This window comes from Anser anser (assembly GCF_964211835.1).
Source record: "Anser anser genome assembly, chromosome: 2".
Taxonomy (NCBI): domain Eukaryota; kingdom Metazoa; phylum Chordata; class Aves; order Anseriformes; family Anatidae; genus Anser; species Anser anser.
Window position 1 is genome coordinate 90,098,422 of NC_139721.1, and position 113,855 is coordinate 90,212,276.

Below are 113,855 nucleotides of genomic sequence, written 5' to 3' on the forward strand. Positions count from 1 at the left end.
CACAGAAGTGTCTTGAGTTCAGCATTTGCACTAGCATTAAATTAAATCTATCAAAGATTCATTTAGGATACAAGCATCCAACATGGGCTAATTAAAAGTAGATCCCTGTTTCAGTCAAATGGTATTTCTTAGTCAATAAAGAGCATAAAGCCAAACCAAGACCTGATGTAAACTACTCCAACTCTAACACCACAGCTACTTTTTGTATTACTCTCCCCCATTTTACTATGAACAAAACTTAGTTAATATTGTTTCTTTTAAAAGCTGGCACATTATCATTGCTCTTGTACATGTTTGGGTAAGATGCATCTCTTCCTGAGAGGGGCAATGTGCTTTCATTGAAGCCAGCTGGAGCTAAGCACTTTTTACTTGGTACCGTTCAGAAACATGTTCATACCACTCTGCAAATAATCCCCTCACCAGAAGCAACCAGCTGGGGCATTCATTGCTGGAGATGTTATGTTACACACAAACTACCTTGTGTATATTATTTTACTTTATATACAGAATTTATAACAATCTGATGTAATAACAACATGTTTCTAAAGTGTTTTAAAATCCATGGCCCAAGCAAGTCTTTGGGCGGGGGGGGTGGAGGGGGTAAGACAACTTTCTGACCATCACACATAGTTTTTATTTTGAAGCCAAGTTAAGACTTAGTCCACATTTTGAAAATTGTTTTCTTATATTATTTCTCCCCATTTTTGTGTCCTTGCAAGTGTGAAGTCTTTGTAAAAAAAAAAAAAAAAAATCAGGATCACTTCCTGAAGTCTACTGGCCCAGGCTAAAAAACACCAATCCACGCTAGCAAGCATTATGATGGCTGTAAAACCAGGGAATAGAGAACTGACTTTCATGCAGATGCTCAAAAATCAGTTTCAGAGATAAGTCAGCCTAACTTATCCTGAGTCACCTTCCAGATCTCTCTCTGGTTGGCCTTACCACCTTCCTTGATTGAAAGATTTATAAGCAAAATATAAATAAATTCCCCTTTCTCTGGTCTCAGCAGTGGGTTCAGTTGTTTCCTACTGTATGGAGTTATGGTCCCTCCCTTTTCACAATCTTTGATTTTCTTCCAATTAATGCCCTTGATTTTCCTTTTTTTTTTTTTTCTTTTTGAAATCACCTGAAGTTAGGATATGTGACATCAAGGGAACAAACAGACTTCTGAAGAATATTTACCAGTTTTTCTTTGTGTTATTATCTATCTTTTCTGCTGTACACTGGCAAGACTATTGCTGCTCCTGGACCTGACTTTGATGACCCCTGTCCTTTACCAGGAGCATAGTAAGGTGGATTGTAAGAGTAAATGAGACCTACTGTAACTGAGTCAGGCACTGATAAAAGATCTCAAAATTCGTGATGCAGAAGAAATGAGGAAGAGGACAGTCACTGATATGTTTTAGTTATTTTATGTTCTTATATGTTTCTTAGTTTTTATTTTCAAGGAACAGAGACAGAAGCCCAGAGTCCAAGCTCTCTCCTTGCTGATTACAGTGATGGGTGTTTATGGCCAAGTAAATTGGAGGGGAATGGATTTTCTGATCTCTGTTGGGACAGGTACTTGCCAAACTTAATTGAGTTACATCCCAGACACAGTAACTTTTAAATCCAGGCTTCAACTCCATCACCACAGATTTCTGTCACACCCCAGCCCCAAGCTGGTAAGCTTGCTGTGGGGCTGAAGGACTGAACATCTCTGGACTCTGCTACATATTCTCAGTTGTACTGTGTGAGCCCAGCAGCCTTGTCATTTATGACTTTCCCTAAGGAAGCTCACTAGGCTGAGATTTGTCTCAAATCGCCAATCCTACTGAAAGAGAAAACTGTTCTACTTGTGTCATGACTGTCTGGATACACAAAATCTATGAATAAGTAAATAAAATAAAAGATAAGGACCAGACAACAAAGTCCTTCTGAAGTTAGTTATTTCAATGGCCCACTGCTTCAGCCACTGTTATTGCACCCAGAGCAGAATGGGATACTCCAAAGCTGCCCTGCAGACAAACTACGCTCCACGCATGCCGCCACAGAAGTTGAGGGCTGAAGGAAGGGATCCCATCACTGGAATGATGTCCACAGATATCCCATGCCTGGGCCAGGATTTCTGCCTTCTGCCCTTTATCTCCGTGACAATCCCTCTTTCTGCTTTTTGTGGGCACTGCAGCATGCCTGAGGTTTCTGCCCTACATTTGGTAAGGCCAAGCAAGGTGAGGGAGCCTCAGCCAGGGCTGGGGGAAGGCTCCAAAGAGCACCACAAGCTCCAGCTTGTCCTGCTCCTCCTCCCTGCCAGCTCTTCAAGCACTGCTCAGAAAGCAGTTACTCTTTCTTCACCAGCTTTCTGTTGTACACCTCCTGAAAGAGTTCACAAATCTTCATGACTGCATTTACCCACAACACAGAGTGGTGAGAAGTCAGAAGACTTACCTCCAAACTTGGGATGCTCAGTTAACAGCAGATTTTTGAGAGGAGTTAGATTTCCTGTTGCACTTTATGGATTCAGTGTGTGACCCTCATTAACTTCCCCAAAGCAACGAGTACGCTGCATCTGCAAACGGGAGCCCTGTGCCTGCAATCAATCACCCAGAGCTGCAAATACCTAATCAGTCATCCCAGCTGGCGCTATCAGCCCTCCACCAGAGGAGGACGGTGGCAAAGAGCACACACAGCCTAAACAGTCATTACCTTCATCTTGTTCTTCTGCTAATCCCTCCCCTTACCCACCACATTTTCTCCCACCCCTGCAGGAGATGAGATGGGCACCCAGCAGGCAGGGGCTGCACTCACCTCCTGCTTGCCCCACCACACCGTCCACCCATCCTGGCCTATTTCTGGAAGGACTATTTCTGGGGGAAAAAAGTGTGTGACTGACATGTACGAAAGCCATGACAGTGCTGCAAAGTGCCTGGCAAGATCAGTCATGCACTCCAGTTTCTGAGCACTTGAATTTGTGATCTGCTAATGTCTCCTATGTAGACACAGCGAGATTAAGGGAAGATGAGTATATAGGAAGGGCAAATTTCCCAGACCCTCTTCACACACTTGGACCTGTCAGCTCAGAACTGCCAGCCATGCACAAGAGACAGAACCAGGGGGAACACAGCTGCTAAAATCTTGGGAAGATTGCAGCTTTAGCCCGTGTCTGAATGCGCAGCATGTGGCCCGGCAGCACTATTATTTTAGCTTACGGCTTGTTTCTCAGCGCCCTTTTCCTCAGTGCCCCCTAGCTCATTCTTTCTGCAAATCCTATTAAATGTTGCTTTTCATAACTGCATAGGATCTAGTTCAAGATCTGATCAAGTAGCACCCTATTTGACAAATCAATCCACTGAGTAAATTGTGCAGTAGCATCCTGGTCAGCAGGTACAAATTGGGCTCTCAGCAGTTTCTCTGACGCAGTAGAAAAGCCAGAACAGAAGCAGAAATTGTGCAACCTGTTACAGGAGTTCTCAAACACAGGCCTGCTTAGAATCATGAAAAGCAGCGAAAGGAAAACCAAGTAAAATTATTGTTGTCATGGAAAAGCATTCGCATAGACAAAAGGAAAATACACCCCACTTTCTTTTGAATCCAGATTGGCCTACTAAGATCTGATGCTGTAGGTACTGCTGAATGTGTTCCTCATTAATTGTGCGATGCTGCTCTTGCTCTCAAAGCCAGAGCTGCCTCTCTTGGTGTTTTCTGCTTGGAGACTAGGTAATATCCATTCTATGTTCAATACAGAAGATGTGATAGAGCAGATTCACATTGGTCTAACAAGCTGAAGTACTCAAGCTATCAGTAATGGCACTTGGCCAAAAGCTTGCAGCCGATCTGCTTGAAAGCAAAGTGAGCACATTCCATGGGTTTTGCTACTCTGCTGTAATGTCACTGTTACAATGTTCTGCAATACAGTGGAAGAAACCTGAAATACAATGAAACCGCATTCACCTTAAGACAAATCGTTCCCACACGGTTTACTTGATCAGAGAAAATCTTTAAAGACTTGCATTTACTTTTTGGTGAGCCTTTGGTTGCGTCCTCTGAAGTGGGTGAAATTGGACTTGTGCATCCATTCCAAATGTTGCACTGCTGGTGACTTGGATGCCTGATCTGGGACTTCCCAAAGTATAGCATACTTCTGGCTGCAAAGGACCTACACTGGCACCTCCCAGGAGAAGAAAATAACTCTTCAGTGGAGTCTGGGCAGCTCCAGCAACTGCTGAGCCATTGGAGCCAATCCCCACACAGATGTCCAGAAATAGGAATCCAATAAATGCCTGATATCAGAATTGCTGTCCTGGTAGCTGCCTAGTACCTCTCTTTAGAGGGGAATTCCAGCTCTGACCAAGGAGAAGAACAACATTGCCAGGGTGGATTGCTTCCCAGGTATTTCCAGAAGACTTGGGGGAAAAACTGAATTTCTTCTCATCAACTTCAGTCCAAACCCATTATGTCATCTGTATGAAGAAAGGAGAGGATGAATGAGGCAGAAGGAAATAGACATGTTTGCTATGCAAGAAGGTGTGTGAGCTTTCAAGTCCCTTTTGTGATTCAGGGAGAGAGATACCAATGTTTGGTATGTCACTGGTGACATAAAGGAACCAAAGTTCACTTGGTGACAGATTATGGGCATCAGAAATAAAACTGCATAACCAATTTGCCTGCTGACCTTTGTGTTGTTTTTCATACAATCTATTCTGATCCTCTCCCCATTTTTGTCCCTGGTTGTATTATTTGTTCTCTGGCAATCAGTGACTAATACTTAAAAATCACATTGTATGGATTATCAGCATTCTGTGCCCTATAGGATGTAATACCCAAACTACTGAACATGAAAAGAACAGAACCAAACATCCCACGTTGGAAGGGACTCACAAGGGTCATCAAGTTCAACTCCTGGCTCCACACAGGACCACCCAAAAATTAAACCATGTGTCTGAGAGTGTTATCTAAATGCTTCCTGAACTCCAGCAGGCTCAGTGCTGTGACCGCTGCCCTGGGCAGCCTGTCCCAGTGCCCATCCACCCTCTGGGTACAGAACCTTTTCCTAACACCCAGCCTGACCCTCCCCTATCCCAGCTCCATGCCATTCCCTCGGGTCCTGTCGCTGTCCCCAGAGAGCAGAGCTCAGCACCTGCCCCTCCTCTCCCCTCATGAGGAAGCTGTAGACTGAATGCAAGACACAACAACTGGCCTACAATGCAAGCTATTTTCTTGGGCCTTTAAAAAATGACTTGTTGTGAAGGGGTCTAGTTGGTCCTCTATGCTGGCAGAAATGGTTTACTGACAAAAAGGCAGTGAGATGGATCTCCTCCTTCCATAAAGCATTGAGGTCATATTTCTCTAAGAAGAGTTGCAAAATATTTTAACTGGTGTGAGGAACCAGAGGTGCACCAACCCCCAGGACACTTTTCAGCATGCACAACCCACTTTGGTTCAGGGCAAACACTGCACAGGGTGCATGATACTGGAGTAGCCTCAGGGCCACACTGAAGAGACAAATTAAGGAAGGAAGAAGGTGTGGGAAATGTGATGGAGAGAGAAGAAGCCGGTTTCATTTTGTTTGTACCGGTAAGGTGTCAAAGTACTGCAAAGATGAATGCGGTGTCTTTACCTTGTCCACTAGTTCATTGGGTTTGCAGAGGTCAGACTAATTAAAGGCTGAACAAACTACATGCTCTGTCCTACTTAAAAGGTAAAAAAAATAATAATAAAAAAATCCCCAAATAACTGTCTTACAATAGCATCCTGTTACACAACTTCACTAGAAATACAGCAGTAAGACACTGCATATTTATTTTACTTCCTTATATCCCTGACCCCCCACAAAGTGAAGTCTGTTTTCTTTTTTTTCCCTTCTTTTCCCACTTAAATGATGGCTTTTCTCATTTGCCTAACCTCACACTTTCAGATGTGACCACAGTTGGATGCAAGTTAATTTGCAGCTTGATGATGACACTTCCCCAGTGCTAAGTGTCTCTGAACACAAGGGCAAATTTTTTTTTTCCTTGGACATCAGTAAGTTTGATGAGGCCAACAGAGCATTGGGAGCAGGGTTTATTAGTTAAAAGCTCTTCCAGAGCTAGCTGATTGGAGCACATTGTTTTATAACGCAAAAACTGTGGCTACTTTACTTAACCAGATGAAAAGCAGAAAATAACTCACTAGCATGTTGCACTGGGGTTTACAATGACCCTATGCGAAGCTTACCATAGTATGTGAAAATGTCTTTCTATAAACTAAACTGTTTAGGCAGCAGAGGCTTTGAAACATCTTTATAGTAGTAACTAAATTAGCTCAAGTTGTTTGCTGTATAAAGGACAACAAACCCAACAAACTTAGAAGTTTACCTTGCTGTTTGCTTAGAGTACCACTACGGCTGCCAATGGGATTTGGAGCCAGTTTGCATGAATGTTGATGTACATTGTATTTGGTTAAAAGGAGGCAAATTCCCAAAAGATGCATCTTGGTACAATCACAATCATGGCTACAGCTAGATTCATGTAAAGATGCCTTCGAAGCTCAAACTGGACTAGAGTATGCCACACTAGAACAGCATGAGATTTTCCTGCTGATTAGAAACTGGACTTGTGGGAGAGTAGAGACATTTTTCCTTAAAGCTGTGCTATTAAGAGTTCACACCATGGCTTCTGAACACGTGTTTTGACTGTTGCTTACAGTGTATGGTCTATTTGTGCCTCCTATGGAGGGACAAGTAGTGGTATGAATACCTCTGTAGCAGTACGCCTACACAGGGAAATATCAAAGGCTTCAAGACACAGACTGAATTGTCTGTACAGATCTTGGCCATGCAGCTACCACAGATGCTGATCTCCTGGCCACCTCTCACACCTTCTGACCAGGAACATGTGTTTGAAATAGCAGTGTACAGTGCTGTGGTCTGCATCAGAATCGTCTTGCAGCATAGATTTTTTTCAGCTCAGTTTTGTCTGAAGAGGTGACTGAAGAGCGCACCAGAAGCTCTGCAAGTGCTGATAGCCATTCAGATGAGTCCAATAAGAACTCTCTGAAATGCAGTATACCTATCAGGTTCTCAACATGAGCTGATTCACTGTACAGATCTGCTTCTGTTAATCTTATTAATGCAAATATTGCCTAAGCATACTAAAATTGAGTTACAGTTCCCCATAGTTACCCCTCACTCCATGAGGTCTTGACTGTTCAGTTGTCAGAAGTTCACATAGCATTTTACTATTATTCTGCAGGCTATTTCCAAACAGAGGAATTCTGTAAGGAGAAAAAAGCAACCCGAACAACACCACACAGTCCTTGTCATAGTGAAATGTACTTACTTTGAAGAAAAGCAAAATACAGGTAAAGTTAAGAGCATCTCAGAACCTTATGTATCTACACAGTGATGAAAAGTCAGATGCTTTTCAAATATTAATGCCCTATTTCTTACCAGTAGGTTGTTCTAGAAAGCTGACCCATGGTCTTTTCAAGGCAGTCACATTGGTGGTTGTGTGAGATAGTGGGGTATTTCATGAAACAATGCAGCAAAAGAGTAAAATGTGTTCAACTTTGAGCTTTTAACCAGGGCAAGTTTTAAATCCATTTGTTTCAGTTGCAGTTGTGTCCAGGTTTAATCTAATGAACTTGGATCCCAACAGACTCACCTTCCACCTGCACAGGTAGGCTACTCACAGGTAGGCTACTACTACTACTCATTAGTAGTGTCCTTTCAAAATACAGATGCTTAAAACAGATATATAACTTTTAAATGATACTTAAAATTGCATGATACTGGGAGAAGTTCAGAGGATAGAAAAAAGAACAATCACAGGTGTGGAACAGTTTCCATGCACAAAGTGACTAAATGAAAAATACTCAGGATTTGAAGGAAACACAGTATAGAGGCCTATGAAATTACAGCCAGCATGTCAGAGAGGGAAGTTCTCCCTGACTCTTCCATTACCAGAGCTACACATTGTAAAAAAAGGTTAGTAAGAGAATGAGGTTCAAAGCAAATATGAGATGGTTCTTCTTATCTCTTACTAGCATATCTGGGGAACAATTTGCCCAAGCATGTGGTATATGGTAAAAGCTAAATTAGCTACAAAAGCTCACAAAAGAGAAAGACACCAAAGCCACTAAATATAGAGAAAACAACACATTTGTTCCCAATAAGGGGGCTACCACAACATAAGCAAAACACCTGCATCTGCAATGCCACTTGCTACTGGTGCAGGTTTCACTAGACCAGACATTTCCTACTTCTCGTGTTTAGGGGTGTCATGGTCTACTTGGGTCTCTCAAATTTACAGGGAAATGTACTTTGTAAATTAAGCTTTGTTTTATGAGATTATTGGGAAAGAAAACAAACATCAAACAACGGCTCAGTCTCCTTTGTATGGACTAGTCTATCATATTCATTAAATCAGCTCCTAATTCTTGAGGCTTCTAAATCACAAGTTCTGTAATTCATGTAACTCATGCATCTATGGGCAAAATAGTTTCCTAGTTGAGAGCAAGATTGCTCATTCTTTTCCCTTCTCCCCTACCCACAGTGCAGGTATGCCCTGTATCACACCAGGAAGCACAAAAGCCTCATCAGTCCAGCTGCTGTTGAATCTGCTTCAGAAGATTTTTCAGTAAGCTGACATATTGACACCTTCCAGTTTGGAAGTTGGTCTATACCATTTCCATAATTTAGTGGATTCTGAAGAAACCTCCAGACAATTAATATGCAAGGCTTATGGCTGCAGGAGACAGCAAGCATCAGTTGATAGTGGCTGCATAATAACCTTTAGAACTTCCTGTCTATCATGCCTTGGCTACGTATTGCTCTGGCCTCGACCTAGTGGCACTGCTCCCAGCATACATCAGCTGTGTGTTAGCCAAAACCAGAGCAGGAGTTGTGTGAACAGTCACAGGGGATCACTTTTATTCCCTGACCAGTACTGGGGGTGCTGCAGATGACTTAGGGAAACTGCCGAGCCCAGCCTGGACCTTCTCCTAGCACACACAGCTGGTTTGCAACTACTGATTGCCTTGCAGTCCCCAGTTTTCCAGCCTCCAAGCCACCTTCTGAGTTTCCTTTCCCCATGTGATCTGCCAGATTTGCAGACAAAGCTTGTTTCTAAGACTAGCTGTGGACCTCAGTATGGGCTTGCAGACTTACCTGCAGAGGGGATGAATCCATGTGCTGCTAGCCTGTGTCCAGCTCCAGCGACTGCCAGGAGGTTTGCCTTCTGACACCTCTGCCGCTCTCAGTCACTCTGACTCACTGCTCTTTCAGTACCCTGCGATGAATCCCATCAGGCCTTACAGACTTATATGCAGGCCCCATAGAGTTCTATGCATCCAGCTGGAGCAGCAGATCCCACACAATTTCGAGGTTGACTGTGAGTTTATCGTTACCACAGCCATGGTCCTCCAACTCAGGGCTCTGGGGGTCCCAGAGCCCATCACCGGTGTTAAAGACAGGCAAAGAAGGCATTAAATGTCTCTGCTTTGTTTACATTCGCATTTGTGAAGTGACCATCCTTATCAAGTAATGGACCAACGTATTCTCTGGCCCTCCTTTTGCTGTTAACATATTTGAAAAAGCCCTTTTTATTGTCCTCCACAGTACTGGCCATCTTCAACTCTAACTGAGCTTTGGCCACGTGAATTTTCTCCCTACAATGGCAAACAGCATCTCCGTAGTCCTCCCACCTCGCTTGACCTCACTTCCAGCAGCCATACGCTTCCTTTTTCCACCTAAACTCTAGAAGATCGCTGTTCAGCCAAGCTGACCTATCATAGCACTCACTGCATCTCCAGATTTTAGTCAGGCACCAGCCCACGTACAGGGGATGAGTAGTTGAAAACCTAAAGGCCATCCTCCTTTTGTCCTTAGGTTTTTGTAAGCAGCTCTGTTCCGAGCGAGCTGGCCAGCAATGCCAGAGCTGTTGACATCACTGGCCTCCTTCAAAGTCATCACTGAACTTCTTTTTGCTCCCACATAACCCTCTGTAAACTACCTTAAAATATTTCCGATCTCCCAGTGAACTTTATTCGGTTTAATGACTGTTAGTAAAATGCCTTAAAATATTTAGCTGAGAAGAGCACACTTTAGAAGTGGGATGCAGGTGAGGTTTCATTAGGAGCACATTGGCCTTTTTAATGGGCTCTGACATGTTAAAGTAATTTCCAGGGGAAACTGGGGATTCTCTTTGCTGGCACAGTGTTGTGCTCTTGAAATCGTCAGCTCCTCCAATTCATTTGCAAAGGCAAATAGTCAAACCAAGCCTGTACATTTATTTATTTATTTATATTTAAATAAAGCTAGGGCTTTCTCCGTTGCACCAAAAAGGCACCTTTAACAGCATGGCTCAGAAGCAAATTTTTCAACTTACTCTTACACTTAAGATGCAGCAAATAGCGTCTATAGTGCTATGACATAGAAAAAGTGACTGATTAAAACACAGAACACATGATGCAAGTGCAATCAGATATGCTTTATTTTAAATTCCTATTACACTGTAGTAATAAAAAGTCTAGAATGGAAAGCAGGTTTATAGGCAAGAGCAAAAAATGGATAATTTTATTAGGTGATGTAGACTCTGGTAGAACTGCTTAATTACTTAACAGAGATTGTCACTGTGCATTTACAACATACTGTTCAGTCCCTCATGCACCAGAGGACTTCTGTAGGAGGCTTTGACATTGCAGAGTGTATAAACGTGGTCCCATAAGCTGTACACAATACAGGTGTAACCATGCTTGAAGCAAAAGCCCCAAAAGGTCTGGTGTTCCTGGATCCAGGGTTACTCACTAAGCATGTGAGGTATGAATCTTTGCTTTGCTCCACATACTTTAGCAAAAGAGCAGCCTGCATTTCTCCTCCCCTGGGCTTACTTATTTTTAACAGCTGGTCACCACTTTTGTAGAAAGCAATGTGTGGCAAGAAGGGGAGCAGAAGGCATGTCATCTCTCCTGCTCTCTCACTTATGAGACCATAAAATGACATGGCCATGCACAGTACAATATAGCCACAGTTTTTAATAAGCACAAGACTCCTTGTAACTTCTTTGGAAGCTCAGTTATCTCAACCAAGCTGTTAGTATGGGATATGCTCTTACACACTTTGGCCAGTGGAGAGCCACCACACGCGACTGTGGCTTGCACATATTTGCCTCATTTGAAAAAATATCCTGAGAAGGAATTTGGGAGAGATAAGAAATGACAACACACACTCCTGCTCCCCTAGCACAAGGGGGTTCATGGCTAAGGATGGAATGGCACCCTACATGGGAGACTAATGGAAAACACAGATCCAGGACAGCCTCTGGGCCAGAAGGGCCTCAGGAGAGGAGCGAAGCCATAGCAGGCCCCGTTGCATCTCACAGAGGAATATGCACCAAGCAAGGCAGGAAGCTGACCCAGCTTGCAGAGTTTCTGATTCTTAGGATGCATGTTTATTCCTGTAAGCTGAGCTTCTGTCCCTAAATCTTCCTGGGGTTTTCCATGTAACGGGTCCTGATTTTGCAGTGGTCATGATTCCCAGGGAATGCTTGGGCATGGTTTAATCTAGGCTCATCCTCAAGTGGCAGTTCCAGTGCAGGATGTTTGTTAGGCTTGTGGGGCTGGAAAGCTGCCCCTCAGTCCCCTTCGATACTCTCTCCTCTGCCCCATGTACAAGCTGGTGGGGCCTGGACTGCTCTGGGGCAGGGGACCCCCTCAACACACACACAGAAAATGGGGCTATGAGGTTTAGGAGAGAAGAAAAGGCAGAAAAGGATGGAGAGCACAACCATATGCAAGAGATGTGACCAGGAAATGCAAGTTTGGTGGGACAAAGTCTGAGCAGGGGCATGAAAAACTACTTATTTTCAGCAATCAAAGGAAAGGAATAGCAAATTAACAGCATACAGGATGGGCAAAGGGCGTGAAACAAAGTGAGTATTGTATGGGTGCAAGCATGCATGAAAGAGCAAGAGAAAAAGCATAGTGAAGCAGCAAGTAGGAAAAGGAAGCTGGAAATACTCTGGAGATATCAAACCCTGAGAGATGATTCCAGCAAAGCATGCTGTCCATGAACTGGAAAATTATAACACTGTCGGATAAAGCAGTCCTGCTAGCTAGAAATACCTGTTTTTATTGCAGCCAGAATGATCTACCATAAGGTTGTGTAATTCACTCTAAGAATTTATAGCACTGGGTTCTTCCTTTTTTCTTTTCAGTGAAATATCAGGCCTTAATTAAAACTAAAGTTCAGACTACTTTGGTGAATGAAGCCTTTCAGATTCCCTTGCAGCACTAATGCAAAAGACCATAAATACAAGTGAACTACAGCAATAATATGGCCTAAAATTGCCTTTGATTACGTGTATCTAATTTTGAATCATTCACCATTCAGATCCTTTTTTACTCTCTCTTCCCAGTGTTGTTGGTTACTTTTTCATATCAAATTTTGTGCAACACAAAGGACAACCAAAATAACAAAAAGCAGATTTCTACCTCTGTCTCTGTTTTCCTCTTCTAATGTGATATTTTGAAATATAATGAGAGCTAAATGAAAGGATGAAGACAGCACCTTGGTTCATGGTTTCTGAATCTGGATGCTCAGCTCACCATACACATGCCTCAAAGCATCACAATTCAGGCTTGCAATCAGCTTTCGTAACCCTGGCCGTTTTGGGATACATTTTACTTCCCAGATCAAGGTAGAGTTTGCTGGGATTTGCCTGTAGGTAAAAAGGAAAGTAACAATATTATCGTCAGTCAACCAATGCTCTCAACCTGACCCAGAACTGGAGAAACTGCAGTTGGACAGTATTATACATTTATTTATTTTTTTTAATATTTCACTCATTCTCATAAATGTCCTATAAATTATTCCTTCCATTTTCCATTCTGCTCAGTGCTTACTCTGTCAAAGCCTTTTCTAGCCTTTCCTCCAGGCTGATTTTAAATTTCCAAAATGAATCAGGGTTCCTCTGCCTCCTGTCACTTCCTCTCATGATCACTTTCAGAATGATCTTCTTTATAGACAACATACGTTTTTTCTACCTTAAAATCCCATTTTACCTGTATATTACAGACCACAGCCTGTTGGTGATTCCTGAAATGGTTAAATAAGTCCTCACTATGAAGTAGCTAGGGCATCCCCATTCTGCAAGTTTGGCACAGTGCTGATGAGCTGATGAGTCCCTCTGCCATAGTCACAACTTCAGGGGATCTCCTCACTAGCCATTTCAGATCATTTCTTCATGTCCATACAAATAGGTCAAAGTGTTCTTGGGAGTCCTGCTGTTAGCAGTTACTCTTTTATATTATGTATGACTACTGATAAATCATAGTATAAATCAACTGTATTCTGTACTGCTCTTGATTTTTAGTTCTCACTACAATTAAGATGTGCAGAGAGCCTTGAATGTTGGTATCTGTGTTTTCTTAGAGCTTTTACTACCTTGTGTGCAAGATTTCGAAGGCTGATAGTGATTTATTATGTTTGGGGGATGTCAGGATACAGCTGCTCTAAGGGAACCAAAGGAACAGGTAGTGTAGTGGGGAGCTATTTATAAAAATGAATGTTCTTTTCCTCAACATTAAGTAGAGGATTACGAATTAAGTCAGTGTTTTCATCTCACATGGGTATGGTACTCTGTAAACAGCTAAATAAAGTGAGAGTAAAGTAAGCCTAAACTTTAGTCACAGTTGCAAATTCTCATCTTGTAGGATTTGGCTATTAGATGTGATGTCCTATGCCAGGATCAGAACAGAAAGGACTGCCCAGACTTAGCACAAGTTGCCACAAGATAAGGAGACCTATTAACTCTAAATGAGCAAGCCTGGGGTCCTCCCACCTGTATATTTGTTTCAGTGCATGTCTGTCCCTGCTAAATTAGAGGCATTCTAACTCCTCAGAGGTTAGCACGGGTATTTCTACATGGCACTACATGGCATTTTGCATATACAGTCATAGGTACCCTGGGGCATGTACCCAGTTTTAGAAAAGAAAAAGCAGAGGAAGCTCACATTCTTAGTGTGAGCATGTGCAGACTGCTTCCAGCAACTGCCTCTCCTCTTTTTATCTCTGTTCTTAATGAGATATATTCTGTTCCCCTCAGCTGGCCTGCTTTATCAGATGCCCACTAAAATGATAGCATGATAAAGCAATGACTTCAATTGCTGCACAAGGTTAAATACCATTTTTAATTTAGAATTTATGGGAATGATCTGCAAGGGATGATCTGTACAGAAAGTGATGAAGGTATTATACAGTTTTCCCATGCAGCAAGGTTCAGTCTACCTTCCTGAGCACTTGGGGTCCAGATTCTCTAAGGCTGAAGGTTTCCAGACCACATCTTCTCAGTGCCCCAGTGGGAGCAGTGCTATTGCCTCTGACTCACAGTGCTATTATCTCTGCAGATATATATATACATATGCATATATATATCTGCAGGAAGACAACAGCTGTGCTGGGAAACAAATCCTACCTTTTCCCATTTCTCTACCGTCCTACTTATAAATCACTTGCTTCTCTCTACAAATACTGATACTAGCTGAGCTCTGATACGTGGAAACACTCAAAGTGACTTACAATCTATTGTGAATGCTTTCTTGGCTAAAATCCTTTTAATGATATCCATCACTGCCTGGTTAATTCTCATCTGTCATGTAAAGACTATGCCCCATGTAGAGACTGCTGCTGCCACAGGTTTTTCTGTAAGCTGTGTTCTTCATCTGTCTCCAGCTGATAGCTAAATATCACTACATATACAGTCCTTGTAAATAGTCAAGACAGAAGCCCCCAGGCCACTTAATTCCCAGAATAAAGTTGTATCAGATGGATCACACATCCCTATTTTGCGTAGTCATCCATATGATATAGAAAAGCTACTTTAAAAATACAGTGAAGTCAAGAGTCTCATACCCACAAACAATTGCAAAAGGTACATCCCATATATGACAGTCCCTGATGGACATGGGAGAAGTAGAAGGGAAAAGCCTAGAACAGGTTTAATTCTCTTTGCAAGTGTAGTAAAGCCACCCTAATCTGATTTTCCTGGTAGAGAATTCAGTGATGAATGGTTCTGTGTAATATGCTGAGCCATCACACACCGGAGCCATTTATCACTCTGAATGCATGGAGGCAAATGTGATTATTATTTAAATAAACTACAACTGCCCCCTGTTCTGTCCTCTGTGTGTATAACCTGCAGCCTTCATTCATCTCAGAGAAGTTAAATCACAGATTTTAAAATGACTAAGCTGATCCATTTCCATTTTAAATGATGCCAAGGGCACTACTGCAAAGGGGAAAACACGGTGACTTGAGGGAAAATGACGTCTGTTCCATGAGTCATGTTTCTCCCTAACTCCTGTGCCTTTGATGCACCTGACATTTCCTGCATCCTTGAAGGTGAGAACAGCCCTTTTGCATCTTTTGGAACAAGAAGGATGCAGAACAACAGGGGAAGTTGGCACATCTGGGCAGCAATGAGGGCTACTGCTGCAACTTGCGTAACTCAGGTGGACCGTGCTGAGTCATGTTCAGCAGCATCTGTGACATACCACGTGCATAAAGCAAGCACAATATGATGTCCTTCCACAGTCATTTTTCTGTCCAGCTCCACTCTGGAGACTGGTTTTGATCTCTTTATTCCTGGCTCAGGTGCCATCAGGCTCAGACCTCCCCTACTGGCTGCAGATAATACTGACAAATTATGCAGCTGCTGAAGCACAGGCAATTTTTCAAACTCCTTTTGCACACACCTGGGGACCATCAGCACAGGTAATGATAGATAGCATCACTTCGGCTGTCCAAGAATAAGCATTGGCTGCAAAATTTTCCAACAATCCCAGTTATACATCCTGGAACTGGCTAATGCGAAGCTTATAACACTGAACTTAAATGGAAAGAGGGTATAGAGAACTACTTGTTCATCATAGGAGTACCCCTTTGTCAGCATGAAGTGCAACTGTGTATAATGAAGGCAGCTGAAAGACTTTCCTTTTACTCAGGCTTGGGAAAAAGTGCTTGCAGACCTGCTACAGCTATCCCAGCAAACTCCTCTCTATCCAACACACATTTTGTGTCTTGTCATAAGCTTGCAAAGATTATCTGAGGTACCTGAACATCTTGTGTAATCATGATTAACATGAGTGAAGAAAAGCCCTATTTGAAATGCTGCACTGGACTTGATTTACGCATACTGAGTGAGTGGCAGTAAACACTTCATGTGTAGGATAAATCTTTCTTTCTGCGTTAGCAGCTCATAGGTGCTATTGTCAAGCACTAAAAATTATGTAATACAGTGAAAAAGTAAACTCCGTCTGCATTAGCAGCTACCCGTAACCATGACACTGCTCTCCAACACCGGTACTGATCAGATGAAATGTTATCACTGCCCCCCATTGCACAAGGGACAACTTGACTCCTTCTGACTGTTGAGACCTATGGCTCCCCTGTGTATTGAATTTTAAAGTAAGGAGAGTGTCTGCATTACTCAGCACTACATTAGTTAAGTGTCTCTTGTGAGCTGTCTCCTATGAGTAAGAACCTGATGAACTCCCAGCCAGTTGTGCTTGCTTCCCTACCTGAACTCCTTTTTCATCGTCTTCAGCACTCCAGGTCCCTCGAGGCGGAGCGTGACGTCCTCCAGGCTTTGTTTCAGAGGATTAGTGAACTCCACAATCACAGACATTTCTTTATCAGCTACCATCTCACCTTGAGTCTGCATGACAAGGGAAGGATAAAGCTCCACAAGCTGATAATAATAAAATGCCTCATGGTGAAATAAGTAGGGTTAAATACACAGTACCTGCAAGGAAAAAAAGGAGGGGGAATGGAACATGTAGCCAAACAGCATGAGGCAGAGAAAGTTTAGTTAGAAGAAAACTGGATGGGCCCATAGGCTCTACCACTACAGGTGTTTCTACCCATTGCAATTTCCCTGTAAGGCATGTGACAGGTCAAGGGGCAGGCTCTTGTTTCCAGAGGAAAAACACAAATCTGCTTGCAGAGTTCTGGAGCTGAGGGTTCAACTGAGGGAGAGGCTGGTTGATCAGGGCCTCTCTCCCTTATTCTTGCCCCTCCCCAGGCCCTCTGCCAGCCTGAAAGTGCATGGCTCAGGCAGGGGTTTTCATCTTACAGCTGGCAGATCCCAGCTGGTCCATGAAAGACTTTAAAGGGCCTTGAGAAAGGTAGCTAAGGTAAAGAAGTATCTTTGAAATCAAATTAAAGCACTATCCTGGGGTCTGCAGCCCTCCTGCAAATATTTACAGAGTCTCACAGTTGCAAAAAGCTGGAAAGGCTCTGGTCTAAGGGATCGCTCATGACAAATACCAATATATTGACTGGAGCAACAAATGAGACACCCACAGCTAAGCTCTCAATAGCTTTTAGCCACGTGAATTTCAAAAATAAAGTGGTATATTCAGAAGTTCTAACCCATTAGGGGCCTTACATTCTCCTTATTTCAATTGCCCATTTAGATATGTGAAGATCACTGATACATGGGGTGGATTCAAAATCAACCTGAATTCCCATATATGCAACTGAGAGCATGACCTGTATTTGCCGAGCTTATTTTTGTAACCTAATGTCAAGCTAAATTATAATAAGGTGTAATTTCCTCAGCTGCTAACTCTGACAATCTCTTCAGACCACCAGAGAAAGATCAAAGCTGTATCTGAAGACATGAGAGGAAATACGCTTTTCATTCTTCTCCCTTACTTTCACATTAAGAACTCCAATCTGACAAAATGTCCAATGAAAAAATCTGACAAGAAACCTAGGAAGATAGTTTCCTCATATTTCTTTATAAAGCAGTAAAGCAAAGTTTCCTATATAAATACATATGTATACACACATGCACACATAAGCATGCTTAAAAAAATCCATCTATTAAAATTTCAGATTGTATTTACACATCACAAAGAAGCACAGAAGAAAGAAACACAGTTTTACTAGAAGACATGGTTATTGCATATACTAAGCATCCTTTCTTCATAAAAGCAGGGAGGATAAACTGTTCTGAAACTGAAACTGAGGATACTGTATAAGATGTTCTGTTTACATAATGAATTGAAAGAACTCTCTACTTTTAACATTTGATTATTGAAGATGGGTATTGAAGATAGCATTTATCTATCTTGTTTACCTCCTTTCTGGAATGCTCAGTTAAACGAAAAATTGTATTTGAAAATATCAATAATCTGATCAGATCATTTCTGCAGACCAAGAAACAAACCAATTTTTTTTTCAAACTTCACTGTAGTTTTGACCTACATTCTTTAAAAAGCTTTTTTCTACATTCTTTAAAAAGCTGAAGGCTGCTGTTTCATATTACTGCATATATTATTATATGGAAAACTGAACACTGTTTCAAATAAATATATGGGAGACAAAAGCTGTATAAACTTAGATTCCTTTCAAGGTATTGAATTTTAGGGATCTGCATTCATATTTATATAAAGTTTCCTGAACAGGTGTTCTGATATTATTAATTTTTTTTACTATCAGGAAAAAAAAATGATCCAAATGACATCATTCAGAGCAGATGAAGGCTCATCACTTTTGAAAATAAGGCAGTTTATTTGGATGCCCAGTTATGAACTGAGAACTCAGCTAGACTTTTTGCAGTCTTTGCCATACAACACAGGGTCCTTGTCCTATCAGAATCACCACACTTCTATAATTTCAGAGTTACCATGCCACCAACTGCAGAAATACTTGAAACTCCACTAACAGTGCATTCACAGAGAAGCAGAAAGGAATATCATGAAAGTATGATCCTAAAGGGTGTTATGCATCCAAGTTTGGAGGAAGCTTCCACAAACTTGCACAAGCCAAGCAAATTCTTCTTAGCAGTAGTGTCCTTCATTTTTCAGCAAGAGGTATCTGTGCTGCATTGCTTTAAATATAACAGACTTTTGAAGTTGTCAAAGACTTGAGTGACTTGACTGAGTAATCTCTCTTCCACGCTCTGAATTCCTCCAGCTTTCTCAGATTTTTTCCCCTCCTTCCTCCACTGAGATCACTTTAGCTCTCTATTATAGGTGATGCTGTCAGCCTCAGTCTTTAATGTAGGCTACTCAGGCTAACATACATATACACCGTCATACACTCCAGCTGGTAACTGAAGGTCTAATGTGCACACACACAGCCCCCTACCCCAGAAGCCAACCAACAGCCCATGCACAGCATGGTGGTCAGTCCCCTCCACCACAGCCATGAGATACCTTGATCCGCAGGGAAGGAATTTCCAGGACCGTTGCCTTCTGGGCAGCCAGGATCTTCCCTGTTTCGTTGATCCGTGCTGTCACAAAGAAATGAAAGGAGGCTTGGTCCAGCAGGTCACTGAGGTACTCGCTTGATGTGATGATAACATCGAAAGCACTAGCTATGGAAGAAAAAGAAAAGAAAAAATGCATCTGAAGCAATCTAATGGCTAATTGCTCCTCCTCTCATGGCAGTTACATGAGTATCTCAGAGAAAGGTGGTCCAGCACCAAAGAAGGACTTTTCTTCTCTTGCCCAAACTACCTTCATTTCTTTACCTCACCATTCCCTGTCTTGTTCCCTCTCTTTGCAATTAGGCTGCTCCCTGAGGCAGCGGCTGGGTTTGTGTACAGCCTCTGCCCATTGCCTGTCACCACAGGCCCAGGCCACTTTGGAAGGTTCCCAGCCACTACCACAAAATAAGTGAGAAGCAACACTGGCAATAATTAGCTGCTGGACACAAAGGTCTAAACCAGTTTTTGAGTGCTGTCCTTGTACATTTTTGCTTTTTCACTTTATTCCTGTACTTTCTCTGCCTCTCTTCCCTGCAGAGAGATGCCATCAGCAATGCCATCAGAGCAGCAATTTAGGGATGTGTGGACTACCTGGGAGACTACCTAGCTCTCCAGGACGTCTGGATAACTACCTTTGTCCTACACTGGACTTGCCTGCAACATTTAGTAAGCAGGGCCTCCTGTCGCCAGCACACCCTCCAGAGAGCTCTCGTGCTCCCTGACAATAATTATTGGAAGGAACAAGTCCCCCTGGGCTAGATGGTTGAGATGCAGGGAATCATTAATTTTAACCATATTGAACTGCAATTCCCAGGCCAACAATGGTGTGAGAATGTGATGCAAAGAAGCAGATCTGCTAACTAAGTGACCAGGCAGAATATATAGATCTGGAGCTCTTGCCTCTATAAACATTCATTATAGCCCTAGTAAACATATCAAGATCTCCCATCTGTTAACTATGATTATTACTGTTATATGTTATTTGTATTGTATTTGTGACATACACTGTACACACTGAGATAATTGAACTCAGTTGGGTAAATCACATTCACCCCTTTTCACTGTTTTGATCCACTCACATCAAAAACAGTTCCTTGATTTGGTTTCAAAGATATTCCCTAGGTAACCACCTGACCTGGATTTACCAGGCCAGCCTTAAATTTGCTTGATGTACTCCCCCTCCCTCCCTATCACTCTGTATCTCTTTTAAAAGAATTTCCCATAATGCCACAAATCGTAAATTATAAATGAGGCAAGGTATTTTTCATCCGTATAAATAAATAAATAAATTAGTTACAATCTAAGTGGAATTTACTTTACAGTGGAAGGAAAGAAATTTTTCTGTTTAAATTTAATCATTGCAGGAAAAAAAAAAAAAAGAAAAAAAAAATAATAGACTTCCATTTCCTTAGCACTGGCTGTGTTGGTAAGATGCCAGTACCACTCATTGCACCTGGGAAAGCCAGGGGAGACACAACACCAAGCTGCTTTACAGCCTCTCAAAAAATAGAGAAAACTAAATATAACTGAATAGATGTGAGAGCACCTTTGAAGGCACTGGAAGGTTTAAGCTATTCAAATACTCAAAGGTGTTTTCAACCCACACAGTTTCTTTAATCATTATTCTGAAAATCGTGCGTTCACTTCCTGTTTGAAAACTTAGTTTGCTTCATCTTTCAGTAGCACAGTCTGGAAGAATGCCTTTGACGCTTCTTTATTATATTGTAATAGTTTGATACCTCCAGATACATTTACCCTTAGTGCCATGAATGAAGCCTACAAATTCTGCTCGAGTGCCTCAGGAGGTATCCTACCGCAACACCTTTGACAGACTGTTCTCACACAGCTGCAAATGATCACACTGCCTCCCTTCACACTGCCCATCTGCTCTGACATGACTCCTGCCTTCACACCCTTTTTCAAGGCAAATGCAAAAGAATACATGTTCGAGTGTTATGTACCACCATCAGAGATAACTTGTGAGGGATTTTTTTGTCCTGTTGCTGGACAAAGTGCTGTGCGAGTTGATGACTGTAGTTCAGCTATGTGTTAATTTCCACTTTGAAAGATGGTGGAAAGATGGTTTAATACCTTAAAATGTCACATGGGCCAGAGACAGTGATGGGGACACACTTCTCTATACATACAAAACAAAAATAAAAACAGAAGTCATGTCCTGGTCTCTTAGGTGCATCTCTCTGGTCTGTGTTCACTCACTATTGGTCAATTTAGAGTTTACAGCACAGATTCAATAAGCTTTTCAGAAACCATTTACTTAGAAAAAATGAATGATGAGGCTCAGTGATGCTTAAAATATCACCTATTCATTTCACTTCTCGCACAGTGGAGACAGATGAACCTCAACACACTACAGAAGCTGTATTTTAGGTGGTAATAGCTTACAGAGACCTTTAGTGCAAGAGCACTTTAGTGTAAGTCCCAGAACCAAGCACAAAGCAGGGCCTGAAGGTGTAGTAGGTATTTACACATCTTCTACAGTATGGCTGAATTCTCCCCACCATATACGTGGTACAGAATTTAGACTAAGCAGTTAAAATTGATCTTTTTACTGTGTTTAATCATGTCTCCAAAAGTTTTGCAGTATTTCAAATCAAATATTTAATAACTGATGCATGTCAATATCAAACCTCACAGTGTGTTTTCATAGGCTGTGTTGGAACAACTTAATGCAACCCAAAGACAGCCCATTTCCAAACTATCTGCAAATGAGTTGGAGGAGTTACAAAGAACCTGAAAACAAGCAGCAGTCAGAGCTTTGAGGTAGACTAGAGGTGGAATTTTTATCTTCACCTGCAGATCCCTATAAATGGACATCTAGCTTATGGAGATTAATCAACTCCAAATCAAAATGTGCAATTTTAGAAAACACTTAAAGTGAGGAAGAAAGCAGAGGGGCAAAATGGGGAACCGTGATTCCTCAGAGGCTTCTCACTGAGATGAAACTGGGCCTCTCTGAGGCGAGAGGACTCACAGAGCCTCCTGAGCTGGGACAGATAGACAGGACAGGTGAGGAAGCTCAGAGGTCAGCCAGAGATGCTGTGATCCAGCACCAGATCCAGACCAGGTGGACCACCCTATGGGCTCCTAATGTTCTGCTACTCCTGGTGTGCTCAGCAGAGATCGCTTTTGCCCAGTAGCAGCATCAAGAAGGCAAAATTGTTGCTCTTGACTTTCTCAATAGGGAACTCAAGTGGAGGATTCTAAGCCTCTCAATTAGCTTGCTTAAGGGCATGCTTTTATTAATTTTGCTGAGCTGGAGGCACTGACCCAATAGCACAGGCCTGTCAGAAGAACAAGAGATTGGCAATCACTTGCTGCTGGAGAAGCCAGGGCTCTGAAACCAGCCTGCTCCATAGTTCTGGAGAACAGCAGATCCTCAGCACTTACTGTTTTCCAAATGGGGCTGCCATGGCTGCCATGAAATAGGTTGGTTACATCCAAAATAAAAAAAAATATCCCTCTTTCCTACTTTAAGCAGTGCAAACTCCTGCCCTAAGCCATGTGAGCCAGGCTGCCAGGAACTGTTTTTCTCATGAGAAGAAGGAGGCAAGATCTCCCTGCCACAGTCCAGAGGGCACTGGGAAAAGCAAACGCTGTATATGGAAAGAACTCACCTAACTTCAGGGTGCATGTGCAGCTGACAAATACCCCTGATGTGATGTATAGTGGCACAATCTAGTTATAGATACACATTGTAGATTGCTGTAAATATACAAATCCTGAATGACCCTGTCCTCCAAAGCCAGATGGACACTTGGAACAACTCAGACATGCAGCTCAGTATAGGAGAGCATTATGCAAGGAGCAACAGCCTGAAGAAAACAGCCTCATCTCTAAATGACCCTGCTGTCAGGGCCAGAGCTGGAAGCAGGGCTTCCTGATACCCGATGGTATATCCTACCCCTAGCTACTAGAATTGGTTCTATCCATGGACAGAGAGACACTGGTGACAGTGACATAGATGAATAGAGCTAGCAGATTTGAAAACAACTATGTGAGTCTTACACATAAGGGGTTCCAGTTTCACACTGAAAGAATGTTTCTTGAATTCATTCTTTGTGACTCCTGTATAAAACACTATGTTGCCTGAAAGGTATGTAGTAGCAGTGTAGAAGTTGCGGCTCTTGTTCCTGAATGTTATAGTGACTTTAAAGTCACTGCCAAGGACTGCCTTTTGCACTTGGAAGTCCATCTCAACATCCTTCTGCGGCTGATACATGGCATCTTGGGTACTTTGCTTTTTAACACCATACATAACAGCGGTCTCCAAAGCCAGTCTTTCCTCCTCCGAGCCTAGAAACAAAAAACAAACAAAAAAAAATTAAGAAGAGAAGCAGGAGTAGTGCATTAGTCCACTCACAAGGATTCATTTTCCACAACTTTTGGTAGTTGTAATGAATGGATGAGGACAGTGAATGTTCTTGTGGTAAAGTTAGTATTAGGAGAACTTCACAACTTCCAAGCGAGATGGGTCTTAAAGATTCAAGCTATATCCAAGAAACTGATGTAGCTTAATTGATAATAATGGAACTACACTGATTTACTCCATGCAAACATCTGACCTTTTTTGTCTCAAGCCTGAGAAAGAAATGTCTAAACAGCTGTGCAGAAAGCCTTGAATTGTTTTGTATGCTCAAGCTACTTCATGATTGCCCTTTGTTTTCACTATAGCTTACTCAGCCTGAAGCATTTCTGACTAGCAAACAAAGTTTGTGCTCTTATCAAGGCATCTGCAGTGTTGCTGGGGTGGAGCTAGAAAAAAAAAAAGAGTTCCAGAGGGCAAGTCAGCAGCTTTCCATGCAGCAACCTCAGTGCCAGAGGTCTGTAAATTTACAGTTCAAGATCTGATTGAGGTAAATCTTTGTTGGTATGGTCCCACCCCATTTCAGGTTACCTTCTTGGAACTTGTACTCTTCAGTAATCTCTACCATTTCATCACTCCCGACTCCTTTGGTCACAATCAACTTCCCAATATGGGTCGTGTCAATTTTTTCTATAATTTGGGCTCCATTTTTTTCCCTTCTTGAGTAAACAACATCACTATTCACCTATAAAATTAAACCAAACAGGATTGAGATGCATGGAAGTATAGAAAGCAAGGGAAGCCATTCTAACTCCCACCAAAACAATGAAATATCAGCTTGAAGTCCCACTAATTATTCACACTGAAATCCCATGTTTAAAAATAGACATATGCTACAATGATGACTAGATGCATTTTAGTTTTTGCAACTCCAGAACAATAGCCTTTGTAAACCTGAGTAGGCTGCAGAGATAGCATTTGGACTTGGGGATCATGATTACATATTCCTTACATCAAAAAGTTTATGCCAGAGAGGAACAGTTCATAGATAAAATATCCTTACTCTCTTCTGTCCAAAACTATATACAATTCAGTTAGAGAGAGACTTGCTCTACATCTGTTGCAGTTCTGGGCACACCAGCTCTGGTGGTGCAAGAGGTTAAAACACCAGGTCAGGCTCTCTCACTGTTCATGGAAATATACCCTTCTCAGATCTACCAAACTGCCCATGTGACCACTCCCTGACATGCTGCAGCCAAAAGGAAAGTGGTGAACAAGGACCTCTTTAAAGTCACCACATTTTGACTGAAATAAGCAAGGAAGCCTTAACATAACCAGGTTTGCTGGCAAGCCGGAGAAGGAGGTCACAACTCACAAGGGATGAAGATGAGTATCTAGAGCTAGTGACTCATTTCCCAGCATATCTGGAATCTGGGAAGGATAGAAGACTACAGCCTGAAATTTGACTAGAACAGCTTTTTCTGCTTACTACATTGGTGAGCAGAGATTAGAGAAATCTCTGTCATTCATTAGAGCCATATCACACCTACTGGCCTACATGTAAAAATATAATTATGAGATTTGTTTTAAACTTGGTGCATATATCAAATAACTTCTCAATCCACAAATTGCAGTGGAGCCCTATCTTCTGTCTCACCTATTGTCCCACTGATACCACTCAATGAACTAAATTTTTTCAAGTATGTACCTCAGCAAAGACAAAAGGAGCATCAAATTGGAAGCAAACGTGACCATGTTTAATGGCTTGAACTGAAGCTGGGCCACACCTGTACATACCTGTGGGGGGGGGAAGAAAGATAAAGTGAAAGTTATTTTTATAATTAAAAAAAAAGTAAAAATATTATACTTTCTCAAAGAAAAAGAATCCTTGGGTTTTGGTGAACACTTTCAATAGTTTACTGGAATTCCTGACCAAGAAGTGAAAAGCTTCATTTCTGTTGCCAGCCCTCTAAACAACACAGACTTAAGTCTGAAACTATATAATGACTTGGTACCTTAGTGACATAATGAAGTCCACTGTAAGTCTCAAGTACTTGAAATGAAGCTAAAGCTGGTTTTGGTTATAGCAGATAATTTTGGGAGAGATCAGTTAATCTATAGACTGAGAAAGATCTCACTTCAAATCTGCTAAAGATGTCTTTCAAGAACTGGAAAATTAAAGACTGGGAAGAAACAGCAGTGGCTTTTCACTTTTTCTCTCCTGCCCACAGCCTGCTCAGGCAGTTTAACATGGGATGCAGAAACTGGCTGATACATAAATGAAAGAGAACTCATTTGATCAGGCTCCTGTATAGGTTCTCTAAAAATTTGAAAGCCATCTTTCAGCAATGGAACTACATCTCTTCTGTACGAAGCAGGACCCTTCTCATGCAAGATTTTGTGCACGTGTGTCATGAGCAGTGTTGCAATAAGGACAGATCTATTTTAGAGCTCAAAACAGTTCAGGAGAAAACCCTGAGTGAAGTTGAGTGTGGTTATCTGGTTAAAAGTTTGTCACAGGCAACATGCTGGCACTGGGTCAGCTATTGTCACCTCATCATTTGCCACAAAGAACCCAAGTGTTGGAAAGAGTGCTAAGGAGGACTTCAAGCAATATTACCATCACTGGTTTCTTGGGGTGTCCCATCAACAGCCTGCCATCCTCCAAAACCAACAGGAAGATCAGGTCTGGTCATCCAAGCTTCATTCCAGCAATGATAGTTCCTTATAAGAGATGAGACCAAAATATTAAATTCTTGGAAAGAAGCATAAACACCAAAATAAACCTGAGTCTTTATGATCTGCCATTGCTTCAATAGCAACACAGGCCAATTTAGATGTGAAAAAGTCTGCTCTTTTTAAAGAATATATTTTGAAGTCTAACAGTTTGAGATCTCTCAGTTAAAACATGAAAATCCTTTGTTATAAAATCTTAAGTTTAAGATGACTTTTTATTCTTCTATTGTGTGCTGAATGCATATATCTCTGAGAAAAGATTCTAGTGCTTGGAGATTGTTGGGGTATATGAAGAATTATACACACTACAATCTCTTTCCAGCCAGATGTCCCTAAAAATGGAGCTGTGAGATGGCTATAATCTTTCCTATCTGTGGAGGCTACCTCCACTTCAACCTGCTCTCCAAATCAAGCTTTGAATCTTCTTCAAGCCGTTGAAGCTTGTTCTGCTTTACACCTAGTTAAGACTGAAGCTTTGGTACCTTCACTGAAGAGATTTCAGGATCAACTCAACAGTATAGTGTGTAACTTTGTTTTCATGGTTGATAACAAACATGCTCAACTGGTTTCCATGTTGTTTGAGAAAAAGACCTCACACAGGCTTATAAGACCATACTCATTGTGGATTTCTTATAAGGCCTTCCCAGTCTTTCACACCAATGAAAGAGGGCAAATCTAGAATGCACCGCTTTCCGTAACACCCACCTCTTACAATCATGCACCAGGTGTTCAAAAAGCCTTTAGAGACCAAGACAGTACTGCTGGAAGGTGTATTTATCAGAGTGATTAATCTATGCACTCAGTCTATAAATGCCCTAATTTGATAGGATGCTCACCAAACTAAAAAACACATGACAGCATCATCCCAGTCTGCCCAGAATGTTTCAAAGATAAATGGACAAGACAAAACTTGTCACTCTCTTCCTGCAATGTTACCCATGCTCAAGGGAGAGCACAGGCAAAGAAGAAAAGCAATGTACAAAGAGGGTCTTGCAGTAAAGCCAGCAAAGTGTTTTAATTTCATTACTGCAGGAAAAAAAGAAGAGAAGGAAGAAGTAGAGAAAGGGGCAGTTTTGCTTGCAAATTATACACATCTGACAGCAGACATGAATAAAGTTACACCTGTGTAGCTGCTGATACAGCCCCTAGTACATGCAATGATATTAGCAACAGAAATGGGGATTGTTAATCTCTGACCATTTCATTAATAATAGGTGAAAACCAGCCACAAAGCAGAGTCAGAAGGATCTGAAGCTTGTCTAACAAGACTTTTCAAAGTGGAAATGAAAGCTTGGATCAGGGTAAAACTTGTCAGTTAGGAGAGTTAATGAAGCACCACTACAGAAAAAGGAATTATTCAAGGAAAATGACGCACACTCAGAGAATTTTTGATGCTGCTGAGAGTAGTCAATGCTGAATCATGCTCACGGAGCTTAGCTGAGGGATGGGGATGCACTTTATGGTAGGTGGGTTTTTGAAAGCTGTTACGCCAGCATGTGAGAGACAATTCCTGCCCTGAAGCACTCACTGGTTCACTTTGAATCAAACTTAGATGTATCACTGGCTTTATGTTCTACAAAAGAACAACCTGAAGAGCAGGCAGGAGGGAAAGATGATATAATCAAGGTGCCGGGTAGGGGAGATGGGGGGAATAACACTGTGGAAAAAAAGTAACTCTGCTTCAATTCTGTAATTAGATAATGCAGTATCTTATCTTTCTATATTCTCCCTAGGGGATAGGGCCTTTTTCTCACTGGTTTCTATTGATGTAGTGTTGAGTGCAACAGGACAGCAATCCTTCTAGGTCTGCTGCCACGCAAATAATACACATCAGGATATTGAATGTGAATGGACAGAAATGCATTGTTTGTAAAGCACAAACATTACAGAAAGGAGGATGAGGGGAATATTTCCCCCTCCAAAATGTAGCAGAAAATTCACTTTGGTAGAAATGAGCACAGCTGAGGATCTGGTTCTGAAACCATAATTTGTTAAACTGAACCTGTAGTTCTTGTACTCTACAGCAATCCTGAGACATTAAAGAAAACAAGAATGGCTATACAGATCAATGTAGTGACCATTAAATATTTACAGAGATAATTACGAATAGACTAAACAAAGCAATGGGGAAATTAATAAAAGATGACCGGGTGGGTTTTATGCCTGCAAGACAATTTAAGAAGGGTACTTGGTATTGCTTATGAGGCAGCCACATGCTGGAAACAGTTGCTGCCCTTTCATCAGCTAATAAGCTTGGGCATTGGGATTGAGATAGACATTGAGAGAAAAGTGAGTTGGAAATGAATGGGAAAGCAGAGGTCTCAGAAAGGCTCTCTCCACAGGACATGGGTGAATACACATGGGCCTGGGTGACTTCATGCAAGTTTCTGCTGAGGTACTGATGTTGGTCTGCTTGAACATCACAATAGGAGTGAGTCTTGATTTCCATCCAAGAGAAAGATTCTTTAAGTGTCTTTCTATCATCATTAAGAAAGACAAGGAGAACAAAGTAAGGGGACAGAGGCAGTACTGATGGGCCCAAATCCGGCCAGCTTTATAAAAATAACTTTTTGCAAAGTCTGTGTAATTCTGTATTTGTGTTTTGTTGTTGTTCTTTCTTATCCCGAGGGAAAAAAATGCTCTTTAATAAAAATAAATAAATGTCAGATAGCATTCAGAGGGAGCCCCACACTCAGAGATGGATTGGACTGAAAATTCTGGCTCCAAGTGCTCCTGAAGTCTGAGGTTATTTAAAACCTGAAGACAGATCAGCATCAGCAGTACAAGGCAATAGAAATGATATATTAATAAAGAAAAGGAGCTTTGTTTCTAGTTTGCAAGAGATTATAAATAAAAGTGAGAAATCCATTAAAAAAATCATTATGAATCCCTTGACCTTGTCCTCTTAAAAATAATATAAAAAAATGTAAAAGAGACATTAAGAATAAAACCAAGGTTAAGACATGAGCCATATAAGAGTCTGCATGTGGGCAACCATGGAGTGTTACAGAGTAATGAAGAGAAAGGACACAAAGGAGAAATGAAAAGAGGTATGTAATATATTAAATTATGCCCAAAGGGTTATGTGCACCATGTACTAATAAATGCATCATGAGGATAAAAAGGAATGAACAAGGCAGTTCAAAAAGTAATCACAGAAAAAAAAAAAAAGGCAAATGGAGGATGGGAGGACAAAATGCTGGTGTGAGGTTGCATATGGGTTTCAGTGGAACAAGGATGACTTTGAATGATCTGTCCCTGCCCCGAAAGAATGGAAAAATACAGGACTGAATTCAGAAGCCTTGGAAAAGAGCTAGGAAAAGGAGAGGTAGGAAAGTACAAGGAAATGTCAAAAGTGGGTGAGAGTTGTTTCATGAATCAGGTTAGGAGAAGGGGAGAAGAAGAGGAGGTAAGATAGTGAAAGTCTGAAGCATGGCAGTGATCCATTACTGGGTATACACAGTCTGAACGGTGAAGCATCCAGTCGTTGGATCTTGCTTCACATCATTTTTAGGTAGAGGTGATTTCAGATGATTGACTGTTCCTTTACAGTTCTGTGAGCCATAGGAGGACTAGCCGCATGAGAAATACTGAGGTCCTGCTGCCACACAGATCAGATGGAGCTTAGCAGACTGGGAACCCCTAAGGATCCTGAGAGGAACGAACAAGTCAGACAGTAGGACCACAACCCTGGACTTCAAGAGAGCAGGTTTTGGCCTGTTTAGGGTCCTGCTTGGAAGAATTCCATGGGAGGCAGTCCTGAATGGAAGAAGGGTCCTGGAGAGCTCATTGGTTTTCAAGGATCACCTCTTCCAAGCTTAAGAATGGTCCACCCCCATGTGCAGGAAATCAACCAAAAGTGGCATGAGGCCTGCGAGGTGGTCTGAACTAAACTTAAACATAAAAAGAGAGTGCATGAGTGGAATCAGGGACAAGTTACCCAAAAGTAACATAGAAACGCTGTCTGAGCATGCAGAGATAAGTTTAGGAATGACAAAACACAAATCAGAGTATATCAAATCAAACAGATGTGAAGGGCAACAAGAAAGGCAAGTATATTGGTAACAAAAGGAAGACTACAGAAAACATGGGTCCACTGTTGAATGAGGTAGCAGCCCTGGTGACAGTGGACTAAGAAAAGTCAAAGTACTCAATGTATTTTTTGTCTTAGTTACTGCTAAGATTTACCTTCAGGAATAACAGGCATCTGAGCCCACTGTGGAAGGTCTGGTGCAATGATACTCTACCACCCGTTGAGGAGGATCACAGAATGGTTAAGGTTGGAAGGGACCTCTGGAGATCAACTAGTCCACCCTCCCTGCTCAAGCAGGGTCACCTAAAGCATATTGCACAGGATCTTGAATATTCAAGATTCAGGCAGGTCTTGAATATCTCCAGAGAAGTAAACTCCACAGTCTCTCTGGGCAATCTGTTCCACTGCTATATCACCCTCACTACAAAAAGCAAAGAATCAAGTTAGGGAATATTCAGACAAATTCTGTGGATACACACAAGTCCAATTGACCTGATGGGATGAACCCACAAGTTCTGAGGGAGCTGGCTGATGGCACTGTGAGGCCACTCATATTTGCCTTTGAAAGGTCTTGGTGATTGGATTGGTTCCTGAGGACCTTAAGAAAGCAAACAGCACTCTTCAAGAAAGAGAAGCAGCAGCATCCAGGGAACTACAGATTTATGAACCCCTTGATCCCTGGGAAGGTGATAGAGCAAATTCTTCTGGAAAATGTTTTCAGAAATACTAAGGACATGATGCCTGGCAGTCGTCAGCATGGATTTACAAAGGGGAAGCCATGTCTGACCAACCTGATCACCTTCTGTGATAAAATGACTGAATGGGCAAGGGGAGGCCAAGAAACAGTTGTTGGTTATTTTTTGTTTGTCTGTTTTGTCTTTAGCACTGTTTTCTGTAACATCCTCATAGACAAACTACTGAAGTATAGAGTAGGTAAGTGGACAATGAGGTGTACTGAAAACTGCTGGGTTCAGAGGGTTGTGATCAGTGGCATGAAATCCGCCTGGGGCTAGTCACTAGCTGTGTGACTAGGGTCAATGCTGGGTCCAATACTGTTCAACATCTTCATTAATGGCCTGGATTATGTGACCGGCTGCACCTTCAGCAAGTTTGCAGATACAGAAAACTGAGAGGAATAGCTGATACACCAGAGGTTGTACATCAGAAGAGGCTGAGAGGGCTGGGACTGTTTGGCCTGGAGATGTAAAGTTTCAGTGGTAGTCGGACCTTCTAATCAGGTATAATATGGCTCTAATCAAGTGTAAGTAACTGATTAGAAAGAGAGGGTGCTTGAGGGGAAGACAAAACCAGACTCTTCTCGGTGGCCCCAAAGACAAGACAAGAGGTAATGCACAGGAAATTTTGTCTGAACATACGGAAACATTTTTACTGTGAGTATCTGAACACTGGCACCAGTTGCCCAGGGAGCTTGTGGAGTGTCCATCCTTGCAGGTTTTCAAAACCCAGGTGGAAACAGACCTAAGCAAACTGCTCTAGCAGAACTTGCTTTGAGCAGAGTACTGGACGAGATGACTTTCAGAGGTCTCTTCCAGTGACGGTGTGATATAGGCTACAGATGTAAATGAACCTTAGATTGCATTTTGGTAGCAGATTATGGAAATTACTTAGTTACAGCAACAGGTTCAGTCATTTCATCCACCACAGAATGGATTTATTACAGTTTTAATATAAAGACTTCCAGGGATTAAGTTGCTAATGAAACAAGCTGATGAGCAGCTATGCTGATGATGAGGTGAAGATATCATTGACACAAATCAAGTATATTAACACTGAATAGGACAAGTATCTCCTGAATATAGCAATATATACAGAGGTCACATTCACTGCTTCACTCTGAGGAGGAAAGGCTTGAAGCCCAATAACCCTCACATAATTTTTACTGAACAGAGCATATAATCAATATGTGCTACGCTTCTCCTGTCAGACAAGAGACAGTAAGAGTTGGAGGAGAAAGGTAGAGGACTGTCTTCTCCAAAATTATATGTAGATTCCATTTCTTGTTCCCAGGGAGTTTTCTTTCTATAAATCTGGTGATAGCATTTCAGTAACTTGTGTGATAGCTTGGCTTGTTTCTTTTTCAACTGAATTTGGATTTAAATAACTGGATTTATTTGGAAAAGTACCCATTTGTGGCACTGACTTGTAAAAATGTAAAAAAGAGCTTACAAATATGACAACTGCGTGGAAGCAGAAGAAGAAGGGTGCTTTTCCATAAATATTGAGTTATCTCTTTGTAGCTAGCTCAGGACCAATGGAAGTGCTCCTTTCCATTTTGAGGACCAGCCTGGCCTTAAGGAGCACAAAGTCATTTCAGGTCTCCTTCAGTGTGGTTAAATGTGCGCTACTGAATGGTACTATTAGTAGTGATCTCACAGATCCCCTAGGGCTTGTCTCTTTATATGACAAGCACTTCACTTTCACCTGCCTGTCAGCAGTCCATTCATTCTATTTTCTGTAAGCTAGCAAAGGTCTTTAATGAAAAGAGAAATAAATAAACCACAAACATTTCTTCTCTCTCTCTCATTTTTTTTTTTTTTTTACTACATGTATGGTTGACATATTAAAGGTATTTGCCAGGAGAACTCACCAGATGGAGTCTTTTGTCAATTTGGCATCCACTTGCCCTTCGTCATCCAGAAAGAAGTCCAACTGTAGATTTGCATTGTTGTCATGGGCAGAAGAATAGTTGGTAATGAGTCTTGCAGGTATCCCCAGGCACCTCAGAACTGTGGCAAACAGAGAAATGTAATGAGGACAAATATGAGGAGCAAATCCTGTGCTCATGGATGACAGGATAAGTAGAGAGAAATTATTAATAACTGGAATAAAATAGGAAAACTCAGTCAAATCAACCCAAATTATTCCTCCTATCTGCCTTTATATAGAATATTTTAAATATTTTATTTGGCTCCACAATGATGAGCAAAGATAGGTAGTTATACAATCACTATAACTTAAGCACCCAGTTACTAATGGTTTTCAAATAGCCCTGCATACTGACCACTCTGTAGCTTTTCAGGGCAAACCTGGATGCAATGGGTCTACTACATGATCAAATGTGGTATGAAGAAAAATAAGTCTGAGATTCCAAGAAATGCAGAATATATTAGGTCTCCCCGTACCAGTAAGCCAGGAGAATCAGGAGAGACTGTGCTAAAACGAAGATGAATTGAAAATGTCTCCTTGTAGTTGACTTGGAGTTTCCCTGTTTGACATGTGCTATCAGAATGGATCTGGAGAATACAAAGAATAAAGCAGAAACTGATTGCTAACAAGGGGGAAAAGCTGTATTATTTGCAAGTGAAACATCAGAGTCTGAACAAAATGCATTACAGAATTTGTATCGATTGCTAAGTAATAGTATTTTCGAGTACTTTGGAATCAACAGTCCCTTCCCACAGAAGATCTTAAAAGGAGGATCAAAAAAAAAAAAAAAAGCCTCCTACCCCTAAATCTCAGATCATCACAAAGTAGCTGATGACTCTTTTCTCCAGTTGCCACGTGGTAAAGTTGGGGTATTGAAGGAATGAAAGACACGGACTCCTGATGGCTCTTGAACAGGAGACATTTATTGCCACTTTTCACAACTACATATACTTTCCCAATAGCCCCATGTGCTGTCCACGCGCCCAAATCTGTCATACAATTGGTTAGAGACCCTCAGACACGCGCCTCGAGCCAGCCAGCAATTGGCCACTGCCCAAAGCTCATCTTTAACACTGTAGCCAATTTACTTTATCTCGACCTTGCTCAAGTTTTTGTTTCTACCGCTTGTTTCCTCATTATCTCTAATTCAGGGACATGTGAAACAGCGCAAAGCCACCTGCGAATTCCTTTCCCACAGGGTATGTGGAAAAGCTATGGCTATATCTGAAGTACGGCAGTACATCATTAGAATTCTGGTTTGTGGTGCACCCTGGCTGATAGGAACAGACATGGGGCACAGCCTCAAGGAGAAAGTGGGGCTGCAGGGTGACATATCATCTCAACTTGTTCAGATGAAAGATGATTTTCATCCAAAAAAAGTTAGAACCATAGAATCATAGAAAAATTAAGGTTGGAAAAGACCTTAAAGATCATCTGATCCAACCATCCCCCTACCACCAATGTCAACCACTGAACCATGTCCCTACGCACCAGATCCAACCTTTCCTTGAACACCCCCAAGGACAGTGACTCCACCACCTCCCTGGGCAACCCATCCCAATGCCTGACCACTCTTCTGAGAAGAAATGTCTCCTAATTGTTTTAATTGTTGAAGAGAGTGCTCTTTGTTCAATTCTTTGTTTTAATCGTTGAAGAGTAGGGGCATGACGTTTCCATTTTTCCACTCACTAGGGACATCGCCTGAATGCCAGGACTTTTCAACTATGATGGAGAGAGGCTTGGCAACTCCATCAGCCAGTTCCCTCAGGACCCTAGGATTCATGTCATCAGGACCCATAGACCTGTACCTGTTTAGATTCATCAGGTGGTCTTGAGCCTGCTCTTCATTTACAGTGGGTGGGACTTTGATCCCCCAGCCTTCATCCACATACAGGTTCAGGGAAATGAAAGACTTGGGAAGCCCATATACCAGGGCAGACGGAGGCAAAGAAGTTGCTGAGTGCCTCAGCCTTCTCCATGTCTGTCGTTACAAATTACTCAGATATAGAAACTCACTCCTAATATAAGAAATTAGCCACCTATAATTGTTTACACACTACTATTTTCACCCCCCAGTCTATTTTCACAAATGTTAAAGGTGCATGGTGGCCCTTGGGGACTCCTCCTGTCACCCCAACGCAGCAGCCCGAAGGGAGCTGGGTCCTCTCTTGTGCTCTTCCTCAAGGCTCTGTGCAGAAGGGATGCCACCTCTTGCACAAGGGCTAGGGGATGGGAAAGAAGCACTCATGCAACCCCTGAGAATCGGCAACAGAGTTCTTTATTGCCGGGACATTTTGCAGGTGAGCCTGCAGGATGTCCGTGGTGTTTGCTGGCTCCAAGCTAATGCTTGGGATGGAGCCTGAGTGACAACGAGTAGGGAGCTTGCCGGCCCCTGCTGCGATGAGGTTGGTGTGCTCTGATGGCACAGAGCAAAGACATTCTGTGGTAGTCCCAGGTCTGATCTGGCAGAGGTGGATCCACTTCCATCGGTTCCTCCACCTCTTCTTGTGGACCCAGCTCCATGGGCTCCGTGGTGTTTGGCAGAAGGACAAGCCAGTCCTTGCCCAGGACTGCCCAAAGGGGATGCCTTCCATCTGGAATGTTTTCAGGCCAGGATGCCAAACCAGGGGGTCATCCAGTTCCTCGTTTATGTCCCATGCCACTGTCCAGTTCTTTTCCATGCATGGATTCAACACTGCCATCTGTTTTATGGCCATAGCTGGGTCCCATGCTGCGTTCCAGACGATAGGCACACCTCTGCTCCCCATGGCTGTCTGCCTGACACTCCTGCCTTCGCTCCACACCACCACTGCACCAATGGTTAGGCCCAGGCCCCCTGCCGCTGTGTGTTTGAGGGGCCAGCCTGTTCCCTGCGTCGCTGCGGTGCCAATGATATCGCTTATATGTGTCTGTGGGCTGGGTGCCACAGGTCCCTCGGGCACTGGTGTCTTTTGTGCCGCAGGCGCTTTCCCTCTGCCCATGACACTTCTCGTTAGCTGCCTTCCTTCTCAGTGCTTCCTCGGACTGCATCGCTGTCCTCACACTGAGGAGGGCTGCCGCTCATCTTACTCCTTCTAGCCTTCTTCCTGCCCCATACGCTAACTCTCAGAGGACCCAGTAGCTAAGCAAGTGTTGGGCCAGCTGCAGGGGTCCTGTTTTATAGGGCCTGGGGCAAAGGCGGGGCAGTGGTGGCCACTGTGACCTCAGCAAGCCTCTGTGATGGAGTGGCCCACGTGTAGCCAAAGGCAGCTGTGTTGGGAGCAGCCTGGAAGATGCCCTCACATGGAAGAAGAAGTAGGATTGGGGGGCTGAGGGCCCCTTTTCTGGGGCTGGCTCTTTGGATTATCTCTGTGCCCTGCAGTACACCCTTTTATAAACCAAATGCTTGATTCATTGGGGGGGTTTGGATCTTCAGCAGAGAGCAGGGTCCTCTGGTGGGAGTCATTAAATATTCCTCAACCTCTCAGTAACACAACAGCATTGAAATGAGTAAGAGGAAGGAGACTGAAGTGCTAAATGGGAGAAACTTTTGTTTTGCTTTAGCAAAACCAGAAACAGCAGTCAGGGTGTCTGATCAGCAGCCTTGTGCCCTCATCAGGAGAGATCAAGCAAGCAGGGTTGGTCTTGTGTCCTAGCCTGCCAGGGCAACAAGAGCCACAGTGAAACACCCACCTGGATTTTGTTTTAAGTGGGAGCAAAAGGGGCAGGATAATGAGAAACTAAAAACTTCTCTCCCTTCAACTGGATATCAGAATGTGACTGAACTCGTCCTGCAGAGCACCTCCACCTTGATCAGCCAAGAAACTTGTTTTCTGATTTAGGAGCCAACATGGTTCTGCAGAAAACAGAGGTGGGTTTTGTTTGTTTGTTTGTTTTTTCAAAAGGAAAACATTTAGGTTGAAAATCTTATTTTAAAATATTTCCAATGATGCAGTGTTGAACAACCCTTTCTGCTACTGCTTGGTTTTGTATATTCATTAGTGTCACTACCGTGACTCTCCATACAGAGCAGCACTGCACATTCATTTCAAGTTACTGGATGACAAATTACCTGGATGCATCCAATACCATATGTACCTATTGATTAAACTTAATTCAAGTGTCCTCCCAGGCTTCCACCACATGAGCCATCAGGGCTCACTGAAAATAATTCGTCTGACAATTTCAAGATTAATGACCATTTTTCAGAATGTTTTAGCATTTTTAACAGAAGACTATCCAGAGTGTAAGATATAGTAACCTTGGAAAGCTGGACTGATCACAACGATAAAACACTGGCAGCTGAGAATGACTTAAAACACAACTTGGAACAATACTTTAAGTTCAACATGCTTGTTCAAGCCTTTGCTGTCCTCTCTGTGGAGTGTTCAGTAGCTGGACATGTAAATGGCTATATATCAGACGAGCCACTGGACATTGTTTTAATTTCATAACGCTCACCAAACTTTATACATCTACAAGCCTTACAGTACAAATCCCAGATCTCTGACTTGACTAAATTAGCCAGCAGACTGATCCTAATTTTGCCCCAGATAGATATGCCTCTTCATTTAATACAGTAGGCTCCAGGCCTCTGTGGCATTGCCCCAGTTTCACAGTGGCCTACAAGCAAATACTGTGAAGCAGTGATTCACGACCAGTGCAGGGAGAAAGTCTGAGAACCCATACGTGTGTTTGTGATCTAGAAAAAAGCCAGAAGAGGCACTGGCAGAGAAGAGAAAGTAGCCTGTGGAAGTCACTATGATGAACTGCATCTATAAGAAACATTTGTAAGGGCCTTTTCTGAACTCATTGTGTTGTGCAGAGACTCAGGAGTATCAAGGGCAGACCGTATGACCTCAGGCAATAAAGGAAGTAGACATCTCTCAGGTTCTGTGGATGTGCATGATTGCTGACTTTCCCATGGCACCAGAAATAAAATGAATTATTTCATGTGTCAAAGGATAGAGCACCTGCCAGAGCCTCCCCAAAATAAAGCATGAACCTCTCTAGATATATGAAAGAAAAGCAGAGAAACCTGAAACTTGAAATTCTCCTATAGCTGTAAGAAGCGTGTGCCAGCAGAAGGCTGGGTTGTTGGAACAGAGCTTTATTTCTGAGGTCCTTACTGTTTTGAAAAGCTCTTGAACTACCCAAGGTAACTGAGTTATGAAATTCTGTTAACCAGACTGGAGGAAAATTATGCACTGAATGAAATACACGCATGAGGGACAGGTAAAAATAAAATGAAAACACAGAGACACTCAGGGCTGCTTGAGGGTGAAGAGCCAGTCTTGTAACATGTTAATTATGTAATTTTCACATTTGCTGCAAAAGATGGGTCATTAACATCTTTCATTTTTGTTAGAAGAATAATGTAAAGAAAAGTACAATGCTACTCCTGGGGTTAGCAACATGTGGCAATGTTGAGAGAGATGAAAAGGGGAAAGGTTTCATGGAGAGTTTTTCTGCAATTTCCTCTTCACATCTTAAATACAAGAAGCAAAGCTTAGATCTTCAGCTGTAGCTGAAAAGTACTTGATGCAAAGTAGAGCCCAAGCCTGCAAAAATACCCATTGTGTCCCCCTGGTCCTAGGCTGATCTGGTCCCTACTCCAGTTTGATACTTATATGCATGAGCTGTAGGTGCCTGTAGGGGAGATCCTCCAGGCTTAAGCCGGACTCTCACTTTTAGTTTCTCTTCAACTTCTACTGGCTGGTGCCATGAGCACAAGAACTATGTGACTGGCTCTATATTGGCAAAGGACGCTTGACGCAAGCATTGTTTCCAATGTCTGGTCCCAATTATCCACATAAAGTGCATCTTTTACACTACCAGCATCTTTCTTGACCACTATTACACTCCAATGTGTTCCAGTGTTTTAGGAGTTTTCACTTGGGATGATGCTGTTAGCAAGTGCTAGACAGAAAAAAAAAAAAAGGGACCACTCCACCAATGCTTTCCCTACATGGTTTTCAAATCTGAAATGTCTCTTTTGCTGAAACATTGGAAAAGGCTTGCTCTAGTTTGAGCAAGTGTGTTAAGACTTAACCTTGTAACGCTAGACAATTCATAAACCAGGACAACATTTTCCTGATAACTCTGGCTTACAAATTCCATAGAAAGTATTAATCGTGCTCAGTAAATAGGTGCTATGACACTGCACCTGTCTTACTAGGAACAGTTCTTGACAAGTAAGTTTTTAACCCTTCTGAAGTAGATATGCCATAACATACCCCATACCAGGTAATAGCTTCATGCTGCAGATTTAGATAACAAGCCTCTCTGTTCATCTCTGATTTCCTAACATAAATGGGGAGCATGCCAAAAGACGACCTTTCTCTCTCCCAAACTTACCCTCTGTGACTCAATGAATACATTTTACTGTACAAGTAAATAGTTAATATATCATTGTGAAAGTGCAGCCAAACTGAAGGAAATGCCAGGTATTTATGTAAAGTGCGTCTATCTTAGCCATGTATTTTCAAGTATCTCTATTATTTACTCCTGCACATCACAGAGCCACAAAGTATTTTAGCTAGTTTAACCTAAAAGCTCATGCTGCTATGTAAGAATTGCATAGCAGTGTGCAGCTTTTCTCACTGATACTTACATGTGTTGAAGACACCAGCAAAGACCCAGCACTGGCCATATCGCACTGGCTGCTTAGAACTGTAATATTCCAAGAGGATGTCCACACTTCCTGTCCAGGCGGAAGGTGCAACCCCGTAAGTGTAGGTATTGTCCCAGGATCCAGCAATAACACCATTATCATCCCTGGAATTGATCTAAAGATAGAGAAAATGAATGTTAGGGACGACAGATACTGAACAATAAAGAGCTCTTTAAACCACCAGCTTTGTCTAAAGATAGGATGTGAGAGACTGAATATAGCTGAGTTTAGTCTAGAAATAAGACAGAAATGTTTAATTATGAAGGTAGGAAATGAACAGAACAATCTTGCTAAGGGCTGTGGTAGATTCTCCATCACCAAACAATTTTGAATCAAGGTCAGACACTTAAAAGTCACAGTGAAATTAAATCACCACAACGAGTATCCATGTTGCTAATTTAGTAAGTTTTATTAACATTAAACATGCTCACTGCTATGTATTTTTAGTAACACAATCAGTTACAAACTGCTAAAGAAGCCTCAGAAATATCAAGCTGGATTCTTTCCTAAAATCATCTGTTTTTCTGTCCACATCAGCCCAGGTATTTTAATAAAATCACTTCCAACTCACAGTGGATTGGGAGGAGAATCAGTCCACTGTTATTTTTAGAGTGGAAACTAATTCCTTCGGTCCAGCACACATGAAAACAAGAAGGAATTTGCTGTGTAGGTTTTCTGTTGGTAAGATTACACAAAAGTGTGGAGTTCTGCTGACTAATGGCTATACTGATAGACATTAACGAGCAATACATTTCCTAGCTGCAATTTAAACCAAACCAGTTGAAGCTGTGCAAAAAGCTCATTTGCTCTGTACCTTTTAATTATGTTAATGTGGAACAGCTACATGCCAGCCAAATAAATCACAATTCTCATTTAAAAGCTTTTGGCTGGATTAACTACTGTTTTATAATTAGAAAATCGACTTCCTGTGAACCTTAGAACTGAATGAATATAAGTATTCAGAGTCATAACCAAAGGGTTAAGGGGTTGTGCCCATCTCAGTGTTGTGGGAAACATGCCAGGAAAAGAGGCACTTCAAGGACAGGACAGTGTTTTGATCTTTAGGCTCTCTTCTGGCTGCAAAGAGAGGAAGAAAGGGGTAACTCTGCTTGCTCTGCAACTTCAGCAAGCCTCAGAAGGATCCCAGCATGGGGGCACGTCCCTAGATAAGCTCAGCTCTAAAATGCCACATCTTGAGCAAGAATGAGGGTAAGGAACACAGGTGGGACTTCAGCACCTCTTAGCCACTTCTTACTGAGGTCCAGAATTCAGATGGCCAAAACTCCCACCAGCTATAGCCTAATCCTGCAGATACCTGAACTCCACTTACTCCTGGAATTCCAATAGGAAACTTCTCCACCTACTTAAAGTGGCTGAGTAGCTCAAAACCTAAGTAGTATTGAAGACCCCTTTGGGTTCATAAACATTGTGGTCTTCTGCCCAGAGGACTTCCAGGGTCTCTGCATAATGGACCTTTTGCATCTACTAGCCCAGTGGTTAATGCAGCAATCCAGGTTGCATTAATCCATTCTTACTTCTGTCTCAAGAGGCCTGAAACTACATTTCTAGTATCTATCGTGAAAGAAATAACCAGGCTAAAAGACAAAGAGAAGTGACGGTGCTCTCAATCTTTCTTGCTGAAGCTATTCTACTTAACTTTGTGTTATGCAAAAATCAGGATGTGGCATTAACTGAGAGGGTGGACATCCCATTTCAATTCATATTGCAAAATGCTGTAATAAGTGGGTTAAAGGATCATTCATCTTCAGTGACCATGTTTTGTGGAGACACTACTTTAGCAGCTGGCCTGGGAGAACATCTAACAATACTGGCTCAGTTACCAGCTTATTATTCTGGGAAGCAGAAGGCATCAGTTCAGACCTCCAGAAGGCAGAGGCAAAAACTCAGCCTTTGCTTTTCACATCCTGGTTGAGTTGAGACACCCACCACTGCAGATAGTGTTGGAGTCCATATAAAGTCTCTCAATTCCTCATCTCAAATTCTATCCAGTATGCTGCCTCACCATCCACGGAAGAAATACCTTTCTCAGTTATTTCAGCTACCAGAAAATGAGTGCAGTGCCACAAGAAATGCTAGCATGCCTGAAAGTGCAATGCCTAAAAGTGGCTTTCTCTCCAGCGAGGTACCACTCTCAGGAAAAAGACAATGAACTGACATAAATATTTCACCTTTAGTGGAGTGAAATAAAATGCCAGACCCAGAGGTCAGGATGGAGGATTGATCTGACACCTGTCAGAGTGAGTACATGAGGGCACAAGGGCCAGTTAAACCAGCCTGGCTTTGATTAAAGAGTCACTTCTGACACTTCTTGGGCATCTATTGCATACCACTGCAGAAGCAACACGGCAGATTTTGATTGGGTTTCCACGCCCAGACAGCTCCAGTTCTGCCTTGTCCATCAGGAAAAGGCATGCATCCAGAATGTTTTCTTCAAACTAGATGAAAGGAAAGATAAAGAGAAACAGAGGAAAAGTTGAGTCACTTTTATTCTGGAAAGCCAACACAAGGCTATTTTTCATTATTATAATAGCTGATCAGTTTCAAAATTATCTGGTCAGGTCAAAGTTCTGTGTTTAAAAATACAAGTTTTCTTCTGGAATAATTGTCCATGTACAGCAAAAAATGTGAGATGCTTTAAGGGAAAAGAGTGTGCCATTTTCAATTCAATCTCAGTCTGGTTTCTAGAAGGTTAAAATGACAACATAGCCTTTCTGACAGGACATAAAATTTTAAGTGCTAACAAGTATATAATAGCAAGGTATTATTATAATAACTACAAGAAGCTAGTCTGCTTGCTAAGGACTCCATGTCCTTCACAGATTCCAGACCTGTTAATTTCAGGACTTCTCTGACATAGCCAGTACAATGCTGAGAAGCTGACCAATAAACTGTTTGCCAAAGTTAATTTGAAAACACTTAAATTTTAAACTAAGATACTAAATATGTTTAAAATTATCAAGCCAAAAGCTGATTACATTGATTAATCCCGGTCTATGGAACTTAGATATCAAAAATACCAAGTGACCTAAAGTAGTCTTCTTCAAAAATAGAGTAGAAAGGTACAGTTTCTTCGATCCAGCATGAACAAGCATGGGAATGAATTGAGGGCAGAGGTGCCTAAAGAGACCAGAAACCATTTTTCACAGAACTTGCCCTGTGATATATTTCATTTTTCTTAGGAGAAACTGCATAGCAAAGGAAAATACCTCTGTCCCCCAGAAAATGGTAGGGGACAGGGAAACATACATTATTAAAAAAAAAAAAAAGTCTTCCAGATTCACTGAAAACACAATATTATATTAGCATTCAAGGCTGTAAGAGAAACTCCACTCAGCTCGTCCCCTTGCCATGTTTGGCTTTATGTTCTACGTTTGCATCCTTAGGGATGTGGTTCATGCAAACAGGATTTTTGCTCTTGGGCTGAGCTGCAACTATAACTGCAACTGTCTCCAGCTTGGCTTAAGGTTCCTCAGAAGATGAGGGTGATCTGAGTTGTGCCTCCTGCCAAAAGCAATCAAATGCCCAGGCCAAGCTGCTGCCTTGGAAACCCTGGGAGAGGCAGAGGAGGAGGAAGCATGAGGCCAGAGAGCTGAAAAGAAAGCCCGGAAGAAATAAGACTGCTGTCAGTGCTGCAGAAAAGATGGGATGGATGGGGGTGCCATCCTGGAGAGCCCATGCACCCTTTGGCCTCTCTCTTATAGACAGCAGCTCAGCAGCTGAGCTCTGGCATAAGCAAAAAACAAAACAAAACAAAAACAAAACAAAACTAAACTAAAACAGGGGCATCTCTATGCCTCTGTGTGAAGGAAGAAGCACCTTAATCACTCTCAGCCATCTCCTGCCCAAGAGAAGTCCTCTTCTTTTTTTGCCTACCTCTCTCTCATTGTTCTACAAACTGCCGCAGTATGGATCCTTTTCAGCAAAAATCCTCCAAGGCAGCACACCTGCCTCCTCATCCTGCTCCTGGACTTTGCTATGCACACTATCACTGAGTTGCTTTGTCTGGAGCAACGTTTGCTGCTAAATAGCACTTGGTAGTCTTAGTGAGCAAAACTGAATTCATGGTGTTCAGGCAAGCAAGGAAACAGGGGGGCAGTGGTTGCCAGGGACCTACTCCTAATATTGTATCATTCCTGGGAGGCTGAATGATTACATAGTAGGCTCTCCATTCTGCTCCAGTGGTATGTGCTGTAAATAGTCAGGTGAATAGCTGTGCTATGGAGACCCTCCTTCCCAAGGAGAATCCTCCCAGCGTAAATGCTGAGCCCTCACAGTGGTCCTTCCTGCTTCAAATTCATTTTTCTTCTGTCCTGGTCCAATGATTTATCACTTCCACCAGGATCAAAAAGGGCTTTCTGCTCTTCAAGTCATCAGCAGTGCCTAAGAGCTGAGTTAAATCAATAAGAAGTTTAGCTTGCAAATTAAATCTCTCTCATATACAGTTTATGAGACACTGTCAATCTTGCCAGCATATACCCAAAGACTAAAGAGGAAAGGAATTGCTAACAGAGTTGTTACCTTCCACCTTGGCATTTATAAAGTTATATAAATGACTGTGAAATAACTGCATTAACAGGGGGAGGGGCACGGGACAAGCTGTAAAGTTGCCTTACAGTAATATACATGCTCCATTACATTATATTGCATCAGTGTAGCATGCAGAGTACCACAACATGGGCTAAAGCCAGTTTCACCATCCTTCACTGTCCAGTGATTTAAAAGCACTAAATCAAACTAAATCAGTCTCCTGCTCTCAATCTTGGCATGAAGATGCTATCTAGAGGGAAGCAGAACAGAAATATAACACTTGTAAGGCTGAATACCCCTGAAATGTCAGAGGAACCAGAGCAGCGGTAAGCAGCCAGAACAGATCAGCAAACTTGAGCTCGGCATGGGCACATGTCTGCTTACACAAGCAGCAATGGGAATAAACCAAATTCAGGGCAAACAAAGTTTGGCAGAGCCACCTGGAGAAGACTGCAGAAGGAAGACAAGAGGTAGGAAAACACACGGGCAAAGAGGCTCTGCCTACACACAGATTTACATTGCGTTATAAAGCATTGCATTTAGTGAGACTGGTCTTCAGCAGGCCCTCTCTTTTCATGCTAACTGGCTTGTAAGACACAACCTTTAAAACCATTTAAGTCCAAGTAAGAGGGCTGCATCACCTTTTGCACTGGCTGAATTAAGTCCATATTTCCCACAGTTGCTTGTGGCTTGATCTTACCAAATGCACATGACATAAAATTACATTTACTCTATGGGCTACAATGCTGATGTGGCTCAACATGTGGACATGAGCCAGCTCAAGATGGCAATGACAACACAATGCCCACCTGTTTTATTTTACTTTTCTCACTGTGTTTTAACTGTGTTAAAAGATCAATATAGCATCCAACTTCCAACATTTCTCAACTAGAGAGTTCCTATGTGCCTAGATTTCTTCAAAAGCCAAATTTGTCCTGAATCCCCTTTGGGCTTTTCTTAGTGACTGGCAATTTGCACATTCTTAGAAGAAAGGAATCACAGTCATGTTACAAGGAACACTTCCATCCTCATTCATTACAGCCATGTTTCAACTGGTCTGTTGTTTTTTCCTTCCTGGGTCCATTTTTCTTGCCTTTCCTCCTCTGAAGTTGATGTTGCTCATTAAAGACAGCAGCTGGGAGAATTATCTCCCACTAGCAACCCAGTTTTGAACTGCAAGGTCCTTTTTGATTTACAACTGGAGTTAAAGCTTTCAGCTGTCAGTGTTCAAAGCAATTTTTTTTTAGGCTAAGAATCTTACTTTACTATGCACAATTCTATCTGTAGTTTTGTATAAGACCATATACCTTACACCTCTATGACTGTATGGGGCCATACGCTTTTTACTAAGACTGTTGTACAGGGCCATATATCATATATACAAAATGCATATATGTAGGGTATATCCGTAATATAGGACTCACTGCTAGTACTTTTACTCACTCAGAGCTATGCTCTTAGTCTTAACATCCAGGGTTGCTGAAAATGAGGAAGGCACACGTATTTAATGGTGGGGAACTGGTAGGGTAAGATCAGGAACATCATATCCTCCATCTCACTGAGCCAGGAGAATATTTCTCCATTGCTTTCAACTTGAAGATGTCTGTTACTCCTTTATAAAAAATGATGGACTCCAGGAAAACCCTTGGCTCGGCCCCCTTTGATTCACCTGCCACACTCAGCTTTCACGTGGGCCTGGGATAACAAAAGGTGCAGCACAACACAGGGTGGAAGTCAAGCTCTCCAGTTCCAGTTCAACAGTGGAAGGAAAGCACATGACAAAGGGATATGGAACAGCCCTAACCTCCCAGACAGAGCTGCCTCCTAGCAAAATCAAATAAATAATGCAGTTTCTCAAGGGAGGCTGGTGTTTGTGTCAGGAAGGTGCCAGATTTGCAGAATATAAGCACCTCAGGCCAAACCACTATAGGCCATAAATTCAGCATCTTAGGACATAAATCTAGCAGTCGGTTGAAGCTGGCTTCCATCTCCAGCCACTCATTCCCCTTTCTCCCTCCCCTACATATGTAACAGAGTGAATCCCACATCTAGGAACAGAGCAAGCCTGAAAAATAACCCAAGGAAAAAAAAAAAAAAAAGGAAATAAAGGAGCTGCTTGTTCAGCTAGATCAGCTTTCCAGTCTGATTCATTGCATGGCTGCACAAACACTTGCAGGGGGAAGGAAGGGCCAGGAGGGGGCATTTTTGGTCAACTTAAATGCACACCCAGCTTTGGCCTCGGGATCTGGTTCCACATATCTCTCTCAGAAGCACCCTCCGCTTGTGGAATTGCCTCCCCCTTACTTTATTTAAGGATTATTTTTAGCTCAGACAGGATCACTCTTGGATCCTACAAACAATGGTGCTGAGACAACCAAAGGAAAGGTGAAAAGATAGAAGCTTCCTAAGGCAGCGCTTCGGCAGGAAAAAATAAAAAAATTAAAAAAAGATGAAACGCTTAATCAAGGAAACAAGAGATGTAACTTCAAAGAGCTCTCTAGGGCAAGCACACTGTCAACCCATCCAGCTAAAGCTTTGAGGCAGTCTTCAGCTGAGGGGCAGAAAGCAAAGCAAGAAGGTTCCTTTCTTCCAGGCTGCACCAGGGAGGGGCAGCAAAAACTGAATGGATCCGTCAGTGGCATGAAGGAAGTACTTCAATACTTTCTTAATTTTGCTGTTGTGAAAAAACAGGACGTGAGGGGAGCCATGTCCAGTAACTGTCTGTTGGAGTCCCCTTGAGTGACAGTTAGGGTTAGTTTTGCTAATTTTGATGTTGCTGTTGAATGCTTTTTTCCTTTTCTCACACAACAACTTAACTCTTTCATCCCGCAGGGATTTTCAGGCTGACTAGTGATTACAAATAGATTGAGGTAGAACAGGGAAGCAATAAGGGGTTGATGTTATTGAAGGGACATCAACACTGCACACCAGCCAGCCAGGGCTGTGCTTCTCAAAGGCAGCAAAGGGAGAAGTTCTGCACTTGTCAGTGTGGTGAGGAAATTTAAAACTCTGAGATCAAACCCAGAAAATAGGAAACATACGAAAAGCTGACCCCCAAGAAGATGAGAATTACTTCCACCAAGTTGCTAGAACTGAAAGGAAGAGTCAAAAAGGAATGCAATCTCTTGCTAAATAAATAACTAAAAAATCTCCTCTTTTACCAAATCAGTTTGATCTTGAAGTAGCAGTAATGTAGCAGCAGAAATGCTGCTGTGTAGTAAAAGTCTCAGTTAATGATTGTAACTTTCAACAGGCAGCCTCTTAGTATCTGAAATGTGTTCCTAAAACAAGACCTTTAAATATTAGCTATTATAATGTTGCTTTTTTGAATTAGGTATACACCTGCTTCATACAATTTTAAATTTATGCCTCTTGTGTTTCTAAAGTAGAGACCAATAATGCACAACAGATCAAGAGCCCACAGTCTCTGCCACTGTCTGGTGTCAATTAAATTCATTTGCTGTCCTATTGGGAGCAGCCAGAGAAGGTCTAAATAGCTCACCTGACCGTAACTCCAGCTTCTTAATTTTATTTCGTCAATGTCTCCATGGAAAACAATACCAACATCATTCAGGACATATTCTTCCCTTTCCTTCTCGTCATCCAGATACACGGCATCCTCTGCATCAATTTATGCAAAACAAACATTAACACAGCCACTTAGTTTCTATATAGGGCAGATAAAAAATCTTAGCATATAATGCAGTCATATTTGATGAGAAGTGCCCATCGTCCATCAAACAAAGCATCACTTGCTTCAACAGAGTACAAATATAAGGAGATAGTGACCCCAGTTATAAATAGGATAATACAACTTAAAAGCATGCGAGATGCAAAATTGCTGACAACTCTTGCCTGTTTTCTCGAGATCTGCAAAGTATGATTAAAATGTCACATCAAGAATTCTGAGATTACTGTGTACCACTAATTTAAAAGTTCGAGCACCGTAATGCATTTCTGCATCTGTGCAAACAGATCAAAGAACAATTTCAAACCTATTAATGTTAATGGAAAACAGTTCAAGTCAAGAGATCTAAAGAAAAATCTGTAGTGCATTACAAAAATTGGAGTATAGTTTTTATAGCGTATTAACAGAAGGGTGTGATTACTTTTTCCTTACATAAGATATTGACTGCGGTGTGCCTCCCCCATGTAACTTGACTGACCAGCCAGTATGAGGAGAAATCTGAATGTGCAAGTGAAAACTGGAAGCAATTGGAAGAGGTCTTCATTAAAACATAAACAAAGTGTACATCCTGGATTAGTCTTACATCATTCCAAAGTGTATGTGTGGAACCTCATCCTGCAAAGAGTATTCACATCCTTAAATAACCCGTTATTAACATACATAAATTATTGAATTTACGTGAATTACATGAAACTCACAGGTAGGTGAGTTATAGGGATTCTGTGGTGCTGGAACAGTTGAGGATTTCTTTCCTGTGCCAGTGCTAGTATTTTGTGACTAAGAGATACCACTTAACATTTAATGGTCTGGGAATTAATTAATTAGAGGAATTCAGTAATGTTGCACCAGATAGCAAGTTAAAGGGAAGCAATAACCTGCAATAGCATGATACATGCAAATGCACTGACCACTGCCATAGTAGATTTCTTCAGGATCTCACTACAAATTACTATATGATCATTTCACTTTTAAAAGCCTACTGATTTGTTATATTTTGCTGAAATGCAAATCAGATTTGTAATTCCTTCAAAACCTCATCTAAATCTTCTCCACTTGCCATAAAACTGCAATTCAGCTGAAAATCACTAAAATCTGAGCCTTCTGAAAAATCAGTGACAAAACTCACACTGACTTCAGCTAAGTGAAGGGTTTTGCCAGTCTGTACACCTGACGCTGTTGGAATTTTTATTTTATCTGAAGATATATTTATATCCATGTTTCTATACATACAGAAGGGATTACATGTAGATACATAACGTTGTGACCTTTACATTGGTGTGCAAGGAATGATATGGAAGCAGGTGTTAAATGTAGGAAGGTTTTTATGTATTCGAGGAGATCAGTGCTTGCCATTATACTTTCGACAGGGCTGCTGTACAAGCTCTGCAGGCTACATCAAAATCAGAGCAGATGGAAAAGCAGCAGGTTTTATCTGCTTTTCCCTAAGGCAGGCAGGTCTGAGACACTTCATGCAGCAGCATGGTGCTACCCATGTGGCTTCTAAGGGCTGGGTCATAACAAGGGTTGTCTATAAGCCTGGTACTGCCTAAGACCAAGTCAGCCTGCACCCAGGCACAAAGCAGATCACAACTTTACATTGAGAGCCTACCAGGTGACAGAGAGTGTTAAAAAACCTGACAGTGAATCAAAAAAGCTGCAGTCACTAATGCCAGCAGGGGCTTGCATACTTCAGAAACCACGTATCACATGATTTTATTGAGATCCAGCTCCCATCTCTAAATAAATTTTGCACAACATCGTACCGAAAATGTTTTAGATGTTACAGATCACACAGGCTCTGTTTCATTAGGATGGGTCTGCCTGATTTGCTGATTGAGCGATTATATGTATTGACTCCCTGAGCTTTGGGTTTTATTGAAGCACATGTGTACAAACAGTACAAAGGATGCATTTCAAGGAGGCAAACCCACACCTTCTGTACAGTTATGTATTCAGTGGAGTGTGTGCACATGCTTTCCTGACAGCTGTTGTTTTCCTTCAGGGATTATAAATATCAATATTGATCTGGTTGATATCAATTGAGACGCTTATGTTATTTCAAGACCGCATGATCTTTGCTAAATCAGATGAAAATTGATTAACTTCTCTGTCAATTATTTTTAAATATTTGTATTTTTTGATAAAGTAAAAAGGGCCTCTGTTTCACAGAGAAGCCAGCTGCTTTGATTTTTGACAGCTTTCACTACCCTTGAGACTGTTTAGAAGAAAATACGAGGCATTTGTGATTGCTTTGATGCTAAGCGTGCTCTACATAGTACAACTCCTAATGATTTGGTGCAAGTGGAGGCTCACATCTGACAAACAGAAGAATTCCAAGGAAATGTGCTGGGTTTGTTTGTTCTTTTTCTCTAGCAGTTTAAGGCTTTTCTACTCACTTTTTATCCTGGGAAATTACTAAGACACCAGCAGTGATACAAAGAAGCAAACTAGCTTGTATGCTTCTCTGTTTGAAGATGGATAAGGTGAAAATACACTTCACATGAAGTCTGCAGGTGAGGTATCCCACAGAACATGGGCTCCCTGTGAAAAGTGTAAGAAGTGCAGAGAAGCCCTGTCCCTTTGGGAAAGTGAATGGGCATGGGAGGCTCCTGCCCAGTACCAGGGGACCTTGGGAACCCCTGCCCCAGCACAGCAACCAGCTGGAGTTGGAAATGACATTTCTTCCCCTACACAGTGACCACTGAGCACAGCAGCACAGCAGATGCGTGGAGGTGGAGGCTTGCCCTCAGCACCCAGCCTCCCTTCATCGTGGGAACTTGGAAAGACTCTTGCTGGGAGGAGTACAGTGCTGTGGCAAACACAGCAATTCAAGAGCTAAAAACAGATATCTACAAAATCCACTTCACTCAGAACCAAGTTCAGTGTGCTGCCCTGCAACTGCCAGTGCTTGCCTACATGGATGTAGCAGAGATATGAAGTTCTTTGTGAATTTTAGTCATATGGAATCTATGATACAAGACGTAAAACTTAAGATATGGCTACAAACATCAGAAAATGTTAACTTGGCCAAATTTGGATGCCATATAACACAGGAGAGGAGACCAAAGTCAACCGCATGTTACTAATCCTCAAACTGTATTAGAACGCTTGAAGGACATGAGCAGAAGAAATGTGCAACTGAGTCACTAAAGATGCAATATATTTAATTGATCATATCTAAAACACTTTGCAGAAAACTTGGGTGAATGAAATGCATACCCTCAGCCCATGGAGTCTGCAAGTTTCAGATACCCTAGGCATCTCCACCTGTGAGAGCCACAAGAGGCCATGCAAGGTCTTTTCTTGATAGGCACTGAGTGTTCCAAAAGCAGAAAGTCACTGGGCTCAGCACCTCCTTGGAAAGAGCTCACAGATCAAAGGAGCCATTCTCTGCTTTCATGTAGTCTGATATTGCTAAGAGTGAAGTTAAACTCCAAGAAGTTATCCTTAATGACTTACCTTTTGTATCTCCTATTTCAGAACTGAAGAGGGCTCTGCATGCCCAAAAGCATATCTTTTTTTCCCAGCTACCTCAGCTGGCTGAAGAGAGAATACTGCCTCTCTTCACAGGCTTTACCTTGCTTATTAACTAGTGCAATTTTCACCTGAGCATCTGAAATCTCAGTCCACCTGCTTGCTGAATTCCCAAATGTTTGGGGTTGATGTATATCATTTTCCAGGATCAGGCCCCACATCTGCATCCGTATTCTTAGTGATGAGCCTTAAATGTAGCTAAGGGGATTAAACCATATGAAAGCCTCTGATGATTTTGGAAGCAAAATACAGAAGCTACTCTGTAGCTTGACTGGTAAAGTATGCTGACTTGTTCTGAAACAGCAGAAAAAAAAAAATGCATCCCTGTCTGGGAAAATATGTCAAAACTGAACTACAGTGAAAAAAGAAGTAATAAGGGCACAAATGCCTATGACTTAAAGAAAAGCTCATACAGACACATTGATGTTTCTCTAAAATGATGAGTCGGAGAGCTGTGCTAGACACTGATGGAGCCTGTACTCTGCTCCCTGCGATAATAATCCCCATTCGTTCCTGGCATCAGCCTTCTCTCTTTTTAATGAGGCTTTTCGCTCAGACTCTTCTGCTTAGCTATTAACCCAGCAAACAAGTCTAGGAGATTTTCAAACTATTGTTTTCTGTGCACTTTAACTGCCTGAGGTTTTATACCCTTTTGTCATTCCACTGCACAATCTTTCCCAGCCAGGGGACGAAGCATGGAGAAACATTGTCCCTGCTTTTCTAACACAAAGGGAAAAGGCAGGTACAGGAGCCAATTAGTCCAAACTACCTAGGATTGAAAGCAGGGTCAAGAAATGAAAGTAAATCTTCATCCAAATGAAATATGCAGAAAATAAATCCTACAATATCCAGCAAGGGCCAGGACTTGAAGGCACACTTGGACATGTAAGCTGGGACGAGGACGAAGGCATGATCCTCTGGGGGTGACCCTCACAGCAGGCTCTTGCTGCCCAGAGACTCTCCTTTGCTTTCTTGCACCAGAGCTTCTCTGTCAGCCTTGCCAACAGCTGCTGCTGCATGTCCTAAGCTCAACAGGTTTGCTCACATGCTTTGGTTTTCATCTTGCTGGCTTTTGGCCCCATTCAGCTTAGGTATGAGGGAAGGAGTGCACAGAGAGCAAAGGTCATGTGCTGTGGGTACACAGAGATGGGGGAAGAAGGTGTGAAGGGGGTATTGATTTTCCCCTTCTTACTCCTTGCCTGGCACCTTGAACCAGCCTGTGTGGTCCCCATCACACCACGGTGGGGCAGCGAAGCCCCCCTTATCACATTCTCTCCACTTTATGGCTGCATGCAACCCTAGCTGGCTGTATGCGAGTCATGAGGCAACTTGAGGAAACATAAGAAGATTTTTCTGTGGGGCTTATCCCTTTCTAAAGAGGTGCTGAGCCACTACATAGTCACCTTGCTGGCTAACACAGTGGTTGTTGGGACAACAGAACTAAAACCAAGGGATGCTTTACTTTAGTGTGGAGAATCACACCTCCCTAGCTGGAGCTGTGACAGGCTGATGATGCCTTTACAAACCTTGAGCAGCTTGGTCACCAGTGGGTCACCAGTGGGTTGCATTTGCTCACTCACCTTTGACTCCTTCTGTAACCCACTCTCTCTCCTCCCAGAATAAATTCTGACCATGCTTCTCTAAGGCACCTACCTCTATGCTGCATTCAAAAGTCCCTCATGGTGTCGTGGGGCCTTAGGCCCTGCCCTTCCCTCCTGTTCCCGCTTAACTAACTCTGCTTTACTCAGCATTAACATATATCTTCCTAAATAATGCATAAGCTAATCATTGCTTATATTCCCTTGGACCAGGGGCAAGTAATGAACTCAGCACAAATCATTCTAGATACTGACAGTAGTGCGGCTGAATAATGGGCTCCATTAATAATGCTAAACTTACTCGTCACACAGTAAGACAGCCCTTGTTTGGCATGGGATTATTTGATAAAAATACTCTGGTAAAAACATTGAAGGATGAAGGAAGGATGGCAGGAGGATATTAAAGTTAGCTGGTGACCTAAATATATAGCAATATATGCGGCAGACTTGGCGCCTTACAAGCATCAGAAGCTGAGGCACAGTGCTACAGCCTGTCAGAAGGCTGGTGAGCCAAACTTCACCAGTCCTCTTTGCTTTCTCTTTAAAAAGATGTGCTGAGTTCATTGGGTAAAGTGCAATTCTGTCAGCAGAAGGGCTGATTTTACCTGCGATCCAGGGAGATTAGAGGAAAAAATAAATTCTTTAACTCATTGGATTATAAAAAGAAAAAGAAAAGGCTCATTCGCAAAATATTCTGTTCCTTTCAGGGGACAGGGTTGCTGGTAAATAGTCACCACTAAGGGGAAGTTATAAGGTCAAATTTTGCGTAACAGCAAGGTGCCACCAGTCATGCTGCAGCAGACTGAGCGCATCCAACCTGTGCAGGAGCAGCAACTCCCACTGAGTTTCTGTGGGCTTTTAGGCAACCAGCAATGTAACTCAACAGTTGAGTATGGGACACTGCCACATCCTGCCCCGTGCCAAATTCTGGAAAAAAACATGTCTGTATTGACTTGTCATTTTAAGGCACACAAAGGCAGGCAGAAAGCTCACACTGATGCTTATTGAAGTCAGAGCAATGCCTTGGGGTGTGTTTACTATGAGAAATGCTACTTACCTGGGTGAAAACAGACTTAGCCTCATAAAACTATAGAGCTACCCCCACGCCTGCATGACTTGCCTCTTGGCAGAGTTATGTAAACTTAACTGTACCCTTTCCAGATCCAAACTGCCCGGTCTCCAACAACCTTGGCTGCAAGTTCCCCTTACCCGGACCACCCCCTCCCACAAACCAATGAGCCTGGTGGCAGAAAGTGTGAATCTTTGACACTGACAAGATACTTACGTTGGCACCACGGGTTGAATAGTATGTAAGTGTCAGTTGCCGAGTTTCTGTGAGTCCGGATGATGCCAAAGGGAGTCCAGATAGCAACATACAGGCGAAATTTCCCAACAATGCAGGTGGCAGAGGACATGATGGACAGGCGAATGGAATTGTTCTCCTTGTGGATAATCTTGGCTCCCCACTCCCCAGGCTTCAGCACATCACCTACAAGGATCGGGATGTAGGTGCCTTTGTTTGGCTGTGGGTAGCGACCTGGAGAGACAGGGGGTTAACTCCATGAAATGGTCACCTTGGGAAACAAAGACACTCTCAAAACAACAGTCCTCTGCCCCTTTGTCTATTTTCAGCAGAGACGGCAAATGTTAGTGCGCAGAGACCACCTATCTCCCTTAGAGCTTGACACAGTGCCTGGTCACTTGTGTCGCTGCCACCCGAGCACACACACCACCTCCCAACAGGCAACTTATGCAGGCACCCCCTCCCATCTCGCTCCAGAAAGCTTCAGTTTTGCTGGCTTGGGCACTGCCAGGAGTGTACCTGTAGCAGCAAGAGCAGGGGCTGTCCCAGGCTTTCCTGGCTCAAAACTGTTTATCCTAGCACAGTGAGCTGTACTCCAGCCTTGGAGTTAGCTATGTCATTGGTAAGCATGAATAAGAGTTCCTTCCAAAGTTCAGATGCACCCATCACCCTCTTTGCTAACATGCAAGTGCCTACTGGGGCACAGATGTTGGCTTTGGGGCTCTGTAGCAGAGCAGAGCCTTGCTTTTCTCACTGCACCACAGCACCAACAAGCAGAGGCTCTTTCACACATACCCATGCAGATGAGGCAGAGGAAACACAAGTCTGTCTGCCAGTGGATACCCAATGCTCAGTTCTTGCAAGCACCTCTTGGATGCAGTGGGAACTGATTCTGGATACCCAGAGTATGGATGAATGCATCTAGGCTGGATAGCCAAATTTTCTCTGCAAGCAATGGACCCCAAAGCACGACACACCTCCAAAGTACTGTGCATGATGTTCTGCCTCGTATAAAAACAAATCATGCCCCAGAGAAGATTATTTTACTTGCCGAGTATAAAAAGCATCTAGATGGATAAACTATGTGCAAACATGTACACTGCCAGAATTCAAGTTAGGTGGGAAGGATTACACCCCTTGAGCTGGAGGCAGAGCCAAATTATATCTGGAATCCAACCAGTGGTGTAGACAAAAAAGATACTTATGAGAAGACTGAATTCCTTATATCATTCTCAAATCTATTCTTCTTTTCAGATTTTAGGCTTAAAGTTATACTCTCATTCACAGATAAAGTAACAAAAAGCACGAAAGCAGAGAGACAGACTTCTCTATTTTTCCTAAGTATTATTTAAGAGCTTCAAAATTAAATGCAAAGGGGCTTTGATTTTCTTGTTTGCTTACTGTTACACAGTTGATGTAGAGATAAATCCAGATCTGAACACTGCTACATTTTGGGAAAGGGCAACTCCAGCTTTGAATTTGAAGCTTATGAGCTGCCATGAACTCTGTTTCTAAGAAATCTGGGCCTACTGCACTTCATCCAAAATATTATTCAGTACACATAAACTTCCATTTTGCAGATTTTCAGTACAAATAAATAGCCCAGTTTCCCTGAAGGCCAGGGATGCTGTAACCCATGAAACCCACTCAGATCAGTGAGGGATGCAACAGAGGGAAGAGACCTACAGAAGAAAGAAGGAGTAGAATAAGAGAGCAAAATCAATAGAAAGCACTAGAAAATAAAGCACAGGACACTTCAAAAATCAGCCATCAAAGGAAAGACAGTCTAGAGGGAAGAGCCTACAGAGGTAACAGAGATGAGAGTCTTGTGTCTGCTAACAATTGTGATCTGAGAGCTGAGCACATTCTTGTTCTTTGTAGTGGAACTGGGTATGACCCAACTTGCCTCTGCAGTTGATGTTTTGCTTCTAGATTTGACATAACCGTTGTTGTTTTTCTTTTAATTTATTTTTTTATAAGCAGTCCACTCTAACAAAGCTGCAGAGCAAACCAAGTAATTGAACCGACGCCCTCTAAAACCATTAACAAGTGTACTTTTTAAAACACCTTCTTTTCCTCTTTCAGATAGGTGGGAGGGAGGGAGAGATCACTATTTCAGCATGTTTAGGAAATGACACTGTCAGCCTCTGTCCCTACTGGGGACAGAAGGAGGTGTGCTGTAGCAGGGGCTCCACACCAACACATCATGTCCCACGTGTGCTGGTAATGGGGAAGCTGCAGAATCTCTCCCCAGTAAATTTGCCCATAGGAACCAGACAGGATCCCAAAGGGGCCATGAGGCCTTTGCAATGCATCTTTCTGGAAACCTCCTCACCTGCGCTTCACAGGTGGCTTCGCAAGGTACCAAGCCTCTGGTATCCTCACTTTTCTGAAGCCCCTACATGAAAAACCCCACTTACTCTTCAAAACAGCAATGGTCCCTCTCTTATGCAAAGCTACAAGACACCCTTATCTATCTGCTGCTTGGCAAGGGAGCACCTGTAGCTGCTGCTGAGGAGTATGCAATATCCTTTCAGCCCAGCATCCATGCATGCACCCCACAGCTGCACCCCTGCAGTAAGAGAGGCCACTGCACTGTCCTGCATGAGAAGGTGCTCTGGGATATTGCCTGCAATCCTAGCAGGGATGCCAGGGAAGGGATATCCTAGAAGTCAGGATGATTTGCAGGTGTTATAAACAGTATATACAAGCAAATATTATTTGCTGCTGGCAGGCAGGGTTTGTGTGCTTGCTAAGAGTTGCATAAAGCCTGAAGCCAGGAGGAAGGCTGGGAACATGGGCAGAGCCCTCAAGAGCACAGTGAACAATTTCCAACATTTTCTTTGAGGAGAAGACAGCTTCTCTCATCTTCTGAAATGAATACCAAAATGCAAATGGAAGAGCAAGGCAATTGTTACTTCTGAAAGGAGCTTGTAGAGCTGATTTGTAATCACACATCTAGACACCTGACAGCACCAGCCACACTAGTCTCATATACACACATCTGTTGTCTTGATACTAGAGCACTATGAAGTTGAGTATCTTTGGCATTACATGCCAAGGTTGCTGGCAAAAACATCCCTGTGTAGGTTTAGTACTATGTTTATCAACACTGTAGGGAAGTTGTCTCAAGATGACTTGGCCATTGGAATCTATCTACATCTTGAGCACACATTTCTGGCTGCAATGTAAAAGAAGGGCCAACTTTGGCTCATAGCTGGGATATCTTTGATGTCAGCCCTTTCACAGAACGGATAATGTGTAGTGGTGATTCCACTATCTGGTTAAGAGTGTCTAAGGAATGAGATTCAATGATATCCAAATACTCATTACCAAAAGCCTGTGAACGCCTGGCAGAGTACTCCCTGGAGGATCTCGTGCTAACCCAACCCACAGAGAGGCAGGAGGGTGTGTTTGGGTGCATGTCAGGACCGGGAGCCATGTAGTGAGGATAAACTCTTCTTATGCTGACAAGAGGGCGTTTCTGCCAGCAGCATCAGCTGGCTCAGCATTCCTCATGCTCAGATTTGCTCCGGGAGTTGGCAGCCTGTACCACGCTCTGCAGCCAGTACTCCATGGTTGCCTCACTCCCCAATGCTCACATGTGTTTTGGGTGTAGGAGGCCCTGGCCCTCACATGAGGACATTGCACAGCAAATTGTGAAAGATGAAGTTGTTGAATGACACAGTGTCGTTGGGATGTCCCTGTCTCTTCTCTCTAACAGTACACAGAAACGGGAAAACGCAGTCTGAAAATTCAGAAAGCCCAGAGGTTGCTGTACTATTACCATCAGGCATAGTGTGCCTTTTTTATAGGCTCCTTTTGCAGCTTGGAAGATATCCAGTACTGAATGACAGCTGCTGACTGTTCTGCCTTCAAGGCAGGACAGGGCAGCAGAGAATTCACAGTGACCCTCTTTCAGGGGCCTCCAGCTCTCTGCATTTCATTGCAGAGGTAGGTACTGAGCCATGTTACTGCCAGAAACCTGTTCTGCTTTTACAGAAAGCTCCTTTTTACAGAAGCTTTAATGATACAAACATATCAACTTCTCTTGCTGCACAGTTCACAGGCCTTTGGTCCTTCTTTCCTCCTTTCTTATCCCACCTTGGTTCCTGTAGCTGTCCAAGCTTGGCTCCTAAAGCTCCTACTCACTTCAGTCGCAGCTCAGCTCTGCTCTGCACCTCCTGGGGTTTCCAGGCATGCAGGAAAAGAGGAGCAGAATAGCTGCTATCACTACTGAAGGAGCACTGGTCTCTCTCAGTGCTGCATCACCAGGCTTTAAAAGTAAATAAGCATGTGAGCAAAGGTCTGTATGGTGAAATGCACTATGACTGACGCATGTGTGGTTGTAGGCATGTATGGGATTATCCTCCCCACTCCCAACACACACTTTACAGGTGCAAAAAGAAGAGTGCAGTGTTTGTTAAAACTTGCCAAGGTCTATTTATGCAGCAGCGGAAGAATGAGCCATTTAAAACAGGACTGTGGCTACACACACATGCACTCAAAATGAGTTATCCTTAACATATGCCTCAGCTCCTTAGCATGTCAGCTCCCAGGCCTGTCAGGCATGGAGACAAGCTGTGTTTAATTCTGGATAACACTGCTGCACCAGAGAGGGATTTACAGCAACAGAGGGAGAGCGAGAGAGAGGTACAGCAAGTTCAGTCGGCAAAACACAAGCGCTCCTCCTCCAGCTCCCCAAGTCTGCCAAGTCCCAGTGTTGCTCATCCTTCCAAGTTACTAACAGGAGACCAGGGCTTGCTTGAAGGGAGGCTCTTCCTCCTCCCTTGCCCAGCCACCTGGAAGCTCCTGTCTCCACTGAGTTAATTTTTTCCCTCGATTCCCAGTGGCCATGTATGTGTGTGCACTTAACAGCTCCTAGATATTAGCACAATCTGTGGAGGGACCGACGGGTGCTCTCAGATAGGCCCTACAAAAGTCCGTGGCTGTTTTACTGCAGGCAGTGAGGAGAGAAAATTTGGTAGCACAGAGATGACAGATATAGTTAGCTTCAGGGGACTTTTCCTTCTTGATGGAAGTAGATTACCTCAAAAAAAAAGGGAGGTGAACAAACTACTTCTCAACAGCCTTTTTAGGGACCCTCATTAGAAGATTGTATTTTAAAGGAGTTGAGGAATCTGTCTCCTTTTGGGAAATACATCATACACAGTAAGGTTAACAATTACCCTGATAGCTTCATTTGTTTTATCTAGATACATTTTTCAATACAAACAGCAGCAAATCTATCTCAATGCCAGCCCTGGAAATAAAATAATTGTGACAGGTCAATAAATATATTGGAGCTTGAAGACACAGTAAAGAAGAACAAGAAGGAAAGGAAGGAGAAGGAGGAGAAGAGAGAGAGAAAGACATAAAAAAGAGAGAGAGAGAAAGAGGAGAAAGAAGGCAATGGGATGGCAGGGAAGGAGAAAGGAGAAAAAAAAGAAAAAAAGGAAAAAAGAAAGAAAAGAGATGCTGTAATAAAAAATCCCAAACAACAAGCAAGAATGATAAACTTTAAAACAAACAAACAAACAAACAAAAAAAAAGCAGTGTTTCTAAGTCACTGCTTTAATATTGCACCTGGTTCCCTCCCACCATCAAATCCCATTGCCTTCAAAAGTGCTGCATACAAACTTGGAAATGTAGGAAATCTAAATATCTTCAAATAATTTTTGCTTATGGCTCCAGATAGGAATCCTTAACACCTGACCACTTTGTCCCAGGAGTGTATGTTAAGAGTACTTTACAGTTGTAAAACATACATCGGAGTCATGTGCCTTAGCTATTAAAAAGCATTGAAAAATACAGCTAGATTTTAAATGCCACTTGATACTGCTGCAGCAGTGCAAAAGAAGAGCAGAATAAAGATCCCTTTGAAATAGAGAATTCATGGAGCATCTCAAGGAACTCCCTCCTCTCTGCTCCTCCAGGACTGGGATGGGAATTCCAGAGGGGAGAAAAGAAATACTCTAATGCCTTCATTCAGCAAGTGAGGAGTTCTGTTTTTCTTTGCTAAGAGCTGACAAACAGGTCTTTTCTCTCCCTGGAATCAATTGCTAGGAAATGTTCTCCACTGCTAATAAATTACTTTCTTCCTCAAAATGGGACCATCTTGAGAAAACGGGAGTCAACGTGAGAAAGGCCACAGTCTCTGTGTTCATGTCATGTAATTTTCTATAATTTTTCTTTTTTGTTGTTGTTCTCTGTTAAATGGGAAAATAGGGTATCATTGATTCTGAGGTGATCAGCATTGTACCCCTGGTCACTCAGTTGAACTCAAATGTGCTTCTGACTATAGGTGGGAATTTAGTGTCACCTAAATATGGAATCAGCTCTAACATCTTTTTATTCTTAGCTACTTTCATCTGTTTATAGCTATTCCTATGGACCCTGCCTGGGATTGTAGAAAAAGGAACAGTACATCTCCAGTCTCATCTCAGTCCAGAAGCTGATGATTTATAGCCTGAGGAGTACATACGGGCAGGTACGTGGGTGCCCAGATGTGTGGAAAGGTGATAGTAGCTTAGAGGACTGGGATGTATGATTATTTGAGGAGTATGCCACTGAATAAAAGGTTCATAATAATGTTTAGGACTAGACCAATATATATGAATTCATGAAGCCATTTAAGGAAAATGCAAATAGACAACAATTTATGAGGGTGTGGGGAAATATATCATTAGAGTAAGGATGTACCATATAAACTCATCAAGCTCTCTAGGATTTACAGCCATGTACAGGAAGCTACCATTAAAAGCAAGATTGAAGGCTGTATAAGCCCATCTAATCATACATCTGCTTTTCAGAGAAATCACTGCCAGTGCAGCAGCGATTGTGGAAACTGCAGCACTCATGCCAAGCTGGCTGACCCAGGTGTGCCATGCTCAGACAGGCTGAACCCTGCACAGTGTACAACCAAGAGCTGCACAAAGTAGCCAGTCACCATGCGGGTGGTAGCTGGGAGGGATCAAGATGGGTGAAGGATTCATTGGCTCCTCTGGATTCCCTAGGTCTCCAAGCAAACAGAAATTGTTCAAATTGAATGGCTCTTTTATCTCACCCCCAGGCCAATAAAATGAGTATTTCCCAAGAGGTAATGTTCACCTTTCTTCTCATTAAAAGCCAGGAAGCAGGCTGCAAGAAAGGAAATATGTGGTGATGGAGCAGCTCCCAAACCACCGGTACTGAAGCAGGGCTGCAATCCAGCACAAGAACTGGAATAGTATCCCATTGCACTTTATACATGGATATTTTTCCATGTGGATTTTTGGTATGCTCATTTTTTCCTATACTTTGGCAGACATTTACAGTCCTCATTTAATGAAGCATTATATGAGAAACTGAATTACAGTAATTCACATGTTAGCACTTCAGCCAGTTTTGCGGATGATTACGGAAAACAGTCTGTTAAGGCAAAAAGGACTTTAGTCATAAGGAATCCTCCCCAAAGGATGTCAGTCAAAATGCCTTTCAAGAGATTGGGTGAAGTATTTATATATCTACACACATATATTTGTCTGTAAATTTTATCCCATGGATTCTAGTCTCTGTGTGAATGGTTTTTATATGGACTGTGGATTAAAAAAAATATATATTAAAGATTGTTCTGGGAGTGTTTGAGACCAAATTTCACATAACGCAAGAAGAATTTGTCCCGGGTACCCTTGATTCATTATCAATTAGAAGGATTAAGCAGTCTCTACTTGCTTCATTAATCATCTTTTTAATGATGCAAAGGAAGCAAAATTAGGAACAAAAAAAGAGATGTAAAACTAAATTTTAGGGAATAAAGGAAATAGAATAGCTCTGCATACACACAGTACCAAGCCATTACCATCGTCATATTTTTTCAGGAGCAAAATTAGTCTTCAATGGATAAAAATTCTGTGATGGATTAATGTCAGTGTTGGGAAACTTCCAGTGCTGGGGACTAAAAATTTCTGAATAACTTTGTATAAACAGCACTCGCTGCAGGCACGGCACAGCTAAAACAGATGTTTTCTCAGCTCCATCCAAATTCCCTGGGAGCCAAATCTAGCTGTCCCTACCAAAAGTTTCTTTGTACCTTAAAGCACATTGAAACACCCCAAAGATCCTACATCTCATGGACAGCCTAGTCCACATTGCCAGGGGTAATCTCTTCACCCGTGGAGATTCAAAAAAACTGCCCCCAGTACAAAGCCCTGAGCAGCCTGAGCAAGCTGGACCTGCTTTGAGCAATGGCTTGGACATGAGACCTCCAGAGGTCCCTCCAACCTAGATATTCTATGGTTCTGCTACACTGTTTGAAATCCACTGCTCAGGCACACCAAGAGTTCCTTGGAAAGGTGATTTTAAAACAGCCTGCCAGTACTTCTTCATGTCCATCACTTTAAACTCTCAAACTCAGTACTTTCCTAGCAGGCATCACCGTGATTTCTTTGGAAAAACATTCTCTGAGGTCAAGCTGTGTCTGCCGTAAGGCTGTTGTCTAAGCCATTCCCTAGGTGTAGCTTCTGCCTGACTGTACTGAAGGGTAGGATTCACCTCCCCTGTCTTTAGTGATCTTAAAATCAAAATCTAGTCTGTGGAGTAGAGTCAACATAGGAAGACAAAATACCCAGAAGAGAATTCATCCCATTTTAAGACAGCAGGGTTAAACTGCCACCTGGAGGTGCCTGATTGCTTCCTCTGCTTACAGAGGCAACCTAGGCAATGTTTCTGGACTGGGCGCTAGTTTTCAGGCAACTGGCATTATGGGAGGTGAATGCCTACTCTTCAGGCAGACAAACAAACAATACTGGGTATAAATGAGGCACATCTCTGTGCAATGGTCTGACAGCACAGCACTGAAACCTTCAGCATTCAGTGCCCATCCCTAAGCATGAGAAATCTCCTCCTTCTCCCCATTAGGGCACTAAACATCAGACTTGCCACTAGAAGGAGAAGTAGCAAGAGTCAAACAGATCATCTCTGGATGAAGTGACTGCAGCACCCTAAATCTCTTTCTCATTGGAGGAATGTTATTTTGCTTTCTGTTACTAGCCTCTGAGGACAGATGTACTGTATTTTGACCACACGTGCATAAAGAGAAGCAATCGTGGAACGCTAAATATTAACTGATTCCTAGAAGAGGAGCTTGAACATCTCAGCTCCCAGCTGAATATCTGTGAGCTAAATTCCTTCTAGCAAGAGGGCAGTGGTGCTCATAGAAGTAGACACTTAAAAAACAGGAGAACGCAATAGTACTGTATCCTAGTCTGATTATGGAGCACTTTTCAGATGATTCCCTGTCACCACACATGGGACATCAGTGCTGCTATTCCCATTTCACAGAAGAGAGAGTAACGGTGAAGAATGAGAAGAGAAAGAGAATTCAACCACACTCCCAGTGCTGGCTCCAAAATCATCATTCGTTACTGAGTTTGTTGCAAAGTCTGTCCTGGCTAAGGCTGTGTTTAATGCTATTCCTATTGTGGCTGAGGATGAAAGTTTTTTTATTCAGGTTTAGAGATTCAGGGTAAAACTGCAGACAAAAGTGTGTTAGGAAAAAGCAACACAAAAATAAACAAATAGCTTGTCTTAAGTGGACTATGCAACATCAAAAGAAATGTTAAATTTCTTCTTCCAATATAGAATATCTGATTAAAATAAATGCAAACAGCACACAATGCAATAAAAAACAAATGTTCCATTTTCCACTTCTTCTTGCTACAGCTGTTTGTTTTAAACATATAAAGATTAAGGGAACAGTCTTGAATTTAATTAAATCCCAAAAGAACGAATGATATTTATGTATATTAAATTTTTAAAGGCATTTGTGGCTGTTCAGCCAATCACTCACTGGACTGTCATAACATGCCTCCCAACCCTAATTTAAATTAGAAAGAAGAGACCCATGGAAAAAAAAAAAAGTGCAGACAGTAACCTTTTCTCTGCACATATGTTTAAGAGATAAATGCCCATCTAGCTTTAAAAGGCAACAAATCTAATAAATGTCCACATCATCATAATTCAGTGGTAGAAAAAAAAATCGATGTTACAAATTTTGGAACTGTATCTCTCAGGAAAGTAAATTGCAACATCAATTCAAACCCATTTTTAAGAGTTTATAGTTGGAACATTGATGTCTTGACACAGAAACTCACAGATCATTCTGGATGAAACCAGGGCTTTCCCAGAACTGTGATGAATGGAGCAGCATTTTGTGGGGCCATCTTCGGAGCACAGCAATAAGCCACAGCCTGTCATATACTTTCCCCTTCTCTAGCTAGGTTATGCCCTTAGTCCTATAAGTCTAGTCCTATACCTTCAATAAGCCAAAAGGTACATTAGGATCTGAGTCTCTGAGGAAGATCTCCTGGTGAGAAGAAAAAAATGCTTTCTTGGCTCTTTTTGAAGTAAATCGAGAAAGCGTCTGATATGATCCCGAGTAGGTTTCTGGTCCAATGCTACAATCTCTGAATCTTTTCCCTGGTTAGCAGGTTGGCTCCAAATGTAGGCCATGAAATCATAAGGCCTTCAGTTCTTCCACTCTGCTTAATTTTTCCCCATTGTGTATTCAACATTTTGTTATCTCGGTTCATACACAGCATCTCTCCCACCTCAAACAAGAGACTCCTCCTCCCTGCATCTCCTAAACAGTAGTGATAAATGTTTCCTGTTCCACCTACCTTTCAGCATTGCCACATGATATTACACATATACCTTTGAAAGCTCAATAAAGTACAGCTTCTTGCTAAACAAAAAGCCTCAAATACTGCTCCTGCTTCTCTCAGAAGTAATTCAGTTGATTCTTTCTTGATTAGGGGTTCACAGCCTGTTTAGAAAAGCATTTCTTTGCCTTTGGTTAAACATGTTTTTATGGTTTATCAATCATAACAGGAAAAGACCTAGACATTAAGTACTGATGTGTTCCTGTTAATGAGAGGCTCTTCAGACTTTGCTGAAAAAACAGCTTTTGCCAGGCACTTACCTATCAAATACTCCAGCCAGAATTGGTCTGTCTCTGGCTTGTAGGGTCGGTTGAAGTCGATCTGGATTTGGAAAGGCTGCCCTCGACGCACTATCAGCTTAGGGTTGTAGTACTTGTCAGTATGGTGCTGCTGCTTGTTAATCTCATAGGGTTCCTTGAACATATGAATGTCCACAACACGCAGGTAATCTGCAGAGGCACACAAATGAGCAGAGAGAATAGTCACAGTCTTGACATCACCATCACTAAAGGCCATGTCTTTCACTTCCCCAGCACTGCCTCATCGAGAAACAACAGCCAATGGAGCATGTTGGATCTGTTTGAGGCTCGCACCTTCCTGTCCGAGCTGGGTTTTATGGACTGAAACTTCTCTGTCCACCTGCTGTTGTTCCAGCAGCTGTAAGGCTTCTAGTGACTGATGAAAGCAACTGCGGAAAGTGCAGGTTCCTATGGGGTGAAAGCTGAGTGCCCCCAGGGAGAGCTGTGCTATCTTTCCTTTGGCATCAGCTTTCTGCGAGTCTGCGCCTCGCTGACACTAGTTTGCCAGTACAATCAGTGGGCCTTTAACAGCTGTGGCTTCATGTCTCTCTTCTTGCAGCCCTCCATTTGTAAAACACAAATTCACAGGGTTTTTTTGATGCTTAAATACATTAATGTTTATAAAGCACGACTGCTACCAAGTGCTGCAGAGCCTGAGAGGCAGTTAATGATCTTGCATTCAGCTGAGAGCTTGGATGTCTGTATTAAATAAGGCTTTAGTGTACTGTATGTGTCTAGACTCAGCTTCTCAGAACACCTCCACTGCTATTAGCATCTTTTATGAAAACTAAATATGACATTACAGTATATAATTACAGTATAAAGTTATAGGCAAACAGCAGTGGGTATCTATAACATGCACAGGCAAAGTACATGCCTCGCTCCCTTCAAATCAGGGCTATCTAAAGGGTTATAGCTGCCAGAAGTTAGCCTGCTCAGCTAATGACCAGTGTGCAGAGGCACTGGGATAGCCAAAGGCACTGGCAGTCACCACCAACTGCATGACTACTACACTGGGAATCTTCACAGTGGGAGCTTTCTCACACAACGGCTCCTTTCATACACACATTTAAGTTGTATGTATTCGTTAGTTTCACAGCCAGTTCCAGCAAACAGTGAGCAATCATATCAAAATGAACTGGACATCATTTCTCCTACATGTTTGGACAGATAATCAGGAAAACTCTGCCAGGAGGACCATTATTGCCACAAGGAGAGAGACAGAAGAGTGAAGCTTGATTTGCAGCTCTCGACTTGCATTTCCAGGTGCTGACAGAAACTAGCTAATTTCTGCATTTTATACTGATGCTACAGAGCCAAACTCATGCCTGGCAAAAAGAGGTGCACACTTACAGCAGCTGGTAGAGCTGTGTGTACTCACAATGGTGGCTAATTTGGCCTGCTACTGAGTACACTGTGAGCAGGAATGATGCACTCAGCGAATGAGTCGGATATCCAAACTGCTGAGAGCTAAACATGGCCCATTTCACAGAACCTCAGAAAACGGCTTCGTGCACAGCTTTTCCCTGGAGGCAGGAAGACACAGCAGACAGGCAGGCTCTGGGCAAGCAGCAGAGCTGCTGCCTATCTGGTGTGTAGCCTCCAGGCTGCAGTAGCGTGGGCATTAGCCCTGCCCTTCTGCAGGGATGTGTTCAAAACATTAGTGGAGTTGCGTGGGCAGCAATGCCCTGGGCAGCAGCGTGATTCTTCTCCTGCCCCAGCCGAGTCACCCAGCCTGGACTCTGGGCAACAGCTGATGGAAAGGAGGTAAATATGGGCAGCAGGATCTGGTCCCTCTGGTGCGTTGTCACCACCAGCTACTCATACCTGCCCTGTGGGAAACAAAAGGAAAGGAAACTGCCCTAGGACATGCCAAGATAAAGATCCTTTCATGGAAAAGCTCTGTAGAACTGAAGCAAAAACCATTTGCCTCCTGTCAACCTCAACTGCAGAAAGGCTGAGACAGGCTTAAAGTCCCATGGCAATGTTATTGTTATTCCCTGCTCAATTCTCTAGGCTTCTGGAGTAACTTCTGTAGATCCCCGCTGGCTTTAGTGCCGGCTAAAGTAACAGAGATGGTTCTTGTGTGAAACTTTAAATGCTTTTTGCTCAGAAATAACTCTCATTGACCCTCTATGAAATGGGGAATGTCTCACCTCCCTCCCTGCAAAACTTACCCATGTTCCCTCATAATAATGCTGACAAAGCTCATAATTAAATTATGTGAGGCACAAATTTCCTGGAGGGCTGTGAAGACGGGTCAGGGGGAAGTCTCTCCTGTTTTCTCTCCCAACCCCTCCCTGGCTGAAAACATTCTATGTAAAAGTTGCATATTGCAGCTCTGTGAGAGGTGAAACTATAGTAGAAACTAGTAAGTTTGGCTCAGATTCTTCTCGCTTCCAGGGAGGCATAAAAATTCTTTTGAACATTTGTTGTGTTTTCATCTCGTGTTCTGAAACAAAAGACCCTGCCCTTCATTTACAAGTTAGCCCCTTCAAGGAGCTACAAAGCTAAGTCACCCCAGGGTGTCAGTTCAGCGTTTGCTTCATTTTTCCCAGGACTTTACAAGGCTCCTGTCAAAACACAGCTATGCACATCTGCATAAAACACATTTCACTCTCACTCTCAGTGTTAAAATGAACTTCTTTGAGCTCGCCAAATTAAGATGACCTGTGACTGAGCCCATGTTAATTACAGTAATGATAATTACAGAGGACAAAATGTGAGCAGGGTAATGGGATGCGTGAACATCATCACCAGGAGTGGAGATGTCATCTAAAGGAAGGGTCCAGGCACTGTGTGTTTCACTGCTCATCTGTTTGTGAGGCATAGGTGGCCATCGAGGGCTCCTTTGAAGTCTGGACTATGTGATGGTTTGTTTACAGCCTCATCCACTATTTCATGCAAGTAAGCTTCCTGCAAAAGATGCAGCAGACTAATGTTTTCTTAAAGCTTTTGTAATGTTAAATTTGCATGGAAAAAAATGAGCACAAGCCTGAGCTGCTTTTCAATACCAAGAATAGCCTTCAAACATCAGAGTTTCTTGGAGAACCAGAGAGAAAGGGCTCTGGATTACAGACCAAGCAGTAGGAGTTTCCAAAGGAGGTGTCCATCACTCTGCTAACAGGAGAAGCACGATTCCTTGGTGAGTCCATAAACTTTGCAAAGGTGGGCACATGGGGAGCTCGTGGGCCGTGCGGCCGCAAGGCTGTGTCCTCCCACTGAGCAGGCTGTACGTTTCAGGCCCACTCACAACACGACGTGGTGAGATGAGCTGGCTAGGAAGAGCCAGGGGGAGGAAGCAGCACAGGCGTACTCACAGACACAGGCTCTTTGCTAAAGAAGCCTGCAGCAAGCAGCCTGCAGCAGGCAGCCCACTGACCTGGCTGGGAAGACAGCTGTCCCTGCAGCCTCCACCCGTCACCCCGGCTGTGATTCAGCGGAGTAGAAGTGGGTGTCAGCAGAGAGCTAGTCGAGCTCGGCGTTTACCTCATCCTAGAGTAGTAGCTAAAATAGGTCAAATGAATCACACCCTAAAAATGCCTGTTTCTCTCTGTTGGCTGTCAAGGGAAACAAGGGTGACTAGCTCAGCTGTAGACACCTACACCGCACAGATCAAGGGCAGGATTCAGCTCAAGACTGGGTCCTTTAAATTTAGGCATCTGAATGATGTGAGCCTGATACGCAAACCAGTTAGATCTGGTTGCTGCAGCCAGTGGAGCTGAGAGAAAGGTACCCTGGAAGCAATACCAGGGTATGATGTCCAGCCAAACTATGTCCTCACCTCCACCTGGGCTGGCTTTGTGTTGGCTGTCATCTGACTCAGCTGAAGACACCAACATTTAAATGTTTACAGCAGATGTCTCATCCTACCCCAAAGGTTATAAAACACCTTACTTGTAAAAGCTGAGATAAAAGCATTTGCCTGCTTTTATCAGGGTGTTAGGGAAAGGAGATATGAGAATCACTACAAAAGGCTTGGACAACCCAGAAGTAAGAAGTATAGAAGGAGAAGGGAAAGGAAGTAGCACAAGCAATCCTCTGCAAGAACATGCCTTGCCCTGCTGTGCCCTGCTGCTCCAGCTCTGCCTGCGGACTCTCACTTTATGCCCCAGTGCTGCAAGTACTCTGGGCAGGTTCAGCTCCTGAACGCAAATCCCACTCTGAGCTGCGTGTAGAAAGCATTTGGCTATAAACCTTTAACTTGCTCTGACAGGCAACTTAAACATCCTACCCCAAAATGGTGTGTCCAGGGACCACACATACATCAGCTGGCATCACAGGTGTAGATCACAGCTGATGTGCGGTGAAACAGGAATGCTGCTATGGTTTGTTCTCTTCCCTTTCGCCCCCATTCAGGTCACCCCTTGCATGTTATTGCTACAAGCACTGCAGAGCTGGACTGCATAGCAGAGCTGATCCATCTATATAGTGAATTTTGCCATTATGCTCAAACTTTTTTTTTCAGCCGTACCAGTCCCAAAGTCAAGCTGATCCTATGCCTACGCAAATTCTTGCTTTGGACGAGGGCTGTTTTTCTCACCTGCCTGACCTTAAGCATCACCTTAAGCACATGGCAGGCTTCTGCCTCAACCCACTTGACCTCATATTCCTGTTTCCATTGCATTTCTGAGAAGCAAGAGGCTCCTGTGTACCAGCACCACACTTCTTTCAGAGCCTCATATAAAGCACAATAAAAAGCAATACGAATCTTTCCCCTGGTACTGGTGGGTTTTAGCTATAAGCTGCATTCCTTCCAAGGTACCCCACACCCTTACACATCAGCTACGGTGAGCATAATGGGCTTGATAGGATACCCAGTCAAGACCTTACATTACATTTGACACTTTAAACACCCGTAGTTTCCCCAGAACTACAGGGTTGTTTGAAGAAGTTCAAGCAGAGTTTCTACAGTCTTAACATGCCAGTTGGTTTGCTTAGGCGTTTTTCTAAAGAAATGTTTTTTAAAGATGTGTGTGTGTAATAAAGTGGGGGGACGTGTTTAAGGCATATTATTAGAATTACAGAAATAATGATTTTTAATAAGACTCTGTCCTTGTCACTGAAAATCTCTTTGCTTGTTTCCCAATGTGTAAAATGCAGTACTTAATGCTTGTCCACATTTATTAAGCACTCTTTTAACCTTGGATGAAAAGTCCCATATGAGTACTAAGTGTTATTACGTCTTGCTACTATGAGTGACCACGTTCAACAGGTTCTGCTGTTAACCTCAAACAGGCCAAAAATTAATATAATTTTCTTGCTGACTCATTCAGAAGCCAATTGTGTTTTCTTCTAAACCAAATATTATTTATGTTTTTCAGGTTCACTCAAAAAATTTGGCATCGATAATGCATTCTGATTTGCCCATCCCTCGAATGATACTTTGTCTTCCCAACCAAAAGACTGAGACACTTTTCACAGAAGTATTATTATCAATTTGTGGATTCCTTTTAGATCCTCAGTCATTTTTATCAGTGAGATGAACATCTAGAACATCTAGCAAAAACACTGTGCAGCAGCTTCACAGTCAGTTTAAGACTGCACAAACCAGAAGAGCCATTAAAAGGCAAAGCTCCTGCTGCTCCCTTCACCCCCATGCTGCCACAGCCATGCCTGAAGCCAACAGATGAGCCAGGCTGAACTGGAACCAAACCCTACTAAATTAAACTTTCTATTCAACATCTTCTCCTGTCAAAAATGCCTGGTTTTAACCCAGTGTCCTGACCTGATTCACCACCAATTTCTTGGAGGAAAGGGGCTGGCCCACAGTTAGGAAAAAGCAACAGTGACAGGACCACGTTTACTGGCAGCAGTGACAGTTAATGATGACTTTGGTTAGGAAACTACATTCATATTTGTATTCTCCAACTACAGATGTTCAATGACACCCTGCTGCCAGCTCTGCAAAGCGGAGCCTTCACCGAGCCCAGCCCTTGAACTGTCACCCACAAATTTAAAAGACTTGAGGAATTCTTCCTAAAGTTACTCTATGATTGTAATCAAACTGGGAAAACCTATTCTTGCCTTTTAATCACTGCCAAAGTTCAAGCTGAAAAACAATCACTCAATTTCTTCACACCTAACTTTCCCTGCCCATAACTTAAGGTAACATTTCCACACAGACAGGTGTTTTTACCAGTTTTTTTTTCCTGAGCAACAATAAAAACTATCTGAGATCGAAACATGTGAAGAACTGTAGAAGTATGTAGGACTCAGATTACAATACTATGCAAGAAGTGTTTCGGTTGTGATTCACAGACCTAGCCAGAGGTAAGTATGGAAGACGTAAAAGTAGATTTATGTCTTAATTGTACACTTTACCTTTTGGATTAAATCCTCTAGGTATCAATCCAAAAGCATCCATTTCAGGGACCTCATTTTCTTCAGCATTGGAGTTGTTTGATGGGAGGGCTCTTCTCCCATTCAGTGGAGGTTTTTTCTTCTCTTTGTCGGTGCTCGTTGGTTCAGACATCCTGTATTAAAAACGTTGCAATACCATGTAAAAAGGAAAGAGTGCAAGGAGAAAGCAAACATGAGACAGCATGGCACATGTAAAATGGGAGAAACCAGAAACAGTGTGGGGTGCCAGTGAGTACACATTTTTAGATTCATATAAGTAAAGACTGAGAGGCAAAAAACATCAGTCTAATGATGGAGTACAGCTCTCTAAGGATTGGAAAGCATTTTGTGTTTGTGAAAACACATGAATAAGAGAAGAAGGGGGTGGAAGGAGGAAAGGAAAGCCTAACACTGAAGTATTTGTCTAAGAGAAGCAAGGCATTAAAAACATTTGGGAAATTCAGGTAAAAATGTGGAAAATCATCAGTTTTCCCACCCTCCAAAACAACATTATTGTGTCCTAAATAGCGAATTATATTTCCAGGAAATACATCACACACCACCTCCCCCTAATAAAAATTACATTCTAAGTTATATTGCAATCATCCTAAACACTACAGCCCACGACAGTCTGTGGATGATTACTGGAATATTGTATTTTTGTCTCTATGCACATAAACACCCTAAAGGCTAACTTCTGCATACAGAGAATCCACTTTTGAGAAAGAGAGAGAAAAAAAAAAGAAAGAAAAAGAGCACTTATCCAGTTATTTCTCTCCCACTAACAACCTTAAGGGAAATCTCAGATGTAGGTTGATCAGAGACTTCTTTTTGAGCTAGTCAAAACTGCTTTCACATCTATTGTAAGCATGTAGCAATGAAAGAGCCACGCCAGCCATCTAAGAAAATATTCATGGTTGAGAACATAGCTTCTTCCTAAAGCTCCTGAAAACACCAATTCAAAATACAGCAATTATTTAATAGCAGTAAGCTCTTAAAGGAAGTTTCCTAGTTAGCAAGGGTACCTTCTTTTCAGATAGTCTTTTTTTTTTTTTTTTTGTCTTCTCCCTTGCAGATTTTCTGACGTGCAATAGAAGCCTGGAAAAAGCTGAGGGCTTTTAAGTAACCTCTGTATATCCTCCTCCCTCCTGTTGTAATAGGACAGTGCTGAAAGTGTTGCCAAGCCCTCCCCACACCACCTCTGAGGATCTGCCACCACTGCTGGCACATCTTTGCTTCCTCCCTCCCTCTCCCTGCTTATCTTACCCCAACCCCACTCATCAGGAGCATTTCAGAGCACTCAGGCTAAGGAAACAGCTTGGGCACTGAAGTTTCCGTTCTTAGAGAGACAGAGTAGAGTTTCTCAAGGCACAAGAGCATATGAAGTGCGAGACTGGAAGGGATTTTCTGAGGGACACAGACCAAGAAGCCATGCTCACCCAGTTGCCAGTCTTTCATGGTGTCTCTATATTGGGGTGCCTGTACTGCAACTTTAGATGCTGGTTTTCAGAGTATTTCGAAGTAGACACAGTGATGGTCCCTCTGCCTGGTGCCTCACAGTAGTCCTCTCAGAGGACTCTGGGGCACATGCGCACGTAGAGCTCGGTGGTGGCTCAGCAGAAGGGACCTCTTCCTTGAATCCATGTGCAGCTCAGGAGAGTGAAGGCACTTGGCACCAAACAGCTCTGTCTGGGGCAGATGACCTCCTGCTCTCACACATGATAATATCACCTAACAAACTGTGTCTGGAGAAGAACCTGGTGTAAGCATTTTAGCTCTATGCCAACTCGGTTCAGTTCCACTAAACTTTAACATAACGGGGGACTGTCTGACACATCCTCTGTCAGATGTAGCTCCACAAACCACTGGAATTGCATGGAATAAAAGAGGTCCACCAGGAAGAATTCAGGCCCACTGCTCTGTTAGCCATTGCTGCTTGGTAGCAGAGGCACAAGTCTGCTAGGAACATGAAGGTATGTACACAAACCAGGCAGAGGAGAGCCCCTCTTACACATTCATGAGTAGCCATGGGCACTCATTTGTCTCAGTTACAGATGAAGGAGTGAGGAGACGCAGCACGGGACTCCGCCCTTTTTCAGCCAGTTATGGCTTCTAGACACTTAACATCAGTGAAGCTTCAAACCTCTGCTCACTTACTGCCACTGAAATCAAGCCAGGAGACAGAAGAGGTGAGAATTGAATGGCATTCCTGTAATGGGAAACAACAGATAAAAAATCTGAAAGAAGACCCCATCCCAGCTCCCTGTGAATTTCCCAGCAGAGACCACAGCCACAGCAATGTAGTCCCATACAAGCCAGCACAGCTGCATGGCACAGCACAGGGCAGAAATGCCCACAGGGGACCTGGAAGCAGTGCTGCTGCACAAATACGCTGTTGCAGCCAGGCTAGCGATCCTGCCTGATTGCCAAGGCTCAGCACCAGACTGCAGTGGTTTTGGAGCCAGCTTCGCTATCTGCACATGAGCATTGAGCTATGCTGTCTCATAGCCAAAGGGCTCAATCTCTCCCCCATTTCCTCCAGCAGGCTGTTAGGCACACAGCACAGAAAGCAACCTCGTCTGGAGACTCCACTTCTCCTGCTGTGCTCCTCCAAGGGTGCAGACACCCCATGGGGAGAGATCCGGTCCTCTTGTCATCCTGAACTGCAGTTTCCATGGGCTCACTTCTACGCAGATGGTCCTTGTGGTAACCATCTGGTGGGCAAGCAATGCCCCCAGCACCCAGGAACACAATCAGCTTTCTGTGGGAGGAGACTGGTTGCTGAATTTCTTTTTTTCCAGTCTGATTTCTGTGTGGTGTGCTTGTGCCTCTCCTTCCACTTCCAGCCAGTGCTTCAGTTCCCAAAACTGCAGCTGCTGTGATGACATTACAGAAACTGATGTAAATATTGCCTCGGTGCCATGCCTGCTGGAGGTCTGCAACACAAATACGAAACACCATCTCCCGAGGCAGTCATGTGCTTCCCCAAGTGGCTGCAGTGCTGTCAGAGCCGGGAGGAAAACTTTCAGTCAGAGCGAGAAAGGCAGCGAGTGGATGAAGCCGAACAATCCCAGCCCAGCCGTTGTGCTTAAGCAGCCAGCAGTTGCAGATGTCTCCCTGGGCCCCTTCAGGTCTCTCTGGAGTTTTTGGAAGAAGCTGATGATCACTGGGAAAGCAGGGAGACAAAAATTTTTGGCGGCAGCAGCAGGAGCAGGGCTCTGTGTCCAGGGAGAGTAATGTTCTATAGGCTGTAATTTATTTATTTTGTGGGGAGTGATGTAAATTCATGCTTATGACAGCTCCAGATGGCAGGTATTTCTCATTAACTTGACTTCCTAGCATTTGCTCTCCCTTGCCTATTAGACTGCACTGGCCTTAATTTAACTTCCATGGTTCGAAACTACTGACGTCAGGGTTGCTGCAAGAGGGGGAACGGAGAACACGAAGGCCTGTTTTTCCTGTAGGGCCTTATATTTAATGAATGATGCTCTGGAATGACCGGTGAAAGAGCACTCCATCCTTATGAAGCTACTTCTGCACTGCAGAAGAGCTGAGTCCTTGCCCATTTCTCAGAGACAGCCTTCAAACACTCGTGGCCTTTGCCAAAGACCTTTGCAGTTGTGGATGTTCTTCTCACCGACTGCAATGGACCCTGGATGATGGATGACGGAGCCCTTCTTCCTAATCACCACAGAAAAGCCCTTAAATGACTGGAAAGCCTGCACTGTGGAAGGTTATCCAAAATTCAGTTTCCTGTTATCATCAGAGTCAGCATTGCTGTTTCAAGTACCCCCATGCCAGACACAGGTTTTGGGGGAAAATCCCACAAAACACAAGAGTCAATAAAGCTTTAGAGAAGCCAAACCAGAGAAGAGGACGTGCCAAGAACTGTCACAAGCAAACTGATCAGCCAGGTGCTCATGTAAATGGTTTGCTGTGCTGTGTGCCAACGGCTGGATAGTAGGGATGTTTTGCCTACCACTATTTTAGCTACACTGAGCACTCCTCAGCAGCAGCTAAGCATTGTAATGCTCTGCAAGTGAGTGTCTTCCTTTTTTCCATTTTTGTTTTTGTTTTAATATTACCCTTGTGTCCATTTGCAGTCTAGATGAGAATTCAGACGCATTGAGACATTAAACTACAGCATGTGCATAATCATCCCTGGAAAGACATCATCCTTATTTCAATAAACCAGACACTCTCTACTTTAATCTTCTACATGTAATATACCCTTACCTCTCTCCTGCCTTCTCAGAGCTTTATTTCTGATTGTGCACACTTTCTAAGAAAATCAATTCTATCTTCCCCCTCCCTCCACATCATTACTTGTCTCCCAGAAACTGATGTCGTCCCTCTTCCTATGATGCTTTGCCTTACCAAGGCTGCAGGCAGAGTAGAGCAGACACTAGAAGAAAATATGAATAAAAATGATATTTCTAAACAGAAGCAAATGTCAGAAATGTTCATTTTGTGGTTTTGTCTGCATATTTTGCTTTCGATTTCTTAAAAACCAAAACCAGCTAATATATCTGTCTGTGTGTACCAGCTCTGGCTACCACTCACAGAGAAGTATATTTTGAGTTAATGCTGAAAAATTCAGAAGGCCCAGCTCTGAAACATGGCATGTGTATACATGACTGTATGTGTGAAAGAGGGGCAGAGGCAGGGAGAGGTAAAATGGCAGCTCTTCAGATGGTGGAACATTTGGAGCAGGGGATATAGGGCCAGTTTTCAAATGATATTGTTGCAAATGTTTCTGTTGCAGGAAAATATATATATATACATATCTATATATTCATACACACATTCTGTTAGGAAAATTTGGCTTAGGAAATTTAACTCTACTCTGAAAAAAAAAAATTGCTCCAAACTGCAAGTCTAAATTCAAATTGTAGATCCATACAAGCATCTACATCTGAGCTGGCCATCTTAGGCTCCCTTTATCCTCCACAGAGATTTACTCTAGGCAATGATTCATCTCCTCCTACAACAGACATGTAAATAGGTCAGATGAATCATGGCCTAAAAGTGCCTGTTCCTTGTATTGACTGCAAAGGGAGCCTGAGGTGATGGGTCCTACCATATGTGGCTATACTGACAATGTCTATAGTGAGGTGAGATGAATCCTAGCCTTGACATGGAAAAAGAAAAGGATTTTATCTTGGTTTTGAGGCATGACTTTCAAGTGCTAAATTATCGTTTTGAGATACTGCTCAAAATCATTAACAGTGATACACGATATACAGTTCAAAACACTTTTTTTTTTCTCTCAGAATATGTGGCTGCCACTGCCAATTACGTAAAATATATTTCCTACAATAAGTATCAGATCACACTAAAGTACATACCAGCTCATGAGTTTAGTGTTGGGAAAAGACATTTATCTTTTTGTGCTCATCTGTGAAGGCGTCTCTCTTCCTTGGACAGAAACATAACTGTCCATGTAGTAACTGCAACAAAATAAGAAAAAGAATCACATAGTTTGTTAGGAACATGCAATGCAGGTTCCAATTCCTATTCCTACTAACATTTGAATACAAAGCATTCAGTTGGTTTGGTACTAGGGCTTGCCTTAATTTCTTACAGAAAGAGCATGACAGAAGACAAGCTAGGGCAAAGAGGTCTTTCATAAGAGATGATCTTCATGGGCTCCAACTAAGTTGACTGTTTTATGTTTTGCTGAAGCTGAGGCCCTAAACGATGAAGGAACATCTCTCAAAAATGGGAGCAGACATCTTCTCTGCTGTGGCCAGTTGACACAGAAGCTAACAGAGGCACAAAGGCTGCAGCCCTTAAATTAATATTTCTGCTCCAAAGAAAAGGATAGGATATCAAAGCAAAGCCATGACTACCCATCGACTTATGGAGGGAAAGCTATTTCAGGTAAAACATCTCTCTGAATAAATTTCACCATACTCACCATATGTCTGGGGCAAACAAAGATACTCTTGTAAAACAACTGCCTCAGTATCACTTTGTCTTTTCAATCCCATGTTCCCAAAGAAAAGCTCTTGCACTAGGGACCAATCCTACTTGGTCTATCAGGCAATGAGACTAAGAAAAGGAACAAGAACTTGAAGACCAGGGGAAACTGATGATTTGTGTGATCCCCTTTCACAGGCTGTTGGCAGGTATCTACTCTCTTTCAAACAGCTATCACATCTAGAGACAGGGAGAGCAAAGTATATAATCACCAGACTTTGTCTCTCCTTTTTCTCTCAAGTCCCTGAACCTCAAGGCGGGGACTTGGGGAGCAAAGTCCCTCCCACTGTAAGCGAAGAGCAGGTTCAAGACCACCTGATGAAAGTGAACATGCATAAGTCTCTGAGGCCCGATGCCATGCATCCCAGGGGAATGAGAAAACTGGCTGATGGAGTTGCCAAGTGTCTCTCCAACATATTTGAAAAATCATATGGCAGCCAGGTGAAGTCCCCGGTAACTGGAAAAAGAGAAACATCACTCCCATTTTCAAAAAGGGTGGAAAGGAGGATCTGTGGAACAGATCATGGAACAGATCCTCCTGGATGCAATGTCAAGGCACATGCAAGACAAGGAGGTGATTCAAGACGGCCAACTTGGCTTCTCCAAGGGCAAATCATGCTAGTTGCTTTCTGTGATGATTACATCAGTGGACAAGGGAAGAGCAACCGATATCATCTACCTGGACTTTTCTAAGGCCTTTGACATGGTTCAACACAACATATTTGTTTCTAAATTGGAAAGAAATGGATTTGAGGGATGGACTCTGGTGGAGAAGGAACTGGCTGGACAACTACATCCAGAGAGTTGCATTCAACAGCTCAATGTGCAGGTGGAGGCTGGTGACGAGTGGTGTTCCCTCAAGGGTCTGTATTGGGACTGGCACTGTTTAATATCTTTATTAGCAATTTGGGATTGAGTGCACACTGAGCAAGTTTGCAGATGACACCAAGCTGAGTGGTGAAGTTGATACAATAGAATGAAGGGATGTCATCCAGAGGGACCTGGACAGGCTTGAGAAATGGACTCGCATGAATCTCACGAAGTTCAACAAGGCCAAGTGCAAAGTCCTGGATTGGGGTAATTCCCAGTATCAGTACAGACTGGGGGATGAATGGATTCAGAGCAGCCCTGCAGAGAAGGACTTGGGGTTACTGGTGGATGAAAAACTGGACATGAGCTCATAGTGTGCACTTCCAGCCCTGAAAGCCAACTGTAAACTGGACTGCATAAAAAGAAGCATAGCCAGCAGGTTGAGGAAGGTGGTTCTCCCCTTCCGCTCTGCCATTGGGAGATCTCACCTAGAGTACTGCGTTCAGGTCTGGAGACCCCAACAAGAAAGACATGGACCTGTTAGAGTGGGTCCAGAGGAGAAACATGAAAATGACCAGAAGGCTGGAGCACCTCTCCTGCAAAGGAAGGCTGAGAGAGCAGAAGAGAAGGCTCCAGGGAGACATTCTTGCAGCCTTTCAGTACTTGAAGGGTGCTAATACAAAAGATGTAGAGAGACTCTTTACAAGGGCCTGTAGTGATAGGACAAGGGGTAATGGTTTTAAACTGAAAGAGGGTAGATTTATATCATACATAAGAAATACATTCTTTACTATGAGGGTAGTGAGACACTAGAACAGGTTGCACAAAGAAATTTTGGATGCCCCAACCCTGAAAGTGTTGAAGGTCACATTGGACATGGGGCTTTGGGCAACCTGATCTAGTGAAAGATGTCTCCATCCATGGCAGGTGTGGTGGGCTAGATGATCTTTAATTGTCCCTTCCATCCTAAGTGAGTCAGTGATTCTATGATTTTCTGTGGACTACTAAAGCTGTTTGATTTTTTTTCTAGCACAATAGTCTTCTTATACTAAACGCTGCTTTCACAACACTGAAATATTTCACGAGAAAATGATTATTGATTATGGAAAAACAGATTGTGAGAAATTACCAAAACCTGCTTAACTTTGACTTGGCTATTTTAATTTCTAAGTTTGCAGCCAGGCTGCAATCCCCCAGGTATTGGGTGCTATGATGTCAGGACAGGCTTGGGGAGCACAGGGAAGGGAACCTCAGAAGTCTCTGCAAAGAAACAGCTTGAGTCCAGTAGCTGCAACTCAGTTCTTTACTCATACTGGCTCCTATAGAGCTTCAGCCTCCACTCCAGAAGGGTTAATTTGTCACATACAGCACCAGATGCAAATGAAGGTCATCCATTTGTGCTATGCCCAAACTACCATGGCTCCTGGACTGTGTGGAGTCATCTTGGATACAGCCAGGCCAGAACTGAAAAGATAAAGACCCAAAGAAGCTACAGCACAAACACAGGGAATCTTGTGTCCTGTGTTCCTGGAGCACTCATGTCAAAGACCTGGTGCAAGACACTTGAAATGTCCTTACATGGAGCACTGGGGCAGAGCAGGGCTTAGCAGTTCCAGATCTGCATCATGCCTAGATGAATATCTTTGTTTTGGTGCTAGGCTGAACAACAGTGTTAATGAAGCACTGCACCTCAACTAAAAAGCTAGAGCTCTTCCTGCATCCAGGGCGTGGGTTATACACAACCCCGACAATTTCGGCATGCTTGGTTGACAGTTGGTTCTCATTAATTTAGTACCATATGTGGTCATGTAATATTTCAATCTTAATGTCACAAAGCATTTCAATATTACTGAAACACAATGTTTCAAGTATGCTCAATTACAAGATTTCTAGAATTAAAGAGTTCCTAAATTTCATGTCAGGGTAAAACTTCCTGTTCCAATTCAGAACAAAAATACATTTTAAAATGCCCGAATGTCTTGTAGAACAGCTTTTCCTGTTAATACAAACACAGATGTAGTGTGTAGGCCCATACACAACAAAACACTTAAGCACATCTTAACTTCAAGCTTGTAAGTAATTCCATCTTCAGGCATATGCCTAAATTCTGTGACGTGCTCAGCTCAGTCAAGGCTGTACAATATCTGTGTGTACAGAAACACTTAAGCTGCCTGTTGTTGTTGCATTTCTGCCCACTTCAGCAAGTCTCTAGTGCAACTGTTTCTTGATTTGTTTCAAAGATGGTTGCCAAACAGGGTTGTTGATTCATCTTTCGGTCCCAAGACTGACCATATCTTTGTGCAAATGAGCCGAGTAATTGCTTATTTAAGGAAGTGTGTAATGTTTTGGGAAGTAGGTTCAAATGTGGATTGTAAAACATCACAACTGGTTGGTTTGTTAATGGCGGATGTTCTGGAGGGAGAAAGGAAATTGAAAGGATGAATCATTATCCAGATGAATTTCAAAAGCAATTTAAAAGTCATTTCATAATCACAGATGTGTGCCAAATATACCCGTCCAGCACAAGCTGTAGGCTTTGGTTTTTGTGAAGTCTGCAAGTTTTTTCTTTTGCTATTCCCACTGTAACCTTTTGCAGTGTGGTTTGAAAAGGAGAACGTAAGAAGAAATTAATGCCTTCCAATCTCTCCACATACCTGTCTCTTTCTATAGTGCTGTGCTGCATCCACAAAATTACTGTCAACATGCACAGTGGAATACAAATAACTTTTCACTTTGTGTTCACAGTGAGCTCATGGTTGAGTTATCAACCATGGTTATCAAGTTAAGATAAAAGCCTGAGTAGCTGAGAGACACTGCATCATGTAGGAAGCTCCAGCACTCACAGCAAGGTCCCTCACAGCTCAGCTGATGTTATAACACTGGAGCAAGTGTATAAGGAGTAGGTCTGTCCAGTATTTCTTTCATCTGTCCAGAAGCTCTGTAAATTCTGTCAAAGCAGTGCAAAGTCCAAGATAATAACCACAGTCAACAAGTGTGCTCTTCATTTGAGGTTTGTCCCTCCTCTCCCATGATTCCACTGCTGGTTGTGTGCCCCCACAAGATCAACCTCCTCAAAGTTTTAAGCTGTAAGCCTGCAAGAATGCATGCTAGGATGAAGCTCTGTAAACAGATTATCTTCTTGACATTCCTCCTGTAGCTACAGAGCTTTCTCTGGCCCATCTCTCTCTCAGCTGTAATCTTCACAAACTTTTGAAGCTATCATAGCAATGGTATAATCTTTCACTCTTTACTTTTTAAGTCATTTTCTTCAACTTTATTTTTTTCTTCAACCCTTACTTTGTTTTTGATTTCCTTTCAAAACATCAATGGTTGATTGCATTTGGAGCATTTGCTTTACTAATAGATTGGAAAGTCATCTGGAAAAGAGCTGTGCAAACAAAATGGAAATTGATCTATCAGTTTTATATTAAACAATTATTTTCTCAGAAAGATACCCTAGAATTCTTAATCAACAGACCCATGAAAAATTTTACTTTGTTCAACTCACACAAAAAGATGTTGGGAAATTATGAGAAAAGTGGTGGCAATGTTAGGATGAAGCAGGAGCCAATGTATTTTCAAGAGCACAAACATGCTTCAAAGGAATCCACCAGAACACACAGATGGAAATGGATTTCTTCAAAATTTTATCCCTTAAAATGGTCCGTGTCACCATTTTGTAGTCTGATTTCCCACCTCCTGTTTACAAGTCAGACAGCTAATCAATGAACAGAAAAAATATCATGAAATCATAAAGACCAGTTACTAGTTAGGGATAGTGAGAAGCAAGTAAACTGTGTAAGTGGCTTTTGAGCAACCAATAAGCTGAATTTGTTTGCATCATTGAACAATAAATTTTAATCAAGCCCATGCACTCATTAAAAAAAAAAAAAAAAAGAAAAAAAAAAAAGGTGATTTGTGGATCTTTGAAGGAAAAATTTGGGTCAAGCAGGCAAATTCTTATGAGCTGTTTGTTTAACCTTTCCCATTGGTAGGGCCAGCAGCTGACTAATAATTCTGTTCTGTACCTGGTGAGAGCTGGTGTTCAAACAGCGAATCTATGGCTCTCTGACAACACTGCTGCCAACATTTTCTGATGCATGTGATGGCAAATATAACTTTTTGTGTCTGTTACTTGAAATACCAATAGCACCTCTTTAAGAAATGTGGCCCAAAATAAAATATGTGATTGTGGGCATAAAAAATAGCAAACCCTTAGAACGTCTATAGAGACCATTGTTGCAAGTCTTATCTGATGAATACTACTTTAAGGTTTGTATTTATTCTCACAAAAGCACCACCTTTCATGAAGAAGACTGAAATATACATGGAGACCTTCAGAAATAACGCAATTTATGATCTAAGCTCACTGTAGCTATGCTATCTTTCAGAATGAACACCCATCAGAACTCTTCATCTTCACAGCTCTGAAGGCTGAAAACATTACACCTTTTCAAGACTTTAGCCAAGCCAAAAAAAGAAGTGCAATCTCACTGTAATAATGTTGTCTTAATTATGTACAATACTTAGCACTAGTTTTACACCAGATGAGTCATAGTAGAAGCTTGTACTTTGCTGTTTGACTAAATCCCACAGCACTTAGAACTCCTTGCAGCAAATGCTTACCAGCTTGTGCTCAGCTTTCCTCCCAGACTAGATTCTTCAGAGAAGGATGGTTTGAAGGGCACTGCAATAGGATGAGCAGACACTGTGGTTGAAAATAAGGGCACAGAGTCACTAAGAACATGCCGAAGAAATGTCTCAAAAGCTCATCAGGTGTTTATGCTTCTACCGTCATAGTCATTTCAATTAATTTGGATCCTAGAAATTATAGATGTGTTTTCTTTCTTTCTTTTTAAAGGCAGCTTATCTCCTGAGCAGACAGGTGCTCATTTTTTGTAATCTTGTGCTGTTTATTGCAATCACTAAGACAATGCCAAACAAGCAATTAAAACACTTGTAGTCATTTAAGGAATACCTGTTTACTTGTCTAACACCACCTAATCTTGTCCTAATAAAATAATCCTATAGAAAGAAGAATCTTTTTTTGTGTGGAGAATTTTTACTACTGGGATCTCTGAAGAGACAGCATGGTCTCATGGGCACTTCTTCATTTGTGCAGATTTCTCCTGCATCACATGTTTCAGTGCTTGTTGAGCTCAGAGAAAACACCGGATCTTCCCCCAGTTCCCTTCATATGCTCATCTCTAAGAGGAAACTGGCCATTCTCAAATCAAAAGTTGTTACCTTGATGATCCAGCTCTCTTATTGGCATCATGTGATAAGAGCTACTTATCTACGGCTTTCAAACCTTCATAAATGTCATTGGAAACTCCAAGGGAAACACACTATTAGATAGATTTTTTTAAAGGCTCAAGAGCAGATGGACTTGCAGCAGAGAATACTGCAGTCTTCATTCACAGTCAGCAGGAGAAGTAGGCTCCAGCCACAGCTTCTTTGATTCTCTGTCTGGAAGACCATATAAGAAATTTAAAGTTAGACACTGAAAAATGTTCCCATCTGCCCTTCTCCCTTCCATCCCTCAAATACAGAGTGCCTATGTAGCTGGCTATCACAGATCATTGAGAGGCAGTTGTGGAAGACTCTATATACACAAAAGATAAATATTCTACTCATTAAGCATCCGTGTAATGAATGCCCTATTATGACATCTTCCAAGAGACTCTAGATTAACTGAAAGAAATAAAGTACTTCATGTTGAATTAACAGCTGGTTATGATACTTACCAGTATCAGCTGACAGTCTAGAGACATGCATTTCATCAAGAAGCTTTCACTCCTACACATCATTTAAACATAAGTTGGGTTCTGCAAACTTTTTGCCTGTAAACTAAAGTTCATTACATTTGGATAGTACAGTCCTTTTAGGTAGCAATCAGTTTTTTCAAGTGCCATAGCTGTCCTATCAAAGCTTTACCCAGAAGAAACCACAAGGGATATTGTGCACACCAGAGCATTGCACGTCTAAGTGAAAGGACAAACAAATCATTCTGCACATGGAGTAATTTCATTTCCATTTTAGCCAGGAATGCACTAAATAATGCATCATTCCACAGCTACTCAAAAGGTCACCTTTTGGTCTATGAGCAGCTGCAGCAGCTGCGTTCACCCAAGTCCCCACGGCAAGCACAGAACAAAGTGTGAGCGATGAGGAGAAGCTCAGGGATGCAGGTATGGGACAGGCTTCCAGAGGCGTCCCAGTAGTCCAGCTGTGAACCATTGTCAAATTGCCGCTCAATCCTAAATAGCCTCCTTCTTTTCCCTCCTCTTCCTAAGTAAATTAATGATATACAAAATATGAGAAAATAAACAGCCAACTCAGATTTTGACACCATGCAGAGAGAAGTATCCATGGAGATTAGGGACCTCCTATTCATTATTGATTTCTTATCATATTTTACAGGAAGGTACAACAGAGAGAATAAAATAGCCCCCAGGAAGGCACCCCATGAGGCTGTGTTCAGTTTAGTGGCTGCTGAGTCTCGTTCCCAAACCATAATATGAGCAAGCTGACAAAAATACATACTCTGTAGAAACATCTTACCCACAGCTGGTCTAGATAAATCCCTAATATTTGAGTCTTTCATCTCTAGTGAAACTGGATGAAAGACACCAGTGGCTTCTTAGATGTCATCTCACTATTAGGAACCCAGACATGAGGATTGGAACTGGGAATCCATGCAGCTTTCTAGACCAGGGTGTTGGATATAACATGGTTGGACTTGGTAATCTTAAAGGTCTTTTCTAACCTAAATGATTCTATAATTCTATACAGACCTTAGTTCAGAAGGAAGGAGTTTCAAGGTGAAAGAAAATCAACATGGATTATTGTTTAGTGCAGAATCTACATCGTGAATGGGAAGTCAGGGTGGTACACAGAAGACACCCCGCCCAGACCTTGCTTCGATGGGGTGGTGGTTGAAGCAGTGTGCTATTCTTTTAAGATTTCCTCAGTGATCTTTTCCACAGACCTAATCCTGTTCTATTTTGTGAACACCTAAATCAAAATTTCCTACAACCACAATGGCTTTTGCTCCAAATTAAATCAAACAAACAAGGGGAGAAATAACAACTACACAAGAGAGAAACAAGAGAGTAACTCACTGTAAGGGCCATCTTACAGTGATGCATAGCAATCCCTCCTAGACAGCAGCCTGGGGAGCACTTTATTTTTAAAGGTCCAGCACACAATAACAAAATCCTAGTAGACATTCATCTAAACATCTGCACCACTCATATCTTTCCTTACTCAGAAAAACAAATGAACCTTAAAAAAAAAAAAAAAAAGGGAAAAATCCTAATGTGCAAGCAGCAAATTAAATATAATACAAAAAAAAAAAATCCTTGTGCATATGTATTCCTCAGCCCATCCAGATGTGCTTTCATCTCATCCAGTCACTCACATATCAAGACTGCAGCAGGCCTCCATGAAAACACCCTGAGCTCTGGGATTCCCGTCCCTGTTCCAGGGTGATAGAGGATTCATTAACTCCAGCTGCTGCTGTTAGCTTTCTTCCACTGCAAATAGTTCAGTGTCGCTGTGAGCCAGGACAAAATCCTACCAAAAGCATGTGCCATGTGGCAAGGCTCCACAATTCAGCAGGCTGCCAGTGCTGGAGCCACAGTGGGAACAGCAAGGTAGCAGATAGCAAATGACACAGAAGAGACCAAACAGTAGATGCGTCCATAGGGTTCTTCAAATGAATTTGCAAGAAAATTTTAAAATTTGCATTTTAAAAAGAGAATATTACAGAGTAACCAACTTTGTCATAAATCACTCTTTACAACAAGCATCAGTTACAGTACCAACTGGACTCATCATTCATTAGATACTCCAAATGGTGCCGGAATACAGCTGGCATTGCTTAGCTCCTCTAGCCAAGCTCAAGTCTGCACCAGCCTGCACAAAACAGAATTAAGAAAATCAAGTCTGTTAGCAGCAGGCTTAAATTTGTTCGGCAGCAGCACACACCTCCTTTGCAAAACATCTATGAGCCTGAACAGTATAAAAGGCTAAAGACAGAGACCATGCTTAGTTACACCTCATTTCTTTAAAATGTGTAGTCTTGTAAAAACTGAGGCACGTTTTTAGCTAGAAACCCAAGCCAGAAAATGATGGCAGCTGCTGGCCTGTTGACAATCCAGGGTTTAGTACAGGACCAGCACAGCAAAACAAATGTTCTTCCTAACAGCAGGAGAAACAGGACATTGAAAAACCTAGCCAAACCCTTCTTGTCTGTGCTTGAAAGTCCCACACTTTCGGGTTCTCTAACACTATTTTGGAATCTTTGATGCATCCTGAGATTGCCAAAGATCTTGGCATAACTATCATTACTCTAAGTCACGTCCTTGCTCTGGCCTGACCGTGGAAAAGACACCTTTCCTCCAGTGACCATACCTGCAGCCTGGTGAGAGGAAGCTTCCAGTTCAGCCTTCTGCACAAGGTTCTTCAAGTCTAGCAGTGGCCACACTGCTCCTGCCCACCACCTTCCCATTCCTGTTCTTCCCTCCCTGTCTAATGAGATGATTTTCAGCAAAGCAAACTATACCCAACACAGGAAAACAGCTGCTAGACTGGAGCAAAAATGTGTCCGTGCTCCCAAATCTGTGTGAGCAAAGCAGCCATTTCCTAGCTTCACACTGGATACAACCAAGGTAACTTTTTTCTCTTGGGCTTATTTTTGGAGCTCTCCCCTTTCACATGCATAGTTAACAGGCTGCAATCCAGTTAACACATGTGCACACGCTCACAGACGTACGCACACAAAGCTGATTATGTACAGCTTTCCTTAGAGTTCTGATAATCTGGATAATTTATTCAGGTTGGCAAAGTTTGAGTGTTGTTTTTTTTTCACTTCCTCTGCAGAAGGGGAGCAATGTGATTGTTGCTGTGGTGATCCTTCCCTTAATATTTTTAGCCATGATCTGGCTTAAAGTCATGACTGGCTCCAGAAAGTGTTATTTTATTACAGCATAATATTAAAACATTGGTGAATAGCCTTTTATTTTTTGCACTGAATATATATATATATATCCCTTGAAATCCGCATTTCATTCTAAGAGCATTTACAAATGAAAACATGCAGATATTCCTTTACTGTTAACAGAGCTGGGTCTAGCCTTTGTTCTAGAAGTGGAACCACCCCCAGCCCCATTGTCCTCCATCTCCTTGGGATCAATTTGCACAGTTGGAACTTCTGCTTGCCAGGGTTACGTTTTCAGCAAGGTGCACACTTGCTCAGAAACATCACTGCTAACATTAATAGTAGTTGTATCTGTAATTCCCAAGGAACATAATTTTAGAAAGCTACCTCCTTCCCCCTTAGAAAGGTTACTGACTGCTCTGCAGAATGGGAACAATGTGATTTCATCTATTTTTTTCATTTGTGAGGTTGCAGTGCCAGCATTCCTCTCTCTAAGGAGAGGACAGCAAATGTCAGCTCCCTACCTTCATTTATACCTTGATCAATGAAGCTGTTGGCAGAGAAAACTGTTACACACAGTAAGAAAACAAGTACAAAACTTCTCCTACTGATGGAAATGGCTGAGGGCAAGCAATTCCCATTTGTAGCCCGAGCACATCTTTGCACAGCTCTACGAGAGTAAGGGTGGCAGCACCACCATCACCGCCATCCCCGAACCTAAAGCTCTGCCATTGCATGGCAGCAGTGCACAGCACACAAGGAGGTGCTGATGGGGGGTGGAGGCCCAGCACTTGAGCATCCTGAGCTTGTCCCCTTCACTCCGTTTGAATAGCGAATGGTAGCATCCCGAGAATTGATGTGTTTTTAAGAGTTGCAAACTTACTTTCATTAGACTGCTTTCCCATAACCTGCTTCACATTCGGTTCTCCTTTGGGATTAATCATAGTAAAAGACACCATGCAGTACAGATGAAAACAAAATAATCTGGGACAATGGAAAGCCGTCCTCTCATTTAGTCATGATTTTCTGAAAATGATTATGTTTGAAATGAGATTTTGTTTGTCTAGTTTAAAATCCAGGATTAATCATTCAGGAAAGCTGACAATTCCGTTTCTCCATTTTGCATATCCTACATGTGTTTTCCAGCATTTAGAACAATTTCCAGGTTATTATTTTTCTGAGGTGGGAACAAACAAGGGTCATGTTTATTTTACATTCAGGCAAATAAAAAGTGACATTCCAAAGGTTTATGAATTCCATCATTGCAGCCAAACTTGTTTGCAGCATCTGAATAAACCTGATTCAGATATCTGTTCTTCAGATGCACTAACAGCAGCTACCACAAAACTTCTTTTTTACAATGGGTTGCAAATACAGGTGATATGAAACTATACATTCTATTCATGCTAATAAGAAAATCTCCTAAGAGTAGTAAGTAGAGAAAATGCTCAACAAACAGATGTGTATATATTTACACGTAGACTTAAACACATTTCCTAGGAACTGTGTCAAACATGATGACAGAATACAGAATCACAGAATCACAGAATCACAGAATCATCTAGGTTGGAAGAGACCTCCAAGATAATCTAGTCCAACCTCTGTCCTAACACTGACAAGTCCTCCACTAAACCATATCACTAAGGGCTACATCTAAACGTCTTTTAAAGACCTCCAGGGATGGTGACTCAACCACTTCCCTGGGCAGCCCATTCCAATGCCTAACAACCCTTTCAGTAAAGAAGTTCTTCCTAACATCCAACCTAAACCTCCCCTGGTGCAACTTTAGCCCGTTCCCCCTCGTCCTGTCACCAGGCACGTGGGAGAATAGACCAATCCCCACCTCTCTACAGCCTCCTTTAAGGTACCTATAGAGAGCGATAAGGTCTCCCCTGAGCCTCCTCTTCTCCAGGCTGAACAACCCCAGCTCCCTCAGCCGCTCCTCGTAAGACTTGTTCTCCAGACCCCTCACCAGCTTGGTCGCCCTTCTCTGGACTCTCTCAAGCACCTCCAAATACCAATGCGTGAATGTGCCTATGTCTTCTGTTTCTGACTGCTTCTCTAGACATTCAGGATTTTATGACTTCAAGTTTTCAGCAAGTGATAGAAACTCATGCATTCCAAAAAAGCAAAAAAACAACCCTCTGTAGTCAGCACTCTCTGCATAGTCCCTGGTAGACCCTGCAGCCTGCTGTTGCAGCAAACTGCATTGAGGTGAGAAAAAAAAGCCAGTGACACACAGGTGGAATTAGGATACAGCTTCTTTCAACCCCTCCAATCCTTTCCCAGCATCAATAGCTTGGTGAGGGCACTCAGACTGTATCTTCCCACTGGTCCCTACAGGCAATGGACCAAGATGATGCCAATATGTGCCTACGCCACCCCCTGCATTGCATTTTGGGGATGCCTTGGATCTTACACTGTGGCTGAACAAAGACATGGTACTTGTGCTTGTCCAAACCTGAGGCCAGCCCCAAAAGACCTGCATGTAGCCCTGTGACAGAAAGCAGGATCAGCAGCACTGAGGAAAGGGAAAACCATGCCACGGCTCCTTGCCACGCGATGCCAGTAGGCCTCCCACAGCTGCAGCCTCCACACCACCGCTTCATGGCAGGGCACAACCCAGCCCATTTCCTTAACCATGCCCTGGCATGCAGAGGGCAGGATTTTGCAGCAGGTTTACTTTCACCTTGGCCCTTTCCATGCCATATCCCGTAATGAGATACCACCACTACCCAGTAATCTGCAGGCATTTGTTTATGTGCATTGTGTGTGTGTATTTTTTGTATAAATAACAGAATTCTGCAAGGAAACAAAGTGACAGCCCTGGGAGCTGAGAAAAAGCATGCTGGGTCTTCTGAAGCCCTTTCTGGATTATGTTAAGAGTTGGATTTCACTGCCGATATTTACCCTAATTTAAACCAAGTCCCATTGTAAGAGAAACAACACCAAAGCAAGGCAGACTGTGCTGGATGGAACCCAGCCTGCCTGGAGCTACTTCGCCTCCCTCTCATTAGCTATAAATGCCAGGTCTTTCTTCTCACGCTCAGCTGAAGGTGTTGCGTTTTGGCTCACCTCCCCTTTGCGTGCATCAAGTCCAACCTAGCTGCAGCTTCACAGGACCAGACTGAGCCTTCAAATTCCCCCTCTGTCGCACTCGGCTCCATTTCCAAGCAAATGCCCTACATTAAGGCAACCTTCTGACAGACATTCCAAGCAGTTACAAGCTTCCTACCTGCTGTAATGCAGCCCTATTGTGAATATATATTATAGCATAGCTGTAGCGTGTTATTCCACACCTGCATTGCTGCCTCTGTTGCAGGGGGCTGAGCTACAGCCCCTGCGGGAGCCATGAACTGTGCATTTGCAAGCAGAATGTGGGTTTCTGTTCTATTTCTGAAGCTCTGCTATTCACTTCCTGCCTCGCACGTGGACTGGAGTTTTGCTTAGATGCAAAGCTCAGACTGAGCTGTCAGTCACAATATACTTCTCTTTTTCCCATTTTAGAAAAGGGATTTGTATCTGTAAAGGATGCACTCAGCTCAAAACTGTGTAGCCTTAACTACATTGGCTCTAGAGCAAACTTCCAGAGAGAGATAAAGGTACGTGAGAGAACTAAGCCTGTACTATAAAGCAAGTGTAACTCATGTCCAAATCCCAGCCTTACTGAAGGAAGAACAGTGGTCTACTTTGGCTGTACTGGACTTTGAATCAAATACCCACAGAGCTGGATAAGAAGCTGTCCAGGTAAAAACAAACAGAATTTTTGAACAGTGTATTTCTGAGCAATTTCAATGATTCCTGCTGACAGCTTTGTTTTAAGGACCAAATTCTCAGACACTAACTCATGACCCAGTTCTGAAGCCAAGACAACAGTTCACAGATAATTTTCCTCATACATCCCTCAGCAATTTTGGACAGAAAGGATGCTAAAAGAAGGCCATAGTAAGCACAAATGAGCCAAAAACAGTTGGCCAGATATTAAAACCAGATAAACTTTAGTTAGTAATAAATATAGATTTTCAGCAGCAGTTTTTGCAAACCTGTAGACAGGAACATAGTGGCTCCTAAGTCACTGCAGGTAAGAGGTTGGAGAGACATCACTAGGTACATCTTACCACACACACATCACCTGCTCAACTCCATCCCAGGTGAAATGAAAACAAAATGTAACTCACTCTTAACACTCCACTGACTGCCTTCCATTCTGATTGTTTTCCTCTCTCCTTCCCCACACTAAAAGGTATTAAGATGTTTACAGATGTTTAATCAAATCAGTATCAAAAAAGACAGAGAGAGCTTAATTTTGCAAAAAAAAGCACAACCAGGATATTTACCGCCTCACCTTTCCCCAGAACTTACTTTTGAATTAGCTTTGCAACTTGGCTAATTAGCCTTCACAGCTGCTCATTGCTCCAGCATGTTAATGCTTATTTAATCTTTGAGGCCCCAACTCAGAGCCTCCATCTCTGGATACCTTTAAGAAGGGGTTAGACACATCTGTCAGGGATGATGTTGATATAGTTGCACTTGCCTTCCGAAGGAAAGATGGTTCAATGCTCTCTAAAGATCCTCTTCAGGACTAATTTTCCATGGCAGAGTCCCACCATAAGACAACCAAATTACCTTATTTCAAGAGAAACATACCCCATCCCAGTGCCTCCCCCTACCCTCCCACTTCTGTCATGTGTTAATAAATCAATTCTCTGCAGTGCAGTTTGGCCATAAGAGAAGCATGAAGCGTATCTTTCAGAAATTTCCCCTAGGCCAGATAAATAACTTTCAGGTGGCAGATGTGGACACATCGGCCCTATCTTCCTATTCTATTGTCTGTTCTATGTGACATAGAACTAGGATATTCAACACTGGGAGGGCTAGAATAGAGTCTCCCACCACAGCCACACATTCCGTGTCTCTCCACCACCAGACAGTACAAATTTGATCTGAATTGGATCTGGGCAGAAGACTGCATTTCTATCAAGTTTGTCATAGTACATGAGATATCTGCTCTGGCACAAAATTTCTCATTGCCATTTTCAATCTTAGGCAGTCTTTGGACATTTGAACTGTACCTGGAGATACCTGAATGGCATCTGCGGCACCAGTGCTTTGCATTATGTGTCCACTATTTCTTTAAAGCATTCCTACGGGCATTTCTATTGAGTTTCCTCTATTGCCAGATTCCAGTCTAAAAAGAAATGAGTTTCTTGGGCCCCTGACATTTCAGGACATTTTGAGAAAGGTTCTCTAACAATTGTGAAGCAGTTCACAACCCAAGTGTGCATATTTCTAAGCATAAAATATTGCAGGAATTCCTGGTGTATTCTCCACTATTTCTTACCTTCTATGCTGCTCCTTTTCCTTCTTTTTTTTTTTTTTTTTATTTCCATTCTTTCACCACTTTCATGAAGATCAAAAGTCATTTTATTGTTCTGTTTGATGGATGAAATCCCTCTAGACTCATCTCTGCAATGGTACACAGATCTGCAGGCATATTTTTCTGGAAAAAGTTAAAAAACATTTGAGTATCATTCAGTATATTATAATATTTTGTCTGTTCATTTTTAATTGCCTCTGGAGTGAGGCTTTATGTTTTTCATTTCAAAACAAAGGGGTCTTTTATGCCTGAAATGTAAATTAGCAGTGGGCAAAGCATTCCAAAAAGAGAAAAGAGGGGCTGAACATTTCACCTCACAACAGGAAAGAATTAACCCATGCTGAGTTGTGGAGAACATATGCCCCCAGCTGAGGCCCTCTCTATCTTTTGTCTCCCTCCTGTGAATTGACGCAGACCTAAGTCTACCCACCCCACACAAAACTCCCATTCAAGTGCTCTGGCCCCAGAAGATGAGAAACATCCAACAATTTGGAGACCAGCACAGAAGCTTTAAAACTCTCATGCTCAAACCAAGTCTTCCCATTTACTTCTTTTCCAAAATCATCTGACAGGGTTTCAGTGGCAGTTGTCTACAGATGCTGTATTCCGAGTTGGGCTGTACGACATGGCAAGCCACACAAGCAAGCAACTGAAGGCATTTAACCTCCCGTGTTTGTCCATAGAAAGGCATATGGCAGGGCAGCAGGATGGTGGGGTGAGGAGAGACAAGATGGAGCTTGACAGCACTTAGCCTGAGAGGAATTACCAGAATTTTGGCAAAGACAGAATGAGTTGAAGGGGATGCTTAGAAAAGGCAGTTTGTAGTCTGTCAGCCAGCCCTGGGAGAGGGAGCAGAAGTTAAAGGAAGGAGGTTCCCTGGCTGCGGAGGAGAAAGAGAGCACTGGGTTATCAAAAGCACGTGGACATCAGGGAACCATCTGGATCTCTTTCTGCTGTTTTCAGCTAATTGCCAAATATTTAGTGGAACACTGCTCCCCATGGGTGCAAATGTTTGCTCATCCTTACAGTGGAAACAGTAACACACAACTAGAAGTATATTTTATAATACTGTATTGTTTACAAATGCGCTGACTAGGAAGGATGAAACTTTGTCCTGTTTTAAGTGATTTTGGTATGTATTTTAGTTATATAAAATTAACCACGGTAAACTTGAGTGCATCTGACTGCCAGATACAATAAATTCCTCCACTGTCCTCAAATCCTTGATGCTGTCTCTAAACCAAACCAAACCAAAAAATAATCCTCTGAATCTGAATTTCAGTTCTCTCATTTAAAATCCTCTGGCTGCATTTGCCTCTGACTCCTTAGATTAAAAGAAAGGTCTGGTCTTCCACCATTGCCTGTATGCATCCAAAAGACACTACATCGCTGAAGACTACAGCATTTCTCCCACTGTGTATGACCAGCAGCAAAATCTGACCAGGTGACCTCAGGAAGAGTTTTCTTAGTGGCACGTCTGTGCTGTATCTTTCTGTGGGAATCCACAAATCTCTCTACACACTTTTGGTACAGCACTTCCATAACACTGTCCCAGGCAGATGCATGTCATAATGCTGTGCTGAGACTACCTACTATAGACAAGGTGACAGAGACAGGAAAGAGGTAGCAGACAATAACAATTTCCTTTTTCTGATCCTCTGACAGAGGTGCAGCCAGTACTGGACTTTCCTTACTCAAGGAGGGGACCTGCAACTAGTATACTGCTCACCTCCCAGAAAGGTGTCCTTCGGAGGAGAGAATGGTGGGAGTCCACCCATCACCAGCTTCCCTGCCACACTCCTGCCGGTACAGTGTTTTAAATTGTAAAGTCTTATTCTTAATGTGCTTTGTAAGCAGTCCCCCCTGCAAAGGCTCAATGTTTTCTACAAGCATCATTTCACCAAGTTTTTTTTCCACATATTACACGTTCCTTTAAGGAATCCCTCTGATGGGATGTATCAATACTGCTGCACTAATAAACAATCATCATAGTTTTTCATAAGATCCTTAATCTTGCCAGAACATTGTATGGTTTATGCTAAACCAATGACTTCTTCGTTCATCTCTTGGGTACCACACCATTCTCCAGTTTTAAAATACTCCATGGTTTGTTTGGGTAGGGTTTTTATGCAAACTTGCCCTTTCCTATTAACTCTGTTCCAGCCTGAGGAGCTACATTTTTCCTGACATAGCACTGGTTGCACTACAAAAAGATCCTGCATATCCCACCCTAAAAGCTGCAGTATTTCAATGCAGTGTGAAACCATTGTTGTGTAAGTAACCCCCTCCCTCTGAGGACCTACTACTATATATTTTAGCTGTACACCAGTTGAAAAAATAAGACACTACAGGGGAAGTGTCATCACTGTGGACTGGATCTATAATACTGAAAGAACCAACAATTGGACTGGTGATGTGAGGTACCTACAGACCCAGATGCTTGCTTCTCATGAGATGGAGTACTTTCTCTGAGTGCTGAAAACTGAACTCAGTTATAGAAGAGCTCCTAGTTTTACTCAGGCCTGACCACATACACACTTTCATTAAACAAGAAGTTACTGGATTTGTCAAAGTTTTAAAGGAAACCAAATTCAGGAAGCTGGAGCAGATAACCTAGTGGTGAGTTTCACAGCCTAACAACTGATGAGGAATCTGCTCTACACTGTAAAAACAAGAGCAGTCAGGTCTGGTCAGACTACAGATGGTTATCCTATTGGCCTACAGTAGAAACTGCCATTGGGGGATCTCCGTTACAACCCTCTACAAAACAAAAAGAAAGATTTAATCAAGCGCATTTGTACTGAGATGCTATGTATTTCAGTAGGGAACAAACTACAGTATGGTTCAGCTGCAAATAAAAGCTAACTGCTCTTAACAGCATTCTGCAAAGCTGCTAAGGACCTGTACATGGACAGCAGGATCAATAGAAGGTAAACTTGCATTTCATAGATGGAATCAGAGCCACTTCATACTGACAAAATAATAAAACAGCAAAAGAACAATGAGACACTCTGGCACATGTGTACATTCTCTAAAACCACACATAATGAAGGCTTTAGCAATGCAGAACTCTATCTTCCAGCTCAAAGTTTTATTGGCCATTATCTCACTGGATTTAGAGCAACAGCTCTGAATGCAGTAAAAGATATTCATTTTTCACAATGTTTCCCTACATAACTGACAAATTTATTATTGTTATAAAAAAGGACACAATTTTGAAATCCTCAGAGCCCCTAGAGTCCCTGACTTGTAATGATGCCAAATATGCTTTTCTTTTCATTAGCATTCAGGGATCACTATACCCAAATCACCCTCATCTACTTTTTCCACTCACATAGATGCATCTGACGTTGGATCACCATCCATCTCAGTTCTGGTCTGAAGGAGTAGCTTTGGACCAGAGCAATCAGAGATACTGGGAAGCTCTTTCCAATTAGGATGGAAACCACTAGATATCCAAACACAGCCTTCCAATGGGCTATTTTAATATTGTATGAACTCTGAAAATCCTGTGGCTACTCCACCTCACTGGTTGAGAATTACGGATACCTCTCTCTGTTTGTAGCATAACAAGGTAGATATATTCAGAAATAATAACAACAATAATAATAATAAATAATTAAAGGACACACAAGTGTTAGCTAACCTTTGGGATGTGTGTATTCTTCAACAGACTTTGCACATCCTCCACTTCCAAGATAATAAAGTGAATCAAATGGCAGCCCAGCATGTTCCAGGTGGCAGGTTCCAGGTTTGGCATTGCCTACATCGGTTGTCTGTGCTTTCTCAGCAGTAAATGGAGACAGACAGCTCCAGAGAGCCCTTCATTCCACCATGTTCAGGGATGCTGGGGAGGTGGGAATGCATCACCTTTTAGAGAGCAGGAGACCAGACTACAAGTTCTAAGATGAGATGCCAAACGTTCAGATGACTACAGTTTGACAGAGTCACCCTTACAGCATGGGTAATAAAGAAAAACAGACTTGGACTGATCTTCAGTCTTCTGGAAGCCCGGATGTTCTCTTCTTTCCGCTATCACTTTCAAAATGAGGGGTGGCAGATGTTTTTTTCTGGTGTCAGCAGAAGGTTGTGAGGACTATAAGGGCATATTCAGCACTGGTCTCTGGGGCTGACATCAGTTCTGTGCAGCATCATGCTCAGTGCAAGGTTATCATTTGGGTCAACAGCCCCAGATATTTTTTTTCAAACTTCTTTTCAGACTCTGCATCAAGGTTAAGCCTAGTTCTCCAGTATCCACATCAGTGTCCATTTAAGTCAAAGAAAACAAAGGAAACAGTTCCTTTGAAACTACTAATGATTGAAGCCTTGTAATTCTTTTCCTGTTTGCCATTATTTCTGTCCCCATGAGTCTCAGAGCTTGCTGCTTTATCTTCTAAGCCTTAGAAGCCCTATTTTCCTCAAGGACACCTTGGATTTATGAACATTTCTTCCTTTATTCACTATGCCCTTCCACTTTTTTTTTTTTTTTTTTTTAAGATTCAGGAAGTCATTACAGCACCAGTTGATTCTCTCTCCCTGTCAAGTGAACCTTGGGTTTGGAAAGCCAGTGTTTTCTGTATGCAGGGAATGCTTTCTTGATCATTTTCTAAGTAATATGGTATGTCTACTATAAGAAAGAAATCTCTACGCTTACAAAAACATAACATTAATAAAAAGAGATAAATCTAGACTGATCCTCAGTTTCCCCACCCCACTCTTCAAAACCATATATTTATATATATAATCTTCATCCAATGAAAAGATTGTCTCTTTCATAAGACAACAAATTCACCTTTTCTCAAGCCTGGTTCTTCTTAATTCTTCCTTATATTCTTTCCCCCACCCCCCTCACCCCCTTCCCTTGATTCTTCTCTCTATGCCCATTATCATTAGCAGTCCTATTTTTAACAAACATGTAAATGAGAGCCTTGAAGACTTTACTGATGCACACATCTTTAGTCTCATTTTTCCTTTGTGTTCTTCCTTCTGAGTTCAACCTAAGCAACATACAGTTAATTCAGGGACTCAATACCTTTATTGGCAGTGAGTCCTACTTACAGACACAAAAGAATTACAGCTGCTCTCATTACTTCACAAGTTTAAATAAAAGGATATTCCTTCAATTTAGGATATATCTGGATAACAAATTTAAAAGTCATTTCAGGTCTTTTAATTTCCCTTGCCAATTTTTGCAGCTTTTCAGGCAGACATTGTCCAAAACACTGTTCAAAATATTTTTCCCTGCTGTTGTGACAAACCCCATACAAATCAATAAATACCTAGCCAGCTGAGCAAACATGAAAAACAGTCAGTATGACAGACCACCAAAATATGTTGTCAGACTATCCATGCCGGCAGGGACAAAGTAAGTACTGAAATAATGAACCAATGCTAGGCTGACTTACCATACATGGTTGTTAGATAAATCATGCTTTCACTCAAAGTGAGCAAAAGGAAGGCCACCTTGTGCACCTCACTGATGTGCTGTGGAAGGCAACAGTAAAGCAAAGGGCAGAACCTGGCCATATGCATAAGAACCATAGGACCAAGAACCTCTGAAAATTTTAACTGAGTATCAGTTTATGATTTCTGATTTTGTTGCACATCAGAAGTGCAATCCATTAGGAAAGGTATCCAAAACAAAAATTTTTAAGCTGCCCCCCCCCCCCCCCCCCAGTTTATATGCACATTCCAGATACGTAACTGGAAGAACTGTGCTAAGGAGGCTTTTCAGAGTATCATCTCTGTTTTACTGTGATGATTTCTGCAACATACTGTGTATCTTACCTTCTCCACAGATCTTAGGAGCAAGACGGCAATACACACACAAAAACAACAACAACAACAACAACAAAAGGAAAGCTAAAACAGTTCTTCATTTCAGAATCTTCTGCTGAGAAACAAAAGCTGTACATGATGTTGTAATGCTGGTAATCTCTCCTTTTCAGCAGTATTACATTTCCATTCCTAGCTCGTGCTCTGGATATTCATGGATTCTTCAGAGACTTAGCAGGTTTCAGACTGAGTAGAAATCAAGTATTTAATGGTGCAGGATAAGTGCATGTAATTACACAGCTCTGCGTTTTAGTATTTCAGTATTATTAACACCTATAGAATACAAATATTTATGTATCACCATGTAGAATGACTCATTTTATCTAGAATTAAAATGCATTCAAGTCCAGGGCAAAACAACACTGCTGTTTAACTACGCATAATCCTAGGTCGAGAAGCCATGAAGGATATCACATTCAATTAATACTTCTTACAGTCTGAAAAAGAAGGATGGAATTTTGTCACTTAGCTGGGGGGAGCACCATTATTCTAATTAAAAAAAAAAAAAAGGCCAGGAAATTTCCTCATTACAAATATAGCAAATTAAAAGATGAATTTTCCATCATGCAATAAATTCCAGGTTACCAATACTTAGATTTTGAATCAAGGAAAAATAAAACAAAAACAAACAAAAACTTTGAAACCACTTTCAAAGTCAAAACTTACAAATATTTCATGAAACAAAGTCCCCTGTAAATATTTCATGTGAATGATTTTCAGAAAGCCTAACTGGACTGTTTGGATAAAATTATTATCTTTTTGACTTCCACAAAATTGAATGGAATATAATAAATAGATCTGGAATGAAAATGTCAATGGAGCCGATACCTGATTCTGTGAAACATTTCAGTTTGTCAACTGACCGCTAAACAAAGTTTTCCACCAGAAAGATATACAAGCAGGCATCAGAAAAAAGAGATTTCCTGTAAGACACATGTTTGTGCCCTTCAAAAATTTCCTACTCTCGTTCCCCACCTGTGCCTCCTCCTGAGTTTTCTTTGAGGGGATGAGATGGTGCAGGAAGGTCTCAGCTTTCCGGACAAGCTAGCATCAAGCCCACGTCCACATGGCTTACGAGAGCTGAGACTCACAGGCCAAAAAGGCTGTCCAGCAAATAACGGCCAGACACCTTGTCTTGCTCTCTCCTGGAGTTCTCATTCCAAGTCACAACATCAATATTAAGTCAAAAGTTGTGAGAGACAAATTCCGTCCTGTTTCAAAGACCTGTAGACAGAAAAGTTGTGGAAGAAAATGCTAACACTGAAGAAGCAACAGCCTATTTGAAATTAAATTTTAGAAGGAGAGAGTGAAGCATATTGATCTGAGCTTTTCCAGACTAAAATATTAACTGTAAGACCCCTCCTTCACAACAATAACAAACATCATATTGATTTAAAAAAATAAAATAAAATAAGTAATGTCTCAAAACAATAAAGAAAATAGTATTTGCCCCAAACATGTTTTCCTAAAATATTTTGCAACAGAAAAAAAGGGCTTTACTTCCTTTTCTTGAGAAAACATTTGTAAATCAAATAAGAATAAGGCCAGCAACAGTCCCTTGCAGATTTGCAGGAAACTTCCAGTTATACATTACGTGACCTGTGCTACCATGTGAAGGTGTTGTCCATTGGGTTAGCTGTGATCACAACACAATAAATTGTAGGGATTCTTAATAACTGAGTCCCTCTTGCAGCTTCCTCTGTCCTCTATCTAGTCATCCATCTCTCTGCGATTTATAGGATAACACATCCCAATCCTACAGGTAACTCCAAATACCAGCAGTTTATAAATCAGCCTACCTGGTAACACTCCTCTCTTTCCTGCCCTAAATGAGCTGTCTACCCTCCAAACCAAGTCTCAGGACATTGTCATGGTTTTATCTTCTCCCATTCTGCCAAAACCAAAATAGGAGCTCTGTGACAAAGGATATGGGGAATTACTGTTTTTTCCAGGGAACAGAAAGGACTTAGTTGAAGCCCCAGAAAGTTCCAAGACTTTGCATTCAGTGTCTTGAGGTTATTTAACTTTTTCTGTGATTTTATGTTCACCTTTTAAGTAAAAATAACCTGAGCTCTAACTAAAGCATCTGTCTTTATAAATAGATAAAAGCAGTTGCACTATATATTTCACAAATACGTCTAAAATATTTCTTGATTATTTCCACTGAGGTATGTTCTAGGAAGATTACAAGTATGATTAGCAAAGCTGCAGCCCAAGTAATATGTATAAACCTATACCAACCACAGCACCATGCAGTTCCTGAGTGACTGTGAGCGTGTTTTTTTGCACATACATGTGCAGGACAAAAGTACTGCAAGCATCAAAATTATTTCAATACAGATCACATGTCAACATGCTAGTGACTAACACACAGTGGCCATAACTCAGCTTCTCCTTCAGAGTCCTCCGAAGAAATGCCCATGTGATGGTGCTCAGTGTGTCTCAGGAGTGCAGGGTACTCTCAACTGAGCACCCAAAGAGAGCAGACACCTTCCTACAAAAATTTCAGTTGCCTACAGCTCTTTAACCAGACCAAATCTTTTGGTTTACATTTTTACTGAACCCTCACTTATACATGTTCTCAAAGACATTTCTGTGGGAGTTTTTTCCTAAACAAAAGCTGAATAAGAATCTGGCTTAGCCTAATTTGCAATTAAAAGAGCCATGAAACTACAACAGGAGAAACTGCTTTTGGAAGGATTGGCAAGGAGCACTGATGCTGTTGCCAAGGTAAGAAAGATCATTCAAATATACTTGATGAAAATCAAATGTAACTCTAGCTGTTTGCATTTCAGTGTGATATGGTCCATTACTCTCAGAGGAGAAAAGTCCCTGTGAATTAATCCATGTGACTAACATCTCGAGGGTGGGACTTAGGACAAATACGTCTCATAAGCCACACACTTTCTCATTCCCCACACTGGAAACATAAATTACATTCTATTTAAAAGATGTTTTAAAAAATAAACATGAACCTGCCTCTAACTCTTAACGTTAGACAGAACTTGTTCTAGAGTGCTAGGTAAGAAAAATGTTATGGTAAGAGGAAGATTTCCTCACTGCTGAATTATTTAGGAGTTCTCCCTCTTCCCTGGGGTTCTTTGAGACACATCACAACTCTAGCACTTCAGGGTGCATGCAGAGCTCTGATTCTGATTTTGAGTATGGAAGGAGTTGAGTCACTTTATTCAGAGCAAATGTCTGTGTCTCCAACAGAGGACCAATAGCAACAGTATCAAAAGAATAACTTCATTTAGATCATCAGTTAAGGGATTAATTTTATCCTCTGAGCTGTATGGCTACTCCTGGAGTAAAACTTTGGCTGGTGCTTTCTCTTAAAGCCATGAGGAAATCCATGGTTACCTGATAAGACCGTACAAAGTGCTGGGTGCCATCAAATATGATGGAAGGAAATGGCAAGTGGGACTGTTGCTCAGATGAAATTTTCTAAGTGGAAATTCCATTAAAATTGTTCTGCTTTCTGCTTGTTTCTACTGCAAGGCTTCTTGCTCAAGGGATCAACAAATTCAGTGAGCAGACCCAGTCCAAACCTGGTTAGCCACAGCAATAACCATTATGAATCAGCTGAAATTTTCAGCGGAAATTTCTATCACATTTCCAAGATCTGTGGAAGAAGCCACAGACGTATTTATTATATTCAGATTTGCATTCAAATGATCCAGTTCACCTTGTGGATGTTCTGTCTATGTCTCCACAACTGGACTGGAGGTCATACTGATCACCTTCATTGAAGCCAGGTAGCCAGCCTGCCAGAATCAGAAATGAGAACAGGCTTCAATGATGACACAACACAACTGAATCTTGACCTCAGGGCAACAATTTTTTCTGGTACAGCTAGAGATTTGTGAAAGGAGCAATTACACAAGAGTTCTCAGAAGTCAGAGAGTTAGGAGAGTTCTCAGAAGTCAGGTTAAAGGAAAAACACAGAGGCATCTTCCAGAAGTACATCAACCCTGTACCCTTGCAGGGATGCCAAACAAGAACTTTGACATCAGTTAATATCCTCTCTTGTGTAGCTGGGCTGACTTTTTAATTTCTTAACCACCCACTGAGGGCTTTGCCCTGTAGGATTTGGGGGAAGGAGATTACAGGCATGTGTGAGTATGATGAAAGGGGGGGGAAAGATGGAGGGGATCATTTCCAAGAAAGTGTGAGATGCATTTGTTGTTTTACTTTTTTTTTTTTTTAACTTACAAGAAATGTCCTTTTCAACAATTACAGTTCTCTTTCCTTATTTTTGCTATATCAGTGGAGTACTGAAATATCACCACTTTGGCACTGAAATTCTCTTTGGAATGGAAAGGTGGTAGTGAATGTACTACCTGTGATTTCAGTTCATCCGTCTGAGTACTGGTTATTCCAAGCTCCATTGCCCATGTAGTTTTGAATATTTCTGCTTCATGCATCCCCTCCCAGTATGATTTTTTAAGTGTCTGCAAAGTAATCACCTTCAGCTGTGGCTCAGAAATGTCAAGAAAGTTGTATATAAAGCACAGGAAACTTCCTCAGGTTTTGGGGTGTCTAGATGGCAACTAAGAATAATAAAATCCGAAGTCACTTGCTGGTTTTGGAGACCAGACTCATGATTTTATCAATGTCTGTCATGGCAGTAATGGGCTGAAGAGTCCAAATCTGTTTATGTACTGCTTGGACAGAAACTGTTTCATACCCTTGAACAGCTTGGTTTCTCTCTCCATACATTTCCTATTCCTCCCAAAACACCATTCTTGTGAGCTCTACAAGCTGATACACAAATACTTCTCTCACTATTTCCATGAATTTTCTGGGGTAGTTTCTTGAGTCCTACATCAAGAGCACTAAGCAAATCAGAACAGCTACTGTTCAGGCAAGGACATATTTGAAGACTGTATCCCTTCAATTACACAATTTGAGAGCAGGCAGAGAAACAGTATCATACCATATAGATCTGCCATATGTAATATGATAGATTAACTGACCTGAGCTACTCTTTTTCTCAGTGTCTAATCAAACTCTGGCTCTGCTCATTTCAACGGTCTTTTGAGCTGCAACTATCTCAAAGGATGTCACGCTGGCACCAAAGTCCTCTCCAGTTTGTGCCTGAAGTCTGGGTCTCCACTTCCCATCGTAATCTAAGAAGAGCCTTTGAATCACTTTCTCCTCTGGAGGGTTGCAGGCACATGTGAATTTCCAACTGCAAGACGATCTGAACAGAGAAATTTCAAAAGACACACTGAAATAATAAAGTGGTGATTTACACGTAGTCTACAGTAGGAAAAGCTGGAGTATTTCTTTAGCACACTATTGAAACATCTCTTTTACTTTAGGATGAACATGTAATTTTTAATACCATCTTATGAGTCCATGTGTATGTGATAAATTCCTTCCTGATCTTCAGGGCTGAGGCCACCTGCTCACCCCTCCTCTACAAGCAACAGAATTTTCCCAGATGCTATTCATCTGTGAAAGGCCCTTTTTCTGTCTCTGACATATAGTCTGACATATATGTCTGACTGACATATAGTCCTAAACCACCCCATGCTGTTTGTATAAAAATTCATCCTGAAAAAGTGCACTGGAGAACTGGGTACAGAGTTTTAATTTAACAAGCCTCTTTTAGGATACTCCATTAACATACATCTAACATTAAGGATATCTTGCTAAAACGTAACAGTAAATACATATACAATGAGCAAAACCACTGTTTTGTTTGTTTGTTTGTTTGTTTTTAAAAAGGAACTGTTTGGTATTCACTAATCTAGATACTTTCATAGCTCTTTCTTAAAACCTGAGTAATTTTTGTTTTTCCAAGAAATTTGAACAAACACATTTGAAATAATGGAGTTTCCCACAGAACCAACATTTCATTTCCTAAGAAACCAGGTCTTAAAGTTTTGGATATCTATTTTGCTTTTTTTTTTTTTTTTAATAAGATCAGGTAATATTTAGATGAGATATTGGATAGTAGCTAACTTGTACCAAAATATATAGTTAATATAACAATAGTTGAGGAACTGAAAATGATTATGAAGCCTACTGAAGGTAACTGAATTTTATACATTAATCTCCAGGAAAAGTAATAGTATAAACCCAAAGATACCACAACCCTAACTTTATCCCTTCAGCTATTCAATTTTCAGGAAATACTGTCAAATTGCTGCTACTGAATTCTACAGAATTTGCAAAAGCAAGCTTTTGCAAAGACCTCTAGACAATAAAAATATTTCCTTGCATGTTTTCATTAGCAAAAGTGGAATTGATAAAATTTCTGCCTATCCCTATCTTAATAAAAATCCTTTCAAATGGACATCATTCTGCCAAATGGGGGGTGGGGGGTGGGGGGAAGGGGAATGTTGAGAAAAAATGATTTATGCTTATTTTTCTATTTCTCATTTTCATATATATGTATATATACACATGTGTACGTATAAAGAGGAGTGAGCAGGAAAAAAGGAAGGGAAAACAGGGATAGTATTTAATAGTTTTCAAATTCAAAATGAAGTTTTTAAAGAGAGACAATTTTTTAGACTGATCCTCAATGTAAATATGTGAAGATATCTAGAAAGCAAAACATTTTAAAGTAAGCTTTTTTCTTTTCTTTTAATCTATACTCCAACATGCTGCATGAAATAGCATGAAATATTTTCAATTCACCCTGTCAAATGCTTTTTCAAATTCTCTGTAATTCTGCCCATGTAGACCATCACTAGAAATAGCTCCTTAATATAAGGTAGGCCAACAAAAGTTCTGCCCTGTAACAGCACGTGTATTAAAGCACAAGTGCGTGGCACAACCTCAACTGGTACAAACACAGAGGCATGAGGGAGTGCGTGGCACAACCTCAACTGGTACAAACACAGAGGCATGAGGGGCCTCTAACACGTGGCACAAAATTAGAGCCAAGGGTTTGTATTGACATGAAGGAAAGCAGTGACATATGTGAAGACGTATATGAAGCAGTGACTATATGAATAAGGATGTTCTAGGAAAAAGACCTAGAACCTGCTTACAATAAGAGCATGAGTCAAGGGAACAAATAGAGTCACCAAGAACGCTAGCTTCCAGACGCCAGATAGCACACAGTGTAGAGGGTAAAAGGAGGGAGGCATGGACATAAGGAGACTTAATTCCTGCGCTAGCACCAGCCTCACATAATGTGGCTGAGGTTAAGCTTTTAACTGTTCCTGGAAGTACAGTGGCTTGTGAAAAAAGACCGACATTTTTGTAATTGCACAGTGTTAGTAAAGTTTTGGGAAGTCTGCTGTGGTTAGTGTCACATTGTCACCAGCTGGAACAGAAATCTGAATTGCGCAGTGGTACCTTTGCTCTTGTGAGGCATAACAACATCAGTAATACATTTATCAAGTAAGTAATGGAGAGCTGCACAAGGAGATTTTGACAAATAGTGCTTAAAAATTAATGTTTAAGACACAAATGTTTCCTCAGAATTCCAGAAAACCTAAGCCAGTTTGTTCACCCCCACCTTATTTTCTTTCGGCTTTTAGAGCCAAACAACTTCTCTGCCTGTGTGAGATTTTTATAAAAGGACTTATCAGTCAGAAGAGGTGGTAGAGGGTTGTTTTTTTCTTCTTTCAGCAACCCATGACACTCATTTTTCTCCAGCTGTGGAACACTGTAATATTAAGCAACGCAACCTCACTCATTGTGACAGTTGCATTTTTTGTTTAATCTTTGAAGTCTGTTATTTCCTTCACTAAAAGGCCAAGAGATGCAATTTCCTTAAAGACAACAGTTTCCATTAGCAATAGCATTTGGTCAGCCAGGGACCTAGCACTACAAGGCCGGCCTTAACAAGCACAATTTGTATGAACAATCTGGAGGCTCTCACTAACAGGTTATAACAATAAATTTACCCAGTGACTGTGTATTTACAAGAGCTATAAGAAAGAGAACTCAGATTTGACCTGTTAGACATACATATCTTCCTCACGTGAACGTCAAGTGTGATTGTTATTATCGTTGTAGTCATCACTGTTCAAAAAGAAAAGTTTGAAGAAGTACTTCAATGGTCAGCGTTAGGACTTCAGGATATTACATTACTAACACACTAACAATTGGCCTGAGGCTGCTTTCTAACCTACATATACCACTCTGGAAAAACCATAAATGCTCTTGACTACACTTATGTAAGAAGAGGAAATTGAACAGGATATGCTCGGATATTTCAAATATACTTATTGCTGTTTATCAATTTTATATTTCTAAATTTGTCTCCTCAGAGAAAATGTCTCTATCTTAAGTCTGCTCCTCTCAAAATGATTTATAACCTTCATCTACAATAATGCCAAGATCTTTAAAAGATCTGAGACTTGAATTAGAAACCAGACATGATTGAATCATGGCTATTCCATAGGGCAATGCTGCATCGTACTGTTTGAAGATACATTCAAGCCTTCTATGACTTGCACTACTTACAGATATGTTGCCGTGGTAGAACAAGAGAATCAGAAGCACGGTAATTTTTACTTGTCTTCAGAGGTGAGGTAATGCTGGGATCACAAAGGTCTGCTATGGAATAAGTACAGGGTATCGCCTCTAACTTGTTCCAAAAGCATTCTGATCCACCCTTGCATTTCTAATCCCCTAGAACTGTTACTTGCATTCCAGTTATGTCCGGTGCGCTCTACAAGCTATTCGTAGCAGAGATCAACAAAAAGTTGCACAGAACAGCAACTTGTTATCTGAATGTACAAAATTGGTCATTAAAAAACAAAAACCAAACCAAACCAAACCAAACCAACAAAAAAAACAATATTTCATGGGAAAATGCCAATTCTGACAAAATTGTCATCCATGTTTCTCACTTGAGATTTCTTGACTTCCAGAGCAGCAGCAATTTGCTGATTTTTAGATGTCACCCAGAACATGAGAGAACAGCAGAATAGAAACTTTACCATAGCTCTCCTTCACAAGCACTTTAGTGTCACATGCCTTTCAATATTTTGTCCAGCAATAACATATCTAAACATTCAATCAGTTCTAAGTAAAGATATGACTCAAAGATTGCCAACACAGTGAGTTTGTTGGAAAGGAGTCATAGAGTCATTCAGGCTGGAAAAAACCTCTAAGATCATCTAGTCCAAACTTTAAGCTAGTACTGAAGTCCACCACTAAACCACGGTACCAAGTTCTAAATCTACACATTCCTTGAAGACCTCTAGGGATGGTGACTCAACCACTTTCCTGGGCAGCCTATTCCAATGCTACACAACCCTTTCAGTAAAGAAATTTCTCCTAATTCCCAACCTAAACCTCCCCTGACACAATTTGAGGTCATTTCTCCTCATCACTTGGTGCTTGGGAGGAGAGTCCAATCCCCACCTCAGTACAGCCTCCTTTAAGGTAATTGAGGTAATTGTAGAACACAACAAGGTCTCTGAGCCTCCTTTTCTCCAAGCTAAACAACCCCAGTTCCCTCAGCCGCTCCTCATAAGACTTGTTTTCTAGACCCTTCACCAGCTTTGTTGCACTTCTTTGGACACACTCCAGCACCTCAATGTCTTTCTTGTGGTGAGGGGCCCAAAATTGAACACAGTATTCGAGGTGTGGCCTCAGCAGAGCTGAGTACAGGGGCCCAATCACTTCCCTGGTCCTGCTGGCCACACTATTTCTGATACAAGCCAGTATGCTGTTGGCCTTCTTAGCCACCCAAGCACACTGCTAACTCATTTTCAGCCAGCTATCGACCAATATCCCCAGGTCCCTTTCCCATAGGCAGATTTCCAGCCACGCTTCCCTCAGCCTGTAGCATTACATGGGGTTGTTGTGCCCCAAGTGCAGGACCCAGCACTTGGCCTTGTTGAACTTCATACAGTTGACCTCGGCCCATTGGTCCAGCCTATCCAGATCCCTCTGCAGAGCCTTCCCACCCTCGAGCAGATCAACACTCGTGCCTAACTTGGTGTCATCTACAAACTTACTGAGTCTGCACTCAATCCCATGTCCAGATCATTGGTAAAGATATTGAGGAGATCTGGCCCTGGGGGACACCACTAGTGACCGGCCTCCAGCTGGATTTAACTCCATTCACCATGACCCATTGGGCCTGTCCACACAACCAGTTTTTAACCCAACAAAGCATACATCCATCCAGGCCTTGAGCAGCCAGCTTCTTCAGGAGAATGTTGTGGGAAATGATGTCAAAAGCCTTACTGAAGTCTAGGTAGACCACATCCATTGCCTTTCCCTTATCGACTGAGTGTGTCACCTTGTCATAGAAGGAGGTAAGGTTCATCAAGCAGGATCTGCCTTTGATACACCCATGCTGACTGAGCCTAATCACCTGGTTGTCCTGTAAGTGCTGTGTGATGGCACTCAAGATAACCTGCTCCACGAGCTTCACCAGCACCGAGGTCAGATTAACAGGCCTGTAGTTTCCTGGATCCTCCTTCTGTCCCTTCTTGTAGACGGGCATCACATTTGCAAGCTACCAGTTGACTGGGACCTCCCCTGATAGCCAGGACTACTGAAAAGTGCTGGAAAGTGGCTTGGTGAGCACTTCCACCAGCTCCCTCAGTACCCTCAAGTTGATCCCATCTGGCCCCCTAGACTTGCGTACATCTGAGTAGCAGGTCACTAACCATTTCCTCACGGATTATGAGGGCTTCATTCTGCTCCCTGTCCCTATCTACCAGCTCAGGGGGCTGAGTACCCAGAGAACAACTGGTCTCACTGCTAAAGACTGAGGCAAAAAAGGCATTAAGTACCTTAGCCCTTTCTTCATCTCTGGTCTCTCTGTTTCCCTCCACATCCAACAAAGGATGATTCTCCTTAGTCCTCCTTTTCTTGTTTATTTATTTATAAAAAAACATGTATTATTGTCTTTAACAGCAATAGCCAGACTGAGCTCAAGTTGGGCTTTGACCCTTCTAATTTTGTCCCTGCACAGCCTCACAACATCTTTATTGTCCTCCTGAATGACTCGCCCCTTCTTTCAAAGGTCATAAAACCTCTTTTTCCATGAGTTCAGCCAGGCCAGTCTGTACTGTACTTCTGTACTGGCTCATCTTTCAGCATGTGGGGATGGCCTGTTCCTGTGCCTTTAGGATTTCTTTCTCGAAGAGTGTCCAGACTTTCTGGACTTCTTTGCCCTTCAGGACTGCCTCCTAAGGGACTCCACCAATTAATCTCCTTAACAGGCCAAAGTCTGACCTCTGGAAGTCCAGGGTGGCAGTCAATCCCCCTCCTTACTTTTCCAAGAATTGCAAACTACTCTACTAATTTGAGATCACTGTGCCCAAGATGGCCTCCAACCTTCACATTACCCATAAGTCCTTCTCTATTTACAAGCAAAATGTCCATTGGGACACTGTCCCTAGCTGGCTTGCTCACCAGCTGTGTCACGAAGTCATCTTTCACACACTCTAGAAACCTTCTAGAATACAGCAAAGACCTTGGCACAGGCCTCAGGTTTCAAGAAAGTTTCAGATCAAGGAAATTTATATCATTGATTTCTGGTAAGTAGATGCCTTGAGAATGAGACCTGGCTTTGTGATTGGTTTGACCTCAAGCAGATTTGGATCCAAAAGAAGGAGATCCTATTATCCTGTAGGAAAGAAATTCCTCTTTTCATAATCTCTTCTATTTAAGCTTCATTTTAGTAGACTCCTCTTAAGTCTTTAAGTCATTGGCTGACTTTAGCATGACATGTGAAGGACCAATGTAGAAAAACTGATGTGTGGTCAGAATCTAGTGGACCCCAGGGACCTTATAAAATTCCCAAATGAATCACCTTTTTACAGTGCTGATCCATTCTGCTCACTTCTGTCTTCTGTAACTCTCTTCTCCATGATTTACTTGCTTTAAAAACTTGATGCACTTCCACCCAGCATTTTTCTTTTCACTCTTCCATAACATATTCATCTCAGCTAATAGTGCCAAAACAGACACCAACACAGAGGTGGCAATGTGGAGCCATGAAACTGAGTCAAAACAGCAGGTTCTAAGATCATCCTTCTCCAGCAAAGAGGGTTGGTAAGAAATTCCCCAAAAAATTAAGGCATTCCCCTGCACTTCACCCACTTGTTGAAGGTATTATGAAAAGAGTTTATAATTCAGCCCTGAAGATATCAATGCCACTTACTAGGAATCATCACATTATTACAGTGCAAAGTGTCCTCCATTACGATGGCTATAAAATAGTTTGCCTTTACTATATTTCAACATTATGCCATTTTTGTTAAGTAGGCTGGATAACCAAAATCTGATTTTAAAAAGGACTTGATACTTGCCTTATTAGAGAGAGTTAGAAGACAGCCTGTGTTTCATAAAGGGAAACCTCTCTTCATATATCTATCATATCAACATAAACTTCACAGCAAAGGCTACAGATTCACAGTAAGGCCCCAAACCCATGTTTGTTTAGAAAGAGAGTACGTTCTTCTTAAAAATTCACCTTTTATCTGTTTCTCAAAGAAATAAAGTGTTTCTGAGTGACTGCAATAGCCTCACTGCCAAAAAAAGTCCAGCACAGCAGATTAAAAGAAAAGCTCTCCAGAGGCAGCAGTGTGTTGTACCACCCAGGGAGATCTTGGGTATGCATCAAATGAGACCAACCTTCAGTGTGTGGGTGTGCTGAGGCTTTAAAGAGATTTCCAGTCAAGGAGAAATAAGAGTCTCCATTTCAAGCTACGTGCAACATTCCACATGTGTTAAGCAAGATAAAATCCCCAATTTTAGGGAGCTGGCCCAGGAAGCAGCTAAGGTTATTCAGACAGGTAAAAACTTCTCTCCATGCTGCATTTAAAACACAATTAACTGGGAGACTGAACTGCCACCCTGCTCCCTGTCCCTGATACAAGCAGCACAGCAGAGAGTCTACAAGGTGGAAGAAAAAAAAAAAAAAGGTAATGCAGGAAACCAGCCACTGCCCATCACAGCGTAGCTGGAAAAGCAATGCTGGAAGTCATTTATTTATTTGGCCTCACTAATTAATTAGACACAGGTGTAAAACCTGGCCTACCTTCTGGCATAAACTCAGAGCCGTGCCTGGGCTCCTTCTCAGCTTCCTCCACTACCTCCCAGAGAGCCCCCGCATCCACCCGCTGTGCAGCACTTGGCTGTGGTTCCTCTGCATGGATAAATGAATGCACAAGCTGAGAAGGGACACATACATATGAAAATCCCCAGACCTGGCTTACTGCCCCATGGCTATATGATGCTCCGCCAGCTGAGACACCACGCTGCAGCAAGGCTGAGAAAATTGCCCTATGTGTATCCTCCCAGACCTCGGGGAAACTCAGTCCAGCCCTGCGGGGGTGGGGGAGAAATGGCAAAGCACCAGCTCTTTTTTTCTTTTTTTTTTTTTTCTTTTTTACTCTTGAAGCTGGGGGTGTTTTATAGCACTACATCGCAGTAAATAAAAACAGGAACACTACTGACATCAGATATGACAGCCATGAAGATGCTTGACAAATCCTTTTTTCCCTTATCACAGCACCATGTAAAAGATAAGAAGGGTAAGTGCTTAAAAGCCCTCACTGACATACAAGGATGTGACAACTGTCTCCCATCTATCTAAGCTACCAAATTTTTGATTTGTAAAACCAAACCAAAGACCTTCTGAGGGCAATATAAAGGCTACCTAATTCAGTAAGATGAGCCAAATGGGACAGATGTTTCAGAGTTGCACAGAGCTGTACGTATGTGACTTCAAAACACAGTCAAGGTGGCAGAAACCTTGGCTCTTTTCCTATAAGTACAGATATAATCTTCTAAACAATGTCTCCTAGTTCTCATTCATGATCAACCTATGCACCTGATCCTAAATATCAATGAGAAAATACTTATGGACAAAACTATTTGTTATCTTAAGACTATTTGTTACCTATTAACATGCTTAAGACATATCACAGGTCTGGATAAAGTCAGACTTTTTGCAGTAACCTTACTTTGACTTCATTTTATCACACGGACTTTGCCCATCAGCCCTTCTCTTACCTGGGCAAGTACATGCAGCTTATAGGTTTCTCTTTTCCTCAGAGTCAGAGGTTTCAGGCAGTAGCTGATTTCTTGTCAGGAAGATATCATTTTTCTTTGGCAACATTCAGATGGTGATCAGACTGGTAACAATGCTGACTGAATTCGTCATTCAGGCCTCCTCCTTGTCCCCATAGGTTTGGCAGGATCTTGGAAATACATGAGTACCAATAGGGAAGGTCCTGACGTCTATTGCTGCTCTGCAAGAAAATACACTATGCTCCATCATCTGCTCCATTTCTCTGAGGTTTTGTTTTGGTTTGGCTTGGTTTTTTTCCCAAAACCCAGAACTCTGGTGCCTCTATTTCCACATCCACTGAGGTTCCTCCCCATCCACCTCAGAAATGAATCCCAGAAAAAGTCTGGATTTGGTGTTTCTGCAGACTGAACATGGGGCAGCACCCAAGAAAGTTGCCTCCTGCACTTGCATGCTGCTCTAGCCTATGCCTGCAGTAACCAGGTGACTGAAGTCAAACAACACTACAATTTTGCAGCTTTTGCAAGAATGTGCAGAAAAAACACTCACGGAGGAAGACACTGCATTAAAAAAGCATATAAAAATGTATTTTTACCTAATAACAATAAAATAAAATCCTCTGCACTAAGCCACCTGGATGAACTGTCAATTATTTCATTTTAACAACTGGAAAAAAAAAAGATAAAGAAAAAGAAAGCTATTAAAAAACTTGGTCTAAGTAGTTGTTAGGAGATATAGAACATGTCACAAAATAAAAGAAAAAAAACAATTAAAAATTACATTTGCTGCCTTGCATCTTCATTTTATACTTACTTGGAAACTTCCAAAAATTTAGATTGTAATATGAGTTTAAGCACCACTTAATGACTTGGCTCCAGCTGAACGTATTCTCATTATGTAAATGTATCTTAATTTGTCCTGATTAAGTAACAGTCATTGCAATTCATTATTGCTAAGTGAAACACAATTCCTAGAACAGTCCCCAGTAAAACAGGCATTCCAGATGAACATACTGTTCTCCCCTTACTTTGAAGCCAGGATGTCTGGGCATTGGCCTCCTTTAATGTCATCAAAGTGTTTAATCTGCTACTATGATTAATTAGAAAAAGCACTAAACTGCCAATGATAACATCTCACGCCCAAAACAAGGGCCCCAGATGAAGGAAAAGAAACTTCTCAAAACTTCTGACATGGCACTGAATAAAGGGCATTAGAGAAGATATTTTCAAGACTGAGAGGGATTTAATCCTCATAAATCCCATTAAAAAACAGCATG

General features: G+C 42.1%; 1 protein-coding gene across 4 annotated transcripts; it reads right to left on the reverse strand.

Annotated features, from left to right (window-relative positions):
- Nucleotides 1-10,425: 10,425 nt before the first annotated feature.
- On the reverse strand, nucleotides 10,426-112,782 carry F13A1 (coagulation factor XIII A chain). Of its 4 annotated transcripts, XM_083826173.1 has the most exons (18): nucleotides 112,564-112,782; nucleotides 92,734-92,892; nucleotides 83,075-83,917; nucleotides 77,005-77,106; nucleotides 71,639-71,790; nucleotides 65,276-65,464; nucleotides 54,298-54,549; nucleotides 47,695-47,813; nucleotides 41,993-42,100; nucleotides 39,585-39,759; nucleotides 32,934-33,072; nucleotides 26,177-26,280; nucleotides 25,265-25,353; nucleotides 24,148-24,301; nucleotides 23,259-23,546; nucleotides 19,180-19,340; nucleotides 16,534-16,670; nucleotides 10,426-12,674 (listed from the first exon to the last, which is right to left on the reverse strand). In XM_083826173.1, the coding sequence occupies exons 4-18, from the start codon at nucleotides 77,034-77,036 to the stop codon at nucleotides 12,530-12,532; spliced, it is 2,244 nt and encodes a 747-aa protein (XP_083682299.1). In that variant the 5' UTR covers nucleotides 77,037-77,106; nucleotides 83,075-83,917; nucleotides 92,734-92,892; nucleotides 112,564-112,782; the 3' UTR covers nucleotides 10,426-12,529. The 4 variants fall into 4 exon arrangements, with proteins under 4 accessions (XP_083682299.1, XP_083682298.1, XP_083682300.1 ...); XM_083826172.1 differs by lacking the exons at nucleotides 92,734-92,892; nucleotides 112,564-112,782 and having other exon boundaries at nucleotides 83,075-83,156; nucleotides 83,696-89,039; XM_083826174.1 differs by lacking the exons at nucleotides 77,005-77,106; nucleotides 83,075-83,917; nucleotides 92,734-92,892; nucleotides 112,564-112,782 and adding an exon at nucleotides 73,096-75,404.
- Nucleotides 112,783-113,855: the final 1,073 nt, after the last annotated feature.

Coding starts and splice junctions, on each gene's coding strand:
- F13A1 (XM_083826173.1), bottom strand. CDS start 77,036: ATGTCTTTTCCCAACACTAAACTCATGAGCTG. Junction 26,281..32,933: donor TTGACAAAAGACTCCATCTG/GTGAGTTCTCCT, acceptor ATCTCTTATAAG/GAACTATCATTGCTGGAATG. Junction 16,671..19,179: donor TTCCTTCCCTGCGGATCAAG/GTATCTCATGGC, acceptor CTTGTCATGCAG/ACTCAAGGTGAGATGGTAGC.